The sequence below is a fragment of the Oratosquilla oratoria genome, chromosome 7 (assembly GCF_046742065.1).
Source record: "Oratosquilla oratoria isolate Oo_2021 chromosome 7, ASM4674206v1, whole genome shotgun sequence".
Lineage (NCBI taxonomy): Eukaryota > Metazoa > Arthropoda > Malacostraca > Stomatopoda > Squillidae > Oratosquilla > Oratosquilla oratoria.
Window position 1 is genome coordinate 37,923,806 of NC_134783.1, and position 127,661 is coordinate 38,051,466.

General features: G+C 41.2%; 3 protein-coding genes across 7 annotated transcripts; 2 read left to right on the forward strand and 1 right to left on the reverse strand.

The window, feature by feature from the left end:
- Positions 1 to 48,664: 48,664 nt before the first annotated feature.
- On the reverse strand, positions 48,665 to 64,283 carry geminin (geminin DNA replication inhibitor). 3 transcript variants are annotated; one of them, XM_076188001.1, is made up of 5 exons: positions 64,033 to 64,168; positions 54,150 to 54,262; positions 50,699 to 50,913; positions 50,337 to 50,530; positions 48,665 to 49,017 (listed from the first exon to the last, which is right to left on the reverse strand). In XM_076188001.1, exons 1-5 carry the CDS (start codon positions 64,093 to 64,095, stop codon positions 48,994 to 48,996), a joined length of 609 nt encoding a protein of 202 aa, XP_076044116.1. In that variant the 5' UTR covers positions 64,096 to 64,168; the 3' UTR covers positions 48,665 to 48,993. The 3 variants fall into 3 exon arrangements, with proteins under 3 accessions (XP_076044116.1, XP_076044117.1, XP_076044118.1); XM_076188002.1 differs by having other exon boundaries at positions 48,671 to 49,017; positions 64,145 to 64,283; XM_076188003.1 differs by having other exon boundaries at positions 48,678 to 49,017; positions 50,714 to 50,913.
- A 283-nt stretch (positions 64,284 to 64,566) lies between these two features.
- On the forward strand, positions 64,567 to 100,656 carry LOC143027075 (ubiquitin-protein ligase E3C). Of its 3 annotated transcripts, none has more exons than XM_076188006.1 (19): positions 64,567 to 64,664; positions 73,897 to 74,026; positions 74,465 to 74,668; positions 74,774 to 74,897; positions 76,806 to 76,943; positions 77,176 to 77,329; positions 77,915 to 78,156; positions 79,321 to 79,484; positions 81,563 to 81,720; positions 81,875 to 81,981; positions 82,106 to 82,264; positions 83,262 to 83,452; positions 84,255 to 84,441; positions 94,528 to 94,761; positions 94,945 to 95,189; positions 96,016 to 96,237; positions 96,569 to 96,824; positions 96,967 to 97,097; positions 100,165 to 100,656. In XM_076188006.1, exons 2-19 carry the CDS (start codon positions 73,907 to 73,909, stop codon positions 100,330 to 100,332), a joined length of 3,204 nt encoding a protein of 1,067 aa, XP_076044121.1. In that variant the 5' UTR covers positions 64,567 to 64,664; positions 73,897 to 73,906; the 3' UTR covers positions 100,333 to 100,656. The 3 variants fall into 3 exon arrangements, with proteins under 3 accessions (XP_076044121.1, XP_076044120.1, XP_076044122.1); XM_076188005.1 differs by lacking the exon at positions 64,567 to 64,664 and adding an exon at positions 64,765 to 64,784; XM_076188007.1 differs by lacking the exon at positions 64,567 to 64,664 and adding an exon at positions 69,908 to 69,929.
- Positions 100,657 to 116,605: 15,949 nt separating this feature from the next.
- Positions 116,606 to 117,001, forward strand: LOC143026789 (putative CENPB DNA-binding domain-containing protein 1). The gene has a single exon (XM_076187562.1). The coding sequence runs from the start codon at positions 116,606 to 116,608 to the stop codon at positions 116,999 to 117,001; it is 396 nt and encodes a 131-aa protein (XP_076043677.1).
- Positions 117,002 to 127,661: the final 10,660 nt, after the last annotated feature.

Here is a 127,661-nt window from a genome sequence, read left to right on the forward strand (position 1 = left end):
GAATCACACACTAGTAACATATGAATATGTTACTTAGGATAAGTGACATAGGGTGCGAGCGTCGGGGGGCCGACCTGAGGGCCGACAGCAGACTGCAATACGCCTAGAGGCGCATAGTACGTGCGAGAATAGAGGCCGACAGACCTTGCTCCGACCGGGGCAGGCCACTGTAAACTCTACTGCATACCGAAATGTAGCGTATGAGAGGGGGCACATATAGTAGCATGGAATCTTCGAGAGTTGTGCTTCTGTCTGTGTACAAATGTCTCTCTTACAGGAGCAATATGGCAGTAGCCTTGACATGAATGATATGGAGCTGAAGGCCAGCGGTACTTACATACCATATCAACTAGTTATCCCACCCACACTCAGCAACGACGTTACAATAAGCATAAGTATCGCATCGGAGAACATATGGGGAGGGGCGGACTACGTACACCACACACACACACAGACACACACACACACACACACACACACACACACACACACACACACACACACACACACACACACGCACACACACACACACACACACACACACACACACACACGTCCGTACACCACCAGTTGACAGTGGTGGTGTACGGACGTGTCCGTGTCCTGTCGCAGATCTGACTAGGCGCTAGGTAGCAGCCAGGGTCAGCTTGTTGACCCATAACCCTATTTCTAAGCTTGAGATACAAAAACAATGTGCGGTCCAGCTTTGCAAAATCTCTCACCCTCATATCGATACACACCTAGTCAAATGTATACGTGGAAACGAGGGTGCGGTTATCCACCAAGTTCAGTGATTCAAAGCTTAAAAAACATGAAACTTTTTCGCAATCGTGGCCGACGCGGTGGCTCAAAAATTACCCGAACAGTGCCTGTGATTACAGATAAAAGAAGTGCAACCAAAAAACGAAAAGTCGAGCCAAGACAACGAATTCTCAATGAAGTTCCACGCGTTTGGTACAGCCTACCCTCCATCATACTATCTAATGTTACCTCATTAGCCAACAAAATGGAAGAAGTGATTGAATTAGTGCGCTCCACAGGCTGTGATGTGATGGCAATTACGGAAGCGTGGCAAATAATTCCCGAAGTGTGTAACATAGAAAATTTTGTACTTTTTCACCATCTCAGAGTAAACCGCAGAGGCGGTGGTGTGGCATTGTATTGTCGAGCTGACCTCAACCCCTTACACCTTAGGGTTGACATACCAGAGGGAGTCGAGGCTTTATGGGTCAAACTCACCCCCCGCTTCCATCCCCGCCACACCGCCTCTATTATAATGTGCGTCATATACCACCCTCCTCGTGCCAACACTGCCCTTCTCCTCAACGATCACATCATTGAAACTGCTGACTCCCTCCGCTTAAGGTTTCCTGCTGCCAAATTAGTTGTGTGCGGGGACTTTAATCGTCTGGACACAAGTGATATTTTACACCATTTAAATCTCAAGCAGGTAGTGACCTTTCCCACCCACGACCAAACAACCCTTGACCTAATTATGACTGACATGGCGCAGCTGTACTCTACCCCCAGACCTCTCCCCCCCATCGGTAAGAGCACGCACCTCACCATCCAATGGTCCCCAGCCCCTAGTGCAGCCATTCACAGGATTAAAGTAACCAGACAGCACCGCCCTATGCCTGATTCCACCATGAGGGAATTTGGCAGGTGGATAGTGGAACATCCCTGGCCAGAGGTTCTCAACGTTGAAGACGTGGAGACCAAGTGGACAAATTACTCCACCACCACAATTGAGGCCTTTCACCACTTCTTCCCTGTAAAGGATTTCTCTGTCCATCACTCTGACGCTCCTTGGATGACACCACATATGTTTCAAACGTCTCATCAAACAACGCAACAAGGCATTTTACACCGACCGAGCCCAGTTCAGGTTCCTGAGGAATAAGGTCATCAGAGAGATCATTACCGCCAAATCCTCTTACTACCCAAACAAATTGCAACACCTCAAACAGCAACGCAATAACACTCAGTGGTTCAGCAAGATCAGGGCTCTCTGTGGCCTGCAGGGTAACAAGACCCCCCACCTCCCTTGCATCTCGCACCTGTCACCTGACCTAGCAGCCCAGGAGATCAACTCCCACTTCGCCTCTATCTGTCAGACATTACCCCCTCTCGACCCTTCCCGCCTACCTGCCTACCTCCCTTCCCCCTCACCCCCCATTCAAGTTCGAGTTTCCGACGTAGCTACTAAGCTGGGTAAACTCAAACAAAATAGATCCACAACCCCCTCTGACCTTCCTATCAAAATCTACAAGGAATTTGCCCCTGAACTTGCCCTCCCACTCTCCTCCATAATTAATGCCTCTTTAAGCCAAAACACCATCCCCAAAACCCTCAGCCCACAATCACTAAGTGACCTTAGGCCCATCGCCATCACCCCTATCCCAAGCCTTATATGTGAAGACTTGGTTTTTAACTCCGTTTACAGCAACATAAAACACTCAATAGATGCACAACAATTTGGCAACATGAAATCCTCCTCTACCACTCACTGTCTCATTGACCTACTCAACTTCCTTCACAGCAACCTAGACAAGCGTAACACATCCCTAGCTGTTACCTTTGTAGACTTCAGGAAGGCCTTTGACCTTGTTGACCACAATGTTGTTCTCTCCAAAGCCATCCAACTGGGGATCCAGCCCCACCTAATAGCATGGCTGGCAGATTTCCTCACCGGACGACGGCAGGCGGTCAGGTACCAAGGGTCAACTTCCCCCCTCCTCCCTTTAACTTGTGGGGTTCCCCAGGGAACCAAAATGGGTCCCCTATGCTTCCTCATCCTTATCAACGACGCCCTCATGGACACTCCTCACAGATGGAAGTACGTGGATGACAGCACCATAGGCATCCCCATCAACACCAGGCGGCCTGATTACGCACCACTACAAAACACCCTGAACAAGCTCATGATGTGGACGGAAAACAACAACGTCACAATCAACACCAACAAGACCGTAGTGATGCACTTTTGTACCTCCACCCAAGCAGTACCTCCTCCACAACTTTCATTGGGCCCCCACCCCCTCCAATTGGTGCAATCCACCAAGATCTTGGGCATCACACTCGATGCTCAATTAAATTGGAATCAACATATCACCAATATAATCAGGACAGCATCTTACAAACTGTATATGCTGAGTAGGTTAAAATCACTAGGAACACCTACATCTGAGCTACAGGAGGTCTACAAAACTTTCATACTCCCCACCCTCATGTACGCCTCACCAGCCTGGTGGAGCTCACTCACCCTCACACAGAGACAAAAGCTGGAGAGGGTACAAAAGAGAGCGTGCAGGATCATCCTGGGCGTGGAGTACAGCAGCTACGACCATGCTCTTACCACCCTTACTCTATCTAGGGTGTCCCAGCGGCACGGGGAGGCACTAAGGAAATTTGGGGAAAGCCTGCTTTCCCACCCTAGACACCGTCACCTCCTCCCTCCTGATGCTCCACCAACTCGCCACGCCACTAGACACACAAATAGACTCATACCAATCAAAGCGCCAAGGACAGACCGCTACAAAAACAGTGCTATCCCATCTATTGTGCACATAATTAACTCATCGTAAAATTGCTCCATGTATATATTCCAAGTTTTATATCTTTAATCAACTTTTCCAATGTATTATTGTCAGTGTACCACTGTAATAGAAATAAACCTTTTATTATTATTATTATTATTATTACACACACACACACACACACACACAAACACACACACACACACACACACACACACACACACACACACACACACACACACACACACACACACACACACACACACACACACACACTCTCTCTCTCTCTCTCTCTCTCCCTCTCGGTGGCGCGGTGGGTAGAGGCTCCGACTGTCAGTACGGCGGTCCGTGTTCGAATCCTGCCCAGGGCTGAAATAATTTCAGTATCGCTGCGCTTCGGGTCGTTACTCCAATTCTAGTGGGCGGGGAGCTGGGTGTGTGTGTGTGCGTGTAAGGTCACATCATTACCCGTAGATCGGTCATATGAGCTCTGAGCTCTCTTCCGGGAGGGAAATAGCTGTCGATCACGAGTCCAACACGTGATCCAAAGACCATGGTGAATACACACACACCCAACTCCCCGCCCACGAGAGTTGGAGTAACGACCCGAAGTGTGTGCGTGTAAGGTCACATCATTACCCAAAGATCGGTCATACGAGCTCCGAGCTCTCTTCCGGGAGGGAAATAGCTGTCGATCACGATTCCAACACGTGATCCAAAGACCATGGTGAATACACACACACACACACACACACACACACACACACACACAGAGGGAAATTATATAGCCTAAACTCAAGCAATACATGAGTTCAAATATAAATATGATAACTGGAAATGAAAAATGTAGATTAAGTTGGAACTGTACCTGAATTTGAGGCTTAGTATGATAAAGATAAAGGATACTGAGAAATTTTGGAGTGCTACCAATCTTATAAAGGACACTCCAGAGGAGTTCCCTGTTTACTGTGCCAAATACCATGTAGATCACGATTCTGTTCGTGGGATTTTTCTTGAATTTAGCGTAAGAAGAAAATCATGCCTGTGGTACTTTTTTCTAAGGCTACATTACGTCTCGGGTAGGACAGTTTCTGCAATGTGACTGGCCAGTCTTGTGATTATGACTAGAACAAGAAACTTCCCTACGGTGGCCAACTAAGATACACCTCGGCTGTTTCCATAGAGTGACTTGTCACCTTTCTTCTTATAAATGATAATTATGTATATTTCAATACGTGGGGGACGGTTTAAGTTGATCACACAGAAAGGACCATTTGGTGGAGTCGTTGATGGGGAAGATATCCGCCATTATGGGGGATTTCGGAAAGCAATCTGGACCTGCACTTTTCTTATTTTTTAGACCATATTCTGAGGGAGGGGGTGCGGTTTGTGCCCATTTGGTCTACTCCCATTTCGTCTACAGTAAAACTCCCAATTTGGTCTACTCCCAGTTTGGCTTTTTTCATTTCGTCTACTCTTAGTATATTAAAAAATGAGGTAAAACAAATTAAATAATACAATTATCTATTTCAACACATTTGTAATATTTTCTTATACACATCATCAGAAATACAAACGGCTTTATACATGTAAATGATAATTGAATGTACACATTTATGAACCACACAATTAGGACAGTGACTCCAGAAAATCTGCAATGGACAGTCAACAATATATGAGATTTATTATACTTGTGTTGTACATGATATTTTAATATTTACTGGAGTAGTAATAGAAGTACTAGTAGCAAAAGTAGTAGTAGTACATAAACAAAAGAGAATTCGCGAATGTCTTTGCCCTGAGGTATGGATGGTCATTGAAAATGTTGCCTAACAGATATTCTTGTGGTACACAGTTTGATCCAAACCATTCGATTGTATGCAAGCAGGGTGGATTTATCTGCACGAGACATGACGAGATAAGGAATCTCAATGCTCCGGGAGGTATGCAAGGGTGTGACCATCGAACCATCACTATTCCCCCTTCAGGTACCACACTTCTAACAAATCAGATGAAGCACGAATGGACGTCAACGCAAGAGGTTTCTGGACACGGGGACAATTGGCCTTCTTTGACATAGGAATATTTGATACAATGGCCCCCGTCGTAATAATCTAATTGTTGAGGCATCCCATTCCCGAAATGAGATTGAAAAAATCAGAATGTACGAAGAGTGTATACTGAATGTGGACAAGAGCTTAATCACTCCGATAACCTTCACGAACTCAGGTGGAATGGGTTCAAGGACAAAGGCATTCTACGCTCGTCTATCAGAGGTGATAACAGAAAAAACAACAGCCAAAGAGCAGTATTATGGCGTGGGTGAGATATAGGCCATTATTTTCACCCTTAAGATCAGCTTTTCTATGTCTGAGAGGTACCAGGTCCCCACCCTCTAATCAACCCAGATATATAATATCGATTTTGAGTAGATTGCATTAGAAACGAACGTCTGTATTAGGCTTCATTAATATTAAATAATGTAAAATATAAAAGGGTAGTCGACCACAGCCATTGGCGAGAGCAGGACCAATGAACTGTGTCTGTGGAAAACAGATCCTGACTGCTTTCACCACACAGTTCCATGAGGATGGAGGTCGTTAAAAAAGTAGTAGTAGTAGTTGTATTATACAATACAGTAGTAGTATAACCTGATAACAAACAATCTGAAAAGAGCTTTTCATGTTAAAGCGAGTTTCCAGATTATTTAATAATCAAGCCAGCGTAATATTTCCATTGATCAATTATATTCATCCTTCTATAATCCTAAACAATACGAAAAGGAGACATTTCTACGTACTTTACAAAGTCAGCCATCACTTTTTTCTAGCCTACAATCGCAATGGGCAGAAATCGAGACGAAGAAAAAAATAATAAAATGAAATAAAACTAAATTAAAAATGCAATTTGAAAATTTCTATATCTGTATCTCTTTGTCCCACGCGCGCGCGCACACACACAAACAATGCCGCTATACCCAATAAACCGTATATTATTATTATCATTATTATTATTATTATTATTATTATTATTATTATTATTATTATTATTACTACTATTATTACTACTATTATTACTACTACTATTATTATTATTATTATTATCATTATCATCATCATCATCATCATCATCATCATCATCATCATCATCATCATCATCATCATCATCATCATCATCATCATCATCATCATCATCATCATCATCATCATCATCATCATCATCATCATCATCATTATCATTATCATCATCATTATCATCATCATTATTATCATCATTATCATCATTATTATCATCATTATTATCATCATTATTATCATCATTATTATCATCATTATTATCATCATTATTATCATCATTATTATTATTATTTTATTATTATTTTATTATTAATTATTTTATTATTATTATTATTATCATTATTATTATTATATTACTATTATATTATTATTATTATTATTATTATTATTATTATTATTATTATTATTATTATTATTATTATTATTATTATTATCACACACACACACACACACACCTCTCATGGCGCTGTGGTTAGAGCTCTGGCCTGCCACTACGGAGGTCCGGGTTCGACCCTCGCCCGGGGCTGAAATAATATCAGTATCGCAGCGCTGAGGGGTGTTACTCCAACTCTCGTGGGCGGGGAGTTGGGGGTGTGTGTGTGTGCAAGGTCATAGCATTACCCATAGATCGGACCTACGAGCTCTGAGCTCTCTTCCAGGAGGGAAATAGCTGTCGATCACGAGTCCAACACGTGATCCAAAGACCAAGTGAATACACACACACACACACACAATGGAAAGATTCTTTATATTTTTAAGAAGGGACGAAACCACTTATTACCCAACAATTATTCAGAATTCTCATTGGATTTTTGTTTCTGTAGGTTAGGATAAGATAGGTTCGGGTAAAGCTCCTTTCACACGTATCGACTTTTCGCTGTGCGCCGCCCACGACACGACGTCGTGCTCTCAAATAAACATGGGTGTCTATGGACGCTTTCACACGTGGTCATGACGTGTGAAAACGTTCATAGACTTCCATGGTTATTTGGGAGCACGGCAAAAAGTCGATGCGTGTGAGACGAGTCTTAAGGCGTTATCGCATTGGGTTCTTTTTCCTCCGACTGTTGAAGCAAATTTGTAGTCCGCAGCTTTCGGGAAGGACTCTGATATGATGGAGGAAGATAATCTTCCTCCAGCATGTCAAATCAAATGATATTCTAATGATTTTTGTTGGGAAAACAAAATAATATCCCATAAGTGACTTTACGGCGTAAAAAGTTCTGGAGGTGGGCGGTACCGCCGATGAATCGGAGGTTGGAGAAAAATAACCCCCTTAGTCTGCTTCTATGTGGGAAACTGCGTGCGCGCGTGTGTATGTGCGTGATTGTGTGCATGCGCGTATATAAACGTGAAATCACGCAAGCAAGTTAACTCACGGAGTATTCGGTGAGAGGTGCCGTACACTGTCAACTCGATGCCCGACCAGAAGGATTTTCCATCCCACGCAAACTTTTTTCCATGTTCCACTTAGACCAGGTTGGTTTCCTTGCAGCAGCCAACACTCTCAAAGGACCTATATGTAGTGAATGTCTATTGGCAAAGTTTCAAAGATTGTCAATACCATCAACCACGTTTGAAGAACCCTGAAGATCAATGAGAGGTTCACGGAATCTGATATTGAAAGGACACACAGTTTTTCTTTTCCATTATTAGGAATGACGGTTCTAGGTCTTCGAATTCTCTCTGAGTTTTCGTTGAGTAGAATTTCTGTTCAGTTCCTTATATGTCTTTCTGACCCAGAATAATGTTTCACAGACCCCTCACCCCAAAGAGTTTCTTCTGGACTCCCCGCGACATCTGCTTAGCCACTTCTGTCTGCCGAAATCTGTCGGAGTCCATCAGACTCCATCATTCGGTCAGATTCTGTTGCAGTCCATCAGGATCCACCATTCTGTCGGGGTTGATCAAATTCTGCTATAGTCTGTCAAAGTCTGTCGGAAACTAACCGAGTTTGACGGAGTTGATCGGGATTCTCCGCCAAAGTCGAACGATTTAATCTAAAAGGGATTTCTTTCGGTTTCTTGGGGAGAAACTACGAGAGTTTGGAAGACATTTGATCGTTATTGGATGATTCCTATTCATTTTTATGATATTCAGACAGAACCACTCAAACACACGCATATATATATATATATATATATATATATATATATATATAAATATATATATACATATATACATATGCATATATATATATACACACACAAGTATATATACATATATGTATATATATATATACACGTATATATACATATACATATGTATGTCTATATATATATATATATATATATATACATGGAAGCACATTAAAAATCATAAAGACATACTGTTACCGGTCAGCTTCTGAGCGACCTCATCTGTGTTCTTGTTTTCAGTTTGCTCTCTGGGCTCCCTCCGCGTCTCGCCCGGGAGGGAACTCGGAGGAGCCGCTCACTTCAGACGACCGACGACACGAATTCGGGAATCCTGACGTCACTTGGATCAATGGAAATAAGGTAAGTGACTTTGCCAGTGAGAGAGCACATGTGTATTAGCCTAAATGCAATATATATGACAAAAATACATTTCAATTTGCTTACGTTACCTGACTGCAATGTTTCCTTTTCCAGACAGAAGAGGCGCTTGGAGGAACTTGACTTCACTCCTCAGTTGGCACACACCATGGAAAGTAAGGTAAGTGAATTTTCATTTTTGGACGTATGTTTGAGAGTGCGAGTTGCTTGATTGTAAGCGCTTGTAATGAATGTGGTCCTGGCCATCCCAGCGTCCCGGAAGGCAGGCAAGAATTATCTAGTTGCCCCAGCGTCCCGGTGGCAGATGGCCAGGAGTTGCCCCAGCGTCCCGGTAGGCAGGTGTCCATTCTATGGTCACCCCGGCGTCCCGGTGGCAGGCAACAGTAAGCTTGTACGTTTATCTGTGTGTGTGACTCTTGTCCTTTTTGGACGTGTGTTTGAGAGTGTGCCTCTTTGCTTGCTTGAAAGCGCTTGTAATGAATGTGGTCCTGGCCATCCCAGCGTCCCGGAAGGCAGGCAAGAATTATCTACTTGCCCCAGCGTCCCGGTGGCAGATGGTCAGGAGTTGCCCCAGCGTCCCGGTAGGCAGGCGTCCATTCTATGGTCACCCCAGCGTCCCGGTGGCAGGCAACAGTAAGCTTGTACGTTTATCTGTGTGTGTAACTCTTGTCCTTTTTGGTCGTGTGTTTGAGAGCGTGCCTCTTTGCTTGCTTGAAAGCGCTTGTAATGGATGTGGTCCTGGCCATCCCAGCGTCCCGGAAGGCAGGCAAGAACTATCTACTTGCCCCAGCGTCCCGGTGGCAGATGGTCAGGAGTTGCCCCAGCGTCCCGGTAGGCAGGTGTCCATTCTATGGTCACCCCGGCGTCCCGGTGGCAGGCAACAGTAAGCTTGTAGGTTTATCTGTGTGCGTGTCTCTTGTCCTTTTTAGACGCGTGCTTGAGAGCGTGCCTCTTTGCTTGCTTGAAAGCGCTTGTAATGAATGTGGTCCTGGCCATCCCAGCGTCCCGGAAGGCAGGCAAGTATTATCTACTTGCCCCAGCGTCCCGGTGGCAGATGGTCAGGAGTTGCCCCAGAGTCCCGGTAGGCAGGTGTCCATTCTATGGTCACCCCGGCGTCCCGGTGGCAGGCAACAGTAAGGATGTAGATTTATCTGTGTGTGTGACTCTTGTCCTTTTTGGACGCGTGTTTGAGAGCGTGCCTCTTTGCTTGCTTGAAAGAGCTTGTAATGAATGTGGTCCTGGCCATCCCAGCGTCCCGGAAGGCAGGCAAGATTTATCTACTTGCCCCAGCGTCCCGGTGGCAGATGGCCAGGAGTTGCCCCAGCGTCCCGGTAGGCAGGTGTCCATTCTATGGTCACCCCAGCGTCCCGGTGGCAGGCAACAGTAAGCTTGTACGTTTATATGTGTGTGTGACTCTTGTCCTTTTTGGATGTGTGTTTGAGAGTGTGCCTCTTTACTTGCTTGAAAGCGCTTGTAATGAATGTGATCCTGGCCATCCCAGCGTCCCGGAAGGCAGGCAAGATTTATCTACTTGCCCCAGCGTCCCGGTGGCAGATGGCCAGGAGTTGCCCCAGCGTCCCGGTAGGCAGGTGTCCATTCTATGGTCACCCCGGCGTCCCGGTGGCAGGCAACAGTAAACTTGTGCGTTTATTTGTGTGTGTGACTCTTGTCCTTTTTGGACGTGTGTTTGAGAGCGTGTCTCTTTGCTTGCTTGAAAGCGCTTGTAATGAATGTGGTCCTGGCCATCCCAGCGTCCCGGAAGGCAGGCAAGAACTATCTACTTGCCCCAGCGTCCCGGTGGCAGATGGCCAGGAGTTGCCCCAGCGTCCCGGTAGGCAGGTGTCCATTCTATGGTCACCCCGGCGTCCCGGTGGCAGGCAACAGTAAGCTTGTACGTTTATCTGTGTGTGTGACTCTTGTCCTTTTTGGACGCGTGTTTGAGAGCGTGCCTCTTTGCTTGCATGAAAGCGCTTGTAATAAATGTGATCCTGGCCATCCCAGCGTCCCGGAAGGCAGGCAAGATTTATCTACTTGCCCCAGCGTCCCGGTGGCAGATGGCCAGGAGTTGCCCCAGCGTCCCGGTAGGCAGGTGTCCATTCTATGGTCACCCCGGCGTCCCGGTGGCAGGCAACAGTAAGCTTGTACGTTTATCTGTGTGTGTGACTCTTGTCCTTTTTGGACGTGTGTTTGAGAGCATGCCTCTTTGCTTGCTTGAAAGCGCTTGTAATGAATGTGGTCCTGGCCATCCCAGCGTCCCGGAAGGCAGGCAAGAATTATCTACTTGCCCCAGCGTCCCGGTGGCAGATGGCCAGGAGTTGCCCCAGCGTCCCGGTAGGCAGGTGTCCATTCTATGGTCACCCCGGCGTCCCGGTGGCAGGCAACAGTAAGCTTGTACGTTTATCTGTGTGTGTGTCTCTTGTCCTTTTTGGACGTGTGCTTGAGAGCGTGCCTCTTTGCTTGCTTGAAAGCGCTTGTAATAAATGTGATCCTGGCCATCCCAGCGTCCCGGAAGGCAGGCAAGATTTATCTACTTGCCCCAGCGTCCCGGTGGCAGATGGTCAGGAGTTGCCCCAGCGTCCCGGTAGGCAGGTGTCCATTCTATGGTCACCCCAGCGTCCCGGTGGCAGGCAACAGTAAGCTTGTACGTTTATCTGTGTGTGTGACTCTTGTCCTTTTTGGACGTGTGCTTGAGAGCGTGCCTCTTTGCTTGCTTCAAACCACTTGTAATGAATGTGGTCCTGGCCATCCCAGCGTCCCGGAAGGCAGGCAAGTATTATCTACTTGCCCCAGCGTCCCGGTGGCAGATGGTCAGGAGTTGCCCCAGCGTCCCGGTAGGCAGGTGTCCATTCTATTGTCACCCCGGCGTCCCGGTGGCAGGCAACAGTAAGCTTGTAGGTTTATTTGTGTTTGTGTCTCTTGTCCTTTTTGGACGTGTGTTTGAGAGCGTGCCTCTTTGCTTGCTTGAAATCGCTTATAATGAATGTGGTCCTGGCCAGCCCAGCGTCCCGGAAGGCAGGTGTCCATTCTATGGTCACCCCAGCGTCCCGGTGGCAGGCAACAGTAAGCTTGTACGTTATCTGTGTGTGTCTCTTGTCCTTTTTGGACGCGTGTTTGAGAGCGTGCCTCTTTGCTTGCTAGAAAGCGCTTGTAATAAAATTGATCCTGGCCATCACAGCGTCCCGGAAGGCAGGCAAGATTTATCTACTTGCCCCAGCGTCCTGGTGGCAGATGGTCAGGAGTTGCCCCAGCGTCCCGGTAGGCAGGTGTCCATTCTATGGTCACCCCGGCGTCCCGGTGGCAGGCAACAGTAAGCTTGTACGTTTATCTGTGTTTGTGACTCTTGTCCTTTTTGGACGTGTGCTTGAGAGTGTGCCTCTTTGCTTGCTTGAAAGCGCTTGTAATGAATGTGGTCCTGGCCATCCCAGCGTCCCGGAAGGCAGGCAAGAATTATCTAGTTGGCCCACCGTCCCGGTGGCAGATGGCCAGGAGTTGCTCCAGCGTCCCGGTAGGCAGGTGTCCATTCTATGGTCACCCTGGCGTCCTGGTGGCAGGCAAAAGTAAGCTTGTAGGTTTGTTCGTGTGCTCTGCCCTCCTTTGCTTCTTTCGTCCCTTTTTCATTTTCTTCCTCTTGTTATCAATGTCTTTGTTTCCTACCGTTTCATCTCTTACAACTATTAGTCACGTTGACTCTTTTCATCCCTGTTGTCCTCACTTATAGATATATCAACTTCCTTCCTCTTAGTTGTAATCTTCTTTCTTGGAGAATTAGATATAGAATTTTTCCTTCTGCATCTTTCTTCAGTTAATTCTTATACAGTGCGCTCCAAAGGAATCCCCCGAGAGCACGTATGCAAGATCCTACGTGAGCTTTGAAGTGACATGGTAATTTCTTTAGTCCAATGATCTTTATCTTACAATCGTGAACCAATAGATTTTTCTCCTCAACCCTTTCACCAATCAGATTATTTGGTACAAGTCTCTATGGCATTATTATTCAATTAAATAATCTCGAACCTCTTCATATTTCACTTAGGTTACAAAGAATACCATAACAGCAATACATTGGAGCCCCCGGCTACTGTTTACAAATATTAATTTTATTACCTACACAAAGTGGAAAGCGAACTTAGGCAACTCACTCTCTCGCTCGCTATATTGTTTTATAAACACCTAATCCATAAAATATAACATCCGCGTTCTACCCCTCTTTCTACCTCCTTTTCTACCAGCCTCATGCATACCTTCATCTTCAAAACTGACGCATCTATTACCATGTTTCATTTATTTATCATTATTATTACCCCTGTACGCTGGGGGCGTAATCAGAAACGTGCTGATCTCCCATTTACTCATTTGTGGGTTCGAATGCCGCACTTCTCGCCAATTCCTAGCAGTTACTGTTACCTGTTCCAATAGTCTAAGCGTATAGGGCAAAGGTGACGGCTTCGGTCGCAGCTACTCAGCGCCTCCCTGCGTAGGCTTCTCACAAAGAAACAATCTATAGAGAAATTTAATTTCTTATATCGAACTAACTTGCATACTCGTATGTTGGAAAAAATAAGATTACACAATGTAACACATGTTTTGTTTATTTGTATTTTTTCATGTTTATATATGTATTTCGTGTCACTGAATCCAGATATCACATTAGTTTTGACGTAACATCGATATTTCTTTATTTATTCTTGATTTTATATTTTATTGTTATATACGCAACCTTTCTCTACAGTAGTTAATTGATTCAATCTACTTTAGCATTCTAAGGATAATTATACAACATCTAGTATTTTTTTCATAATATGAAGTGTATTTAAGAGCTACAATATTAGTAAGAACAAAATAAACAACACAACTTTGCACTGCAAGTGTTTTGATGACTCTTCTCATGATTAGAAGTGCTTTGACGATCGAGATTTTCTAGAATGCATGCTTTCTTCTTTTCTGACTAGTGACCATATGTAATCTCCCATCATAGCAGTATTCCATCGTCCTTGATATCTTCTTTCCATAGTTGCGATATCCTGATGAAATCTCTCGCCATGCTCCTCACTGACAGCCCCCAAGTTTTCGGGGAAGAAATCTAGGTGAGAATGCAAGAAATGTATCTTCAAGGACATACGACAACCAAGTTTCCTGAAGTTCTCAATAAGCTTTGCCACTATTTGTTTATAATTAGGGTCCTTGTGATTTCCTAGGAATCCACAAACTACATCACGAAATGAACACCAAGCTTCTCTTTCAACTTTCGTCATCGCTCTTTCCAGTTTCTCCGACTTCAACATTTTGTTTACCTGGGGTCCAACAAATATACCACCCTTGAGCTTAGCCTCAGATAGCTTGGATAACATGAGACAAATTTCTTGGAAAGTTTCGCCTCCAAAATCCAAAGCCTTCACAAACTGTTTAATTAACCCTAGCTTGATATGAAGTGGGGGTAATAAAACTTTTTTCGAATCCACTAGAGGCTGTCTGAGAACATTTAACATTCCTGGCTGCAGATCAACTCTTGGGGGCCAATGAACTTTGTTATAATGATCATCATCAGCCCTGCTGTCCCATAAACAAAGAAAACAGGAATACTTTGTGTATCCCCCTTGTAAGCCAAGCAAAAAGGCTAGCATCTTGAAATCACCACAAACATCCTATTTGAATTCAGCATCATTTATTTTTTCAAGAAGCTGTTTGACATTATGATAGTTTTCTTTCTTCTGTACTGAGTGTGCAAGAGGCAAAGATGGGTTTTTATTTCCATTGTGGAGCAATACTGCTTTGAGACTTCGTGTTGAGCTATCTATGAACAGTCGCCATTCTCCAGGATCATGTTCGAGTCCAAGGGCTGTAAACAAACCAGTAACATCCTTACAAAAACACATATCATCACTAAAGTCATAGTAAATTTTAAATTCTTCATGTCGTTTCCGGTACACAGATGTCCTGCAGTCTTCTCCTAGTAGATTCCATTCTTTCATCCTTGATGTAAGAAGCTCAGCTCCTGACTTAGTAAGACCTAAGTCTCTGATTAAGTCATCTAGCTCACTCTGACTTGGAAAGTGAGGCTCCGAAGTCGTTCTTGATGCGAAATCTTCGTCTCCCATTTCATGGCTGCTGCTACCTGCTGACCCTTCAGATGAAATTTCCATTGCATCTTCCATCTGGAAAGAAATAACTAAATATAGCAACTTCAACAAAGACGAATAGCATTAGTATTCCATATATCTTTAGGAAAGTGAATGTATATTAAGTACTTAATATTGAAGTTAATTAAAAGTAAAGAGAGTATGATGAAAATAAACTTGCATTTTCTGGTGGTTGTGGTACTGGTAAGCTATCATCATGTGGGACAGGTGCTCTAGATGATGGTATGTCTGGATACTGCAGAGCTTGTCTTCCTTTCACTTTTCTGTACTTCGTCACATCAATCATACAAAAGTAGCAGTCGTCGTGATGGTTCTTCGGCTCTCTCCATATTCTAGGAATGGCAAAAGGCATTGCCCTTCCTGTACCTCTCAGCCATCCTTCTAGAGTAGATCGGCAGCTTCCACATATCACATGAGGTGCCCATGGCTTGTCCTGGTCACCCATGGGCATTCCGAAATAGAGTCTGTACGCTATCCACACTTTAGCACCTCTCACGATCTTATGTACTACTTGTTTTTTTAAATATAATAACCACACACATAGCAAAATGTATCAGGAGAATTTTCACATCCTCTAGTAGCCATCTTAACAGGTAAATAGTTCAGTCATTGATCTGAAAGAGAAAATTAGATAAACATTTAGTAGCAGACCACATAACAATTCCAAAATATACATGGTAACATTGAAATTATATGTATTTCTATAACGGTCGATGATACAGAAAAAATAATTGAATATTTGAAATCAGCAGGAAAAAATGGATTAATAGACTCTAAAAAAAAATACAATAAACAAAACTTTTGAAAAAAAATGATACGTTGTGTTATCCATGGCATTATATTACGTTTTTATGAATTATTATTATCTAATACCAGTTTTCAAACCAAATTACATTTAAACTCAGCGTTTTTACCACTAAAGCGTTGTAAGAGGCCGGTAGATGGAGGTAGATGGAGGTAGAAAAATTAGGTAGATGGAGAGGTAGATCGAGGACAGGAAGGAAACTTTATAGTCTTTTTATTAGGTTGTTTTGATAAAGTGGCCGACCGCGCCGACTGCGAGTGCTGAGTTTGGGAGTGGTGGAGTCGCCTTCCTGTCTAGGTAAACAAACGACCGACGGGAGGGTTTAGTTGTTGCATGTTGGTACAGAGGTGACTGATTGTAATAATGCTGATGTAACCAAAATTGTGAGCGTACAGACATCTCCCTTGCGACATAATGCTTATGTAGCAATGTTACTGGAAGGATTGGAGAAAAATGTGTACGAGGAGAAATATTATTGGGCAAGGGGAAAAAGGCACGCCCTTAAGGTGTGGCACTTGTTTGAGAAGTAAAAGACTATTGGATGAATGAAAAAAGTGACGTCAGAACGAAGGTGGCTTGACGTGACGTTGAGAATTCCTCTCGGGATTCTCAGGGTGTACTGATTTAGACCAACACGTTCACTGAAAATTACACCCTCATTTTATTCTCCCTCAATCGGAACTTAGGCAGGGGGCCTACTTACTAAGAAGAACCTGGACGTGAGTGAAACTTACGAATTAACAAGAAAACTCTAGAAAATTACTGAAGAGGGGCAAAGACAGCAAAGAGGGGGAAAAACAGTCATGTAACAAAAATTACACTTGACATCGCATACCGGGAGCACTTCGTCGTGTCACGAGAACGTCAGTTTCCTGCAAGGTTTGCAGTGGATTCCGACACGAAATGGAGCAAGCAGAGAGACAGATAGTTAGACAGACAGAGAGAGAGAGAGAGAGAGATACAGATAGATAGACAGGAGGAAGTCGGATAGATCGATAGATAAGTAGATAAACAGATAGATAGACAGATGAAGATAGGTAGATAGAGAAAGATAGAGAGAGAGAGAGAGCAAGAGATTTTCAACACCTACACGATCATTATTCAACTTCTCCGTACGAAGGATCTTGGTCATGTGCATTTTCCGTTGCATTTAGTCGTTCTCGCTCGTGTGTTTATTACCAAGGCAGCTTAAGAAGTCCCAATAGCAATGCCACCAAACATAAAAACGAAGAAGAGAAAATATTTTCAGTGCAATGTTATATATATATATATATATATATATATATATATACATATATATATATATATATATATATATATATATATATGTGCGTGTGTGAGTGTGTATGTGCGTGTAATTGCATAGACTCAGAGGTGACTTGATACAGGTCTTTAAAATTCTAAAGGGAATTGACAATATCAAAAGTGACCAAATTTTCACATTGAATGAGAATCAGACAAAAAACAATGGTCTCAAACTGTCCGGAAATAGATTCAATTTGGAAGTAGGTAGAAACAACTTTGCCAACCGTGTAGTTAATGAATGGAATAAACTTCCTGCACAGGTAGTGCAATGTAGTTCAGTTCGAAGCTTTAAGAATCATTTAGATAAACACCTAAGCAAGATGCTGTAATGATTATAATTTATTTTATATTGTTTTTGTTTTGTTGTCATTAGTCTGTCTAATTTTCATTTATTATTAGTTATATGTTAATTTATCATTATTTACTATTTACCTGTTTATTTATTATTTAACTATACCTATGCATTTATTTATGTATTTTATTTGTTATTTACATTATAATAGTTTTTATTTATTATTTTATTATTATTATTATTTTTTTTTTTTTTGCATCCGACCTAGATATGGACCAAAAGGTCTCCTGTCGGCATGCTCCGCCTTTGTAATCCTTTGTAATATATATATGTATATATATATGTATATCCGACTTAGCTCTGGGTGGCATTAGATAAGAACATAGAAATGAAGGAGACGGCAAGAAAACATAAGACCTACACTAGGCACTTCTCTGTTCATTACCATCCATAAAGTTAAGATGTTTTTATTATTCAGTTTGGCGTTAGTTGGGAGGGAATTTGGACGCACAACAAGGTAGGACTCGTAGTAAAGGGTTTAAGTCGGATCGGACACATTTAAGGTTGCGTGTATATTCTCCCATCAACACACGCAAATACAATTAGGGAGAATATTTTATTATTATAAAACAATACTCGTATACATATTTACAGCAAGGCGTGTACCTGCAACTCCTAACGCGAGCATATAAAAGCGCGCGCGCACACACGCACACACACACACACACACACACACGTACACACACATGTATGTGTATGTGTGTGCACATTTGTATGTGAGTGTTTGCATATGTGTATGCATGTGCGTGGGTACTTGTGTGCGTGTGCGAGTGTGTATGTGCGTGTAATTACCTTATTGTGTTAACCTAATTGTTGTATACAGGAAAGTACAGGTTGACATTCAAAAATCCGGCAACCATAAATCCGGAACCTTCAGAAATCCGGGACAGATTTCGGGAGTGCATTTTCATATTTCCCGTGTTGGTGCGCCACTGTTTTCTGGAACTGCCGCTTACGCCGGAATCAGCTGTTGGTTGCTTCCACCTGCTAACAAGTAATCCTGCTCATTTTTCTCATTATTCTCCTCATTATAGCATTTATTTGTTGTTGTATAGCTCCAATAGGGAATCAACAAAGAAGAAAGGTGGCATAAAACGCAAACATCATGCGTTATCGATCGCAGAGAAAGTGGAAATATTAAAGAAAAATTAGTAACAATGTGTCTGTGTGAATCATTTGTGAAACTTACGACATTGGCTCCTCCACTGTATACGACATTAAAAAACAGAAAGAAAAACTGAAGCTGTTCCTGTTGCCGATGATGTTGTCACTGTCAGTAATGATGAAGATGATCTTGACAGCCCATCAGTTTTATTTAGTTGAATCAAAATTGAATTAAAATTATGTGTAAAAAGCCCATCTGCTATTTAGCTTCTTTCCTAAGAAGTACAGTACGGAGTATTTTATTTAGTTTAATTAAGATTCTTCGAAGGATCAGTTTTATATGTTTTATTGAAATTGAATTAAAATTCTGTATATCTATCTTTACTGTATTTTATTTAGTTCGTGAATAATACAATTTCATTTGTTTTTCACTTAGTGTTTATTTTTTCCATTAAAGGACTGCACAAGTGGTAATTTTCTTTAAATATATACGGGGTACACCATACAAAATTATAAACTTCAAAAATCCGGCCTTTTCAAAAATCCGGCAGTCCTCAGGTCCCCAGGTTGCCAGATTTTTGAATGTCAACCTGTACTAACACTCATGGTCCTGTCTATTCCTCGCTAATTATCATAGGTTAAAATTCGTGTGTGTGTGCGTGCATGTACGTGGTTGCAGCTGTGCTAATCAGGTCCCGTCTCTTCGCCTTCACTCATCAAACTTTGACTAAACTATATTTTCAACCAACTTGTTCTAAAAAGCTCCTTTCACACGTATCGACTTTTCGCCGTGCGCCGCCCACGACACGACGTCGTGCTCTCAAATAAACATGGGTGTCTATGGACGCTTTCTCACGTGGTCGTGACGTGTGAAAACGTTCATAGACATCCATGGTTATTTGGGAGCACGGCGAAAAGTCGACGCGTGTGAAACGAGCCTTAAGGCGTTATCGCAATGGGTTATTTTTCCTCCAACTGTTGGAGCAGATTTGCAGTCCGCAGCTTTCGGGAAGGACTCTGATATGATGGAGGAAGATAATCTTCCTCCAGCATGTCAAATCAAATGACATTCTAATAATTTTTGTTGGGAAAACAAAATAATATCCCAAAAGTGACTTTACGGCGTAAAAAGTTCTGGAGGTGGGCGGTACCGCCGATGAATCGGAGGTTGGAGAAAAATAACCCCCTTAGTCTGCTTCTATGTGGGAAACTGCGTGCGCGCGTGTGTATGTGCGTGATTGTGTGCATGCGCGTATATAAACGTGAAATCACGCAAGCAAGTTAACTCCCAGAGTATTCGGTGAGAGGTGCCGTACACTGTCAACTCGATGCCCAACCAGAAGGATTTTCCATCCCACGCAAACTTTTTTCCATGTTCCACTTAGACCAGGTTGGTTTCCTTGCAGCAGCCAACACTCTCAAAGGACCTATATGCAGTGAATGTCTATTGGCAAAGTTTCAAAGATTGTCAATACCATCAACCACGTTTGAAGAACCCTGAAGATCAAAGAGAGGTTCACGGAATCTGATATTGAAAGGACGCGAAGTTTTTCTTTTCCAGTATTAGGAATGACGGTTCTAGGTCTTCGAATTCTCTCTGAGTTTTCGTTAAGTAGAATTTCTGTTCAGTTCCTTATATGTCTTTCTGACCCAGAATAATGTTTCACAGACCCCTTACCCCAAAGAGTTTCTTCTGGACTCACCGCAACATCTGCTTAGCCACTTCTGTCTGCCGAAATCTGACGGAGTCCATCAGACTCCATCATTCGGTCAGATTCTGTTGCAGTCCATCAGGATCCACCATTCTGTCGGGGTTGATCAAATTCTGCTATAGTCTGTCAAAGTCTGTCGGAAACTACCCGAGTTTGATGGAGTTGATCGGGATTCTGTGGGAGTCTCAGGTTCTCCGCCAAAGTCGAACGATTTAATCTCAAAGGGAGTTCTTTCGGTTTCTTGGGGAGAAACTACGCGAGTTTGGAAGACATTTGATCGTTATTGGATGATTCCCATTAATTTTTATAACCTTCAGACAGAACCACTCACACACACGCAAATATATATACATATACATATATATATATATATATATATATATATATATATATATATACACACACACACACACGTATATATACAAATATATGTATATATGTATTTGTATATATATATATATATATATATATATATATATATATATATATATATATGCGGGCACACCTTAAAAATCATACAGACACACTGTTACCGGTCAGCTTCTGAGCGACCTCATCTGTGTTCTTGTTTTCAGTTTGCTCTCTGGGCTCCCTCCGCGTCTCGCCCGGAAGGGAACTCGGAGGAGCCGCGACACGAATTCGGGAATCCTGACGTCACTTGGATCAATGGAAATAAGGTAAGTGACTTTGCCAGTGAGAGAGCACATGTGTATTAGCCTAAATGCAATATATATGACAAAAATACATTTCAATTTGCTTACGTTACCTGACTGCAATGTTTCTTTTTCAAGAGAGAAGACGCGCTTGGAGGAACTTGACTTCACTCCTCAGTTGGCACACACCATGGAAGGTAAGGTAAGTGATTTTTCATTTTTGGACATATATTTGAGAGTGCGAGTTGCTTGATTGTAAGCGCTTGTAATGAATGTGGTCCTGGCCATCCCAGCGTCCCGGAAGGCAGGCAAGAATTATCGAGTTGCCCCAGCGTCCCGGTGGCAGATGGCCAGGAGTTGCCCCAGCGTCCCGGTAGGCAGGTGTCCATTCTATGGTCACCCCGGCGTCCCGGTGGCAGGCAACAGTAAGCTTGTACGTTTATCTGTGTGTGTGACTCATGTCCTTTTTGGACGTGTGTTTGAGAGTGTGTCTCTTTGTTTGCATGAAAGCGCTTGTAATGAATGTGGTCCTGGCCATCCCAGCGTCCCGGAAGGCAGGCAAGAATTATCTAGTTGCCCCAGCGTCCCGGTGGCAGATGGCCAGGAGTTGCCCCAGCGTCCCGGTAGGCAGGTGTCCATTCTATGGTCACCCCGGCGTCCCGGTGGCAGGCAACAGTAAGCTTGTACGTTTATCTGTGTGTGTGACTCTTGTCCTTTTTGGACGTGTGTTTGAGAGCGTGCCTCTTTGTTTGCTTGAAAGCGCTTGTAATGAATGTGGTCCTGGCCATCCCAGCGTCCCGGAAGGCAGGCAAGTTTTATCTAGTTGCCCCAGCGTCCCGGTGGCAGATGGCCAGGAGTTGCCCCAGCGTCCCGGTAGGCAGGTGTCCATTCTATGGTCACCCCGGCGTCCCGGTGGCAGGCAACAGTAAGCTTGTACGTTTATCTGTGTGTGTGACTCTTGTCCTTTTTGGACGTGTGTTTGAGAGTGTGCCTCTTTGCTTGCTTGAAAGCGCTTGTAATGAATATTATTCTGGCAATCCCAGCGTCACGGAAGGCAGGCGAGAATGCTTTAGTTGCCCCAAAATCCCGGTGGCAGATGTCCAGGAGTTGCCCCAGCGTCCCGGTAGGCAGGTGTCCATTCTATGGTCACCCCGGCGTCCCGGTGGCAGGCAACAGTAAGCTTGTACGTTTATCTGTGTGTGTGACTCTTGTCCTTTTTGGACGTGTGTTTGAGAGTGTGCCTCTTTGCTTGCTTGAAAGCGCTTGTAATGAATGTGGTCCTGGCCATCCCAGCGTCCCGGAAGGCAGGCAAGAACTATCTACTTGCCCCAGCGTCCCGGTGGCAGATGGCCAGGAGTTGCCCCAGCGTCCCGGTAGGCAGGTGTCCATTCTATGGTCACCCCGGCGTCCCGGTGGCAGGCAACAGTAAGCTTGTACGTTTATCTGTGTGTGTGACTCTTGTCCTTTTTGGACGTGTGTTTGAGAGTGTGTCTCTTTGCTTGCTAGAAAGCGCTTGTAATGAATGTGGTCCTGGCCATCCCAGCGTCCCGGAAGGCAGGCAAGAATGATCTAGTTGCCCCAGCGTCCCGGTGGCAGATGGCCAGGAGTTGCCCCAGCGTCCCGGTAGGCAGGTGTCCATTCTATGGTCACCCCGGCGTCCCGGTGGCAGGCAACAGTAAGCTTGTACGTTTATTTGTGTGTGTGACTCTTGTCCTTTTTGGACGTGTGTTTGAGAGTGTGCCTCTTTGCTTGCTAGAAAGCGCTTGTAATGAATGTGGTCCTGGCAGGCAAGAATTATCTACTTGCCCCAGCGTCCCGGTGACAGATGGCCAGGAGTTGCCCCAGCGTCCCGTTAGGCAGGTGTCCATACTATGGTCATCCCGGCGTCCCGGCGGCAGGCAACAGTAAGCTTGTACGTTTATCTGTGTGTGTGACTCTTGTCCTTTTTGGACGTGTGTTTGAGAGTGTGCCTCTTTGCTTGCTTGAAAGCGCTTGAAATAAATGTGGTCCTGGCCATCCCAGCGTCACGGGAGGCAGGCAAGGATTATCTAGTTGCCCCAGCGTCCCGGTGGCAGATGGACAGGAATTGCCCCAGCGTCCCGGTAGGCAGGTGTCCATTCTATGGTCACTCCGGCGTCCCGGTGGCAGGCAACAGTAAGCTTGTAGGTTTGTTCGTGTGCTCTGCCCTCCTTTGCTTCTTTCGTCCCCTTTTCATTTTCTTCCTCTTGTTATCAATGTCTTTGTTTCCAATCGTTTCATCTCTTCGCACTGTTAGTCCTGTCGACTCTTTTCACCCCTGTTGTCCTCACTTATATATATATCAACTTCCTTCCTTTTAGTTGTAATCTTCTTTTTTGGAGAATTAGATATAGAATTTTTCCTTCTGCATCTTTCTTCCGTTAATTCTTATACAGTGCGCTCCAAAGGAATCCCCCGAGAGCACGTATGCAAGATCCTACGTGAGTTTTGCAGTGACGTAGTGATTTCTTTAGTCCAATGATCTTTATCTCACAATCGTGAACCAATAGATTTTTCTCCTCAACCTTTTCACCAATCAGATTATTTGGTACAAGTCTCTATGGCATTATTATTCAATTAAATAATCTCGAATCTCTTCATATCTCACTTAGGTTACAGCAATACACTGGAGCCCCCGACTACTGTTTACAAATAAGAATTTTATTACCTACACAAAGCGGAAAGCGAACTTAGGCAACTCACTCTCTCGCTTGCTATATTGTTTTATAAACACCTAACCCATAAAATATAACATCCGTGTTCTACCACTCTTTCTACCTCCTTTTCTACCAGCCTCATGCATACCTTCATCTTCAAAACTGACGCATCTATTACCATGTTTCATTTATTTATCATTATTATTTCCCCTGTACGCTGGGGGCGTAATCAGAAGCGTGCTGATCTCCCATTTACTCATTTGTGGGTTCGAATGCCGCACTTCTCGCCAATTCCTAGTAGTGACTGTTACCTGTTCCAATAGTCCAAGCGTATAGGGCAAAGGTGACGGCTTCGGTCGCAGCTACTCAGCGCCTCCCTGCGTAGGCTTCTCACAAAGAAACAATCTATAGAGAAATTTTATTCCTTATATCGAACTAACTTGCATACTCGTATGTTGGAAAAAATAAGATTATTCACGGCATTATTATTACGTTTTTATGAATTATTTTTATCTGATACCAGTTTTCAAACCAAACTACATTTAAACTCAGCGTTTTTACCACTAAAGCGTTGTAAGAGGCCGGTAGATGGAGGTAGAAAAATTACGTAGATGGAGAGGTAGATCAAGGACAGGAAGGAAACTTTATAGTCTTTATATTAGGTTGTTTTGATAAAGTGGCCGACTGCGCCGACTGCGAGTGCTGAGTTGGGGAGTGGTGGAGTCGCTGTCCTGTCTAGGTAAACAAACGACCGATGGGAGGGTTTAGTTGTTGCATGTTGATACAGAGGTGACTGATTGTAATAATGCTGATGTAACCAAAATTGTGAGCGTACAGACATCTCCGTTACGACATAATACTTATGTAGCAATGTTACTGGAAGGACTGTAACAGCCTCTCGGATTGGAGAAAAATGTGTACGAGGAGAAATATTATTGGGCAAGGGGAAAAAGGCACGCCCTTAAGGTGTGGCACTTGTTTGAGAAGTAAAAGACTATTGGATGAATGAAAAAAGTGACGTCAGAACGAAGGTGGCTTGAGAATTCCTCTCGGGATTCTCAGGGTGTACTGATTTAGACCAACACGTTCACTGAAAATTACACCCTCATTTTATTCACCCTCAATCGGAAGTTAGGCAGGGGGCCTACTTACTAAGAAGAACCTGGACTTGAGTGAAACATACGAATTAACAAGAAAACTCTAGAAAATTACTGAAGACGGGCAAAGACAGCAAAGAGGGGGGGAAATATTGGTGACAACAAAGGGGGAGGAACAAGCGTTAAAGCTCCTCAGTCATGTAACAAAAATTACACTTGACATCGCATACCGGGAGCACTTCGTCGTGTCACGAGAGCGTCAGTTTCCTGCAAGGTTTGCAGTGGATTCCGACACGAAATGGAGCAAGCAGAGAGACAGATAGTTAGACAGACAGACAGACAGAGAGAGAGAGAGAGAGAGATACAGATAGATAGACAGGAGGAAGTCGGATAGATCGATAGATAAATAGATAAACAAATAGATAGACAGATGAAGATAGGTAGATAGAGAAAGATAGAGAGAGAGAGAGAGCAAGAGATTTTCAACACCTACACGATCATTATTCCACTTCTCCGTGCGAAGGATCTTGGTCATGTGCATTTTCCGTTGCATTTAGTCGTTCTCGCTCGTGTGTTTATTACCAAGGTAGCTTAAGAAATCCCAATAGCAATGCCACCAAACATAAAAACGAAGAAGAGAAAATATTTTTAGTGCAATGTTATATATATATATATATATATATATATATATATATATATATATATATATATATATATATATATCCGACTTAGCTCTGGGTGGCATAAGATAAAAACATAGAAATGAAGGAGACGGCAAGAAAACATAAGACCTACACTAGGCACTTCTCTGTTCATTACCATCCATAAAGTTAAGATGTTTTTATTATTCAGTTTGGCGTTAGTTGGGAGGGAATTTGGACGCACAACAAGGTAGGACTCGTAGTAAAGGATTTAAGTCGGATCGGACACATTTTTTGATTCACACTATCGGTCCGGTCGCGCTCCAGTCTCGCTACGCTCCGGTTCTGAGGTATTCAGGGTTGATTCACACTATCGGTCCGGTCACGCTCCACTCTCGGTTCTGAGGTATTTATCGGTCCGCTCTCGTTCCCGTCATCCCCCCTCCCTCGACACCAGTAGAAGTCTTACCATCAGTTACGAAGGATGTGTGACTGTAGTACAGCGAAGTTAGGTCATAGAGCTCTGGTTTACCTTTGACTAATTCTATTAGCATTTCATCTGAAACCACAAAATTAAAGTAAGTTTTGTAGGTTATATTTTATTCAGTTGGTGCTTATGTATATCCTAGCTGTGCGCATTGCCATTGTATCAGTGATAAATAAAAAGAAAACGTATTTTTATCATTTATCTACCTTTCGCATGATTCCATTGTGGTGTTTTCTTTGGATTATCCATGGTTTGGTAGGACAGAAGGAAACACTATTTGCTTAAACGAAGACTGAATCTCGACTGGAGTGGAGCAGTAGGCAGGGCTGCAGCGTTTTCTACACTGCCGTGTAGAATGGGAGTGTTGCCATACCGGGGTATACATTTTTCTCGGGCGTGTGCAGACTTTCATAGCAAGATATACTTGTCAAACTTTGACAAAATGTTGGTTCTAGTTTTTTTATTCTTGAATGTATATAAGGCCCCCATGCCCTAACATATTCAGTAAGATATGAAAATTCTTTTTTATTATTATTATTATCGCTAAAAGAAAGCTGAAACTTTAGCGTATATTTTTTTTACTACACCGTAAAAACGTATCTAGGAGGTGCTAAGATGGGAGGGAGGGTGGAGGGGTGTGGAGTGTTTTCGGGGATGGAATGGGTGGGAAGGATTTTATGCCTTGTCCTTTTTTGGCTACCTCCCTGGTAAGGGGGAAAAAAGCCTTGGTATATGTATGTATGTAAAAACGTATCTTTTGGGGTACAATATTTTATAAGTAACACAATTACCAATTAAGTCATATTTTGATGTACCATTTATTATTTGATAACAGTTCTATGATTTTTAAACAAAAGTTTGAGTTTTTAAATGTTATGAACAGCCCGCTGATATGTAGAAAAAAATTCCTCATATCCTTGTGCAGTTGCCACATGCCGCTATTTGGTACAAAATTCTACGAAACGGCAGCCCTGGCAGGTGCAGGACCGTGGCAACTGAGTTCACACTGGCGCTCACGGTTCGGTCACGGTCCAGTCTCGCTCCAGTAAAAATATCTTTTGACGGAACCGTGACCGGAGCGAGACCGGAGCGAGAGCGCCAGTGTGAATGCTTCCATTGAAATTAATGAGACAATATTGGACCGGACCGAGAGCGTAGCGAGACTGGAGCGCGACCGGACCGATAGTGTGAATCAACCCTTAGGGTTGATTCACACTATCGGTCCGGTCGCGCTCCACTCTCGGTCTGCTCTCGGTTCTGAGGCATTCACACGTACGGTCCGCTCTCGCTCCCGTCATCGCCCCTCCCTCGATACCAGTAGAAATCTTACCATCAGTTACGAAGGAAGTGTGACTTTTCTGACGCCGAGTTGGCAATATTCGCTATTGCACTTGATGAAGAAGAAGAAGAAGGAAAACAAAATAGAAAAAGAAAGAGATTGTGGGTTCATCCTATGTTGCAAGATAGGAAGACTGAAGGAGAATTTCATACTCTGTATCCTCGTCTTATTGATGATGAGAGTAAATTCCACAGCTATTTCAGAATGAACAAAGGAACATTTGAGAAAATACTATCCAAAATTGAGGATGACTTGAAATGTACAAGAAGATGCTGCACTTCCTGGCACTGATGTGCTTGCACCATACGTTATAGTGGGAGATGAGGCTTTCCCGCTGAAGAGAAATTTGATGAGGCCCTACCCAGGTTCACAGACTGAACATAAGATAGAGAAGAGGATTTTTAATTATAGATTATCTAGAGCCAGGAGGATAGTTGAGTGCACATTTGGTATTCTAGTGCAAACCTTCAGAATATATTTAAGGAAACTTAAAGCTATGCCTTCTAACGCTAATGCAATCATTACAACAACATGCATACTTCACAATCTGATACACCCAAATGCTGTTGCATTACCAGATACTGTTGTCATGCCTCCATCAAACACAGTACGTCCAATGAGAGGAAGAGGGGGAAATGCTACAAAGGAGGCTTTTGGCGCGAGAGAAACACTGAAAGATTATTTCAGCTCCCCAGCTGGTTCAATGCCTTGGCGAAATGATAAAATATAAGTAGACAAACAAACTTGTGTAGGAATATTTGTTGAGTGAGCTAAGGAGATGCATTTCCGCAGTGGATAATAGGTTGTTATTATACATATGGAATTTCTTTCTTCGGTTAATAATGTGTATTTTTTTCTCTCGGTACCTTGGCAATATGATAAGTATGCAAACATTATCACTGTAGTGCAGCGAAGTCAGGTCATACAGCTCTGGTTTACCTTTTGACTAATTCTATTAGCATTTCATCTAAATCCATAAAATTAAAGTAAGTTTTGTAGGTTATATTGTATTCAGTTGGTGCTTATGAATATCCTCGCTGTACGCATTGTCATTGTATCAGTGATAAATAAAAAGAAAATGTATTTTTATCATTTTTCTAACTTTCTCATGATCCCATTGTGGTGTTTCCTTTGGATTATCCATGGTTTGGTAGGACAGAGGGTAACACTACTTGCTTATATGAAGGCTGAATCTCGACTGGAGTGGAGCAGGACCGTGGCAACTGAGTTCACACTGGCGCTCACGGTCCAGTCTCGCTCCAGTAAAAATATCTTTTGACGGAACCGTGACCGGAGCGAGACTGGAGCGAGAGCGCCAGTGTGAATGCTTCCATTGAAATTAATGAGACAATATTGGACCGGACCGAGAGCGTAGCGGGAGTGGAGCGCGACCGGACCGATAGTGTGAATCAACCCTTAAGGTTTAAGAAGTAAACCGTGCCGTGTGTATTTGCCGTGTATATTCTCCCATCAACACACGCAAATACAATTAGGGAGAATATTTTATTATTATAAAACAATACTCGTATACATATTTACAGCAAGGCGTGTACCTGCAACTCCTAACGCGAGCATATAAACGCACGCGCGCGCACACACACACACACACGTACACACACATGTATGTGTATGTGTGTGCACATTTGTATGTGAGTGTTTGCATATGTGTATGCATGTGCGTGGGTACTTGTGTGCGAGTGTGTATGTGCGTGTAATTACCTTATTGTGTTAACCTAATTGTTGTATACAGGAAAGTACTAGCACTCATGGTCCTGTCTATTCCTCGCTAATTATCATAGGTTATAATTCGTGTATGTGTGCGTGTGTATGTACGTGGTTGCAGCTGTCCTAATGAGGTCCCGTCTCTTCGCTTTCACTCATCAAACTTTGACTAAACTATATTTTCAACCAACTTGTTCTAAAAAGCTCCTTTCACACGTATCGACTTTTCGCCGTGCGCCGCCCACGACACGACGTCGTGCTCTCAAATAAACATGGGTGTCTATGGACGCTTTCACACGTGGTCGTGACGTGTGAAAGCGTTCATAGACATCCATGGTTATTTGGGAGCACGGCGAAAAGTCGACGCGTGTGAAACGAGCCTCATGGCGTTATCGCACTGGGTTATTTTTCCTCCGACTGTTGAAGCAAATTTGCAGTCCGCAGCTTTCGGGAAGGACTCTGATATAATGGAGGAAGATAATTTTCCCCCAGCAAGTCATATCAAATGACATTCTAATCATTTTTGTTGGGAAAACAAAATTATATCCCAAAAGTGACTTTACGGCGTAAAAAGTTCTGGAGGTGGGAGGTACCGCCGATGAATCGGAGGTTGGAGAAAAATAACCCCCTTAGTCTGCTTCTATGTGGAAAACTGCGTGCGCGCGTGTGTATGTGCAGATTGTGTGCATGCGCGTATATAAACGTGAAATCACGCAAGCAAGTTAACTCACGGAGTATTCGGTGTGGGGTGCCGTACATTGTCAACTCGATGCCCGACCAGAAGGATTTTCCATCCCGCGCAAACTTTTTTCCATGTTCCACTTAGACCAGGTTGGTTTCCTTGCACCAGCCAACACTCTCAAAGGCCCTATATGCAGTGAATGTCTATTGGCAAAGTTTCAAAGATTGTCAATACCATCAACCACGTTTGAAGAACCCTGAAGATCAAAGAGAGGTTCACGGAATCTGATATTGAAAGGACACGACGTTTTTCTTTTCCAGTATTAGGAATGACGGTTCTAGGTCTTCGAATTCTCTCTGAGTTTTCGTTGAGTAGAATTTCTGTTCAGTTCCTTACATGTCTATCTGACCCAGAATAATGTTTCACAGATGCCTCACCCCTAAGAGTGTCTTCTGGACTCCCCACGACATCTGCTTAACCACTTCTGTATGCCGAAATCTGTCGGAGTCCATCAGACTCCATCATTCGGTCAGATTCTGTTGCAGTCCATCAGAATCCACCATTCTGTCGGGGTTGATCAAATTCTGCTACAGTCTGTCAAAGTCTGTCGGTAACTACCCGAGTTTGATGGAGTTGATCGGGATTCTGTGGGAGTCTCAGGTTCTCCGCCAAAGTCGAACGATTTAATCTCAAATGGATTTTTTTCTGTTTCTTGGGGAGCACGCATATATATATATATATATATATATATATATATATATATATATATACATATATATATATACATATATATATATATATACACGTACATACACACGTACATGTACATATGTATATATGTTTGTATATATACATAATATATATATATATGTATAAATGTAAATAAATAAATATATATATATATATATATATATATATATATATATATATATATATATGGGCACACCGAAAAATCATACAGACATACTGTTACCGGTCAGCTTCTGAGCGACCTCATCTGTGTTATTGTTTTCGGTTTGCTCTCTGGGCTCCCTCCGCGTCGCGCCCGGGAGGGAACTCGGAGGAGCCGCTCACTTCAGACGACCGACGACACGAATTCGGGGATCCTGACGTCACTTGGATCAATGGAAATAAGGTAAGTGACTTTGCCAGTGAGAGAGCACATGTGTATTAGCCTAAATGCAATATATATGACAAAAATACATTTGATTTTGCTTACGTTACCTGACACCAATGTTTCTTTTTTCAGAGAGAAGACGCGCTTGGATGAACTTGACTTCATTCCTCATTTGGCACACACCATGGAAAGTAAGGTAAGTGATTTTTCATTTTTGGACGTGTGTTTGAGAGTGTGCCTCTTTGCTTGCTTGAAAGCGCTTGTAATGAATGTGGTCCTGGCCATCCCAGTGTCCCGGAAGACAGGCAAGATTTATCTACTTGCCCCAGCGTCCCGGTGGAAGATGGTCAGGAGTTGCCCTAGCGTCCCGGTAGGCAGGTGTCCATTCTATGGTCACCCCGGCGTCCCGGTGGCGGGCAACAGTAAGCTTGTACGTTTATCTGTGTGTGTGACTCTTGTCCTTTTTGGACGTGTGTTTGAGAGTGTGCCTCTTTGCTTGTTTGAAAGCGCTTGTAATGAATGTGGTCCTGGCCATCCCAGCGTCCCGGAAGGCAGGCAAGGTTTATCTACTTGCCCCAGCGTCCCGGTGGCAGATGGCCAGGAGTTGCCCCAGCGTCCCGGTAGGCAGGTGTCCATTCTATGGTCACCCCGGCGTCCCGGTGGCAGGCAACAGTAAGCTTGTACGTTTGTCTGTGTGTGTGACTCTTGTCCTTTTTGGACGTGTGTTTGAGAGTGTGCCTCTTTGCTTGCTTGAAAGCGCTTGTAATGAATGTGGTCCTGGCCATCCCAGCGTCCCGGAAGGCAGGCAAGAATTATCTACTTGCCCCAGCGTCCCGGTGGCAGATGGTCAGGAGTTGCCCCAGCGTCCCGGTAGGCAGGTGTCCATTCTATGGTCACCCCGGCGTCCCGGTGGCAGGCAACAGTAAGCTTGTACGTTTATCTGTGTGTGTGACTCTTGTCCTTTTTGGACGTGTGTTTGAGAGTGTGCCTCTTTGCTTGTTTGAAAGCGCTTGTAATGAATGTGGTCCTGGCCATCCCAGCGTCCCGGAAGGCAGGCAAGAATTATCTACTTGCCCCAGCGTCCCGGTGGCAGATGACCAGGAGTTGCCCCAACGTCCCGGTAGGCAGGTGTCCATTCTATGGTCACCCCGGCGTCCCGGTGGCAGGCAACAGTAAGCTTGTACGTTTATCTGTGTGTGTGACTCTTGTCCTTTTTGGACGTGTGTTTGAAAGCGTGTCTCTTTGCTTGCTTGAAAGCGCTTGTAATGAATGTGTTCCTGGCCATCCCAGCGTCCCGGAAGACAGGCAAGATTTATCTACTTGCCCCAGCGTCCCGGTGGCAGATGGTCAGGAATTGCCCCAGCGTCCAGGTAGGCAGATATCCAGTCTACGGTCACCCCCGGCGTCCCGTTGGCAGGCAACCGTGAGCTTGTAGGTTTGTTTATGTTTGTAACTCTTGTTATTTTTGGACGTGTGTTTGAGAGTGTGCCTCTTTGCTTGCTCGAAAGCGCTTGTAATGAATGTGTTCCTGGCCATCCCAGCGTCCCGGAAGGCAGGCAAGATTTATCTATTTGCCCCAGCGTCCCGGTGGAAGATGGCCAGGAGTTGCCCCAGCGTCCCGGTAGGCAGGTGTCTATTCTATGGTCACCCCGGCGTCCCGGTGGCAGGCAACAGTAAGCTTGTACGTTTATCTGTGTGTGTGACTCTTGTCCTTTTTGGACGTGTGATTGAGAGTGTGCCTCTTTACTTGCTTGAAAGCGCTTGTAATGAATGTGGTCCTGGCCATCCCAGCGTCCCGGAAGGCAGGCAAGAATTATCTACTTGCCCCAGCGTCCCGGTGGCAGATGGCCAGGAGTTGCCCCAGCGTCCCGGTAGGCAGGTGTCCATTCTATGGTCACCCCGGCGTCCCGGTGGCAGGCAACAGTAAGCTTGTACGTTTATCTGTGTGTGTGACTCTTGTCCTTTTTGGACGTGTGTTTGAAAGTGTGGCTCTTTGATTGCTTGAAAGCGCTTGTAATGAATGTGGTCCTGGCCATCCCAGCGTCCCGGAAGGCAGGCAAGAATTATTTACTTGCCCCAGCGTCCCGGTGGCAGATGGCCAGGAGTTGCCCCAGCGTCCCGGTAGGCAGGTGTCCATTCTATGGTCACCCCGGCGTCCCGGTGGCAGGCAACAGTAAGCTTGTACGTTTATCTGTGTGTGTGACTCTTGTCTATTTTGGACGTGTGATTGAGAGTATGCCTCTTTGCTTGCTTGAAAGCGCTTGTAATGAATGTGTTCCTGGCCATCCCAGCGTCCCGGAAGGCAGGCAAGATTTATCTACTTGCCCCAGCGTCCCGGTGGCAGATGGCCAGGAGTTGCCCCAGCGTCCCGGTAGGCAGGTGTCCATTCTATGGTCACCCCGGCGTCCCGGTGGCAGGCAACAGTAAGCTTGTACGTTTATCTGTGTATGTGACTCTTGTCCTTTTTGGACGTGTGTTTGAAAGCGTGGCTCTATGATTGCTTGAAAGCGCTTGTAATGAATGTGGTCCTGGCCATCCCAGCGTCCCGGAAGACAGGCAAGGATTATCTACTTGCCCCAGCGTCCCGGTGGCAGATGGCCAGGAGTTGCCCCAGCGTCCCGGTAGGCAGGTGTCCATTCTATGGTCACCCCGGCGTCCCGGTGGCAGGCAACAGTAAGCTCGTACGTTTATCTGTGTGTGTGACTCTTGTCCTTTTTGGACGTGTGTTTGAGAGTGTGCCTCTTTGCTTGCTTGAAAGCGCTTGTAATGAATGTGGTCCTGGCCATCCCAGCGTCCCGGAAGGCAGGCAAGATTTATCTACTTGCCCCAGCGTCCCGGTGGCAGATGGCCAGGAGTTGCCCCAGCGTCCCGGTAGGCAGGTGTCCATTCTATGGTCACCCCGGCGTCCCGGTGGCAGGCAACAGTAAGCTTGTACGTTTATCTGTGTGTGTGACTCTTGTCCTTTTTGGACGTGTGTTTGAGAGTGTGCCTCTTTGCTTGTAATGAATGTGGTCCTGGCCATCCCAGCGTACCGGAAGGCAGACAAGAATTATCTACTTGCCCCAGCGTCCCGGTGGCAGATGGCCAGGAGTTGCCCCAGCGTCCCGGTAGGCAGGTGTCCATTCTATGGTCACCCCGGCGTCCCGGTGTCAGGCAACAATAAGCTTGTACGTTTATTTGTGTGCGTGACTCTTGTCCTTTTTGGACGTGTGTTTGAGGATATTTTATACACGGACGGGTCATCTTATGGGACGCTTCGGAGAGCTTGTTATTTTATTTGCGTATTCTTTTATTATTAATAAGCTTGTGGCTTTTGCTAAACATATAAAGCCTTCTCTATGGTTAATGTTGTTATTAGTGTTGATATATGCTGCCTCAATTGTCTTCCTTAGTTTCTTGGATGATCCTTCATTTAATACGGTTGTGTTGTTCCAGTCTGGAAGGTGACCATGTTTATCCACATGTATTACTATGACCATTCTATGGTCACCCCTGCCATCCCAGCGTCCCGGAGGGCAGGCAAGAATTATCTAGTTGCCCCAGCGTCCCGGTGGCAGATGGCCAGGAGTTGTCCCAGCGTCCCGGTAGGCAGGTGTCCATTCTATGGTCTCCCCGGCTTCCCGGTGGCAGGCAACAGTAAGCTTGTACGTTTATCTGGTTGTGACTCTTGTCCTTTTTGGACGTGTGCTTGAGAGTGTGCCTCTTTGCTTTCTGTTTAGTATGTTGGTACAGGGACGAACTCTGGGCAGTAAATAGAAAATATCAGAGTTCGGCGGTATACAAACATACTGAACAGTACCAACATGAGTTCGACTGGCAAGGGGCAAAGGTACTCTACACTAACAACAGGAAAGGAGGTGCAGCTGCAAGTGGGAGGTGAAAAAATATCACGAACAAATGTGGGGGTAAATCCCCCCCCCCCCTCCACCATCACGCGCTCTCGCCCAGCGCAGGTCGCCGCGTCCCTCCTGAGGATGTGGTCGCTCGTACATTTATACCTAGGATGAGGTGGATGGATGGGGTGAAGGGGGCTTTGGGGAAGAGGGGAATGTCTGTTGAGGAAGGGAGAGGACGGAAGACAGAGGTGAGTGGAGAATGGTTGTATATGGATGATGTTGTGATTGCATGAGGAGGAATGGGCGGGGGGGGGGTAGTATGCGTGAGTAATTTTTGACGCAGCCCGAAGGGATTTCTCCCCGTCCTCTCCTTATATGCAAGGGGGGACGGAGAGGGGGGTCGCCGATTAAATGAAGCGGCCTTGCTGTGGATGTGCTGTGTCTTGCGACACTGCTTCTGACCCAGGGCGGTGGGCAGGGTGCAGGGATGACCCGTCATCCAGGAGGTGCTCAGATGAGAGGGAGGGTGGGAGGGGTGTGGAGTGTATTTAGGGATGAAATGGGTGGGAGTGTTTTTATGCCTTTCCCATTTTGGCTACCTCCCTTGGAAGGGGGAAAAAGCCTTGGTATATGTATGTATGATTTCTGTATTCCATTGTATCCCCTGAGGACGGTCCCGGATAGGACTCGAAACGTCGGGAATAAATTACTTACCTTTGAGTCTGGTGTTTTCTACGTTCCCAGCATATATATATATATATATAAGATTGAAGATGAAAGAAGTAGACGAGGAGTAATAGGAGAATTTCACGCTTTAACGTTTCGACCCGCAGGGCCTTGATCACAAAGCTAACAACTCAAACGTAACAGGATATTTTATACACGGACGGGTCATCTTATGAGACGCTTCGGAGAGCTTGCTATTTTATTTGCGTATTCTTTTATTATTAATAAGCATGTGGCTTTTGCTAAACATATACAGCCTTCTCTATGGATAATGTTGTTATTAGTGTTGGTATATGCTGCTTCAATTGTCTTCCTTAGTTTCTTGGATGATCCTTTATTTGATACGGTTGTGTTGTTCCAGTCTGGAAGGTGACCATGTTTATCCACATGTATTACTATGGAGTTAGATGCCCTATGGGCTTTTACGTCATTTTTATGTTCATTTATCCTTTTATATGTCCGCGACCAGATTCACCAAAATATGAAGAGGGACAGCTTTTACACGGGATTTTATAAACAACGCTGTTTTCGTTAGTGGGATTATTGTCGCTACGTGTTACCAAATGTCCTACTTTGCTACCTGACGTCCTGGCTATTTTGATGCCCGCTTTTAGGAGAAAAGTGTCTAGGTATGAATTAACATTAGAGTTTGGTACTGTGATATATCTGGTTTCATTATTACATTTATTATCATTCTTATTTTTATCTTTACTTTTGTTAATTATTTCTTTGGCTTTCTTTTTCAACCTACATAAGAGACCTTTTGGATATTTGAGTTTGATGAAAGTCTCAGTAATATGTTGTAATTCAGGATCTAGAAATTCTTTACTGCATATACGAAATGCTCTGAGGAAGAAACCCATTATAATACCTGTTTTAGTTCTGTCATCATGTCCTGAGTAGAAGTGTATATAGTCTTCTCTATTGGTGGGTTTCCGGTATACTGAAAATTTCACATTTTTATCTATTCTATGGATAATTGTGTCTAAGAAAGGTAATTTTCCGTTATTTTCATTTTTTGCAGTAAATTGTATATTTTCATTTACACTGTTTAATCTCCTGAGTTTGTTGTTAATGTCTGTATCCTTAGGTACAATTACGAGTATGTCATCAACATACCTAAACCATTTACTATTCCTACCCATTATAGTCATGTATTCTTCTGTTTCGAGTATTTCCATGTATAAATTTGCTAACACTGCAGAAAGGGGACTACCCATGGCGAGACCAGAATGTTGTCTGTATTCAATATTCAGGATCTAGAAATTCTTTACTGCATATACGAAATGCTCTGAGGAAGAAACCCATTATAATACCTGTTTTAGTTCTGTCATCATGTCGAGTAGAAGTGTAAATGAAAATATACAATCTACAAAATATACAATTTTGTAAATGAAAATATACAATTTACTGCAGAAAATGAAAATAACGGAAAATTACCTTTCTTAGCCTTGATGCGAGAATAATCGAGAAACATGGAGCAAGTGCAACGCAGGGCTACAAAGCTAGTGCCGGAATGTTCAGAGCTGCCCTATGAAGAGAGGTGCAAATTCCTTGGCTTACAGACGCTGGAGGACAAGAAAACGCGGGAGACACGATTGAAGTCTATAAGCTTCTTCACGTATATGAAGACATTCCCTACACCAAGTTTTTCAGCCTCAGCACAACTGGACTCAGGGGCCACAATTACAAATTAGTTGTTCCGGACCACTGGAGAACTTCGCTCAAGGGAAACTGGTTCACAATCCGTACATTGCGTGAGTGGAATTATTTGCCAGAACATGTAGTGACTGCACCGTCAGTATCAACTTTTAAAACTAGGTACGACAGGCACAAAGGGTATGAGCAATCAAATACCGGCGCAATATTTTAAGAGGTATCCAACAAGAAATGTTCTTATTTCCCCACTAACCAATACTAGGTAAGCAATACGTACGATTGGTCTAATTGCCCCGTATTCGGTGGTTCTTGAAAGATATTTTTGTAGCTTGAATAAATAAATTCTTGAGTCTTATAAAATTTAGGCATCGACTTTATTAGTTATAAGAAGTGGTACGACGATATTTAGACAAATACCTGATATTTCGGCAGAATCTAACTGGTGAGTTGTTTCTTTCCTCTAGCTGAAAAGTCGTCGATCGTTCGTTGACCATACATATTTTCAAAATGTGCACGAGAATTTGGCCATGCACACCAATCTACAATACAAATATATGCAAGAAATGGGAATTTTTTGTTTATAATAGAACATATAAGATAACACCATAAAGATGCATAATAGTCACATCATAAATAAAATTTAAAAAGGACGTGACGTAACACTTACGAAATGCAGAAACTATTGACGTCATGTCGTTGCTTACGCCAGTAACCTCCAAGCTATGTAACATTACCCCTCACCATGAAATTAGTTTCACCTTCCTTTACATGTATATTTATAATGAATGTAATATATTATGCGTGGGTCGTGACAATATATATATATAATACATTATTGTCAATATGAGAAAACAAGAGAAATAGTGAAGACCGAGGGTTTACATCTTATTTTGACATATTTTGAGTGGATACTTCCCTTTAAAGCTTCTTTTGTCTACTCGTACTGATTTCCAATTGTGTCTGATACTGGAACTGACAGATGTTCGACAGCAAGAGCGATAATGGACAATATCTTTTTTAACCCGAACAGTCCCTGTTGTTAAGATAGTATTCAATAATCAGATGCACTTTTACACTATATGTCAACAGTTTGAACACTACCTTTTCACCTATGGCTAATCAATATTGATATTGCAAATGTAGTATCAAAATGTCATACGCATACTTATCATTCAGATAAATAATAGTATTTTTCTAACTTGCTTGACCTCATTTTTTTTAATATACCACGAGTAGTCGAAATGATAAAATAAGCCGAATAGTAGACAAAACAGAAATTTTTCTGTAGACAAAATGGGAGTCGACCAAATGGGCATGGATACTTGACTTCATCTAGCTCCTACGTCCATGTCTTTTACCTCCATAGTTTCCTCCTCCTCCCCTTCCCTATCTTTTCCCACCCTCTCTCTGCTTGTATTTATCCCTTTCTGTCTCTATATATATTTCTCCTTTCCCTCGATCTCTCTGCCTGCCTCTCCACCTATCTTTTTCTCTATATTTCCCCCTCTCACCTTTGCTTGTCTATTTCTCTCATTCTTTCTGCCTATATTTTTTTCCTTCCTCTTTACATGTCCATTATTTATTTCTCTCTGTCGATATCTCTCCCTCGTCCTTGCTCTAGTGAGTGGATGACGTCTTGCATTTTTCCTCCAAACCCTGGGGGAGGTGGAAACCAAACTCGCGACTACTGAGTAGAGTAAGTAATCGAAGGCAGTAGCACTACACCAGTAGGCAATGAATAATGAGTAATAGATAGTTACATAGTGATACAGGAAAATGCACAAATGATGAAAAAATAATGTACATAAAGGAGAGTCGACCGTGTGTGAAAAATGTAGGCATCAACTCGTCAAAACCTCAGAGGACAATCTTCGTTCTTCCTTCATGCGTGGGTGAGGCTGGCTGGCCGGTAATTACAGACAACGGACGTTTTTCGGTTAACCTAGGAAAATGATGGTGGTGATGATCAGGTGACCCTTGACGCACACGAGTTCCTCCTCGTTGGGTCACTTGGCCAAATCTTCTGACAACGCGGGAAGGTCACTCACACATACACACCAAGAAAGAAAAGGAGTCGCGGATCCAATATGCGACAGAAACCTGACACTAGAGGTGATGGCCAGAAGCAACAACAGCAGCAGCTTCAGTGGTCACTCCTCCCTCTCCCTACCTGGTCAGCTCATAGGTCCTAATGCCGTATGGCCGTCGGACTAGATAATGTTATCAAGCCATGGAATTTGATAAGAGGCGAGATCACCATCGTGTCAACGCCCTCCAGTATCTATGCCTTCAGCGGTGACAGGGTCCTCACCACCTCTGAGTGAATACTAGGGTGCGCCGACCAAGGAAGTCATCCTCCAATACAAACATGAGGTCACTACACTCCTAAGCCAAGTGGACCTCGTCACTGATCACCTCCGTAGTTTAGTCTTCGAGCTCTCGGCTGCCAAATCCACATTTCTACCCGGCCTGGTACCACACCAGTGTGCAGAATGCCAATCTCCCCCTTTCATCTCAAGTCAGATGACTCCAGTTATCTGGACCAAGCAGGTGCCCTAGGCCATCACCAACGCCAGGTGTGCCCTTAACCTAGTTCATGCTGTCCGTCACGAGCCCTGGGGGCAGGACAGACAAGTGCTCGCTAACCGCACCAAGAGCCTAGTCCGAACAAGGCTCTTGTATGGGGCTTGGACACTACGCCCTCCCGCTGCCCACAGTCCGGTCCATGGCTGCGGTGGAATGCCAAACGCTTCAAGCAGGGCTCGGCCTGCCGCAGTTCGTACCCCAGGGTCAAGTCAAATAATTTGGCAACCACCTGAAGAAGGAAGCCTGTCGTTACTCTTCCAGTAGGCGACGGAGTTGGACAAAGACTTGCTCCCACCTATCCCCATCTACTCGACCCAGGGCCTCCTGAACTCTGTTGCTTCATTCTGCCAGGCAGCAGGGGCCTCAGCCACTGACCGCGTCCGCCTCGCCTAACGCCAGGAAGACCTTGGGACCTGGCGACTCCTGAAATCTACACCGATATCCCGGGACTGGCTAAACAAGACAGCTCCCGAACTCCTCTGGGACCCATGAGATGCCTGTCATCAAAAATTCTTACGCCCACCGGATCCTCACCGCTGGAGTCTAGGTTGACAACCCTCCCACCAACTGCAATACTCTCTGCGGAACTTGTCGCCATCAGGGAAGCCTTGACTTAGGTCCACGCCCTCCCCTTCCCACCTAATCGTATTGTATTTTATCCGACTCCAGATCCACCCTTTTCTCCATCCAGAGGGAGCACTGGCAGACGAGACCGAAGATCCTCAGTCTTACAGCCGCCCTCTCCAAGCGTGGCCTTCGTCTCTCCTTCCAATGGCTGCCAGCTCATGTTGGTATCCCCGGCAATGAGATGGCGGACTGGGCTGCCAAGCGGAGTGTTCTTGCCCCAGACGAGGACCGAATACCGCTTCAACTCCCGAAGACTTACAAAGCCTTCGGGTCCCTCTGGGCAACCGAACATGCTGCCACGGCGGCCACTTGCAGGTGGATGATTCGGCAGTGCGACCCTTCCAAGCCCTTTCCCCACTAACCTCTTCATCTCAACGCCTCTGGCTTCGCCTACACGAATCCAACCTCCTCTTCCGACTACGAGTTGGACATTAGCAGACCCGCAACGTCAAGATCTCTTGTCCATGTAGGATGGCTCCCGTCTCCTTCTCCCGATGCTTCTTTCGGCGTCAAGCGCTGGACAATCATTTCTGCCCCCCTACGGTTCACATTCGGCACCACCGAAGTCCGAATCTTGGCAGACCAGCGCACCCTCGTCGGAACTATCAGTCCTCTCATTTCCCCCGTGGGCCTCCAACAGCGCCACTGCTTTATTATCGGACACGTATATACTCTTGTATCTTGTAAATAAAACCACCTCCCCAGGGACAACCATCCCTGAAGGACCCTAAATTGTACTTTAAACTCCATTCTTTTATATGTATTGTCCTGTCAGTTTCTGCTTGGAGTAGAAATCTCCCCCCACACACATATGTATATGTCATCCTAAACCCATTTTCATTCTAGTCTTTCAATCTATTGAATAGCTGAGAAAATTTAGACCATTATATATATATATATTTTTTTTTTTATCACAATTATTCAACATTCACTGTTTAACAATGGCGTGTGAATAGCGATGTTTGGCCACTCATACATCACACTTCCTAAGATTCCCGTCAATGCCGTTATATCCAAACCCTTGACTCTACCACCTCATGAATGTTGCAAACTACACTTTCACGTCTTCAAACACACGGAATCTGATGTAATTGTCGTGGTGCCGCCGCTAGCATGGGACACTAATGGGACAAAGGGCCCACGTGGCACCAAGCCAAGTGGTTAGTCCAAGCGGGAAAGGCTAGCGTGGCATCCCAGCTACCCAGGTGCGACCCATGCGGTTCCTCTAACGGTCAGCTAGGCCGGGCATCAGTGCCAAATATTATAACTGGATTCAATCAGGTAGGATGGCTGCAGCGAAGGGACTCGTTGCAAGGAACATGAGAAGCAGTTGAAGAGAAAGGTGTTGGAGAAAATGGAGACATTTGGCACATTGGGTATGGGTCACAGCCTACCCTGTAAATGGGAGGGTCAAGGGCTGGCCATAGAATTATTATCCCGTGTTTGTGTAACTTCCCCTAGACAGCTCGGCTCCTCATACCATATAGTCTACCAGAATGAAGTCATGAAATGGTATATCTCTTAATGAAGCCTTATGCTCAACCTCAAAGAAGGGCCATACTCAATTAATCATTGCAAATGACATGCCCAAATGACTCTCACCACTGGTACAAAAGTGTGTAATTTTCTTGTGTCAAAGTCACAAATGGACAATTTCCTTCTGTTCAGATCTGTACATCACACACACTGTTCCACAGGATCCCACTGTAGGCTCCCATTGAAACTCCCTCGACTTCCCTGATGCACAAGATGAACTACTTTTATTGTGAAATTAATTTAGGCATGTTATTGCATTAGATGGTGAACCATTTGGTACTGCAGACCTTGTTCATCACCACATTCCACTTAAAGAAAATTCAAAACCATGCTACATACCTACTTACAGACTACCTCATACCAAGAGACAAGTAGTTGATAACCTCATTACAGACATGATTGAGGAAGATATCACAGAACCCTCAGAATGGAACTTTCTACTTTTTGTGGTTCCTAAACCTAATGGTTCCTTCCGCCCTGTGGTGGACTTTTGGGAACTTACTATCCAAGATAGACATCCTATACCTGCATTGCAGGACATCCTACATTCAATAGGTGAAAACAATGTAGTCTTTAGTACATTAGACCTCATGTCAGGATACTTTCAAATTCCCCTTGACCTAGAAAGTAGACCCCTTACATAAAAAGCATTTAGTACTCCCACAGGACATTATTTCAAAAGAATTGTTTCTGCACCATCTTTACATGACTCACGTACAAAGTCTTTGATGGAGTGATGGAACACAATATCTCCATATACCTTGATGACATTATTATTGCATCAAATTCTATGAGTGAACATCTACAAACTCATCAACTAGTTTTTTTGCACCTTGCACAAGCAGGCCTTAAATTGGAACTGTCCAAACACTCTTTCCTTAAGAAACACTCTCTAGGGCATGTAATTCCCAAGGAATTACTTCACAAAACAAAGTTAAAGCTGTATTAGACTTTCCATGCCTCACATCTGTGGATGAGGATCGCTCATTCCTGGGTCTATCAGGTTTTCATAGAGGACTACTCAAAGGTAGCAGAACCCCTTACTTCATTACTTAAAAAGAATGTTAACTTCCTTTAGACACCTGACCAAGAGCAAGCTTTCTTTGGTCTAAGACATGTATTAGCTACTGACCTGATACTTGCCTTTCCTTACTTTAAGCTCCTTTTCATTCTATACACTCATGCATCCTCAAAAGATTTAGCTGCTTTACTTATGCAGCAACATGGTAAACTACAAAGGCCTATTGATTATGCTAGTCACCTGAACAAAACAGAAAAGAATTAGCAATATGCAATTACACATTTTAAAGAAATCATTCTAGGATATAAGATTACAATCCATACAGATCATCAAGCACTTTTACAACTATTCAAATGAGAATTTCTCCGGCAAACTTGCTCACTGGTTTCTCACTATTCAAGAGTTCAGACTCAGTTTTGCTTATGTTCCTGGTAAAGTGAATGGGGTTGCTGATGTCTTGAGTTGCAACATATCGACTATCGCGAGAGCTTTCATACAGCTCAATGTACAGATCCTTTATGGAAGAAAACCATGCTCATGTAGATGCATGTCATTCATGTACTTCACACAAAGGTCATATTAGCAGTCACGTCCTATGTTAAATTACCTGCTCTCAAGTAAACCTTTCAACATTATATCAATCAACCTTCTCAAATTACCCCTTACCCTCCAAAGGAAACCAATACCCATTTGCATGCATGGATCTTGATTCTGTATTCTTGCTCCTAACCAACAATTCAGCCAATAATGTGGCTCAGGCTCTTCTTGACAAAGTAATACGTCCCTTCACAACCCCAAAAGTGCCATTATCTGACAATGGATTGGAAGTTAACAATGAAATTCTGCCTCACCTATGTAAACATTTCAATATCCCTAAAAGTAATATCATAGCCCACCACCTGTGTTCTAATGAACTTGTGGGGCATCAGAATTGTTCCAAGACCTCTAGCCAAAAATTCATATCTCTTAGGACGAACAGAAGCTTATAGTGCAAGCTTGCCTTAACAGTGCCATAAACAGGACAAAAGACTCCCATATGATTTGCTTACTTCAGATGTAGGTCCAATTTATAATTTTGATGATTATGTAAAAGTTCAGGTAGCTATCAAGTATCTTTAAGAGAATTCAAGATGGCTAGTCTTCACAATAAATTTGCAAAAGTAACATTGGTGTAGGAGACACTATGTTTTCTGAATCACTCCTACTTTGTAACTATCACCTAAGTTTCTTGGGCCATCCAAAGAGAGAATAAATAAAAAATAAAACAATAATGTACATGCATATATATATACCAAAGGCTTTTTTCCCCCTTATAAGGGAGGTGCTAAGATAAGAGGGAGGGTGGAGGGGTGTGAAGTGTATTCAGGGAGGGAATGGGTAGGAATGATTTTATGCCTTTTCCTTTTTGGCTACCTCCCTTGTAAGAGGGAAAAAGCCTTGGTATATGTATAAGGGAGGTAGCCAAAAAACAAAGGCATAAAAACTACTCCCACCCATTTCATCCCTATCACACTCCACTCCCCTCTTATCCTGGCACCTCCTGGATGACAGGTCATCTCTGCATCTTGCTCACTGCCCTGGGTCAGAAGCAGTGTCACAAGACACAGCAAGCCCGCTTCATTAAATCTGCAACCCCCCCCCTCTCTATACCCTCATGCAGAAAAGGAGAAGACTGGGAAAAATCCCTTCGGACCGCATCAAATTATTCCTCACATGCTCCCTCTGCCCCCACCCCCCACCCATTCCACCTCATGCATCACATCATCCATACACAACCATTCTCCATTCACCCCTTTTTTCTGTCCTCTCCCGTCCATATACCAACAGCTATTTCTCCCTTACATGAGTAGCAGCAGCAGCAAAAAAAAAAAAGGGCATAAATTCCACTCCCACCCATTCCAACCCCACTCCCATTAATCACCCATCCTCCCTTTTATATTGGCTCCTCCTGGATGACATGTCATCTCTGCAACTCGCCCACTACCCTGGGTCAGAATCAGTGTCGTATGACACAACAAGGCAGCTTCATTAAATCAGTGACATCCCCTCATGCAGAAAAAGATAGGAAGAAATCCTTTCGGGCTGTGTCAAAATATCATTCGTATTACCTCCCTTCTATGCATCACAGCATCATCCATACACAATAATTCTCCATTCACCCTTATCTTCTGTCTTCCCCCTTCCTCAACAGACATTCCCATCTTTCTCAATTCCTCTTTTACACCATCCATCTCATCCTTGGTCGCCCCCTCACATTTATTCCTTCTACACTTATTTTACTAATATTCTCATTCTTTTCATGTGTCCAAACCATCTCAATACTCTTTCATCAACCCTATCTCCCAATTCCCTTTCCATCCCTGCTCTCCTCCTCACTTTGTTTCTCACCCTAACCAGCCTAGCAACCCCTATTATACTTCTCAGGCACCTCATCTCCAATACATTCAAATTCCTCCTCTTATACCCCATACAGTGCTGTTGGCACAATCACTCATTCATACAATCTCCTCTTAGCATCCACTCTCAAATATAAATTTCACATTACACTTTTTAATCCTCCAAGGCTTCTCTCAGTCAACATTTTACCTCCACTCCCTTTCCCCCTACATTCTCACCCAAGTATCTAAAACTATCCACTTCCTCCAGTCTCTCCCTTAATACTCTTCTAATTTGCTGTCACTTTCTCCCCTTGTACATCTCATCACTTTACTTTTACCCACATTTATCTTCAACATAAAAGTTACAAACTTTGATGGTCTTCACAACTGATTGTATCTAGATCACCTGCAGAATTAAATATAGTCTTGATGCTAAAATTGCCATAACTCAGATCCTACTAATCTTCCTCCTGACCAGAAATTCCCACACCTTTTGTAACTCACAATCCATGAAATTGAACCACTTACCAAAACATTCTTCTTTTTTCACTGCAACCAGTGCCTATTTATCAATATTACATCAACAATACTTTAAATATGCACTTATATACAATTTTTTTTACATACGTAACTTGCTATGTTCCCATCACAAATTGTAATCAGTAATAAGTTGTCATAGTCTTATGTTTGTGTTGTTTTAATAAAACTATTAGGAATTAGGTTTAGGATTGAAAAGTCACTTAGGACAGTGACGGCAACATCACCGAGCTCTATTGCATTGTAAGACAGAATAGCAAAAGCCACACTCAGAAAATGGGTCCCAGCAATAAGAAAGGCGTGATAGAACAACTAATATCAGATAGGATGACAGGGTAAGGCAGTCTCAACATAAATAAGCTATGGTAAGAGAAAAACAAATTCAAAACTCAGAATGCCAAAATCAGAACTTAGAATAGGATTAATCATAAAGTATGACAAAGGTCAGATAAGTTTATTAGAAACAGTCATAGTTTAAAAGTCATTAAATAATATCTAGAATATACAAAGTCAGTGAGGAAGTAGAAAGAATGGAGGTTAATATACAAATGGGTAACTAGTCATTCTTGACATGATTTGGTTTAATATCACAAACTCCCCCCCTATTGGAAGGCTAAGACTGTGCCCATTACAGTGGACTTTGTAGTGTGGAATTTAATGAACCATGCCCTTGGTTCAACTCGCCCCAAACAGGGTTTGAATCATCATCATCTCAACCTTTGCCACAAGTAACGACACCCTAACCCACTCCGCCATTATGATAAGTAAATCATAGCAAATAAAAGTACAATGTTTAATTCATTATGTAACAGTTGCCCTGGTCATTTATGTTCCATTTGTCATTAAAATTAGACTTCAAAGAAACTGTCACCATTCTCATTAATGGTCCTTCAAATTCTCCCAACCTCCTCGCTACCATTTGGAGGTACAGCCAGGAGGAGCCAGCACTCAGTCTCTAAATCACTCACAATCTCCCTTTGTCAACTTTGTATTTCTTCCATCTATTAACACAAAATCCAACAGCCAAAAACTCCTCCCTATGTTTAATCGATGACAAATCTAACCTAACCAAGTGTTGCAGACACACACACCTACCCACCTCCCTGACCGTGTGACACAGTGATGGCCACTTACCTGACAAAAAGTCTGAGTAACAACAATTTAGGAGTGCGGGTGAATGTTCAGAATCCTACATTCAAAATCAAATTGGACCAAATTCCACATGATCGGTGACTGCCTAATTGTTGGTCCTATTAGAGTGACAAGGTTAGCTACATGCTATCATTTAATGTACAGAAACAAGAACTCAAGCTAAAAAATATTTAAGAAATGTCATAACACTTATTATATTAGTTATGAAAATATGTTAGGCCCTACTCACAATGTGGGATTATGACAGATTTACCACTACTACATGTACAACTCACAATGAGGTACTAACCCAGGTAACCAAAGCTGCTCCCAGGGATCAGGAAATTGGGGGAAAGCTGTTAAATGGGGTAGCCACGAGTTTTTAAGAGTAGTAGTAGAGCCTGTGTTAAAATGGGAAATGAAAAAGTGAGTGGTTTGAGGTAAAGGATGTGTAATGTCACCATGGCTGTTCAATGTGTACATTGATGAGGTGGTGCAGGAGGTAAAGGCAAAGGTAATGGGCAAGGGACTGGAATTTGTTCAAGAAAATGGAGAAAAATGGAAGGAGTGCCAGTTGTTAATTATTTATGACACTGCTTGTGGCAGGGTCAGAGGAGGGATTAAGGGAGTCAGTGCCAGAGTTTGGAAAGGTATGTGACAGGAGAAAATTGAAGGTAAATGTGGGTAAAAGCAAGGTAAGGAGATGTAGAAGGGGAGAGGATGGCAGTAAGTCTAAAAGAAGAAAGGCTGGATGAAGTGGATAGCTGTAGGTATTTGGTGTCGCATGTAGCAGAAAGGGAGGAATGGAGGTAACATGTAGATTGAGAAGCAAGTAAATGCCTTGGAGGATTGAAGTTTTACTAGAAATAGGCATCTGGGAATGGATCCAGGGGAGATTGCATGAAGGGGTGATTATGCTGGTGGCATTGTATGGGGCAGACTTGGAATTTAAGAGAGGCAGAGGAAAAATTTAAAAGTATTCGAGATGAAAGGTTTGGAGTACAGTAGGAGTTACTAAGATGGATAGAGTGAGAAACAAGGTAGGGAGAAGAGCAGGAGTGGAAAAGGAGACAGCAGATAGGGCTGATGAAAGATTATTGGGATGGTTTGAACACATGGAACAAATGAATGATGAATGATTAATAAAAGCTGTGTGGAGGGCCAAGGTAGGAGTGAACTTCAGGGGATGACCAAGGATGAGATGGATGGACAGGGTGAAGGGGACGTTGAGCAAGAGGGGAATGTTTGTTGAGGAAGGGAGAATGCAGGAGATAGGAATGAGTGGAGAACGACTGTGTATGGATGATACTGTTATGCAAGGGAGGGAGGGATAGGGGGTAGGAGGTGCTTATGTGTGAATGACATACTAATGCAGCCCAAAGTAATTTCTCCCAATCTTCTCTTATTTTTTTGCATGAGGGGACAGAGAAGGAGGGTTGCCAATTAAGTGAAGTGGCCTTGCTGCATTGTTTGACCAAGGGCAGTTGGCGGATGCAGGGATGATATGTCATCCACGGGGAACTGAGATGGGAGGGGTGGAAAAGGTGGTTGAGGGGAGTGAAATGGGTGGGAATAGGTACGAGCCTCTACTTAGCTACCTCCCTTATAAGGGGGAAAAAGCTCTTGGCAGATAGAAGAGACAAGCTGCAATGAAGGTAAAATAAATATGAAATGTATATATAATTTTTTTTATTAAAATATAAAATTCACAATCTATACCTTGAAACAAGACGTCACTATTAAAACAGACTATCAGGAAATTCAAAGTCTTTGTAATTTTAACTTATGGGTCTGTAATACATATGTAGGCCTCCTGACTAATGGCAATGTATAGCACATTTGTAAAGTCTAGGCAAACAACTAAACTAAAAGCAACTTACTTCTTCACTTAAAAAAATATAAAAAACTTACTCCAATTCCGACATTTTTATTTGAAGGAAAAATAAATAACTATCACAGGTAACTACAAACCAGCTGTGCTGCAAGACTGCCATTTTCATTCATCAGCTTCTGTTACAGTCTGAAAAATAATTTTTTTTTGTTTTCAAACCACTTGCATTTTTCTTAATCTATTCTATATGAATGTCCCTCAACACCCAATGAAAACCATGACTGATAATGCTCAGGTGATATTAAGAAATGTAAGCCATTGACAAGCAGTTTCACAGCTATACAACAGACAATACTAAAGTTTCCTCCTTGACAGATCTGTGGGAGGTTCTACGGACCATTGCCACTCACTGCAGGGCAGAGATTTCAACTGTGTAAATCTTAACCTCTTCAATACAAGTCAAATTCTCTTGCACAACACTGTATGCCTAATGTACAATGCATCACACTATTCATGTTATAAAATACAAATCACTGCTGTATTATTCATTCTCTTTCACTCATTTAAATCTATCCAAAATGCCTCCCTTTCCTCTACATTCTTCTCACTACCAGGTCCATATACACTTACAAAGACACACATTTCCCTTCCCAGTACCTTGCAAGAAGAAACCCCTTCACTCCTAACACTCTCCCCACTACTCTCAAACTCACCCATCCCTTTCAATTTTGTTTCACTCAATACCAACACATCCATCTTCTCACAAACATACTGCTCTTCTCTTCCCTTTTACTCTCATCTGTACCACACCCATGCACATTAAAAGACCAAAACCTTAGGGTTCTGATTGTAAAACTCTTCCCAGACCCTCTTATACTCCCCCCCCCCCCCAATTTATTCTATTTTTTTTAAGGAATGTCCCCTTTGGAGTTACAGGGAGCAGGATGCCTAGAACTAGCCTCCGTCCCATTTTAGTTGCCTTTTATGACTTCAGTGGGAACACGCAATATTCTTTCTCCCCTACCACAGGTTCCGGTGGAAATGGAAATGCATGCTTTGAGAAGTGGTACAGGACAGCATCAACTGGGGGAACAGTGTAACAGAGGGACAGTAGCAGTATAATAAAGAAGCATAATTCTCCGAGTAGATATTTCCTCTAACACAGTCAAAATGATGCCAGGCTCTGGTCTGTAGGGGCACCCTATATAGCCCCTGAAGTATCATCTGCATGCTACCGAGCAGAAATTTACCTCTATAACATGCAGCAAATACCTCAGATGGGGTGTATGTATTACAGCATTTTTCAATATAAAGAAAAGGATCATGAAAGATGTACCACACAAACTACATTGAAAATCTAAGGAACATACGTCTACATTATTAAACAGTATAAAACATTGTAGGGACATGCTCAAAAGGCAACAGAGTACCAATAGTTGTACATGTTTTTGTATTTACACTAAACATGGACATAATGTTAAACACCTACAGGTACAACAAGTTTTTACCTGCACTAATTCAGCAAGTTCTTTGGCTTCATCCACCATCTCTTGAAGCAATCCATTTTCTTCTGTAAGGATATTAACTCTCTGTTTAAGTCTATCATTCTCATCGTGGAGGTCTTTATTTTCAATCAATACTTTTTCTAATGCTTGCCTTCGCTTCTCTGCAACACCTTCCCAGTATTCAGGTGGCGCAACATCTGAAAAATTGGACATCAAAATATATGTACTCTAAAATACTGCAAGAAATGTAATTCAAAACAACGATTTGCCAGATCACAGCTATCAATCTAAATACATCATTACTGAAACAGATTATCAGGAAGTTCAAACATTTCATAACTTTAACTTCTGGCTCTTTGTATTACCTATGTCAAACTTACCACTAGTAAGCATATTCACTACTTTTGAGGTTGAAGACTCTTTATCACTGGAAAGGGATGTCGATTCGGGTGGTAAATCAGACTGGTCATCTGTCTGAACAGCAACCTCATTAAAAGATTTTATCTTCTTTGCTGGTGGGGTAGGATCTTCATATATACCATCAGTGCGTTTATTCTTTGCAGGACTCCTTATATCCTCACTGTAATTATTTTGCAAACATGAAAATTGAAACAAGGGCAACAACCATTCCACACACACTCACCCAAGATTCTTGGTAGAGCATATGATACATCCACATAATTCAAATGACATATCACAAAGACAAAATGCACTCCTAGTGTCAATACTCTTAATCCCTTAAATACAATGACAACTACATAGGCATCATGAAGAGTGAGTGGGTATATGAGGATGCTGAGTGACCTCCATATTCTGTGAATGGGCTTATCATATTTTTTGTGGTTATTGACATTCAGAGTGAAAGAGAATGAGTAATACAGCTGTAACTTTATATTTTATAATGCGAGTTTTGTGATGCATCATCGTACATCATGCAGTTAATGCTGTCTGCGAGAATTTGACTTGTATTGAAAAGGTTAAAACATGTTGCAAGTACATCTGGACACAACAAAGAAACTATTACGGTATATAAACAATATATACATTCAGTGTTGAATCATAGAAGCCCTGCATGGACCTCTAGCTTCACTGACACACCACAAAACCCTGTATACTATACAGGACAAGGCCCCAAAAATAATTACTCTGGACAAATACAACACCTATAGACAATCTACACCATTAAATGAAAGTCCTCAAAGTCAAGGACCAGATTAACATGAGGCAAACAAACACAGCCCACCCAATGTACCACATGGCAGAACATCCACACACCAAGAAACATTAAAACTACACCCAAAGACCTTTATTACGCACAGATACTCTCTTCTCTTCCTCCACAACCACCAAATACCAGCCTCCGGAAACATATTCATAATCATATCACTCACCGCTCCATTAACACACTGAAAGACAACACACTGCTGCATGCCAGACCCCCTGATATCCACCCTTCTGAATCCTCTCTCCCACGAAAGGACAGAGTCCACTTGGCCAGACTGCGATGCGGTCACCACCCAGCACTTCTAAGCTACCAGAAAAGGCTGGACGACCGTGTTGTGAACAGCTGCCCAGGATGTAACACTTCACCCCATACCATACAACACATAATGGAAGACTGCATTATACACAATCATGCACGCAAACAACACAACATACACTCTATAAAGGATTTGTGGGAAAACCCAGTTTCGGCTGTGGCCTTCCTTGGGGAGACGGGACTGCTCGGACAGACAGACTAGGGAACGACAACAACAACAACATCCACACATGCCAAGAAAAATCAAAATACCCAACTATCTATATAACACACAAATACCCTTTTCCCTTCCTCCACAACCACCAGATACCTGTCTCCAGTAGCATATCCATAATCATATAGCTCACTGTTCCATCAATTGACTGAAAAAACACATCCATCTCTCTGAATCCTCTCCCCCAACGACAAAGTCCACCTGGTGAGGCTACGGTCCAACCACAATCCAGCCCTTCTAATTTACCAGAGTGAGATGTACAAGGGGCGAAAGTGGCAGCAGACTGGAAATGAGTATTAAGGCAGAGAGACTGGAGGAAGTGGATAGTTTTAGATACTTGGGTGCAAATGAGGCAGGAAAGGGAGGAGTGGGGGTGGAGGTAGAATGTAGAATGAGAGAGGCAAGTAAATGCCTTGGTGGATTAAAAACTGTAATGAGAAATAGACACTTGGGAATGGATGCTAAGAGGAGATTGTATGAAGGAGTGATTGTGCCGACCACTGTTTAGGGCAGAAACATGGAACATAAAAGAGGAAGAGAGAAGGAGTTTGAACACGTTTGAGATGAGATGTCTGAGAAGTATGATAAAGGTTACTAGGCTGGATAGAGTGAGAAATGAGATGAGGAGAACAGGAGTGGAAAGGGAGTTGGGAGATACGGTGGATGAAGGAGTGTTGGGATGGTTTGGACACATGGAAAGACTAATAAAAGAGGTGTGGAAGGCAGATGTGGAAGGAATGAACATGAGGGGGCAACCTAAGACGAGATGGATGGAGTAAAAGGGGCATTGGGAAAGAGGGGAAGTCTGTTGAGGAAGGACGGGAGAGGACAGAAGACGGGTGAATGGAGAATGGTTGTATATGGATGATGTGATCCATGAGGTGGAATGGGTGGGGGATGGGGGGTGAGGGAGTATGTGTGAGAAAAATTTGACGCAGCCTGAAGGGATTTATCCCAGTCTTCTTTTCTGTACGAGGGGATGAAAAGGAGGGTCACCGATTGAACGAAGCTGCCTTGCTGTGGATGTGCTGTGTCTTGCGACACTGCTTCTGACCCAGGGCAGTGGACAAGATACAGGGATGACCCATCATCCAGGAGGTGCCAAGATAAGAGGGAGGGTAGAGGGTGGAGGGGAGTGGAGTGTGATAAGGATGAAATGGGTGGGAGTGGTTTTTATGCCTTTGTTTTTTGGCTACCTTCCTTATAATGGGGGAAAAAAGCCTTTGGTATACATATGTACAAGATGGATGAATGTATCATGCAACTCTTCACAACACATTATGGAAAACTGTATTGTACACAATTACACAAGCCAGCATCACAACATACACTCTACAAGGGATTTATGGGAAAATCCCGTTCCAGCCATAGCATTCCTCAGGGAGATGGTACTGCTCAGTCAGACAGCCAAGGGAATGTCATCACCATCAGCCCTTAAATAATTTTAGGTTAACTGTGTGGGGTCTATACTACCTAACAAATCCAAAAACTACAGACCAGCGGCCCTGAGACCCCAGATTACTCTACCACATGCCCAACACTCCTATGGGATAACTTAACCATGGAGTCTTGAACTATGGCACAAGTACTAGTTTCCTTTTAAATGACCACCACAATAAGGTGTGCGTACTTGTCAGTAAAGGTGGTTCTTCCAAAACACAATAATTATGAGCCAACAACGGTATCTTAAGATTAAAAAATTCAAGTTTCAACTCCCTCCCTCCCCTCCCAGTGACAGTCCAAAATAACTATTTTGCATCATTACTTGCTGTAGTCAGTTTGAAATAACCATGTTAGGGAAGAGCTACCTTATTTCAAGTACATATAAGGAAGACATACATGCATGTATAAAACATAATCCCAGAAAAAAACACAAACAAAAAGTTGAAACCATACATGAATATGAATTTAGACATAATTGGAAAATAAAATACAGGACCCAATGAGTGTTGCTCCTTCCCTGTATACCACAATGAGGTAAACACACATTAGAGAACAAGGTGATGTAATCCAAGTTGGAACCATATATGCAATATAGGCTAGGTATATTTGGAAAACTTACCTCTTTCTTTTCTTGTTTGTTGAATCAACTAGTACACGTCCATTTGCCCCAATAAGAAGCTGTGTCTGCTTCGCAACACGAGTGCCAAATTTTCTTACATTGGGAGTCTTTGCCTGAAAATAAATTACAGTAATCAGGACTGCAGTAATTTTATTTTATTTTTCCTGTCTGTCCAAAACAAAAATAAATGCAGGGATGCTAGACAAATCCATCTGGGGAGGGCAGCCATTGTGGGAGCAAACCAGTTTTGGCTGTCAGGCCTTGTTCTGAAGGTGCTACCTAGCTACATTGCTTCATCCCAAAGGATACAAAATAAAAGGAGAATGCAAATGGGTACTGGACCGGTGAAGGGTGGGTGCATGCAGTGGATGGCCACCTCCCTTATACACACAAAAAGAAGAAAGGAGGAGGAAGAAGGGGTGGTAGGAAGTGTACAGAAACACAATGGCTACTTGGAAATACTAACCAAAGTGTAAACAAGCTACAAAACAATGACATTTGTTGTATGGGGTCTATACTACTCTATAAATCCAACAACTACAGATTAAATGCCCTGTGACCCCAAAATGCTCTACCACTTTTCCAACACTCCCGTGGACCAACTTGACCAAGGGGCCTTGAAGTGTGGCACAAATTGTGTAAATCTGAACACAAATACCAGTCAATACTTATCACATAACCTGGTTGCTGTCAAGTTTTATCATTTACTTGTAAGCCACTGCTGAAGTCTCATTTACACAGGGCAAGTCAATTGTGCAAATTACTTGAACTGGAGAGTAAAGCGAGTAAGTACATGTTCACACAGGCCACCCATATCTGATTTGGACTGTGTGAACATGAACATGTATTTCGTTGCTTTCCTCTCTAGTTCAAGTAACTCACACACTTACCTTGGCTTTCAATTTGCCATGTAAATGAGGCTTTAAGAAATGGTTAAATTTAGTGTGATTACCCATTTCATACAGGATGGTAAGTATTTACCTTACTTTTAAGTACGTAATTAATTACATGGATTAAGCTTGTATACATTTTTTTTTGTAACATCGCCACATGCTTTCTCTCATGCATGCCACTATAAAGGTTACTCCAGTTGATGAGCACATGATGCTAGTGAGGCTTGGGTGTCATCTCTCTTACTGCAGCATTTTCTCTCACTGAGGTATATAACCTTGAAGAGAGGATGTTTTATGCTAAGCTTGAATCTATAGTTGACCAAAGCCCACCACAAACACACTTATTGTCTTGGGCTACTTCAATGCAGTTACTGGCACTGATAGTATTGGCCCCATGGTTCTCTCGTTCTGAACTTCGCAAAGTCCAGAAAGCTGAGGATTGCTGATTCCAGAAACAAGAGCCACACCAATGGACATTGATCACATACTTGTTAGAAGATACTACAGAACTACAGGGTTTATTGAAGTGGAAAGGCAGCTAGCATCTGTAATATCAATGCAGTTACTAAAAGCAGGAGTTGAGGCTATGATCTGTAGGTTGCATGTGGTACTGTCTGTTCTCTGGTATAACTCCCTGACAGGAAAAAGGGCCTGGTTCTCCCTATCTGGAAATGGAAGGGGACCAGCAGGACTGCAATAACTACTATAGCATTACAGTGCTCAGTGTACCAGGTAAGGCGCTTGCCCATCTAATGCTGACACAGGTTCATTCCCATCTATTAGTTTCAGAGGCCTGAACTGCCTGGGTTCACACCAGGGAAGTCTACAATGGGTAAACATGGGTGAATACATTATGAAATAAAGCTTTTTGTAATCAAAATGGCCTCAATTAGAAGCTATGATACAAAATGGTTGCCATCAATCACCTGAAAGCCCTCCCCTTAACAGACTGGGAGCATATGCCTGTATGGACAATAAGTGGGGAGCAGAAAATAGTCATTGGGTAGAATTGGAAGAAGGGACCCAATACCAAAACCAATTGAGGACCAAGATGAACAACAAATGTGTCCTGGTGGACTGGACAAAATAGTGATTCCATCCAACGTGACATTTGTTCCAAGTGGTTTCATGCTGCTTGTCAGAACATGAATCCAAACGAACTAGTTTTTTTTTTTCATATGTATGAACTGCTCCACTGATGTTGGGGACCTTTTCAAAGCTAAAGATTTTCTGAAAGACATAGGAAATAAAGTTCAGTTCCTTGAAAGTGAACTTAAGGATACTGAGGACAGTGGCTAACTTAGAGACAAAGACAGATTACAGGGAAAATGACAAGTTTAAGGAGGAAGTGTGGCTGGAACTGGATAAATTTAGAGTTGAGGATGAGAAGACCCATAGAAAACCCAACTTAATATTCAGTGGCACTGAAGAGTGATGAAACAGAAGATGCACGGAGATGTACTGGAGATGAGCAGAAAGTAAAGGATATAGCAAAGACCACTGGCATAAATGATACTGTACAAATCAAATCATTGATAAGAATAGGGGAACCCTAAACCTCTGGCAGAGATTCAGGCTCAACATCTCAGGGTCCCAGGCTCCTCAAGTTGTCCTGGACAATGAGATTACTAAATGAAATATGAAGGCCATCAGGAATTTAAAAGAGCATGAGAACCTAAAACACATCATCATGCCTAAAAGAACCCTGAATACAACATGGAGATCTAATGAAAACAAGAGATAAGAGAAGCGGAAATAAATAAATAAATAAAAAAATAAATATGTATACACACACACACAGGTAAAAATTTAGCTGTGCACACCTACGCAATATAGCAATAGAAAATTAATTATTACATACATACATATACCAAGGCTTTTTCCCCCTTACAAGGGAGGTAGCCAAAAAGGAAAAGGCATAAAATCATTCCCACCCATTCCATCCCAGAATACACTCCACTCCCCTCCACCCTCCCTCTTATCTTAGCACCTCCTGGATGATGGGTCATCCCTGCACCTTTGTAAATTATAATAGATCAATGTAATGCACTATTTTTCTTGGTGGAAATCAATAAAAAAAAAAGTTGCTATAACATTTTTTCTAATGAACGAAGTCACGGTGGTTGAATGATATGCCAGGTTTGTTTTGATGGGTGCCAAGGTCGAAGAAATGAAAGGATGATAAATTAGTCTAGTAGTCTAACCTAACCAGTGTTAAGTAATCTGGTACCTTAAATTCTAAAGATCATCCGGGTCGTTGTCGTTGTCACGGATGTTGACAGCCTGATTATTATTGTACCTCAGGCAATTAACAGACAATGGCAGAACCCCACATTCTCTCATAAAGTCCATGGAAGCCCAATTGTCTTTGTAACAGTGCTTATTAACGTCACCTGGAGTTAGAGACCACCCAGTCCACAATGTGAAAGCAGTCATCTGATAGTGACTGGACTGGCATGGGGTCCATACCATATCCTAGTGGCTTCTTTGTTAGCAAATTTGCTTGTAGCAAGGTTTTTGTTTTTTATTTCCCAAGAAAATTGCATATTACGTTCAAGCATTATAATTTACAAAATTAATATCTAATTTTCTAATGATACATCACAGGTGTGCACAACTAAAATAATATCTATACATACATACATACATATATATATATATACACATACACACACACATTCGGTCGTAAGCAGCTGCTCCAGGTTTCGCTATGATTAGCTGCTCACCAGGAAAAACACCTTGTAGGTATTGCTGAGAGTATCAATATGTATTCGTGGGACTGGTGGGGTTTGTATCCGATCAAGTTCTTGAGCGAATAGTTTAATACAAAATGGAAAATCAATGAATCAACGAAAAGAGGACTAGACGAATCCAGGATTGAGTCCCCGTTGGGGATAATCACAGGAAAAAACATGCCTGAACGACACTCCCAAAGCGACCAGCAGGTACGAAAGTGATGAATATTTCTCGGGATTTAGGAGGTAAGGTGAAACATTGGAGAAAACCTTGGACACTGAAAGATTTCAGGATTAGTAGAGCAATACGAAACTGAGAAATTAACAACTTAGCAGACGAAGTGATCGATTTAAGATTAGACTACAAAGCTTTACAACTAGAAGTAACCAACCTACGAACAACGAACGAGATAATACTAAGGGAATTAAATGAACTAAAAAGTAAACTAAGTGTGATAAAAAGAGAAAATGAAAGAAAGGAAAAAGAGGTTAAGATGGCAAATGATGAACTGAAAAAAGAGGTAGAAGAACAATTGAACGCAGTAACGGAAAAAAATGGAAGAATTAATCAAAGAGACTGACTTAATGAAATAAAAAATCAGTGGAAAAGGAACACGAAAGTAAAAAACTACCATTCACAGAAATAGTACAGCAGCAGGTAGAACAGAATGCAAAGGAAACTGTGATCAAGGTGATCAAAGAGAAGGAAAATTGGGCGAGAGACACAGTAGCCAAAAAGAAATGTATTGTGGTTTATGGTATAAATGAAAAACACAATGTACACAAATACCAATGGGAAAAGGAAGAGAAAGAAATTGTGAAGGAAATTCTAAAAGCAGTCCAAGAAGAAGGACAAAGTTTAGATACAGAAATCGATGACATACACAGGATGGGAGAAAAAAAAAATCACAGACCAATGAAAATCAAACTAAAAACACAAATGATAGCAGAAGTACTATCAAAAGCGGCAAAACTAGCAAACAGTGAAAAATACAAAAATGTTTGGATAACAGAGGAAACGAATCCTCAGAAAGCAGAGAAAGATAGGGAACTGAGAAGTGCGGCTAAGGAAAATACCGAGAAATGAACGGAGACTGGAGAGAGAGAGAGAGAGAGAGAGAGAGAGAGAGAGAGAGAGAGAGCTAGTTCTGAGACTGAGAAAATGGTACATCAGAAAAATGGAAACAAACCAAAATAGAGAAGGGAAGAAAAAACTAAAAGTGGCATATACAAATATGGATGGTATATCAGGATTAAATGAATTGAATGACTATCAATAGAGAAACTTGACATAATGGGAATTGCAGAGACAAAACTGAAAGATCATGTACCACAAACTTAATATGCTTTTACTACAAGATTGCTAGACATAATACAAGAGAGATTGCTGGGCAGATTGTGCCTTCCTGGACCTACAAAAGGCTTTCGACAAAGTCCCACAAAAAACTACTAAGAAAAATTGAACTAATAGGTGGAATACAAGGAAAATTATTGGAATGGATGGGAGACTTCTTGAAAGGAAGAAAAATGAGAATGATACTTAGTGAAAAGAACTCAAAATAGGTAGACATGATAAGTGGAGTAACCCAAGGCTCTGTATTGGCTTCGATAATGTTTGCTATTTATATAAACGACATGGATGAGGGAATTAAATGCCACATAAACTTCTTTGCAGATGATGCAAAACTATTGAAAAGAGTGAGTAACAAAGACTGTAAATCTTTTCAGGGAGATCTGAACAAAGTCTGGAATTGGAGTAAAGAGAATGAAGTGAATTTCAACATTAAAAAATGTAGTATAATGGAATTTGGAAAAAGCAAAAATAGAATATCCGGTAAATACAAAATTGGATCAAAAGTTACAAAAGTAAATTCAGAGAGAGACCTAGGAGTGACCATTTCAAATGACATGACACCAGACAAACATGTAAACAAAATAGTTGGAGATACCAACAACTTAATAAGATCAATGAAAGTGACCTTTGACTACATGGATGAGGAGATGAAGAAAATCCTAGTTACACTGATAAGACCAAAATTAGAGTATGCAATGGCACTATGGACACCAAGAAAAAATCATAGAGCACTAACAAAGATGGCACCAACACTCAGTATGCTGACATATGAACAAAGATTGGACAAACTAAACTTATCATGAAAGGGAAGGAAATCCTTGACAGGGATGATTAACTTAAATGGGACAGTAGAAATACAAGGGGACACAGGAAAAAACTTGAGGACAGTTACAGAAGAGATCTGAAAAAGAATAGCTTTCCACAGAGTGATAGATACATGGAATAAATTGAGAGAAAACAGTGAGTGCTAAAACTATACATGGAATAAATTGAAAGAGAAAACAGTGAGTGTTAAAACTATACATGACTTAAAGAAAGAACTGGATGCGGAAAGATACAACTGCGGGTCCCTACAAGCATAGCTCTTCTCCCCCAAAATACAACTAGGTAAATACACTCACATACATACATATACCAAGGCTTTTTCCCCCTTACAAGGGAGGTAGCCAAAAAGGAAAAGGCATAAAATCATTCCCACCCATTCCATCCCTGAATACACTCCACACCCCTCCACCCTCCCTCTTATCTTAGCACCTCCTGGATGACGGGTCAGGTCATCCCTGCACCTTGTCCACTGCCCTGGGTCAGAAGCAGTGTCGCAAGACAGCACATCCACAGCAAGGCCGCTTCATTAAATCGGCGACCCCCCATTGCATAAAAGGAGAAGACGGGGAGAAATCCCTTCGGACTGCATCAAATTTTGCTCACACATACTACCTCACCCCCCCTATTGCATCACAACATCCTCCATATACAACCATTCTCCATTCACCCGTCTTCTGTCCTCTCCCGTCCTTCCTCAACAGACATTCCCCTCTTCCCCAAAGCCCCCTTCACCCCATCCATCCACCTCATCCTAGGACGTCCCTTCATGTTCACTCCCTCCACATCTGCCTTCCATACCTCTTTTACTAGTCTTTCTTCACTCATTCTTTCCATATGTCCAAACCATCCCAATACTCTTTCATCAACCCTATCTCCCAACTCCTTTTCCACCCCTGTTCTCCTCCTCACCTCATTTCTCACTCTATCTAGCCTGGGGGTTACTTCTCAGACACCTCATCTCAAACACATTCAAATTCCTTCTCTCTTCCTCTTTTATGTTCCAGGTTTCTGCCCCATACAGTGCTGTTGGCACAATCACTCCTTCATACAGTCTCCTCTTAGCATCCATTCCCAAATGTCTATTCCTCATTACACTTTTTAATCCACCAAGGCATTTACTCGCTTCTCTCAATCTACATTCTACCTCCACCTTTGCACCCAAGTATCTAAAACTATCCACTTCCTCCAGTCTTTCACCGATAATGCTCACTCCCAGTCTACTGCCACTTTCACCCCTTGTACATCTCATCACCTTACTTTTGCCCACATTTATCTTTAGCTTTCTTCTATCACATACTCTCCCAAACTGTCACCAACTTCCTCAATCCCTCCTCCAATCCTCCCACAAGCGCAGTGTCGTCCGCAAGCAACAGCTGGCTCACCTCCTACTTTTCTCCATTTTCTTTAACCATCTCCAATCCCTGACCCACTACCCTTGCATTTACCTCTCGCACTACCCCATCCATGTATAAGTTGAACAGCCAGGGCAACATAACGCATCCTTGACGAAGTCCCATACACATTGTGTAAAATCACAAGAGCGTGAAAATATTTACAATGTACATCTGTGAGTCTGTAATGTAATTTTGTAACTGACAGATTTATTACATGATTGTGTGAAATTAATATCAGTATTGACAAAAAATATATGCAAGATTGGGTACTTGAAATAATATCTGTCTCTTTATTTCAACATGTTTGTCGGGGTGTCCACCATGACAACCACAATGCTGTGGACACAATGGGAAAAATGGAAAATTATGACATCAAGCAAATGTCACTAAATAGAACAATTTCTTTAAATCTATGCGACAGATATAGATGAAAATGAATTATTATATTTTTTTTTTATAATTTAGCATTTAATGTGTATATAAAGCATATTTTCGTCATTGGACACAAATTAGGGTGAACCGTTATTGATGGAGTCAAACCCCAAGTAATCTTTTTTTACAGAAACCAAGCAGCAACCTTCTGACATCTCATCCACTTATCTCAGCACAAGTAAGTTTAACATATTTTGGAAAAACCAGGGTGCAAACAATGGAGGTGTGGTCTATGCTCCATAAGATTCTTTCATCAGTAGTGGCCAAAGAAAACTTATGGAGCAATACCGAGCCTTTGTTAGTGCAATGCTTATGGAGAAAAAGAAGCTCCTTGGATGTTTATACAGACCTCCAGGATCTTAGCAGAGGGATGAGCAACACAATTGCACACCAGACATTACTGTGCAGGGACTCTGATTTCAAGGAAATTGAGTGGAATAACCACAATATAAACAGGGGACCTCAAAGTGAACAAAACTTGTTGGTAAAATTTGAAGTACACAATGACACGGTATAACAATAAAAAATTAAATAATTTAGTCAATAATAATACATCAATGTAATATGTTTTTCTTGGCAGAAATCAATAACAAGTAAAATTTTAGTTGTGCACACCTATAGCATACAGTTTACTGTAATGTTGAAGAGACCTTTACCACCATCAGTTTACTGTAATGATGAAGAGACCTTTACAACCATCAGTTTACTGTAATGTCGAAGAGACCTTTACCACCATCAGTTTACTATAATCATCTGTCGAGACCTTTACCACCATGAAGGATAAATCAGTTTACTGCAATGTTGCAATTCAAACCATCTAATAACGAATTTGCTTACTCCTTTTAATATAGTATTGCAAACTGCACATACTGACTGCATTGCACAACATTAACCTTACATGACTCCCAGCTCAAGGCTAACAGGACTTCTAGACCTTCAGCCTACATGATGATGATGATGAGAAAGGGGATAAAGTACTCCCATGAAAAGATCGTTTAAGGCCGTGAAACATAGATTCATGACCCAGTCAAATCATTGTGTGGGTTCCACCAGCTTACCCCAAGCAGAGTAAATCAGGTGGATCAACATGATAATGTCATAACATCAGGTGTACAACATCATTTGAACGACATTACACCGGAGACTGGTGTATCATGTTTGTCTGTCTCTCATCTGACATTCCTAGGCTCTGACCATGGAGCTAGGTATAGCCTACGCTAAGAACTCTGACAAATTTGTTAACACAAATGTAGCTGCTTCAACTGTTTGATAAACCATCTTTGTTTTGGTAGATGTGGATGTCAAAGAAATTAGTATAAATATGTCTATTTTAACCTAACCTGCATTTAGTAATGCAGTACCTGTAATTCTAGTCCTCAAGGTCATCATCAACATCTTTGACCTCTAAATCTATCAAAACAAAGATGGAGTCTAAAGGAGTCAATGCAACTTTTTTCATTTGTGTATAGCTCTTATCAACATTTTGTTATTGAGTTCTGTACAGAAAAGTATTTAAAATATTGATGCTTTATAATTTACAAATTAATATTCAATTTTCTAATGTGCACTTCTAAAAATATTATATACTGGTATACACATATACCAATTTACGCCTGTCAGGATGCATTCCAAAATCAGCACATTAATAAGTTTAAGTGTGTGCACTTCTACAAATTAACCTGCCCCTCCTCTGGCCCCCATTGCCACTATATCATCATCATCATTATGTGTGGGTTCTGTTCCAGTAACATGCAAACACTTTTTCACTTTCTTGGATTTTAAATACATTTTTTCTATGGAATGGTTGGGTTCGGTTAGGTTACGAGCTATTGGGCAATGTAAGTTTCATGTTAATTATCTGTGATTGCGTGCATCTGGAATTTTACGTTACTTTTTTTTTTTTTACTTCCTTCCGCATTACATACGCCTCACCACAACCTTGATGCCTAATTGTAAATTGGTCAACATATCCCCAAGATTATATATGCAACCATGGCCGTTTCATTTTCATATATTCCCTAGATGGCAGATAAATAAGCATGCACAGAACTGATTACATTTCAATGGATAAGCATTACTTTGTATACTATAATAATAATACTATACATAAAGTATACTGGTGCTTCCAACTCTAGTAGTATGCAAGACATAATAGGCTGATGGTTGTACGGCTATTTATAACCATATACACACAAAAAAAAAAACAATATTAATCAATATATACAACATTTGCGAAAAAATGATACATACCCTTTGAACCAGGCAACATTTCTGGCAGGGCCAGCAAGACCAATCGACCGGCAACGGTGACATGAAAATATCTTTTAAATGCTAAGTTATACAAATTTAAACACCCCTGTACCTTTCTAGAAGGGTCATTTTCTTTGGACAGGATATCTGCATTTTCCGAGGTAACAGACATAATTACTGATTCACAGGATTTGAACACAGCTGCAAGCTTTCCCTCTCGACCACATGCAAGCCAGCAACTGCTCTTTAGTTTGAAAATGGCGGGAATAGGTGGTCCATTTTATTTTCATCATTTTCAGTAAATTTTCTAAATAGATATACTATTTTATTTGATATATAAATATGAAATATACTAGCTCCATAAATTCTTAATTTTTACGTAGATAAATAAAAAGACAACGAAGCAAAATATATATATCGTCAAATGTATAAAACAATTTTATACATATGAATATGAATATTTATTCATATACAATTAAATATACTAACATTACATTTTGATACTTTATTTTAAGTTCTTAATGTAGATAATATACTCAATGTTTTGATTCGACAATGTCACTGTGAGAGCTAATAGGAAGTGTTTTCTTTATTCACCTGGTTGGTTACCAGATCCAAGCTACGACAGTAAGGTTCGTCCAGCAGAGTGACAAATACTAGCAGCTTAAGGACTGATGGCACACCAGCCCACTAATATATACAAGCAGTGCATGAGCATCATTAATAGTGGGCGGAATTGAGTTCCATATGCAGTTAGGCCAAAATATAGTAGTTGACTTTTGGATGTGTTGTAGTAGGATGATAGGCCTAGTCACTGTTGGTGTGAATGTGATGTACTGATGATTTAGTCATTGTACATGAACAGGGAGTTATCAAAAGACGGATGAAGTCTCTTTTAAAGGCTTCAATGGTTTTAGAGTTCACAACAGTATCTGAGAGGGAATTCCAAGGGTTATTGTGTTTATATATATTGCTGGTACAGCATTCTGTGGAAATATTTGGTTTGTTAGTTATGAATCTATGACTTGTAGTACCTGAGGCTGGGGAGAAGTTAAATATAGCTAGGTCAATATGAAAATGGAATTTCTGATATTTGAGCTGAAGTAGTTCTCATGGGATGCAAAAAGTCGCTATGAGTATAATGCAATTTGAATTATCCATCTAGCTGTCCTAGTTCTCGAGATATTGCATTTTGAATGGAATTAAATCGGGCCTATTTTGTCCGAGGAAATCGGGCCGAAATGTGCGGTCTGACTAATCGCCGATCAAACGTAAACAATGATGGTTTTTACTGACAGGCACAATTTTATATAAAAAATTAGCATATGGTTGCATTATTTGACCTATTTTCTATAAGATGTGTGATTTCCATGTAATTTGATCATAGAATTACGTTTTCATCCTCTGCAAAATTACCCACCACAGCTACGAATACCGTCAAATTACATGAAAATCACACATTTTAAAGAAAATAGTTTGAATAATTCAATTATATGCAAGCTATTACACTAATAACCCAATAGTAACAAACTTAATAGTGTAGTTTGATCCATACCACCAATGATCATAGATAGCGGGCAGGACGAATCGTAGCTGTGGTCCGTAATATTACGGAGGATGAAAACGTAACTTCTCTTGATCAAATTACATGAAAATCACACATTTTAAAGGAAATATTTCAAATAATTCAACTATAAGTCTATTACACTAATAACATAATAGTAAGAAACTTAATAGAGTGAAGTTTGGTCCATACCACCAGTGATAGATAAGATGGCGGGATGGATGTTGATGTTGTTATCCGATAATCCGACCCGATAGAAAAAACTAATTAAAACCACCGATTTCTCAGCTCTACCGTAACACGCTGCCTTTATTTTGGTATTAGAATAATCCGAGATACTAGTAGTTTTGGTTAATTATGGTCAGTTGCACATTCATAAATTTGTTAGCTCATTTTTTATGTTGAAACATATACCAATTTTCGATCTACTGCTGAATGCAGGCCGCCATGTTTAATTTATGTTTTTATTGACTGACATGTAACTGATGATGTGAATGTTTGAAATTTACTACGATCATAGTAAATACACTTGCACAACATTTTTATTAATTACATTTCCCGCGGTATGTAAATTTGGCCGTTTGAATGGCGTGCGCATAAAATGACGCGCTATTGTGCTCGTCATCGACGGTGGCGCCTCTGGTGGTGTTTGACCTACCTATTAAATATGTTTGGTGGAGATGTTGCAGAATGGCCATGGATGATGGAAGGTTGACCAGTGTTTAATAAGATAATAAGATCTGTTCTTAGAAGTCTGCCTTGCACTAAATAAAAGTTGAGGGATTTAACCACTTCACTGCAGGGCACATCGCAAGTCTGGCAGCATTAGCTGCCCGACGTGCCATGTTGCGTCATAATAATCGCATTATTAAGAAATAAAGTCAGTGCTCAATCGTTCGTTCTCTTTCACCCGTGAATTTTGATAACCATAGAAAATATGATGAAGCCAGTTTAGAGAGAATGGAGATTACGTAGGTACGACTACAATAAATATAATCAAGATGCCGATGTTGGCATCATCGCATACCCACTTGCTCCTCATGACGCCTACGTAGGCATCACCGTATGGAAGTGGTTAAGACTATCTGTTTGGTTCAATAGTGTTGCTCTGACTCAAGGAGTCGTAATTTCCTTAAGTAGCTGGTATCCTAGACTGTAATAACAATTTATCATGCCCAGCCTCATGTTGTGGAACCAAATGAAATTAGGTATGTGCACATCCACAAGTGGTGCCACCATCACAGACATAATGTTTACACTGCCATTTCTTGTGACCCTTTTGACTGGCGTACCTTGAGTTTGAACTCTGTTAGTGTTCAACACATACTTGGGAAATTCAAAATGTCCTGTTCTAAAAGTTTAGATCTAGTTCTTTAAAAATTTATGGATTTACACCAATTTTAATGTGAATTTAGATAGTTGCTGCAGCAATTTAGTTTTCCAAGTGGAAATTTAAAGGGAAAAAACATTATATAAACTTTTTATTTTGATATATGTTTTTCAGCTTATTTTTACCCAGAAATGAGCAATTTCAAGATTGTTGTTCATGATGCAGCTGTGCATTTAACTGCAGGAAATAATGCATTTTGGATGATTAGGTTTTGCTGCTAGATGCCATCTAGCAGCAATCCTTCTATTTTTGAAGACTGTAAACTTCTAGAACAGAAAGACATTTGGAATCAACCGGTGCATACAATGAACACTACCAGAGTTCAAACTCAGGAAAACCTAGTTGAATGGGTTGCTCAAAATTTAGGCAGCAAAATTCCAGCTGCGATGTTGCCACTGATGAAATCACATATACCATCTTAATTGTTGCCATGGCAACATGATCGGTGTTAGTAAGAATAGCATAAAAGGAGGGTCTTACATTGTTTTTGACATGCTCAGGTGATTTGTTGACCCATAAAACCTTCATATGCCAAGTTGCATTTAAATTGGACCAGCAGTTTGGATTTTATGGATTATTTTGACAACTCAATCATTGCCATGGAAATGCAAATTTGGTATGCTGCAGATGTTCCACATTGTTTTTGATATGCCCACATGACTTATTGACCCATAAAATCCATGTAAATTTAATTAAAATTGGACCAGTGGTTTAGAGTATATGTATTTCTTTACCAAAATCTTGACAAATTACCACCCTTAATTCTCACCTTTTGTTATAATAAAGTCTAGCCAAAAATTCGGAATAGAATAGTGTGAAAAGCTCTTAGGATCCACCCCAAGAGTTTGTGGGCATTTTCAGCTGCTGTCTCAGTGTGCCTCGTGAAGGTTAGGTCGTGGTTCATGTTCACTTATAGGTCTTTCACAGAGTTACTGGCTTCAGTGGGCATTCAGTTATACTTGTAGGTAGTGTCTGCTTTCAGGTCTTGAAGTGGGCCATAATTTAGGAGTTTGTTGGGTGCTGTTTTGGTATGCAATCTCATTTATGGCGTGATCTAAAAAATTAGGATTTTGCTTTGGTATGCAATCCTAACCTAACCAACCTACCTAACCTAACCTAACACAACACAACATAACACGCATTTTTTTATTTTTTATTTGTTAGGTTATTTATTTTCTTTTTTTTACACCTATTTTAAAAATATTGAGAGCACATACCAAAGCAAAATCCTAAATTTTGAGATCACACCATAAATGAGATCGCCTACCAAAACAGCAGGGAGGTAACCAAAAAGGAAAAGGCATAAAATCATTCCCACCCATTCCATCCCCGAAAACACTCCACACCCCTCCACCCTCCCTCCCATCTTAGCACCTCCTTCTCCTTGTAGCCCCACAGGGGAAATTCCTAAAAATAAAGGCAGTAATCATACTTACTGTTATTTTTACCTATGTGCATTACCTTGCATTTACTTTTGTTAAATTTCATTAGCCACTTTTCAGACCATTGCTGTAATTTATCTAAATCTTCTTGAATATCTAATTGGTTAAAGTTATCATTTGCCATTCCACACAGTTTTGTATCATCAGCAAATTTGGAAACAGTAGATTTTAATCCATGGTCTATATCATTTATATATATACTATGAATAGAACGGAACGGAATGGAACCCTGAGGAACTCCACTTATAACATTTTTCCATCTAGAAGTTTTTCCATTTAAAACAACTCTGTTTTCGACCATTCAACCAATTACTAGTCCAACTTAATAGGCTACCACTTATTCTGTGTAAAGCTAATTTAGTAAGTAGTCTTTCGTGTGGGACGGTATCAAAAGCTTTTGCAAAGTCTAGATATATTAAATCTATATTGTTTCTTTTGTCATAATTCGAGATAACTGTGTTGTAGAATTCGAGTAAGTTAGTCACACAAGAACATTTCCATCAGAAACCATGCTGGCTATCATTTATCAAACAGTTACTTTCTAAATGATGTTCAATAGCATCTCTGATGATAGTTTCCATTATTTTTCCTATGATTGAAGTCAAACTTATAGGCCTATAGTTATTTGGTTTCTTTTTGTCACCTTTTTTTAATATGGGAGTAACATTAGCTAGCTTCCATTCTCTAGGAGTCTAGGGACATCTCCGGATATGATGGATTTCTTGAAAATATATTCTAATGGAACAACAATCTCATTTTTCATTTCCTTTAAGATTCTTGGATGCCAACTGTCAGGCCCTGGTGTTTTATTAACTTTGAGTTTATCTATACACCTTTTAATTTTTTCTTTTGTTATATTTACCATAGTGAGTAAGTCAACCCTAGACTTTTCACAGGTTTCAGTTTACGAATACCGAGCTAAAATAATTGTTTTAAGATATTACACATTCCTTCATTTGAATATTCAAGTTGACCGTCAGCAGATAATAGTGGACCAATGTGATTCCTAACAACCTTTTTATCTCTAATGTAACTATAGAATTCCTTGGGATTCTCTTTGGATTTATCAACGATGTTCATTTCTTGTCTTTTTTAAATCTCTCTGCATTGATACATAACTTTCATAGTCATTAGATGCACCTGAGCACTTATATTTCTTATAAGCCTGTCTCTTTTTAGCAATACTTTTTTCAGTTTCTTTGTCGAGCCACTTTGGGGGACGTCTGTCCTTAAAAGGAATGTAAGTATGAATCATCTTAGTGAGCGTATTTTGAAATATTTCCCACATCTGATCTACAGGTCTTTCGTTTAATTTTGCCTCCCAATCTGTAAGCTGAAGCTCCTGACGTAGTCCTATGAATTGAGCTTTACTGAAATCGGGTATTTTAGAAACACAAGTATCTATTCTAAAAAAAAATAGGAGTTTGATCACTATTTGCAACAGTTTCACCGACTTCTACATCAGTTACCATGCTTTCGCGGCTAGTGATCAATAGATCGAGTAAGTTTCCATATCTTGTGGGCTCTTTTATATGCTGAATTAAGTAATTGTCACCAAGAAAATCAAAGTGACTACCTATATGGCCATGTTCAAGGGTCATCCAATCAATGTCAGTAAAATTGAAATCACCCATTATCAATAAATCAGTTCAATAGAGAAATGATTCCCAAGAGGAGGAATATTACAGACATGCTCACATTCAGGTCACCACCCCACATTGAAACTGTACCAATACAGTATTGGCCCGGTAACAGACTCTAAGTACAGGGTGGTCCAAATGTCATGTTACCCCTACCAATAGAGGTACAAGGAAGTAATACAAAATACATGTCTTGAATTCAGGCTGCTCATAAGTATATGGGCACATGAACGTGTGCATTCAGGCAAGAGCATGAGGGCTGTGCAACATGACTTCACTGAAAGATTTGGCAAACCAGCTCCCCCGAAGATGACAATACTGTGATGTGAACATTTTGTTCCAGTGTTCTTATTTTGTTCTGTTGTTCTTACAGTACAGTAAGTCCTCGTTATACAGCACATATGCATTCCTGAAAACCTTGCTGCAAATTGAAATTACCATATACTGAACCCATTATAACATGTAATAATAGGATATGGCAGACGTACCTTCTCCCTGCTCTTTCCTCTTCAAAACATGAGCGGATACCATATCTATAAATTTTTCTTACTGTAAATAGAATCAAGGGTAGTAATATAGACACGGTAAAGGAAACATGGACTGGAGGTGAAGCTTCACCTCCAGTCCATGTTTCCTTTACCGTGTCTATACAACTTGTTCCCATGGATTTTCAAGGGTAGTAATTACCAAATACCGTAACTATGAATTTACCAGATAAAGAATTACCATATAAGGAGGACTCACTGTAAATAAACTGAATCCAGTATGTGTATTTTGTATTACTATAATACATGTACCTCAATTGGTAGGGGTAACAAGACATTTAGACCACCCTGTTCTATAAGGAACCCTGACACAGAAGACACAGTGCACATTCTACTAAACTGTCCTATATTCACTCACTCCTGAGAGTCCTTGGCCAGGTCATTTATTTGTTGGTGTTGTTTTAGTGCAGATTGATGACCTAAATGCAGTTATAATGGTGTGGTTTGTACTTGATTTGGAAGTGATTTTTTGGTTGAGTTTATGTCTGCAGGAGTCTGGTAGAGTATGGAATTTAGGGGTCTGTCCAGATTTTTTTTTAATTGACTGTTCAGGTGTCCTCTTCTGTCCTTCCTCAACAGACACTCCTCTCTTTTGTAATGCCCCTTTTACCCCCATCCATCCATCTCTTCCTAGGGGTGAATGGAGAAGGGTTGTGTATGGATGATGCTGTGATGCATGAGGGAGAGTGGGTGGAGGATGGGGGTTGAGGAACTATGTATGAGAAATAATTTGATGCAGCCTGAAGGGTCTCCACGTCTTCTACTTTCCTGCATGAGGGGACAGAGAGGGGGGGTCACCAAATTAATGAAGCGGCCTTGCTGTGGATGTGCTGTGTCTTGCGACACTGCTTCTGACCCAGGGCAGTGGACAGGATGCAGGGATGACCCGTCATCCAGGAGGTGGCAAGATGAGAGGGAGGGAGGAGGGTGGAGGGGAGTGGACTATGTAGGGGATGGAATGGGTGGGGGTAGTTTCTATGCCTTTTTCTTTTTGACTACCCCCCCCCGTGTAAGGAGGAAAAAAGCCTTTGGTATATGTATATGTTCATGTGTGCTTTCTATTGACAAATTGTAAGGTGTGGGTGACATTATTGTATGTGTTTAAGTAACATGATTTTATCAATATTATTGTGTAGTGGGTTGCACTTGTGATATGGTGTGAGGGGTAGGAGAGTTTGAGAGATTTTGTGCAGAGCTATGTGCCTATCATTTTTGTGTGCTGTTCTGTGAAACGCATTATAGTTTCTGAGTGTAGATGTTGTATTGGGGTTGTTTTAGTACAGTCACATATTATATGTAATGCTTTATTTTGTATTGCTTATAGGATGTCTGTATTCTTTCTCAATGGATACCATGCTGTATATACCTGTTTATAGTATACAGGAAAGGGTCAATGTTTGTTCGGTCCCATCCTTCTCCAATTTTTATCATGTACAGTTCCAACTCAATCTATATCCTTGGTTCCCAATTATCATATTTAGATTTGAACTCTTGTACTGTTTGAACCAGGGATATATCACCTTATTTGCTATTTCATGTATTTATGCATCTGTATGGAAAACTGTATTTCATTACATCCTTTAGACATGTGGTCTTTCTTAATTTGTTCCCATGACCTCTTAAAGCCCTCACATCTTTTATCTCTCTTCTGTCAATGCAATCTATCCCCTTTAGTGATCTGAATACTGTAATCATATCATCTATTTCTCTTTGATCTTTTAAAGTTGGCAGACCCAGTGCTTTTAATTTTTCTTCATATGGTTTATCTGCCAGGCTGGGGACCAGTTTGGTTCCTGCCCTTTGTTTTCTCTTGATCTTGCTTATATCTTTCATTCTTATGTGGGGACCATACTACTGACACATATTCCAGACTTGGATGGATTAGGGCTTTGATGAGTTTTTTCATCATCTCTTCATCCATATAGTGAAACACCACTTTAATCTTATGCAATAGTCCATACATCTCTCCCACAATCCTCCTGATATGTCTCTCAGATGACAGGTTGTCTCTTGTCAAATCTTTCTCCTCCTTTGCTTTTGTAATGGGTTCACTTCACAAGGAATAGTTAATGGATGCTCCATTTTCCACAAAAGTTGACTGTGAAGTACTTTATCAAATGCCTTCTCTAGGTTGAGGTACACACAGTCCACCCATTCCTCTCTCTCTCTCTCTCTTGCACCACATCAGTCACTCTCAAGTAAAGGCTGAAAAGGTTTGACACACACAACCTTCCAGACCCTCAAGATATTTGGGCCATCAATCTTTCTCATAATTTCAGTATTATGATGGTCAGTGAAACCAGCCTATAATTTAGTGGTGTCTCCTTATTTCCACTTTTGTGAATCGGAACCACATTTGCCCTTTTCCAATCAAGCAGCATAATGCCTTTTTTCAATTAACTTGGAATAAGACTGGATCTTGTCTGGTAGTTGTTCCCTACATTCTTTAAGTATTCAGTTTGAGATCATGTCTGGTCCTGAAGCTTTGGTCACATCCAATGATCCCAAGAGATTGAACACATCCCTCATTTCTACATTTATATAATCTAAACCTGGATTTTTGCTCTCCTTGCTTTCCTATAAAAAAAATTCTCATATGTGAAAACTGGAAACTTTAATCCATTATTTCTGTCTGACCTTAGGCCTCTTCAGAGACCTCACCACCCACTATTAATTTGATGATTACTTCGCAGTCTCATTTTACTACTTATAAACCTGTAAAACCATTTTGGTTCATCTTTGCATTTATCTATTACACCCCTTTCAAAATTGCTTTCTTCCTCCCTCACAGAATTCTTGTATCATCATATTTAGCTTGTTTGTAAGCTTCTTTTGTTTTATTGTTTTTCTCTTCCTCCATTTTCCACAAGCCTCGCCCCTGGACTTTTTTGCAATCTCACACTTTTTGTTAAACCAGTCTTGTTTTTGCTACTTCCACTAGTCTTTGGCGAAGGTTTGTTCACTCTTAGGTTGTCAGTGTCAAGAAAGATTTCCCATTTCCTCCTTATTCCTGTGGCATTCATGAATTCCTCCCAGTTAGCTTATTCAGGGAAGCTTTTTCAACCCAAAGTAATCAGCTTTCCTAAAATTGAGTCTTCCTTGCCATTGTCATTCATTCCTTGGCTCTATTTCCTCATCCTCCAGCTGAAATTCAATTGTTACATTGTCACTTTTTCCTATGGGGCAAAGGTGGAGGCATAATTAAGTGTAGTTTGTATGAATTGATTGTTTACAGTAAGTTTGGATTCAACTAATGCAAGATTATTTTTTTTTATTTTTCAAGGTTTCCCAAGATGTGGAGTTTTGAAGGAGAATATAAACGTTGTCCTCAACAGAGTTTTGGTGGAGCAAGCAGAACTGTAGAGAGAGCGGAGCTTCTTAATAAAGTAAAGGCTGAAAGGGAACAGAGAGAGGTAAGCTTGATAGAGCTAGAATGTGAGTAAACCATTTATGCTTTGTGATGTAGAGAATATTAATAACTTGGAGTAGTAGTTGTAAATTGGACATGATAATGATGATGATTATGATGATTTAGATATCCAAATTATTGTGCACTGGTAGTTTGGTTTTGACAAGACAGAAATAATCAGGATGTACTTTTTTATTCTCTTTTTTTATGGTTGATGTATTGTGCATCATTCTCATGTCAATTTATATTTCTTTGTTTCTTGGAAAGGGTGGTGGATGGGGGTGCAATGGGTGGTAGTGGGTACATGCCTTTTGATTTGGCTATCTCCCTAGTAAGGGGTAAAAAGTCCTTGGTATATAAGTATAGATAGATATTTCTGTTTTAATTTACAGTATTTCCATTAGCTGTTACTAACAAAAACTTTATATTTTATTAAAATCAGAATCAAAGAAGACGTGAGGCTGCATCGCTCAAGCTTCAGGCTGGTGTTAGAGGATGGTTATGTCGTGTTCATGCGAAGAGGAAACTACGCATAGATTGTACAGAGTTGCTTTCATCTACAGATGAATTAACTGAAGAGATTGCCAGGAAAACCATAGGCATATTAGCAAGATTATTTGATGTGAAATTAGATTCTAAAAATTTGGTGGGTATTTCCTTGCATTGGCATTACATGTGAGTTTGGAATAGATGATATCAACTTTAGTGCTAATGAAAATGTGAGAAATAATGAATGTGTTTGTTCTTTCAGCTTGTGTTCTGCCAGCTGTTAGTCAAACAAAATAAAAATATACCTGGATGGATTATTGGCTCCTTCCATCAGTGGTGCTATTTGGCACCGAGACTTGTATATATGGCACTAAGTGTTATTACAGGTAATGGGAAAGTATTTATTAATGAACCTTCTCCATTTTTAAGCATGTATATACACACCCAGAAGAAGATAAGTATAGCTATGGCATGAGACCATTATATTACTGTACTCATTCTTGTCTCGCATTTCTCAAGTAGTTATTTTGTCATCAGATTTGCTATCAGTCTGGTGGAACCTCTCGATCTTTTTTTTTATGAAAACCTATGTTTCAAATAGTTAAGATTTTGTCCATGTCACTGAGGAGTTGTTGGTGTTACTGATGAAGGGTGACCCACAGTTTCAGTGAGTTAGGACACAGGAGTATTAGAAGACAACAGTCGCCCTCTTGGACTTCCACCAGAGACTCTCCTCTTTGCATATGTTGTTTTTATGTATGTATATTGCCAGTGTTGTGCAGTCCATAAACAGATGTTTGTGTTTCTATGTCATCTGCTGAAAGTAGTAAATGGAGGGGAATAGTCATCAATTGTCAGCTCTCCTTAGATGAAAGGGTAGAGGAAACACTAAAGTTGGCAGTGGTCATAGGCCTGGTCTGGAGACCAATGCCATATCCATGGTACTGTACCTAGATAGAGCTGAGGGTTTGACACTTGGCAGCAAGGCGAGTTTCTCTGTCATCCATCTTGCTGGACCACAACTAGCATGTACAGTCACAAGCAAAAGTTTTGACTCGCCCAGTTTTTCTTGATACAAAATTTAAATTCTTTGTCAGCAACTTTTTTATGTTATTTTATCTGTTATAGAAAATTATCTAACTGTAAGATAAACACCACTTAAGAAAATATATCACATACACCTAGGTCACTTATCCAACACTCACCAACTGCCTCATGTGTGGAAATTTGGGTCCAGGAGAGAAACCCACTTCATGAATTGGTGGTGTTTTATGTCCTGGGCCAGTTCCTGAAGTGAGTTTATGTCCTGGGCCCATTTGTCAGTACAAGTGGCAGTTGGCAAATGTTGGAAAGGGACTTAGGTGTACTCAAGGGAAAAAATAAATAAATAAATATATATATATATATATATATATATATATATATATATATATATATATATATATATATATATATATATATATATATATATATATATATATATATATATATATATATATATATATATATATATATATATATATATATATATATATATATATATATATATATATATGTGAGAATGTAGTGTGGCTCAAAATTTCTGCTTGTGATTGTACCTGTCAATAATCCTTTCCCTCAAATTCACCCCAGCAGAAGCTCTAATAAAGCCCCAGTCACATTATCACAACTCAAGTGAGTTTATTTTAGTAGAAACAACTTTGTTTACAATTATTCATTTTTTGAATCTCCAAATGTGTCATATGTTGAGAAGTTGAATGACAACTTAAAAGTAGTTAAACCTGTATGAATATTAGACCACATTGTTGAATTGTCCATAGTGAAGTCTAGAATACTGTAGGTGAAGTCGTCATGCAGCTTTTCTAATTCACAATATTTGATGAGAATTGTGGTAGTGTAACTGAGGCTTGACAAAAAAAAAATTGTACTGTCACACCTACATTCAGATCACCACCTTGCATTGAAACTATACTTTAAAAATTGGCTCGGGAATGGACAATGCCCTACATGCAACCACTACACAAAAGACACAATTTGTACTACAATGTCCTACTCTCACTCCATGCTCCTCTAAAAAATTGTGTCATTGAGTGACTTATGGGCTAAATGGGTTGCTGTGGTTAGTTTTATGAAGGACAGCGGGTCTCCTGCAAGAGAAAACCAGTGCAACAGATTGGTTAATTGATATGAATTAAAGCTGACATTATAATCTGAGAAAATTAGGGACAGCTGATGTATTCATAGGTGAAATTACTTCTTGGCTGTAATATTTGTTCCCAAATCTTACTTTTCAGATGATATCAATACTCCGTATGCATCACCCTTGAGACTTATAGAAATTTTGACTAATCCAGAATGTTGGGTAGAGCAACTTAAGCCAGCTGATTTGCAAGTTTATTGTAACAAGATGTTTACTTATTTACTTGGAGGAGGTGAGTAGTTGTTGGATCTCCCACCATGGATCTTGTACAAGAGAGACCTTGAGGCAATGAATTGACTGATGGTTACAATACAGTATATCATATTTCATGGAAAAAAATATTGTGTAATAAACTTGAAAGGTTTTGTGTCCGTCAACCTAAGTTCTATGGTGTTTTATTATTATTATTATTATTATTATTATTATTATTGTTATTTATTTACTTATCTTTTCTTATGTTTCAGATTATTTTGAAATGTTGGTCAAACTCCTCATTCACCATTTGCCAGAAATTTATGATGCTTCTCCGCACCCACCCATTCCAATGGCAGGGGCATTACTTAATCTCATTGTGAAGCCCCTCATCATAGCTGCCAAAGAAAAAGAACAAACTCTGAGGTTTGTTAATATTCATTAATGATTGAGTTGACTTGTTTTGTAAAGAGACAAAAGAAGGAAAGGAAAGAAAATTGCTAAAGGCATATTTATTTTAACATTAATTCTAAATGTTTCACACAAAAAAATATTTAGAAATACTTCCATTTAGCCAAATATAAAGTAGAATTAATGGCATAGTACCACCTACCATATTAGGGGAATACCTGCTTCAGTTCAATTTTATGTCCCATCATACATACCAAATGCTTACTGAGTCGTACAAGTTCTGATAGATTTAGGCTGTATTCAATGTGAGGTGCAATAATTACTGAGGAGGTGGTGTACAAATGAATGTACATGTTGGTTGCATGTGAGACCTAGGATCTTCTCATACTTGGAGACTGTTGCCCATTGCCAGCTGTAGTTCTCCAGTTGATGAAACTTGAGGTAAAAACACTTGGATACAATTATACAAGAAGAGATGCCATGGGGATGAATGAAATAGCTTGGTGCCAACCAATTGGTATGAAAGGGAGTAATTAAACAATTAAATCAAGAAGTATTCATGTAGTGTCAATATTACAGTTTCATTCTTCTCCTTTTCAGCACACTGGCAACCTTGAAGTTATGTTTACATGTTTTAGGTAAATTACATCACAGCCAGGTACGAAATTTTATCATTCCTGCTCTAGCCAGTCCTCCCCACAATTGCTATGTTCCCATTGAGATTGTAGTCAAAGTTATTGCTGAAGATTCAAGAATCAAGGAAGGACCTTCAACTCCGCCCCCACCAGCACTTCTACATTCTTTGTTGAAATTGATGAACCCAAGAGTTGGAGATAATAAAGGTTTGTTATATAAAAATGTGTATATGTATATGTACAAGGGGTGAAAGTGGCAGCAGACTGGAAGTAAGCATTAAGGGAGAGCAACTGGAGGAGGTGGATAGTTTTGGATACTTGGGTGCAAGTGTGGCAGGAAAGAGTGGAGGTGGAGGTAGAATGTAGATTGAGAGAAGCGAGTAAATGCCTTGGTGGATTAAAAAGTGTAATGAGGAATAGACATTTGGGAATGGATGCTAAGAGGAGACTGTATGAAGGAGTGATTGTGCCAACAGCACTGTATGAAGCAGAAACATGGAACATAAGAGAGAAGGAGTTTGAATATGTTTGAGATGAGGTGTCTGAGAAGTATGATGGGGGTTACTAGGCTGGATAGAGTGAGAAATGAGGAGGTAAGGAGGAGAACAAGGGTGGAAAGGGGGTTGGGAGATAGGGTTGATGAAAGAGTATTGGGATGGTTTGGACACATAGAAAGAATGAGTGAGGAAAGACTAGTAAAAGAGGTATGGAAGGCAGATGTGGAGGGAGTGAACATGAGGGGGTGTCCTAGGATGAGATGGATGGATGAGGTGAAGGGGGCTTTGGGGAAGAGGCGAATGTCTATTGAGGAAGGATGGGAGAGGATAGAAGACAGGGGTGAATGGAGAATGGTTGTATATGGATGATGCTGTGATGCATGAGGTGGAATGGGTGGGGGGATGGGGAGTGAGGTAGTATGTGTGAGCAAAATTTGACACAGCCCGAAGGGATTTCTCCCCGTCTTCTCCTTATCTGCATTGGGGAGACAGAGAGGGGGGGTCGCCAATTTAATGAATCGGCCTTGCTGTGGATGTGCTGTGTCTTGTGACACTGCTTCTGACCCAGGGCAGTGGACAAGGTGCAGGGATGACCTGTCATCCAGGAGGTGCTAAGATAAGAGGGAGGGTGGAGTGTATTTAGGGATGGAATGGGTGGGAATGGTTTTATGCCTTTTCTTTTTGGCTACCTCCCTTGTAAGGGGGAAAAAGCCTTTGTATATGTATGTATGTGTATATGTAAATCTCTTACTAAGCCTTTTTCCATTGTTGACTTTGGCCACAATTAGCAATGCTTATGACCTACTATCAGGATTACATATGATTTATATTTTTTGTTTCATGATTTCATGTGTGTTTTTCTATTTTATTTCAGACTTCACTGAAGGACAATCTGTTGCTAATTACTTAAAGGCTGTGACTCAGTTATTGAAAGGTACCACACCCTACTTGACTAAGATCAACACAGACCAGGATGACGATTCTAGTGATGATGAAGCAATGGACACTTCAGAGCCTAAGGACCCAGTTTTACAAATGGTAGGATTAAAGATCAAAAATATTATTTGGACCTCTACTCTTGTCCAATCTATATAGGAAAAAATATGTTACTAGTATTACTGCTATTACAACTGCTTCTGACCCAGGGCAGTGGACAAGGTGCAGGGATGACCCATCATTCAGGAGGTGCTAAGATAAGAGGGAGGGTGGAGGGGTGTGGAGTGTATTCAGGGGTGAAATGGGTAGGATTGATTTTGTGCCTTTTTCTTTTTGGCTACCCCCCCTTGTAAGGGGGAAAAAGCCTTGGTATATGTATGTATGTATGTACAACTACTACTATTACTACAATTACTATTACTTTATTATTACTTATTATTACTATTTATATATAGTATATTACATGTGATATACTATCATATGTCAGGGTAATGGGCAGGGGATTGGAGATGGTTAAAGAAAATGGAGAAAAGTAGGAGTTAAGCCAGTTGTTGTTTGCTGATGACACTGCACTTGTGGCAGGATCAGAGGGGGGATTAAGGGAGTTAGTGGCAAAGTTTGGAAGGGTATCCGAGAGGAGAAAGTTGAAGAGAAATGTGGGTAAAAGTAAGGTGATGAGATGTACAAGAGGAGATGATAGCAGCAGTTTGGATGTTAGTCATAAAGGAGAGAGGCTGGAGGAAGTAGATAGCTTTAGGTACTTGGGGTTGCATGTGGCAGGAAAGGAAGGAGTGGATGTGGAGGTAGGTTGTAGGTTGAAAAAAGCAAGAAAGTGTCTTGGGAGATTCAAATGTGTAATGAGAAATAGACAGTTGGTAATGGATGGTAAAAGGAGATTGTATGAAGGAGTGATTGTGTCGACAGCACTGTATGAGGCAGAGACATGTAACATAAGAGAGGACCACAACTAGCATGTACAGTCACAAGCAGAAGTTTTGACTTGCCCAAATATTCATATGTCAAAGAAGGCCAATTGTCCCTGTGTCCAGAACCCTCTTGTGTTGACATCAACTCTCACTTCATCTGATGTGTTGGAGGTGTGGTACCTGAAGTTCTCTCCTAGGGGGAGTAGTGTTGGTTTGATGGTCACATCCTTGCAAAACTCCTGAAGCATTTGCGCAGTGATATCACTTATCTTGATATTTTCACGGAAATCAATCCACCCTGCATGCATATCATTGCATGGTTTGAATCAAACTGTGTACCATAGGAACATCCGTTAGGTAGCCCACCCAATGACCATCCATACCTTTTCATATGATTTGATAGCTGATCCAATAAGATACGAAGCTCCTCCATCTACCTCACTTCCCTGCCCTTTGATATGTTTCTTCTAATTTCCCTAATTTCATTCACATTGGTTTCATTCTGTTGATCTTATGACATGATGTGTGTCAGGGAGGATGTGAGTGTCAGAGAGTTTTGATGTTCTGTGATTGCAAGGGTAATCAGGTTTGAAATGCCTAACCCTCCCATTCTTGGTAGGAGTTCAGTTAGTTGTCTTTCCTGTTGGTTTAGTATTCATCTGTTGGTAATGACCAGAATTAGTTCACTTCTGATGGTTTCTTCAATAGGACTTAATAATTCGGTGATGTTCAGTACCATCCTTAATATGTAATTCCACTTGTGTTTAGCACCATATATGAATGCAATGTATGCCATGTGCAGTTCAGTATTTGCAAATTTGGCTAGTTACCTAACCTCTGTCACCCATTCATTGACTTTGTCATTAATATTTTGCTTTTTAAAGGATTCAGAACCGATCACTGTGCCAAAATTACTACTACTACTACTTCTACTGCCAATTCTACTACTACTACTTCTACTACTCTACTATTACTACTACTACTACAACTACTACTACAATTATTACTACTATTACTATTATAATTAGTACTTTAACATTTGATACTGCTTTTACAATTGCCACTACTGTTATTGTAACTGCTGCTATTGCTACTGCTACTAATATGGCTATTGCTACTGCCACTAATATGACTGTTGCCACTGCTACTAATAGCTATTGCATCCTATTGCTAATATGGGTGTTGCTACTGCTACTAACATGATGGCTATTGCTACTGTTACTGTGACAACAACATTTATTTTTTTCTCTACAGTTAGCAGAAGAGTGCATTGACATCTTGAACACGACAGAACACGTAAGTTGGCTTCTTTCTTGCCTTGAGGACCGAGAAACTCCTGAGGTTGTTCTGCACTTCAGCAAACTAACTCACCTTCTCCTTATGGCTCCCTCTCTACATCTTCACATGTGCAGGTTTGTTCCCATTTTCACCATATAGTTTCATCTTTCTGTGCTTAAATGGTTGTATCATATCACCCCCACCTTACTCTAGCTTCCCAGATTATCTATAGAGTTAATTATTTTTGTGTATTTTTTCTGTTAAAATAACTTAATTTGTTGTTTTCAGGTTACTGTACAGTATAGTTGCTAGACGACAGTTGTTAAGAACAATGTGGGCAGTGTTAACAAGTCTACAACAGGGATGTGTTACTCCAGGTTCCCCTCCTGTATTTGGTAAGCTCATTGTGATGACTTGTGTTTCTTTAAAAACCTTGATAGAAATAATCACGAGGTCATTGAAACCACTGTGCAAGATTTTTGTTTTGGCTTCAATTGATAATTTGTATTTCACCAACAGGAAGCTTTGACAGAGTACCCCTTCTTCAGGTTATGGCAAGGGGAACGCCTCTTACTCTTCAAGAACGAGATACTTTGGTTCCTCTTTTGACCACTTTCTGCTCAACACTCACATCAGTTTTATCCATCTTACATGATTCAGAGTTCATAGAAGATCATGGTAAGCAAGAATGTGTGAGACATATTTTTACCATATGATTTTACTAAGCACTGTGGTGGGAGACCGGGATGACCCTTCATCTATGGATGCTGAAATGAGAAGGGTGTTAAATGGAATTTTAATGTGTATGTAGTGGAAGTGTACTTTGACTTGACCACTCTTATGTGATTGAGTGTTGCCTCAAGTATCACTGGCTGGAAACCCACAGCCTCACAGCATCTGGCAGCTTTCCTTGGGCCCTGCCATAGATCTCTCTAGGAATAAGCTTTAAATCAATGTCTGTGTGGGACTTTGTGTCATCAGCAAAAAGTAATTTAGTAGGAGGAGGGGAACAATCACTAATTGTTAGTTCTCCTTGTGTTAAAGCTGGAGGAAACAGAGTCAAAGATGATCAAGAGATCAATCAATCCATTATCCCAGGTCACTCTTGCAAGAGACCCATAGCTCTCAGGTAACCAGCATCATCCGTAAATGTTTGCCCACAAGTTGCTCGTAGAAGAGATATTGTGTTGTCTGGGATAGGCCAGAGTGGGACAGTGTAAGATGAGGAGTTCAGTGTCATCTGTGTGGCGATTGCATGTGGGCCAGTTTGCATCTGGGGCTGGGCCTATTCTATGTTAGTATTGTTTTGAAACTGGATGGTGATGAAGAGAGATTTAGGGGCCAGTCTGAAGACCGAGTGTCAGGGCTGCACCCTCAAATGAAAGTGAGGAAGTTGACAGAGTTTACTGGTTTCTGTGAGGCTGTGTCCACTTTGTGGAACTTGAGGCAACAATTGTTGTCATGTTACTTCTATGTTCAGGAGGAACCAATATAAGAGGAAGGGAGGGGGATGAGTGGGAGTGGAGTATGTGGGGATAGAATGGGTGATTTTTTTTTTTTTTTTTTTTTTTTTTTTCTCCTCCTCTCTTGTAAGGGGGAAATAACCATTGGTATATGTATATATGTGCTTCTATGTTAATTTTACAGAAGGATAATCTACAAATGTCTGTTGCAGATAATCTCACTCAAAAGAAGGGTTATGGCAGTAGATCAAAACTGTTCCCATTTTCTGTGGAAGAAGTAGTACAGATGTCTGCAGCCTTGAAGGATGTTTGTGTGGGACTGGTGGAGTTAGCTCATCCAGATGTTCGTATGTCAGCAGCCATTGATGTCGCATACAAGGATGTTTGGACACATTGTTTCAAAGTAAGGCTTACAATGTGTCATTCATGATAAGTACCTATACATGGATATTGAGGAGGTTGATGTATGAGTGATCTTGTGTTATTTAGGGTATTTTTTGCTCTTTGTGAAATATTTGTAAGTAAATTATATTCATACCCCATATATCTCTAAACATTCATACTGTTTTTTTTTTTTTTTTTTTTTTCCCAAGTGATATGTGTGTGCCCTTGATCTACCTCTCATATAGACACATAGAAATAGGAATCCAGGCTTAATGTGAGGGTATGGTCTTGCATTATCCATCCATTGCCCAGGTTCTCTTGCAGTAGATCTGTGGCCCCCAGGAAATCAGCCACAGCTACCAGTTCACCCCATAAGTCACTCATCGAAAAGATTTTGTGGAGCTGTATGGAATAAGTTTAGGATAATGTAAGATAAAATCAACCTATCTATAGGCTTCTTCCCCACTTACAAAGGAGGTACCCAGCTAAGATATGTGCCCACCTCCACTCATCCTATTCCTACCCATCAAATCATCATATCATTTTCCTTTTATGTAGGGAACCAGGCTGTGGATGCATAGGTTAGAGGCATAGCCTTGGGAGACATATCACATCTGTCTATTTATCTATATACTAAGGGCCTCATCCCCCTATATGGGAAGTAGCCAGTCAAGGCACACACCCACTCCACTCATTCCACTCACATCCACCCATTGTTTCCCACTTATCACATAGAATGTGATCTACATATTCCATAGAATGGTAAATACTAATTGAATGGATATGCTCTAATTGGTCCTTGATTTTGTTGGTGTTGCCAGGTGTGTGTTGGTGCCCTTCGTCAACTCCATTTGCGGGACACAAGAAGGCACTTCTGTCCAGAAGGGCACTGGATTAGTCATCGGATTGCCCTGCCCCCAAATAAGTGTACGACACCATTTGTCTCAAGAGAAAGATTCAGGCGGAGAAGATTTAGACCTGTCAGATGGATGACACGGCAAGACTTAGGTGAGATTCTGAGTCATTTGGTTTAGAAAGTAATCATATATAGAAATATGGGAGCTTTTATAATGATGCAGTTTTAGTACAAACAGAAAATGTGTTTGCCTTTATTATTTTAGGAAAATATACAAACTGCACGCCAAAGGGCTCCTCCATCCATATAAGAGGGATGGCTGACTTAAAGTATACACTCACTCCATACTCACATCACACCCATCAAAACCCACTCATTGCACCTCCCATCTCAGCATCTTGTGTAAGAAGGGTCATCCCTGTCCCCCATCACACTGCTTGGGTTAAAGACTGCAGGTAGACACAGTATCTCCATAGCAGAGCCCAACATTTGGAGCTAGTTTAGCCTGCCCCCTCATCCTCAACTTAAAAAATTCATGAAGAAGACGAGAATATCACTTTGGGCTGGAATGAATAATTTCTTCATCCATTCAGTCTCTCCATTCACTCCTGTCTGTTGCACTTTCTCGTCCATGTTCATAAAACATTCCTCAAAGGATTACAAAGGCGGAGCATACTGACAGGAGACCTTTTGGTCCATAACTAGGTCGAATGCAAAAAAAAATATACATATACCAAAGGCTTTTTCCCCCTTTTGAAAATGATAAATATAATAAGATTAAATAAATAAAATAAGAATTATAATAATATAAACAATAATAAATAAAATAAATAAATGCATAGGTATAGTGAAATAATAAACAAACAGGTAAATAGTAAATAATAATAAATTGACAGATAAATAATAATAGATGAAAATCAAGCAAATAATAAACAAACAGACAAATAATTACAAACAAACAAATAATATAAAATAAATGGCAGTCATTACAGCATCTTGCTTAGATGTTTATCTAAAAGAATTTTAAAGCTTCAAACTGAACTACATTGCACTGCCTTTGCAGGAAGTCTATTCCATTCATTAACTACACAGTTGGCAAAGTTGTTTCTACCCACTTCCAAATTAAATCTATTTCGTGACATTTTGAGACCATTATTTCTTGTTGAATTCTCATTCAGTGTAAAAATTTTGTCACTTCTGATGTTGTCAATCCCCTTTAGAATCTTAAACACCTGTAACAAGTCAAGTCTACACTTTTTTAGGAAAAACAGGTTCATATGTTTTAGTCGATTTTCGTATGATTTATTTTTTATATTTGAAATGTCTGAATGAATGTCTGAAAAAGGGAGGTACCGTGATGGTGGACTGGTTGGTGAGGTTATTTAATGTTTGCTGGAGAGAGGGTAGAGTACCGGAGGACTGGAGGAGTGCCTGTATAGTTCCTCTTTACAAGGGAAAAGGGGACAAGTGTGAGTGTAGTAGTTTCAGAGGGATTAGCTTGTTAAGTGTAGTTGGGAAGGCTTATGGGAGGATCTTGATTGAGAGGATTAGGAGAGGAACAGAAGGAGTAATTGGTGAGGAACAGTGTGGATTTAGGACAGGTAGAGGTTGTGTAGATCAGATCTTTGTGGTAAGACAGATATGTGAGAAAGCTATAGGAAAGGGGAAGGATGTTTTTTAGGCTTTTATGGATCTGGAAAAGGCTTATGATAGGGTAGACAGAAAGGCACTGTGGTAGGTTATGCAGATATACGGGATAGGAGGAAAGCTTTTGGGAACTGTCAAGAGTTTTTATGAGAGTAGTAGAGCTTGTGTCAGGATTGGAAATGGAGAGAGTGAGTGGTTCGAGGTAAAGGTGGGACTTCGTCAAGGATGCGTTATGTTGCCCTGGCTGTTCAACTTATACATGGATGGGGTGGTGCGAGAGGTGAATGCAAGGGTAGTGGGAAAGGGATTGGAGATGGTTAAAGAAAATGGAGAAAAGTGGGAGGTGAGCCAGCTGTTGTTTGCGGACGACACTGCGCTTGTGGCAGGATCGGAGGAGGGATTGAGGAAGTTGGTAGCAGAGTTTGGTAGAGTATGTGATAGAAGAAAGCTAAAGATAAATGTGGGTAAATGTAAGGTGATGAGATGTACAAGGGGTGAAAGTGGCAGTAGACTGGAAGTGAGCATTAAGGGAGAGCGACTGGAGGAAGTGGATAGTTTTAGATACTTGGGTGCAAATGTGGCAGGAAAAGGTGGAGTGAAGGTGGAGGTAGAATGTAGATTGAGAGAAGCGAGTAAATGCCTTGGTGGATTAAAGAGTGTAATGAGAAATAGACATTTGGGAATGGATGCGAAGAGGAGACTGCATGAAGGAGTGATTGTGCCAACAGCACTCTATGGAGCAGAAACATGGAACATAAGAGAAGAAGAGAGAAGGAGTTTGAATGTGTTTGAGATGAAGTGTCTCAGAAGTATGGTGGGGGTTACTAGGCTAGATAGAGTGAGAAATGAGGAGGAGAACAGGGGTGGAAAAGGAGCTGGGAGATAGGGTTGATGAAAGAATATTAGGATGGTTTGGACACATGGAAAGAATGAGTGAAGAAAGACTAGTAAAAGATGTATGGAAGGCAGATGTGGAGGGAGTGAACATGAGGGGACGTCCTAGGATGAGGTGGATGGATGGGGTGAAGGGGGCTTTGGGGAAAAGAGGAATGTCTGTTGAGGAAGGACGGGAGAGGACGGAAGACGGGTGAATGGAGAATGGTTGTATATGGATGATGTTGTGACTGCATGAGGAGGAATGGCCTGGGGGGTGGGGGGTGAGGTAGTATGTGTGAGCAAAATTTGACGCAGCCCAAAGGGATTTCTCCCCGTCCTCTCCTTTTATGCAAGGGGGGACGGAGAGGGGGGGTCGCCGATTTAATGAAGCGGCTTTGCTGTGGATGTGCTGTGTCTTGCGACACTGCTTCTGACCCAGGGCAGTGGGCAAGGTGCAGGGATGACCCGTCATCCAGGAGGTGCTCAGATAAGAGGGAGGGTGGGAGGGGTGTGGAGTGTATTTAGGGATGAAATGGGTGGGAGTGATTTTATGCCTTTTCCTTTTTGGCTACCTCCCTTGTAAGGGGGAAAAAGCCTTGGTATATGTATGTATGTATGTATTTGAAATAAGTTTTGTGGCTCGCCATTGTACTTTTTCCAATCTGTCAATGTCTTTAATGAGATTCAGTGACCATACGGAAACCGCATATTCCAAATGTGGACGAACTAATGATTTATATAGCTTGTTAATGAGAGATGGACTTTTGAAGTCAAAGGATTGTGCAATCAGTCCTAGAATCTTATTTGCTTTCTCAGAGGCTGAAATACACTGCTTAGATAATATGAGATCATTACTGATAATTACCCCATGATCCTTCTCACTATCCACTTTTGTTAATAAATTTCCTAATAACTTGTAATCATACTTACTGTTATTTTTACCTATGTGCATAACCTTGCATTTACTTATGTTAAATTTCATTAGCCAGAAACATGGATCATAAGAGAGGAAGAGAGAAGGAGTTTGAATGTGTTTGAGATGAGGTGTCTGAGAAGTATGATAGGGGTTACTAGGCTGGATAGAGTGAGAAATGAGGAGGTGAGGAGGAGAACAGGGGTGGAAAGGGAGTTGGGAGATAGGGTGGATGAAAGAGTATTGAGATGGTTTTGGACACATGGAAAGAATGAGTGAAGAAAGACTAGTAAAAGAGGTATGGAAGGCAGATGTGGAGGGAGTGAACATGAGGGGGTGACCTAGGATGAGATGGATGGATGGGGTGAAAGGGGCTCTGGGGAAGAGGGGAATGTCTGTTGAGGAAGGACGGGAGAGGACAGAAGACGGGTGAATGGAGAATGGTTGTATATGGATGATATTGTTAACAAATTTCCAAATAACTTGTAATCATACTGTTATTTTTACCTATGTGCATAACCTTGCATTTACTTATGTTAAATTTCATTAGCCAGAAACATGGAACATAAGAGAGGAAAAGAGAAGGAGTTTGAATGTGTTTGAGATGAGGTGTCTGAGAAGTATGATAGGGGTTACTAGGCTGGATAGAGTGAGAAATGAGGAGGTGAGGAGGAGAACAGGGGTGGAAAGGGAGTTGGGAGATAGGGTGGATGAAAGAGTATTGAGATGGTTTGGACACATGGAAAGAATGAGTGAAGAAAGACTAGTAAAAGATGTATGGAAGGCAGATGTGGAGGGAGTGAACATGAGGGGGTGACCTAGGATGAGATGGATGGATGGGGTGAAAGGGGCTCTGGGGAAGAGGGGAATGTCTGTTGAGGAAGGACGGGAGAGGACAGAAGACGGGTGAATGGAGAATGGTTGTATATGGATGATATTGTTAACAAATTTCCAAATAACTTGTAATCATACTGTTATTTTTACCTATGTGCATAACCTTGCATTTACTTATGTTAAATTTCATTAGCCAGAAACATGGAACATAAGAGAGGAAGAGAGAAGGAGTTTGAATGTGTTTGAGATGAGGTGTCTGAGAAGTATGATAGGGGTTACTAGGCTGGATAGAGTGAGAAATGAGGAGGTGAGGAGGAGAACAGGGGTGGAAAGGGAGTTGGGAGATAGGGTGGATGGAAGAGTATTGAGATGGTTTGGACACATGGAAAGAGTGAGTGAAGAAAGACTAGTAAAAGATGTATGGAAGGCAGATGTGGAGGGAGTGAACATGAGGGGGTGACCTAGGATGAGATGGATGGATGGGGTGAAAGGGGCTCTGGGGAAGAGGGGAATGTCTGTTGAGGAAGGACGGGAGAGGACAGAAGACGGGTGAATGGAGAATGGTTGTATATGGATGATATTGTTAACAAATTTCCAAATAACTTGTAAGCATACTGTTATTTTTACCTATGTGCATAACCTTGCATTTACTTATGTTAAATTTCATTAGCCAGAAACATGGAACATAAGAGAGGAAGAGAGAAGGAGTTTGAATGTGTTTGAGATGAGGTGTCTGAGAAGTATGATAGGGGTTACTAGGCTGGATAGAGTGAGAAATGAGGAGGTGAGGAGGAGAACAGGGGTGGAAAGGGAGTTGTTGTTGTTGTTGTTGTCATTCCCTAGACTGTCTGTCCGAGCAGTCCCGTCTCCCCAAGGAATGCCATAGCCGAAACTGGGTTTTCCCACAAATCCTTTATAGAGCGTATGTTGTGTTGTTTGCATGCATGATTGTGTATAATGCAGTCTTTCATTATGTGTTGTATGGTATGGGGTGAAGTGTTACATCCTGGGCAGCTGTTCACAACGCGGTCATCCAGCCTCTTCTGGTAGCTTAGAAGTGCTGGGTGGTGACCGCACCGCAGTCTGGCCAAGTGGACTCTGTCCTTTCGTGGGAGAGAGGATTCAGAAGGGTGGATATCAGGGGGTCTGGCATGCAGCAGTGTGTTGTCTTTCAGTGTGTTAATGGAGCGGTAAGTGATATAATTATGAATATGTTTCCGGAGGCTGGTATTTGGTGGTTGTGGAGGAAGAGAAGAGAGTATCTGTGCGTGATAAAGGTCTTTGGGTGTTGTTTTAATGTTTTCTCATCTCGAGGTGGTCCTTGACTTTGAGGACTTTTGTTTCATGGTGTAAATGGTCTGTAGGTGTTGTATTTGTGCAGCCTGTAATTGTTTTTAGGGCTTTGTTTTGTATGATTTGAAGGGTGTTGTGGTGTGTCTCACTGAGATTAGGAGCCCATGCAGGACTCGCATAATTCAACACTGAGCATATGCATTGTTTGTATATTGTTATATTAGTTTCTTTGTTTTGTCCAAATGTTGTTCCAGTGATTGACTTAAGTGCGTTAAGTCTAGGTGTGCATTTGTTTTTTATGTTTGTGAGGTGTTGGAAAGACCAAGAATTTTTGGTGTGTTTGTGTGTGGTATTAGAGTGTTGTTGATGTAGAGATGAGGTATGTATTTGTGTTCTTTTGTCCAGTTGGTGAGAAGTGTTGCTGTAGATTTGGTTGGAGCTATTTTGAGTCTGTTTGTGATGAACCATGTGTTGAGTGTGTCAAGGTATGGCTGGATTATTTCTGCAGCTTTGTCTGTGTTACGATGTGTGCATGTGATTGTTATGTCGTCTGCGTAGGAAGAGATTTGTATTTCTGAGGTGTCTGGCGTGGGTAAGTCATGCATGTATAGATTAAATAGTGTGGGGGATAGAACCGAGCCCTGTGGTACTCCATTCTTAATGTTTCTGATGTGCGATGATTGGCCATTATATGACACGTAAGCATTCCTACCTGCCAGGGGTGCCACCTGCGTAGAGCCGGTGGCCAGGGGTAGTTGCTGCCGGTTGGCCCCCAACTCTTGGGGTTGGGGGGTGGTCCCACGACGTAGACGCTGCAGCTCCAGGACCTGGAAAGGGAGTTGGGAGATAGGGTGGATGAAAGAGTATTGAGATGGTTTGGACACATGGAAAGAATGAGTGAAGAAAGACTAGTAAAAGATGTATGGAAGGCAGATGTGGAGGGTGTGAACATGAGGGGGTGACCTAGGATGAGATGGATGGATGGGGTGAAAGGGGCTCTGGGGAAGAGGGGAATGTCTGTTGAGGAAGGACGGGAGAGGACAGAAGACGGGTGAATGGAGAATGGTTGCATATGGATGATATTGTGATGCATGAGGTGGGATGGGTGGGGGGATGGGGGTGAGGTAGTATGTGTGAGAAAAATTTGACACAGCCTGAAGGGATTTCTCCCCGTCTTCTCCTTTTCTGCATGAGGGGTGGGAGATTACAGGTTTAATGAAGTGGCCATGCTGTGGATGTGCTGTGTCTTGCAACACTGCCTCTGACCCAGGGCAGTGGACAAGATGCAGGGATGACCCGTCATCCAGGAGATGCCAAGATAAGAGGGAGGGTGGAGGGGAGTAGTGTGTATTCGGGATGGAATGAGTGGGAATGGTTTTTATGCCTTTTTGGCTACCTCCCTTGTAAAGGGGAAAAAGCCTTTGATATATGTATGTACTTTTCAGACCATTGCTGTAATTTATCTAAATCTTCTTGAATATCTAATTGATTTAAGTGATCATTTGCCATTCAGCACAATTTTGTAGCATCAGCAAATTTGGAGACAATAGATTTTAGTCCATGGTCTATATAATTTATATATACACTTAACCCTCGATTTAATGGACAAATGCATGCAGACCCTTGTCCGTTATTTGCAAAAGTCTATTATTTGACAATCGGGTCTGCCCGTTACCAATACTGGATACCGGACGTAAGTCTGAAACGTAGAAAATTGTCCATTAGGTTTCGATGTGCACATACGTATTATGTAATAAAAAGCTACAGTACATATGTATAATGATGTACATTACATATAAAGAAGAAATTGAACCACGCTGTTAGGTTTTGGTGTGCACATACGTCACTACCAGACTCCTATCGGACAAATTTTAATTTTACGGACTTTGTCCGGTACTATTTGACCGTTACTACAGGACACCTATGAGACAAATGTTCATTTTACGGACTTTGTCCGGTATTTGACTGTTACTACTGGACACCTATTGGACAAATTTTCATTTTACGGACTTCGTCCGGAATTTCACTGTTACTACCGGACACACTTTTTTGTCCGCTAAATCGAAAGTCTACAAATTCGAGGTCCGCTAAATCGAAAGTCTACAAATTCGAGGTCCGCTAAATCGAAAGTCTACAAATTCGAGGTCCGCTAAATCGAGGATTGAGTGTACTACAAATAGAAGTGGCCCAAGAATGGAACCCTGAGGAACTCCACTCAACATTTTTTTCATCTAGAAGTTTTTCCATTTAAAACAACTCTGCTTTTGGTCATTCAACCAATTTCTAGTCCAACTTAACAGACTACCACTTACTCCGTGTGAACCTAATTTAGTAAGTAGCCTTTCACGGGGGACAGTATCAAAAGCTTTTGCAAAATCTACATACATATACCAAGGCTTTTTCCCCCTTACAAGGGAGGTAGCCAAAAAGGAAAAGGCATAAAATCATTTCCACCCATTTGCATACATCATACATATACCAAGGCTTTTTCCCCCTTCCAAGGGAGGTAGCCAAAAAGGGAAAGGCATAAAAACACTCCCACCCATTTCATCCCCAAATACACTCCACACCCGTCCCACCCTTCCTCTCATCTGAGCACCTCCTGGATGACGGGTCATCCCTGCACCCCGCCCACCGCCCTGGGTCAGAAGCAGTGTCGCAAGACACAGTACATCCACAGCAAGGCCGCTTCATTTAATCGGCGACCCCCCCTCTCCGTCCCCCTTTGCATATAAGGAGAGGACGGGGAGAAATCCCTTCGGGCTGCGTCAAAATTTACTCACACATACTCATGCAGTCACAACATCATCCATATACAACCATTCTCCACTCACCTCTGTCTTCCGTCCTCTCCCTTCCTTCCTCAACAGACATTCCCCTCTTCCCCAAAGCCCCCTTCACCCCATCCATCCACCTCATCCTAGGACGTCCCCTCATGTTCACTCCCTCCACATCTGCCTTCCATACCTCTTTTACTAGTCTTTCTTCACTCATTCTTTCCATGTGTCCAAACCATCCTAATATTCTTTCATCAACCCTCTCTCCCAAATCCTTTTTCACCCCTGTTCTCCTCCTCCTATATTAAATCTATATTGTTTCTTTTGTCATGATTCAAGAATACTGTGTTGTAGAATTTAAGTAAGTTAGTCTTGCAAGAACGTTTCCATCTGAATCCATGCTGGCTATCATTTATCAGTTACTTTCTAAATAATGTTCTCTTGTATACAATGCTTCCTCTACAGACAAAAACATAAAATCTCTTCTCTCAATGACTTAAGGGTTGATCCATTGCCCATGCCCAGCTTCCTTGGGAATACACTCCTCTTGTAAGAGAGAACCAGAGCAACAAGATGGAATTGAGTTTATAGGGTGAGAGGCTGAAGGAAATGGAAAGCTCAGCATTTGGGGAACATGCACCAGGGAATGAAAAAGCAGATATGGAGGTGAACTATACAGTAAAGGAAGCAAGTAATTTATCTATTCCTAGCTTATTACACCATATAGCCAGCCATTCAAGTGTTCATAGACTAGGTCAGTGCTCACTAGATTGGGTGAAAGTGGACAAGAGCTTTGGACATGGTCAATGTTCTGTATGGCTTCTCTGCACTTGCAGGATGGGTCAGTCTTGAGGCCCCATTTAACCAGATTGTCACCAATTCTGGCGACTTTGGATCTTGCTCTATTTAGTGTGGACCATTTGTGTCTTGGAAGTAGTGCCCCATCTGCAAGCTAAATGATAGGAATGAAAAGTGCCATGAGAGGTAGGTATCTGGAGGTCAATGGAAAATGAAGGAGGCAGAAAGGGAAAACCTAAACATGTTTGAGATGAAGTGTTTAATAAGTATGATGGGTGTTATAAGATTTGGCAGATTGTTTGAACCTTTGGGAAGAGCTGTGCCCCACTGCACTTCTTCTGACCCAGGTATTGTGGCAGGAGACTGGGCAACTAATCATCCCCAAGGTGCTGAGATGTGAGTGGTGGTTGAATGGGTTTCTGTTTCTGAGGTGGATGTGTGCTGTGCATAGGCCACCCCCTATATAAAGGAAAAGTGCCATTAGTACATTTATATTTTTTATATTTGAAGGAATTGAATATAAGTAACATCCACTGTTAACATTTTAGTCTTCAGAACATTATGTTTCCCTGTTATATTTGCTCCTTGTGGATGAAAGGTCAGGTCAGAAGCAGGGGGCAGGGATGACCTTTTATACACAAAAAGCTATGATCAAAGGAAAATAAATGGGTGACAGATGGGAGTGGGATGGGTTGGGGTGACTGCATACCTTTGCTGGCTACCTCCCATGTAAGGAGGAAGAAGCTTGGTATATAGGTAGAATGTTATGCATTAACCCCTAGAATATAATGACACCTATGTAGGCATTATGAGGGGTGAGTATAGAAGAATGCTGGTGTTGGCATCCTGATTTTATTTATTTTGTAGTTGTAGCTGAGTGACAGACTTTATCTCATTTCCTGTGGTTATAAACATCATGGGTATTTACCTAGTTGTATTTTGCGAAAATGAGTGTAACTGCTATAACTTAATATTTTGTAAAGTGCATATAGTGATGCATCATTGAACATCAGGCAGCCTAATGTGCATGCAAGTATTTGATACATATTGAAGAGATTAATATGTTTTACAGGTGTATGAAATTTGTATCTTTCCAACAGAGACAGAAGGTCCCATTTTTTCGGTGCAGGAACTTCAGCGGGCCACCATTTTGGAGGAGCTGCCATTTGTATTGCCATTCCAAGCACGTACCAATGTCTTCAGTACACTTTTAAGCAATGATCGAAATGAAAACCAATTCAGATCTAATTTCTTAGAGGGCAAATTCATCACTGTAAACATCCGAAGAACTTACATCTATGAAGATGCTTTTGAAAAATTATCAAGATCAAATGGTATGTAATTGATACATGTGCAAACAAGACTATGCATATTTGCAATGCAGGTTAACAAATCTGCAGAATTAGTATTTTAATTTATGAACATTGTTTATTAAAGATATTTTGAAGTCAGTGGAATTATATTACAATGTAAAATATGTGTAAATATTCTAATCATTTGCTTTTATTGTGACCCAGAGCCAAATCTAAGGTACCGCATACGAGTGCAGCTTCTAAATGCAGTAGGGCTGGATGAAGCAGGCATTGATGGTGGAGGGATCTTCAGGGAATTCCTTTCAGAGCTCCTGCAAACTGCCTTTGATCCTACACGAGGCTTCTTCCTCCTGACAAGAGAAAATACTCTATATCCAAACCCTGGTGCACACTTGATAGCAGAGAACTACAGAGAACACTACTACTTTATTGGAAGGATGCTTGGCAAGGTTTAAAGAGAGGCATAAGAGTAATTCATCTAATATGAAGTATAAGTTTATTAGTGTAATTTCGAAGATTATAATATAATAATAGATCTAGGACATAACTTATTGGAGTCTTACTTGCCTGGATCTTGAGGAAGATTCTCGCAGTGCAGGTCTCATGCATTATACAATGCATTAGAATATGATGTTTCATATTAATACCCTTGTGTCACTGTATGTTTGGTTAGTTTTACATAAATGACCAAGCAGGCTAAACATGGTAATTCTTACCATTAAAAGTTTATCTGCCCCCATTTTCTTGTAAGTTTATAAGCTTGCTATATGACCAATCATGATACATTTGTATTTTCAGAAACCTAAATCAGTCGTAAAACAAATTATTTGTATGAACTTCACTAAACAGATTTTGTTGAAAATATTGTTGTATAAAAAAAGTACACATTGATGTTTTATGAAGTTCTTTAGGAAGATGTTGTCAATTACAACTGGAATTTTGTCCTAATAGTCCCTAAAGTCTTAAAGTAATGACTTGTGTATGTCATTGAAAAGATATGTATATATATATCAATATAGAGTTTCACTGACATACATAAATCAGTACTTTAGGAACTTTTAGAACAAAATTACAGTTGTAATAGACAACATCCTCCTAAAGAAACTTCACATAATATCATTGAAGCAGTTAAAGAGCAGGGGTGTTTTTAGAATGTTTGCCAGCCCAAAGATCCAGACAAATAGTATTGCTCCACTAAGTATTTTATACTTTTAAACTCTCACATGAAATCCATTGTACTAATATATTTTTTTTTTTATTCATTTTTTTTTCCAGGCTTTGTATGAAAACTTGTTGGTAGAAATTCCTCTGGCTGCATTCTTTTTATCAAAATTACTTCTTGGGCGTTCTTCATCTTCATCTATAGAATTTCATCATTTAGACTCTTTAGACCCAGAATTATGTCGAAACTTGCTCTATTTGAAGACCTACAATGGTGACGTACAAGACCTTGGACTTGATTTCACAGTTCTTAATTCAGAACTTGGTCAGAATACAGTGAGTAAAGTATGATTCCTTTACAGACATCCCCCTCTTTCTCAACGCCCCTATTACCCCATCCATCCATCTTATCCTTAGTTGCCCCCTCCTGTTCACTCCATCCACCTCTGCCTTCCACATATCTTTTACTAATCTTTCTTCACTCATTCTACCCATATGTCCAGACCATCCCAATACTCTTTCATCAACCCTATCTCCCAACTCCTTTTCCACTAGTTGTGTTTCATATACTCTTGTAGAAAATTATTTAATTTGTTTAGTGCGAGAGTAATTTGAGAATAAATTATGAAGAAAATAATAGTCATGTTATGACTTATTCCCCACACAGGTTGAGGAGCTAATACCAAATGGCTCTAACATAGCAGTGAATAATGAGAACTGTATTGAATATATATATCGGATGGCAGACTACAAGCTGAACAAGCAGATTGCCAAGCAGTGTAATGCCTTTAGGGATGGCCTCTTTGACGTCATCTCTGCAGACTGGTTGCAGATGTTTGATTGGAGAGAACTTCAGATGTTAATTTCTGGTGCATCAGCCCCAGTAGATATCAAGGATCTTAAAAATAATACAGTTTATTCAGGTGTGATTCCATTTGTGCCTATATTTACTAGCTTATTCTCTGGTAAATATGTAATATTAATTATGCTATATTGTTTAGATAATTATATGCACAACTTGATACCTATACTTGAATTGCAGCTTAATTTTGGCTTACATTTCAGGAAGTTATAATGAAGAACACCCAACAATTAAAGCATTCTGGGAAGTAGTTTGCAATTTTAATGAGAAACAGAGGAGACAGCTACTAAAGTTTGTGACGAGCTGCTCTAGACCACCACTTCTAGGATTTAAGGTAACAAAATAAATAAGAGACTGCTAAACGTTTATTAATCCAATTGTGAAGAAGCTGAGCAATGTATAATATGAAAAAAAGTATCCATCCATTGCTGCAACCTGATTGAATTTGTCCAAGTGATCATAGCTGCATTGTTTCTGACCCAGGTCAGTGGGCAGGATATAGATGACTCTTCATCCACAAGGGACTAAGATGATAGGAATAAAAGGGTGGTCAAATGGGTGGGACAGGGGTTGTGCTTAATTTTTTTTAACTAGCCAGGCTGACTATTTAGATTCAGTTTTGGCTTGTCCTAAAAAAATTTTACTATTCCGACTTGTTTTTAATCACATGAGGTAATGTAAATTTTGGGAGAGCCTGGGTACTATTCAATCATTAATTCACATCCAACAGCCCAACATAAACATTATTCTACCCCTTTCCCCTGTGGTACCCTATCAGCAGATGTGATGGGAATGGATTCTAAGAGGAGATTGTATGAAGGAGTGATTGTGCTAACAGCACTCTATGGAGAAAAAACATGGAACATAAGAGAGGAGTTTGAATGTGTTTGACATGAGGTGCCTGAAATTATGATAGAATAGAGTGATAGCTGGATAGTGAGAAACAAGGAGATGAGGAGGAGATTGGGGATGGAAAGGGAGTTAGGAGATAGGGTTGATGAAAGAGTATTGGGATGGTTTGGACATATGGAAAGAATGAGTGAAGAAAGATTAATAAAAGAGATGTGAAAGACAGAAGTGGAAGGGGTGACCAAGGATGATATGGGTAGATGGGACAAAAGGGACATTGGGGAAGAGGGGAATGTCTGTTGAGGAAGGAAGGGAAAAGACAGAAGATAGGTGTGAGTGGAGAATGGTTGTGTATGGATGCTACTGTGATGCAGCCCAAAGGGATTTCTCCCCATCTCTTTTTCTGCATGAGGGGATGGAGGAGGGGGGGGGGGGTCATCAATTAAATGAAGCGGCCTTGCTGTGGATGTGCTGTCTTATGACTGTTTCTGACCCAGGGCAGTGGGTGAGATGCAGGTATGACCCATCAAGGAGGAGCCAAGATAGGTAGGGAGGAGGTGAATGGGAGTAGAGTATGGAATGGGTGGGAATGGATTTTATGCCTTTGTTTTATGGCCACCTCCCTTTGGTATATGTATGTATGCCTACTCCATTGGTAAAACAGCTCTTGCCCATTTCCTTCTTAAATCTAAAATTATCCAATTTGAATACATTACTGTGAGTCCTGCCCTGTTGTCTTAACCCTGAACAGGGAACGTCCAAATTTATGATTTTGCATAGAAGTTGTACCACTTCTGGCACGCCCACTTTACTTTATAACTTGGAGCACTTCTTCCCATAAACCTTTGGTTTTTATTGTTTCTAAAAGTAGGCGTGCCAGAAGTGGTACAACTTCCATGCAAAATCATAAATTTGGACGTTCCCTGTTCAGGGTTAATATGATGACCTTGCCTGCATCCCTTTGTTAATACCCTTGATCCACTTGAACACCTCTATTAGATTACCTCCACACTCTGTGTCTTTCCAGAGAGTATAAATTAAGGTGCCTAAGCCTGTCCTCGTTAGGTAAATTTCTGAGCCCATGTATCATTTTGGTCATTCTCCTCTGTACTGATTCTAATGAATTTATATACATTCTATAGGATGGAGATCAAAACTGTACCACATAATCAAGGATGGATCTAACTAATGCCAGATTTATTCACAACATGTCCTAGCAATGAAATCTAATGCTTTGTGAACTCTAGTTCTGGCACTAATGCGCTGTTTCCTAGATTTAAGGTCCGGACTCGCTAGAACTACCATGTCTCTCTTGCACTGTTTTCTCTAAAAAGATGTTATTTAAGGTTTGGGTCTTTTAATGTGGGTGGTTGTGAGAAGGAAGATGGATGTGTTGGCATTAAGTGAAATAAGTTGAAAGGGAGGGGTGAGTTTGAGTTTGGGAGTGTAGTGGGGAGGGTGTCAGGAGTGAGGAGGGAAGGGGTGGCTATAGTAAGTGAAGAGATAGGTAAGTGTATGGTGGAATGGAGTGAGGTTTCTTCAAGTTTTATGTGGATGAAGGTGAAACTGGGAAGGGAGATGTAGGACTTTGTAAGTGCATATGGGCCTGGTAGTGAGAAGAGTGTAGAGGAAAGGGAGGCTTTTTGGATAGATTTAATGAGTGCATAGAGATTTTTGGGAGAAATGTCAATGTAGTGGTTTTGGGAGATCTCGGTTCTAGAGTAGGGGATAAACCATTAGACCAAGTGGTTTGGAAGTGTGGAGTGCCTGGTAAAAATGTAGTGGAGAGTTAATGGTGGAGATGTGTTTAGAGAGTTGATGATAGCTAACACAGTGTGTAGGAAAAAAGTTAAGCATAAGTACACTTGGGAAAAGGTGGTGGATGGAAGGGTGGTTGATAAGTCTTTAACCTCTTCAATATGAGTAAAATATTGGCTCGCAGATCAGGTTGCATCACAATATGTGCATTACAAAATATAAAGTTACTAGTGTTATACTCATTTTCTTTCACTCTGAATAAATATGATGTCACAGAAAATGTGATCAAGCCCATTCACAGATTATGGGGGGGTCACTCAGCTACAACAAAATAAATATAATCAGGAAGCTGATGCTGGCATTCTCATATATTCTACTCTTGGCTCATGATGCATATTTAGGTGTCATTGTATTTAAGAGATTATTGGACTGTAGTGGTATCCAGGAGAAAAGTAGGAAGAGTTCTGGATGTCCATGTTCTTAGGGGGGAGAGAGGTGGAATATCAGGTAATTTTTTGGTAGAAGCGAAGTTGAGGATAGATGGAGAAAGAGGAAAAGGACAGAAGGTATGGAAGTGCTTAGAGTAAACTTGACATATATATATATATATGTATATATATACATACATATACCAAGGCTTTTTCCCCCTTACAAGGGAGGTAGCCAAAATGAAAAAGGCATAAAACCATTCCCACCCATTCCATCCCTAAATACACTCCACCCCCTCCACCCTCCATATATATATATAGATAGATAGATCATAACTGATGCTTCCCTTTTGTATTAATTTATAGGATCTGCAGCCTGCATTTTGCATTCAACCTGTTGCTGATGAAGTGAGACTGCCAACTGCAGCTACATGTATGAATCTTCTCAAATTGCCACAATATCCACACGTGGAAGTGCTACGAGAGAAGCTTTTGTACGCCATCACATCAGGTGCTGGCTTTGAGCTGTCTTAGCAGTTTCCGAACAGTGCGTCTTATTGTGTGTGTGAAGGTGACCATGTTAATGTATCATTGCATATAGAATATGTTGCTAATCTCTGAGAGGAATGTGATATTGTTGATGCAAAATAAATGTTGTCAGTTTGGAAGGGAGAGTGGTAATGTTCTTTGGATGCTGACTCAAAAGGAACATGGAGAAAATGAGTGTCACCGCAGATGTCTGGTTTAAAACAAAAGGAATACATGTGTTATGAGTGTTTGCAAATTCAAACATTTTATGGGCTAATTCCTTTGTCAGTATACCTGCTGCTTCACAAAAGAGACAAGTGATTTATTTCCCTAAATACAAATACCAGTGAGCCTTTTGTGCTTACCCAAATAAATTGCCTATAATTGTCATTTCAAAGTTGGTTAGACTTAAATCCTGTTTTTGAGTGTTGACACTGTACTGGTACTTTATGTAATCTCGTTTGTTTAGAATTTATTTTTCGTACACGTGCATTCGACACAAGTATGATTGAGTTTTGATAGCCATAATAGAAAGCCTTAGTGAAATGGCTAACAGTAGCATAAATGTTATTCATTCATATAGACCTGCATACCTCTTCATGTGTTACCTACTTCCATGAACAGTAAACTATCTCTTAGTTTTGTACTAGTCAGAGGGCAGAACTTGAGTAACTTAAGCTACTTTTTATGTTTAGATATGTCTTAAAAACCCTTATTATGTATACCTATTATATATGTGAGATATACAAGGTCTTACAAACAATGAGGCTACTCATTGGTTACCATGAATTCTATATTATTGTGAACCAGCATGATTATTTTAAAGCCTACAGTTGCCACACAGAAATGCTTGCAGCATTTCCAACTGCTAAATAAATATCTGGTCATACAGTAGCTGCCTTGTTATTATTATTTTATCATTTCTTTTGTGAATTTACTTTTTATCATTGTTTATTTTGACTTTAGCTACCTCCCTTGTAAGTAGGGAAAAGCCCTTGGTATATGTATGTATTATTGTTTATTTTCACGTATTTCTTGTATTGCTCTCCTCTCCATCTCATCAGTTATTAACTGCAACACAAGGTGATTAGGCATGGGTGAGGAATGTCTCCCCACTCCTATTCATTTTTATCACACACGTCCATTTCACTCCTTCCTGGTTAAACTGAACAAGGGTCTTACTTCATCAATTTCCCAGTGCTACTACCCATGAATCCCCAGTACACCCTTCTCATGGGACATTATCATTACAGGTTGAGAAATCATTATCCAAAATGCCTGGGACTAGAAATGTTTCAGATTTGTTTGGGTTTCAGAATAATTGTATAATTTTTATTTGTGAAATGGGACAATTCGGGGATGGTACTGTTCAGTGGCATATGTTCACTCCAGAGCTGAGGAATCCACAGCATCAACAAATTTTTGGTCAATGTTCTTTTTTTCAATTTAAAATGTCCCATTGTCACACAACACAAAAAGAAAAAAAAAGTATATATATATATTTATATATGTATTTATATTTATATATATATATATACATATATATATATATACACACACACATGTATATGTACTGTATATATACAAGGTTGCAGCAATTCTAAACATTCCTTGAGTTTGTTGCCCAGTTCTCATTTATAACATTATTTTCAGTCTAATGAGGTGTTTAAAACTATGAAAACCATCCACCAATAATATTTCAATGTTTCTGAGTGAGTGTGAAACCTTTCATTACACAACTGTACATGAATAAAACAAACTTCAGTAATGTGCAAATGGCAGCTTTTGTGTATATGTACCCTTATTCTATACCTCCAATAATGTGTTTGAAGGTAATGAAAAAACATAAGCCACCATTACACATAAATGTTCCTGAGCGAATGCAAAATGTTTAATTTTGACACAGAGGAACACAACCAAAAGAGATTTATTATACAGGTGTTGGCTTTTGTATTTCTTTTTAATGTACATTTATACTTTTATATTTTTTCCTCAAATGATAAGGCTTCACAGAGTGGGAAGACAGGGATGACCTTTCATCTACAAAATATTGAGATGAAAAGGGTATTAAATGGCTTTTAATGTGTACAAAGTGGATGAGTTCTTTGACTCAGCCACACCCCTAAGTGGGAAAGGGTTGTTGGTGTATTTACCTAGTTGTGTAGATCAGATCTTTGTAGTAAGACAGATATGTGAGAAAGCTATAGGAAAGGGGAAGGATGTTTTTTGGGCTTTTATAGATCTGGAAAAGGCTTATGATAGGGTAGACAGAAAGGCACTGTGGGAGGTTATGAAGATATATGGGATAGGAGGAAAGCCTCTGGGAGCTGTCAAGAGTTTTTATGAGAGTAGTAGAGCTTGCGTCAGGATTGGAAATGGAGAGTGAGTGGTTCGAGGTAAAGGTGGGACTTCGTCAAGGATGCGTTATGTCGCCCTGGCTGTTCAACTTATACATGGATGGGGTAGTGCGAGAGGTAAATACAAGGGATTGGAGATGGTTAAAGAAAATGGAGAAAAGTGGGAGGTGAGCCAGCTGTTGTTTGCGGATGACACTGTGCTTGTGGCAGGATCGGAGGAGGGATTGAGGAAGTTGGTGGCAGAGTTTGGGAGAGTATGTCATAGAAGAAAGCTAAAGATGAATGTGGGTAAAAGTAAGGCGAGATGTACAAGGGGTGAAAGTGGCAGTAGACGAAGTGAGCATTAAGGGAGAGTGACTGGAGGAAGTGGATAGTTTTAGATACTTGGGTGCAAATGTGGCAGGAAAAGGTGGAGTGAAGGTGGAGGTAGAATGTAGATGGAGAGAAGCGAGTAAATGCCTTAGTGGATTAAAGAGTGTAATGAGGAATAGACATTCGGGAATGGATGCTAAGAGGAGACTGTATGAAGGAGTGATTGTGCCAACAGCACTGTATGGGGCAGAAACATGGAACATAAGAGAAGAAGAGAGAAGTTGTTTGAATGTGTTTGAGATGAGGTGTCTGAGAAGTATGATGGGGGTTACTAGGCTAGATAGAGTGAGAAATGAGGAGGTGAGGAGGAGAACAGGAGTGGAAAAGGAGCTGGGAGATAGGGTTGATGAAAGAATATTAGGATGGTTTGGACACGGAAAGAATGAGTGAAGAAAGACTAGTAAAAGAGGTATGGAAGGCAGATGTGGAGGGAGTGAACATGAGGGGACGTCCTAGGATGAGGTGGATGGATGGGGTGAAGGGGGCTTTGGGGAAGAGGGGAATGTCTGTTGAGGAAGGACGAGAGAGGACAGAAGACGGGTGAATGGAGAATGGTTGTATATGGATGATGTTGTGATGCATGAGGTGGAATGGTGTGAGCAATTTTTGATGAAGCCCAAAGGGATTTCTCCCCGTCTTCTCCTTTATGCATGGGGGGACAGAGAGGGGGGGGTCGCCGATTTAATGAAGCGGCCTTGCTGTGGATGTGCTGTGTCTTGCGACACTGCTTCTGACCCAGGGCATTGGACAAGGTGCAGGGATGACCCGTCATCCAGGAGGTGCTAAGATGAGAGGAAGGGTGGAGGGGTGTGGAGTGTATTCAGGGATGGAATGGGTGGGAATGATTTTATGCCTTTTCCTTTTTGGCTACCTCCCTTGTAAGGGGAAAAAAGCCTTGGTATATGTATGTACTATTTATTACCAAATGAAGTCATAGAAAACAATTGCTCAATTGTATTTTGACTATCATAGACAAGACTTTTTTCCTGTAGCATGAGTATATTTTCCATGTATACTGTTGGAGGTCATCATTATCAGGATCACTCAGTCAATCTGATGCTCAAGGTCTTTCTTACAGGACTCGCAGCTCCCAGTAACTGGTAATAGCAACAGGATTGATCCACAAGTTACTGAAGGAAGAGATATTGTGTCATAATCAGGATTTTTACACTATTCTTTCATACACTTCTTTATATATGATATAAGCTTGTAATGCATCTTTTTCAAAATATTGGTTTAGCTTTGTAATAGCTGGTAATAGCCACAGGATTGATCCACAAGTTACTGAAGGAAGAGATATTGTGTCATAATCAGGATTTTTACACTATTCTTTCATACACTTCTTTATATATGATATAAGCTTGTAATGCATCTTTTTCAAAATATTGGTTTAGCTTTGTATTTCATGGAAGCAGTAATGTACTGCCAAAAATGCAATACTCTTTTGACCTTTTGATAATAATTTTGTTCCATGTTTGTTATTTGGCTAGTGGTTTGTTGTGTAGGCTAGCTGGTGAGAGAGCTGAAGTGCACTAGCTAGTTGGATAGTATTTTTTCAGGTTCAAGCTAAACAATTTTATTCGGCTGTGGTGCTGCCTGAAAAATAACTTTCCCAATCTCATTTGGCTAGGAAGCTGCCCCCCAGCAAGTCATCTAATCTATGGTATATGTGGTATGCAAAATGTGTCAAATGTGTGCTGACAGGTTCCTTTTGGTATTAGAATATTGGAGTAACATTGTTGAAATATAAAAATATGATAAATACCAGTTGGGCATGTTACCGCCAGACAGGTAGTGCATTTAGACTTGCCTCTTAACTTACTCTGTGTAAATGAGGCTTAAAGGCTAAAAGGCCAAAAAGAATTAGGAATTGGAGATCTAGGGAGGTGAGGGTAATGGTTGCAGTGGATTCTGGAAACAAGTTTGAACAATAGCCTAATTATCTAATCCAGTTGAGTCTGGGGGTATTGGGCAGTTTAAGGGACAAGAGAGTGAGTACTAGTGAATCCAGGATGCAGAATTGGTGCTAGAATGGATGGGGCATATGCCTGGGGGTGGAGCAATTCTATCCTGGACTTGCCACGCACAAGGCTGACAAAATAATAATAGAAAAGAAGTCAAAGAAGCTCTAAATATTTTACCATAATTGACTATTTTTGTTAGAATAAACAAAATATAAAACATTTTCTCTTATCATTTCTGTAATAGGGACATTAAATACAAAATTTTAAAATGGTTTAATTATTTCTCAAGATAAAATGTCTACGTGAAAAAATAAATTTGACTCATTGCTTTCACTGAGAAATATTGTGAGGGATTTGCTAACTGTTGTATTGCACTGAGACTTTTACTGACTGAGTATATCAGTTGCCTCTTGTAAAAGGTCTTTCAGCAAACTGAAGCTCATCAAGACATACCTGAGGAGTTCCATGGGCCAAGATAGACTGTCAAAGCTAGCACTCCTAGGCATTAAATCTGACACTGATGGATATGAGCTTTGATGACATCATGAATTTGCCAGAAGCAAAGCAAGAAAATTCCTAATGTATAATCAATAAGATCAGTCATTATCTTCTGGTCTTATCATTCTTATGGTAATTGTTTTATTTTTAAATAAATATTTTTCAGAAAATACTAACACAACTAAATTGCACTTTTTTTTTATTTTTATAAAAAAAAAAAATAACTTTCACACTTTTTCACTTAATTATATGGCACACACAGCAAATGCATATTTTATTATATATACTAGTATCCTATAATCACATTGCACAAATTAGGATTGTAGGCAGTAAGGGATGGTAGAAGTGGGAAGTGGTGGTGGTGGGGGGCACAGAACTTTGCCCCATGTATGGGCTCTGGGTGTATTCAACATTGGATCTCAAGTTTTGAGGCAGCACTAGCTCCAAAGGACAAGGAGAGTTGGAGTGATATGCTCAGTGTGTTTGGGAAGAGACTGGCTTTCTTTTATATTCATCTACATACTTTATCTTTTTTTATTCTTTTATTCTTTTTTTAGGTGCAGGGTGGGAAGGGGTGATGTGGTGGTTTAAATAAGTTGGGCAACTTGTTCCATTGTTTCTGCAGGATATTTGGTTCTTTTCTAGTAAGAGATTGAACTTGGGGGATGGTGTGGTGGGTTTGTGGTGGGCTGAGAGTGAATGGTTGCACAAGGAAGCTCCTGTGTTATGTTTGTGTGCTCTGTTGGCAAGTTCTCTTTAGGGGAGGTAATGTTGGGGGAGGAGGATGATCATACTAACATGGTGGATCCGAATACTTCCACGTGCATGATTCCAGTTTTGGCCATCGTGAACCTTCTTTGAACTCTGGAATGTTCTGAGTCTTGAAGACAGATTTCTTGTTCATATCAGTATACAATCAATCGTGGGCCCTTTGGCCCCCTCTTGCTTGCTTCTATGGGGGGTTTGCCCTTTGCCCTCATTTCTCATCCTCGAATTTCATTAAAGTTAAATTAAGTGAAAGTAAAGATAACACAGTGGCACAAGTGACAATAATGATATTACCTCAGGTAACAATAAAAACACTGATAATGGTAATGATTATGCCACAAGGTAATGATAACTATACAATCATATAATGATAATGACAACATGTAACAAACCATGTGGTGCTCCTTGGGACCTGCTCCCACACAAGAGTTGCCAGGAGTGAGAGCAGTGACTGAGACTGATACTCACTTGCCATCTCTCCCACTAACAACTTTACTTTAATTAACACCCAGAATTCCTCTGGCAATGGTATGTGACAATGGGAGCAGATGGTCTCTGGAAACATTTATTCACAACCCACACAGTAGGCAGTGTAGGCACTGGTTGTATTTAGGGCCAAGAATCTTGGGTAATCCAAGTCAGGATCCACTTTATCTCAATATAGGTCCAGATAGTACCTGGTATGGCAAGGCAAGTCCAGGAATCCAGTTTTGCTTCATTGGTGTTGTAGTAGCCAATAATTCTAGCTCTAATGTAATTCTGTTTAATCAGCAGCAGTGCTCATTTCCCTCACCAAGGAGGAGAATGAGTCAATTGCTACCGTCATAGCATATTGTTTCTGGGTTTGAGGAAAGCCCTGATTGCATTGTTCATCAGGAAAGGTGTCACAGAGGAAGCAGCAGAGAGGCTTCGGATTAGAGGTGGCTGCAGGTCCCTCTTTGCTGTATTGTCTTCTTTATTGTTCTTGCCACAGTAAGGGTAACCTTGCTAGGGATGACTCCCCAGCCAGGTGAGAATATGGGGGAGGGTATTTCTGAGGTTTGGGTTTTTTAATGTGCATGGATGTGGTACAGATGAGAGTAAAAGGGAAGAGATAGGTAGTATGTTTGTGAGAAGAAAGATGGATGTGTTGGCATTGAGTGAAACTAAGTTGAATGGTAAGGGCGAGTGTGAGTATGGGAGTGTAGTTGGGAGGTTCTCAGGAGTGAAGAGAGGACAAGGGAGAGAAGGGGTGGCTATACTAATAAGTGAAGAGATGGGTAAGCATGTAGTGGAGTGGAAGGAGGTTTCATCAAGGTTAATGTGGATGAAGGTGAAGCTGGGAAGGGAGATGTGGGTTTTTGTAAGTACATATAGGCTTGGTAGTGAGAAGAGCGTAGAGGAAAGGGAGGCTTTTTGGATGGATTTAAATGAGTGCATAGAGGAATTAGAGAGAAATATCAATGTTGTTGTATTAGGAGACCTTAATGCTAGGGTAGGAAATGAACGAATAGGTAGAGTGATTGGGAAGTATGGAAGTACTTAGAGTGAATTGCTTAAATGAGAAAGGAAAGGAGTATAAGAAGAAGCTGAGAGAGGAGTGGGAGTGAGTGAGGGATAGAGTAGAGCTAGGAGTGGAGGAGGAATGGGGATGGTTCAAAGAGGGAGTCACAAAGTGTGCAAAAATGGTGTGTGGAACAAGGAGGATGGGAGGAAATAGAAGGAAGGTAGTGAGTGGTGGGATGAGAAGCAAAGAAGGGTGTAGAAGAGAAGAAGCAGGCTTTCATAGATTGGTTACAAATTAGGACAAAGGAATCATATGAGAGGTACAAAGTAAAGAGAATAGAAGTAAAGCATAAGGTAAAGGAGGTAAAGAGGAGAGCAGATGTGAAATGGGTAAGAATATGGCAAAAATTTTAAAGTAATAAAAAATGTTTTAGAAATTAAAAGAGGAAGAGGAGGCGAATCAAGTAGAGAAGAAAAGGTAAAAGGTGCAGATGTAGAGATGATAATGGAAGAGAAGGCAGTGAGAGGAAGGTGGGCAGAGTATTTTAGGGAGTTGCTAAATGTGAAGGAGGATAGGGAGGGAAAGGTAGTTGTAGTGGGAAGTGCTAAGAAAATGACAATGATGAGTGAGGAAAATGGAGGAGGAATAAGGAAAGATGAAGTGAAGGCAGCTGTTAAGATAAGAGCAGGTAAGGCACCTGGGTTGGATGGATGCCATGCAGAATGTCTAAAAAAAAGGAGGTACAGTGATGGTGGACTGGCTGGTGAGGTTATTTAATGTTTGTTTAAGAGAGGGTAGAGTGCTGGAGGACTGGAGGAGTGCCTATATAGTTCCACTTTACAAGGGAAAGGGGGACAAGTGTGAATGTAGTAGTTTCTGAGGGATTAGCTTGTTAAGTGTAGTTGGGAAGGCTTATGGAAGGGTCTTGATGGAGTGGATTAGAAGAGGAACAGAGGGAGTAATTGGTGAGGAACAGTGTGGTTTTAGGACAGGTAGGAGTTGTGTAGATCAGATTTTTGTGGTAAGACAGATATGTGAGAAAGCTATAGGAAAGGGGAAGGATGTTTTTTGGGCTTTTATGGATCTGGAAAAGGCTTATGACAGGGTAGACATGAAGGCACTGTGTGAGGTTTTGCAGATATATGGGATAGGAGGAAAGGTGTTAAGAGCAGTCAATAGTTTTTACCTGAGTAGTAGAGGTTGTGTCTGGATTAGAAATGGAGAGCGTGAGTGGTTTGAGGTAAAGGTGAGACTTCATCAGGGATGTGTTATGTCATCCTGGCTGATCAATTTATACATGGATGTAGTGGTGCAAGAGGTGAATGCAAGAGTAGTGGGTCAGGGATTGGAGATGGTTAAAGAAAATGGAGAAAAGTGGGAGATAAGCCAGTTGTTGTTTGCTGACAACACTGCGTTTGTAGCAGAATCAGAGGAGGGATTGAGGAAGTTAGTGACAGAGCTTGGGAAGGTGTGTGAAAGAAGGAAGTTAAGGTAAATGTGGGTAAAAGGTGATGAGATGTACAAGGCGAGAAAAAGGCAGCAGGCTGGAAGTGAGTATTAAGGGAGAGAGACTGGAGGAAGTGGATGGTTTTAGATACTTGGGTGCAGGAGAGGGAGGAGTGGAGGTAGAGGTAGAATGTAGATTGAGAGAAGCAAGTATATTCCTTGGGGGATTAAAAAGTGTAATGAGAAATAGACATTTGGGAATGGATGCCAAGAGGTAATTGTATGAAGGAGTGATTATGCTGACAGCAATGTACAGGGCAGAAACATGAGGAAGAGAAAGGAAGAGGAAGAGGAGTTTGAATGTGTTTGAGATGAAATGCCTGAGAAGTATATGGGTTACTAGGCTAGATAGAGTGAGAAATGAGGTGAGGAGAACAGGTGGAAAGGGTGTTGGAAGATAGGGTTGATGAAAGAGTATTAGGATGGTTTGGACACATGGAAAGAATGAATGAAGATTAGTAAGAGAGGTGTGAAAGGCAGAGGTGGAAAGAGTGAACATGAGGGGATGACCTAGGATTAGATGGATGGATGGGGTAAAAGGGGCATTGGAAAAGATGGGAATGTCTGTTGAGGAAGGACGGGAGAGAACAGAAGATAGGGGTGAATGGAGAAAGGTTGTGTATGGATGATATGATGCATGAGGGGGAGTGGGTGGAGGATGGGGGGTGAGGGAGTATGTATGAGAAATAAATTGACGGAGCCCAAAGGGATTTCTCCCCGTCTTCTCCTTTTCTGCATGAAGGGATGGAGAGGGAGGGGTCACCACTTTAATAAAGTGGCCATGCTGTGGATGTGCTGTGTCTTGCAACAGTTTCTGACCCAGGGCAGTAGACAGGATGGAGGGATGACCTGTCATCCAGGAGGTGCCAAGATAAGAGGGAGGGAAGAGGGTAGAGGGGAGTGGAGTATGTAGGAGACGGAATGGGTGGGAGTGGTTTTTATGCCTTTGTCTTTTGGCTACCTACCATGTAAGTGGGAAAAGAGCCTTTGGTATATTTATCTTTTTAAATATCCTCACCATTAGAAGTGAGCAGAATGGTTCCTAAACAGGGCTGTTCAGTTATACTGAGCTGTACTGCATCCTCAGTCCCAGTAGAGGGTGACTATTGGACCTGCACTACCAGCTGTGTGGAACTCAAGAGTTTCCACAGATCATCTCCAGCCCCCTCTGTCACCAGAGGACTTACAAAGGAAGAGCATTCTGACAGGAGACCATAACTAGGTTGGATACAGGGAGAGAGAAAAAAACATATACTGTATATATATATGATACAAACATATACCAAAGACTTTTTTCCCCTTCCAAGGGAGGTAGCCAAAAAACAGAGGCATAAAATCCACTCCCATCCATTCCATCCCCACATACTCCACTCCCATTCATCCCCCCTCCCTCTCTCTTATCTTGGCTCCTCCTAGATGACAGGTTATCCCTGCACCTTGCCCACTGCCCTGGGTCAGAAGCAATGCAGCAAGACACAGCACATGCACAGCAAGACTCCTTCATTTAATCAGTGACTCCCCCCTCTCTATTCCCTCATGCATAAAAAGAGAAGACAGGGAGAAATCCCTTCGGGCTGCATCAAATCCCATCTCCCACACACTCCCTTTCATGCATCAGCATCATCCATACACAACCATTTTCCATTCACCCCTATCTTCCATCTTCTTCTGTCCTTCCTCATCAGACATTCCCCTCTTTCCCAATGCCCCTTTTACCCCATCCATCCATCTCATCCTTGGTCACCCTCTCATGTTCACTCTTTCCACCTCTTTTACTAATCTTTCTTCACTTGTTCCTTCCATGCGTCCAAACCATCCCAATACTTTCATCAACTGTATCTCCAAACTCCCTTTCTAGCCCCATTCTCCTCATTTCTCACTCTAACTTAGTAACCTCTACCATACTTCTCAGGCACCTCATCTCAAACACATTCAAACTCTTCTCTTATGTTCCATGTTTCTGCCCCATACAATGCTGACGGCAATATCACTCCTTCATACAATCTCTTCTTAGCATCCATTCCCAAATGTCTATTATTACAATTTTTAATCTCCCAAGGCATTTACCTGCTTCTTTCAATCTACATTCAACCTCCACCTCCACTCCTCCCTTTTCCGCCACATTTGTACCCAAGTATCTGAAACTATCCACTTCCTCCAGTCTCTCTCCCTTAATACTCACTTCCACTCTGCTGCCACTTTCTCCCCTTGTAATCTCATCATCTTACTTTTACCTACATTTATCTTCAACTTCCTTCTTTTGCACACCTTCCCAAACTTCCTCAATCCCTCCTCTTATCCTGCCATAAGCACAGTGTCATCAGCAAACAACTGGCTTATCTCCATTTTCTTTAGCCATCTCCAATCCCAACCCCATTATCCATGCGTTTACCTCTTGCACTACCCAACCCATGTATAATTGAACATCCCCGTCAAAGTCCCACCTTTACCTCAAACCACTCACTCTCTCCATTTCTGATTCTAACACAGGCTTTACTACATACATACATATACCAAGGCTTTTTCCCCCTTACAAGGGGGGTAGCCAAAAAGAAAAAGGCATAAAATCATTCCCACCCATTCCATCCCTGAATACACTCCACACCCCTCCTCCCTCCCTCTTATCTTAGCACCTCCCAAACTCTGCCACCAACTTCCTCATCGGAGGAGAGATTGAGGAAGTTGGTGGCAGAGTTTGGGAGAGTATGTGATAGAAGAAAGTTAAAGATAAATGTGGGTAAAAGTAAGGTGATGAGATGTACAAGGGGTGAAAGTGGCAGTAGACTGGAAGTGAGCATTAAGGGAGAGCGACTGGAGGAAGTGGATAGTTTTAGATACTTGGGTGCAAATGTGGCAGGGAAAGGTGGAGTGAAAGTGGAGGTAGAATGTAGATTGAGAGAAGCGAGTAAATGCCTTAGTGGATTAAAGAGTGTAATGAGGCATAGACATTTGGGAATGGATGCTAAGAGGAGACTGTATGAAGGAGTGATTGTGCCAACAGCACTGTATGGGGCAGAAACATGGAACATAAGAGAGAAAGGGAGGAGTTTGAATGTGTTTGAGATGAGGTGTCTGAGAAGTATGATGGGGGTTACTAGGCTGGATAGAGTGAGAAATGAGGAGGTGAGGAGGAGAACAGGGGTGGAAAAGGAGCTGGGAGATAGGGTTGATGAAAGAATATTAGGATGGTTTGGACACGGAAAGAATGAGTGAAGAAAGACTAGTAAAAGAGGTGTGGAAGGCAGATGTGGAGGGAGTGAACATGAGGTCACATCCTAGGATGAGGTGGATGGATGGGGTGAAGGGGGCTTTGGGGAAGAGGGGAATGTCTGTTGAGGAAGGACGGGAGAGGACAGAAGACAGGGGTGAATGGAGAATGGTTGTATATGGATGATGTTGTGATAGCATGAGGTGGAATGGGCGGGTGGATGGGGGGTGAGGTAGTATGTGTGAGCAAAATTTGACGCAGCCCGAAGGGATTTCTCCACGTCCTCTCATTTTATGCAATGGGGGGACGGAGAGGGGGGGTCGCCGATTTAATGAAGCGGCCTTGCTGTGGATGTGCTGTGTCTTGCGACACTGCTGCTGACCCAGGGCAGTGGACGAGGTGCAGGGATGACCCGTCTGACAGGCTTTACTACTCTCATAAAAACTCCTGACTGCTCTTAAAACCTTTCCTCCTATTCCATATATCTGATATACCTCCCACAGTGCCTTCCTGTCTACCCTGTCATAAGCCTTTTTCAAATCCATAAAGGCCTAAAAACCATTATTACCTTTTCCTATAACTTTCTCACATATCTTACCACAGAAATCTGATCCATGCAAACCCTGTCCTAAACCCACACTGTTCCTCCCAATAAAAACCCCTAAAAGCCTTCCCAACTACACTTTACAAACTAATCCCTCTGAAATTACTATACTCACACTTGTCCCCCTTTCCCTTGTAAAGTGGAACTATACAGGCACTCCAGTACTCTACCCTCCTTTAAACAAACATTAAATAACCTCACCAGCCAGTCTTTTTTAGACATTCTGCATGACCCATCCCAGGTGCCTTACCTGATATCTTCATCTTAACAACTGCCTTCATCTCATCTTTCTTCACTCATCACTGTCATTTTCTTAGCGCTTCCCACTGCAACTACCTTTCCCTCCCTATCCTCCTTCACATTCAGCAACTCCCTAAAATACTCTGCTCATCTTCCTCTTACTGCTCTCTCTTCCATTATCATTTCAACATCTACACCTTTATATAAAAAATATATTAAATAGATGATAAATAATAAACCAGATAAATAATAATAATTAATGAATAATCAATAGAAAAAACAAATAATAAATAATAATGAAAAAATATAAAAAAATAATGGCAGGCATATTGTTTAGATGTTTATCTAAATGAATCTTAAAACTATGAACTCTACACTGCACTGCCTCTGCAGGAAGTTTATTCCATTCATTTACTACATGCTGAAGTTGTTTGTACCCACTTCCAAATTAAATCTAATTCTTGACAGTTCAAGACCATTATTTCTTGTCTGATTTGCATTGTGAACATTTCATCACTTCTGATGTTGTCAATTCCCTTTAGAATCTTATGTATTTAATGGGAAAAATTGAGTTACAGTTAGATAGTGGAGGAATGATTTCACAGGGACTGAATATACTGTTAGTTTCAGTCACTACTTCACATAAAACGTTGTCTTCCCTGATGGAGGTTGATCCTAGAGGGCGATACTTGGAGGTGGTGAAGCAGCAGTTGATCTTCCACTAGAAAGCTGCTCAATCATGCTGGCTCCTGCTAAGCTGAACTGTCTTCCTGGCCCCAGTACAGGGTGACCCCTGGGCCAGCACTATCCATAGTGTGGATTGTGACAATAATAGGAGGAAGTTTAGAAAGTGACTGAACCTGTCAGTCAGTTGCTACCTTACTCTTAGCACCAATTTTCCTAAGGGGAATTGATTCTAAGGAGCACCGTCATGAGATGTTGTAGTAACAGTTAGCTCAAAGGAAAGCCTACTTTCCTTTACAAAAGTGTAGGTTTTCTTATTTTGAATAATAATGTGTAATAATATTGTGTTTCTTAAACTAATAATTATATTTGAATGTGTAAAATAGAACAAAATACTGAAGAAGGTCCAGATATGAAACTACCCCATGATACATATGGGTCCACAGCAATAAAAACCCTGACAGATATCTTTTACCATTCCTGCTGACACAATAGCATCCTACTAATCTGGAAAAATATCACACATAACCCCTTCTGTAACTGGACAATCTGCCAAAGAATCCAGTATCCTACAGACATCTCTCTCTCTCTTATACAAGGATTGGGTGGTATGGGAAGCAATTGTAAGAATATTAAGTAGAGGTTTGGAGTTGGTGAGTGAAGGTGGTGGGAAGTAGGCAGTGAATCAGTTGTTGACTGAATTCAGGAGGGTAAGAGGAGAAAGTTGAGAGTAAATGTAACCAAAAGTAAAGTGATGATATTTATAAGAAATGATGATGGTGGCAGGATGAATTCAAGGGTGCTAGATGAATTGGCAAGTTTTAAGGATTTGGGCTCAAATGTGCCAGTGAATGGAAGTTAATTATAATGGAAGCAAGTAAATGTTTGAGTGGAATGAAAAGTCTTATAAATAACAGGTGTTTGGGGATGGATGGAAAAAAACAAAGTTGTTGTTGTTGTTCCCTAGACTGTCTGTCCAAGCAGTCCCGTCTCCCCAAGAAATGCCACGGCCAAAACAGGATTTTCCCACAAATCCTTTGTGGAGTGTATATTGTGTTGCATGCATGATTGTGTATAATGCAGTCTCCCATGACATGTTGTTGTTGTTGTCATTCCCTAGACTGTCTGTCCGAGCAGTCCCGCCATGACATGTTGAATAGTATGGGGTGAAGTGTTACATCCTGGGCATTTGTCCACAATGCGGTCACCCAGTCTCTTCTGGTAGCCTAGAAGGGCTGGGTGGTGGCCGCATCACAGTCTGGCCAGGTGGACCCTGTCCTTTCGTGGGAGAGAGGATTCAGAGGGATGGATATCAAGGGGTCTGGCATGCAGCAATGTGTTGTCTTTTAGTATATTAATGGAGAATTGAGTGATGTGATTATATACAGAGTATTGTATGAAGCAGATTTGGAATATATGGAAAGCAGACAGAGAAGCTAAGTGGTTTTGAGATGAAATGTTTGAGAAATATGTCAAGTGTTACATGAATGGAGAGTGAGAATTATGGAGATAAAATAGAGAACAAGGGTGGAAAAGCCATTGGAGGTGGAAAGAATGGAAAGAATGAATGGGGAAAGACTAGCAAAGAAAGTATGTCAAGTAGAAGTGGATGGAGTGATCTTGAGAGGAAAATGAAGAAAGTAGATAAATATGGTGAGAGGATGTATGTGGCATATTTGCAGAGTAGGGAAGAAAGTGTAAAGGATAAGAATGAATAAAGGAAACAATGACATGGCCTGAAGAAATGTTCTTCTCGTCTACTTCCTAAACTACTTTAAGTGGATAAGGAGGGGGAGAGTGCCATATAATGAAGCAATTGGGGTAAACTAGCCCCAGCTGTTGGACCCTACTGTGGAGGAACTGTACCTCACTGCATTACCTTTCACCTGAGTAGTGTGGTGGGGGACAAGTATGACCCTTCATCCACAAGGTATTGAAATGGGAAGGGTGTTAAATGTGTTTTAATTTATATACCAAGAGCTTTTTTCCCCTTATAAGGGAGGAAGCTAAGTCAAAGGCACATACCTATTCCTACCCATTTCACTCCCCTCCACCACCCTTTCCATCACAGCTCCTAATGAATGCTGGGTCATCCCTGCATCCACCAACTACTCTGGGTCAAATGCAATACAGCAAGACACAGTACATCCAGAGCAAGGCTGCTTCACCTAATCAGCAACCCCCTTTCCATTCCCTCATGCAGAAAAAAGAGTAGATGGGGAGAAATCCCTTCAGGCTGTGTCAAAATATATATATTTTTTATATATACAGTCACTTCTCCAGTAGCACTAGTTTAAACAATGCGTTTTGATTTAATACAAGTTTATATTTAAGGAGATATGATTAACTAACATGACATTTTCAAATTAATGTGCATATTTTAATCACACACACCCATGCTACTCTTGGCAAGAACAGCACCGAGATGCTCTCAGTTTCTCCCACTCTGGGCACTCCCAGTCTTTAGTCTGATGGTAGCCCTCACTGTGAGTGGAATGTTTCTCTGGAATACACTGCATTTTCACCTCTTCTATTATGGCACCCAAGTGACCCTCCACCTCCTCACAGGAAAGTGCTGTCAAGAAGTCAAGAATGACTCTCACCATTGAAAAAATGTTGGAAGTTTTGGATCATTTTGCTAGGGGAGAAAAGACCTCTGTAACAATGCATCCTATGGGACTAAATGAGAGCACACTGCATACTATCAGGGCAAGTGCTGACAAGATCTGTGCCAGTGCTGTCATTGGTACATCAGCCTCTTCCATACAGTGCTTCAATGCAAGATCCACGAAAATGGAGAGTATGGAGAAGTTATTGGCACACTGGATTCAACACCAAAATAAGACCAATGTCCTCATCAGCATGGGCATTATAAAGGCTAAGGCTGTAAGCCTCTACAAGGAAGTGCAGGGCGAGGGTGAGGAAGATGAAGGCAAGACTTTTCAAGGCAGTTCTGGGTGGTTTTGTAATTTTAAGTGGCACCACTGATTCCACAGCCTGAAGATGACTGGGGAGGCGGTCTCTGCCGATGTAGCAGCTGTCAAGATGTATCCAACTACCCTGAAGACCATCATCAAGGAAGGTGGCTACACTGCCAAGCAGATTTTTAATATAGATGAGACTGATCTATATTGGAAAAAAATGACTGGTCAGACATACATCTCAGTAGAATAGTCAAGAGCACCTAGATTCAAAGTCTTCAAGGATTGCCTTACTTTTATGTTGGGTGCTAATGCTGAGGGGGATTACAAGACAGTGTTGACTAAAAAGGATCTACAGGAAGCACTGTAATTTTTAAGGGAAGCACTTGACATTCTAGAAGCCAAGGACAAGAACATCAACAGATGTGCAACTGTATCAAGGAAAATCATGGCTGACAACCCAGATAAAACTTGATCAATTCTTTCAAAAGCAGTAGAGGTCCAGGAGTCAAAGGAAAAGGAAGGGGAAATGAGTGAGGAAGGAGAGCGGGGTGAGAAGAGAGAGTGGGATGAAGATTCAGCAGACAACTCGTCAATGACAATGACCAGTGATGCTTCAACAAAGTGATGGTGAGTGTCAAGATGAGTTTTTGTTGTGTCAGTGACTTACAAATGTAATGAAGCAATTCTTTCTGTAGAAAACTTTAACTTAAAGGGGAGTTATCTTTGTCACCAACAGAACGGGTAGTCAAAGAATGAGGAAGGAGGCAAGTAAGGCAGAGAGTGGCAGATAAAGAGACTGGCTAGGGAAGGGAGAAGCTAGTGATGGGAGCAAGGGGTGAAGAGGGATGGTGGCCAATGCAAGTGTCGAGTGTTGCAAGTGAATTAAAAATATAAATAAAATGGAAACATGTGTTTTTGATGTTTCTGTGACCTAATATAATTTTTTTTGTCAAGTTTAGAGTAACAAAATCCCAAAATAAGCTGACTTTTCAAGTGTCCAGGAACATAACTCCCCCCCCCCCACCACCACCATTACTACTGTTTCTTAGGGGAAATTGTGTTTAAATAATGCAATTTTAAATAACATGACATCTCCAGGAACTTAACCCTCATGTTAATAGAGGTGACTGTATATTTTATATATATATATATATATATATATATATATATATATATATATATATATATATACATATACACACACAGCCCAAATGGATTTCCACCCATCTTCTCTTTTTCTGCATGAGGGGATGGAGAGGGTGGGGGGGATCGCCAATTAAGTGAAGTGGCCTTCCTCTGGATGTACTTTGTCTTGTTGCATTGCATTTGACCCAGGGCAGTTGGCAGATGCAGGAATGACCAGGCATCCATGAGGAGCTGAGATGGAAGGGGTGAAAGGGTGGTGGAGGGGAGTGAAATGGGTGGGAATAGGTATGTGCCTCCAACTTAGCTACCACCCTTATATAGGGAAAAAGCTCTTGGTTTTGATTGTGTATGGATGATGTGATGCATGGAAGGGAGTGGGTGGGGGATGGGTGGAGTACATGTGAATGATATATTGATGCAGCCTGAAGGGATTTCTCCCCATCTTCTCTTTTTCTGCATGACGGGATGGAGGGAGGGCCACTGATTAAATGAAGCAACCTTGCTGTAGATGTGCTGTGTCTTGGTATGATGCTTCTAACCCAGGGCAGTGGGCAAGATGCAGGGATGACCCTTCATCCAGGAGGAACCAAGAAAAGAGGGAGGGAGGGGTGGTGAATGGGAGTGGAGTATGAGGGGATAAAATGGGTGGAAGTGGATGGCCTTTGACTTTGGCTATCTCCCTTGTATGGGGGAAAAAGCCATTGGTATATGTATGTATGAATATATATATATATATATATATATATATATATATATATATATATATATATATATATATATATATATATATATATATATATATATATGAGAAATTTGCTAGTGAACAGCAACATCAATCAGATAATTTATATGACCGTCGCGCACAGGATTCGAACCTGCTGTTTTGGGACTGAAGAGGCTCCATTGCCGCTCGCCTTAGAGCACTCGACCACTGAGTGGTCATCAGTGGTCGAGTGGTCTAAGGCAAGCAGTGATGGAGCCTCTTCGGTCCCAAAGCAACAGGTTCAAATCCTCTGCACAACGGTCATAAAAATTATCTGATATATACAGTAGCCGCGAAAAGTTTGGGCGCAAAATTATAGGCGCCCCAACTTTCCCCTAAACTCAAAACATGCGAAAAATACAACTTTCCACCCAAACTTTTCGCTATTTTTCAATGCTAGCGTTTGTACCCGTATTTCACCGAGACAATACACACTATTTGGCAATTCTGTTTAGGTGCACTCGATGTCACATGGAGTCAGATTCTAAACATCTCTCACAGAGAGTAGTCTTTTTTTTGCGGTGGTCTCTGTTTTTGTGCCTTGATATCTCCGTAATGGGAAGTGGTAAAGAGCTGGAAAGAGACACAGTTGTTACAATCATAACCCTCTATAAGGAGGATTATAAGTGTAAAGATATTGCTACTCGTGTGGGAATTGGAGTGCGTCAAGTGCAAAAGTGGACCAAGAAATTTCGAGACGAAGGAAGTGACATCATTCGTACTCCAAAGCATCGCTCTGGTCGGCCAAGGAAGATATCAAATCGTACTTCTACAGTTCTAACTGCCTCCTACGGTTATTAGGAGGCAGTTAGAACCGTAGAAGTACGATTTGATATCTTCCTTGGCCGACCAGAGCGATGCTTTGGAGTACGAATTATGTCACTTCCTTCGTCTCGAAATTTCTTGGTCCACTTTTGCACTTGACGCACTCCAATTCCCACACGAGTAGCAATATCTTTACACTTATAACCCTCCTTATAGAGGGTTATGATTGTAACAACTGTGTCTCTTTCCAGCTCTTTACCACTAACCATTACGGAGATATCAAGGCACAAAAACAGAGACCACCGCAAAAAAAAGACTACTCTCCGTGAGAGATGTTTAGAATCTGACTCCATGTGACATCGAGTGCGCCTAAACAGAATTGCCAAATAGTGTGTATTGTCTCGGCTAAATACGGGTACAAACGCTAGCATTGAAAAATAGCGAAAAGTTTGGGTGGAAAGTTGTATTTTTCGCATGTTTTGAGTTAAGGGGAAAGTTGGGGCGCCTATAATTTTGCGCCCAAACTTTTCGCGGCCACTGTATATATATATATATATATATATATATGTATATATATATATATATATTGAATCAGAGTTGACAAATTTGAGTAAATTTGATGAAGGAAAACTCAGAATGATGGCAGGGGTACTTCATTCCCTTACATTTCAGCTGTATGCCTTCCTCAGAGAGAATGACAAACGTACATTCATCTCACCTTATATACAAGAGCTCCGGGGATTCTGTCTTGCTGGTTGTCATGGGGGATTATTGCTCATTGTAGGATTATATCTTCTTGTGGGATTGTGTCTTGTTGGCTGCATAGGACGGCCTGTACTGCAACCCGTGCTTGACAATTTCATTGTTGGTTTTGTTTCCTCTATTATAATTTTTCCGTTTGTTCTAGCCAGGTTGACAAATCCTCCCCTATGATAGGGAAGGATTTATCAACCTGGCTAGAACAAACGGAAAAATTATAATAGCGGAAACAAAACCAACAATGAAATCTACAAGCACGAGTTGCAGTACAGGCTGTCCTATGCAGCCAACAAGATACAATCCCACAAGAAGACATAATCCCATGATGAGCAATAATCCCCAATGACAACCAGCGAGACAGAATCCCCGGAGCTCTTGTATATAAGGCGAGATGTATGTGTGTTTGTCATTCTCTCTGAGGAAGGCATACAGCCGAAATGTAAGGGAATAAAGTACCCCCACCGTCATTCTGAGTTTTCCTACGCCAAAAGTATATATATATATATATATATATACATATATATATATATATACATATATATATATATACATATATATATATATATACATATATATATATATATATATATACATACAAATATATATATACACATATATATATATATACATACCGTATTTTCCGGCGTATAGTGCGCGACTTTTTTCCGTTGGAAGGGCCTAAAAATGGGGGGTGCGTGTTATCCGGTGGTGCGCATTATCTACGGCCTACGATAAAAATTCTGCGGCTGTGTGTGTAATTTTTTTCACAACAACGTGACGATGTTGGCCGTCACAAAGTCAGGAGGCACACTTCTCCGTGATGTTCCGTGAGAACAAGAAGAACAGCCATGGTGACATGAAAGAATACGCCAGCATGGGCTACCGTATATAAATATTTGGTATAGGTAGGTATCTATCAAATCTTATTTTTCATGTTTAAATAGGCCTAAACACCATGAAACATGATCAATATGCATGATATTTGCCCATGTTCACAGCATCCTAGTTTGAATTTTTATGTTGGCTTTGTTGCTTCACTTTAGGTATGGTACAAATTTCGTTGCATAAACTAGTGTCAAACACCTGACTACAACACCCTCTTTCGGGAGTTATATTAACTAAATGTCACCTCGATGAGAGACTGTCCTATTTCACCACTGTCATTGCAGGTTCAAAGCTAAAACGAAACAGTCTGTAGTTTGTTTCAGTATTAGATAAAAAATGGTAAAGATGAATTATTTCCTCAAGATATAAAATGAAAATTTTCTGTAAAAATCCCAAGATTTTTCCGTATATTTTACTTTCAATAAACTTTTTTTAATCATATTTCCTACAAACTATTTAAGCTACAAAGTAATAAGGGATCAACACACAACATGAGTCATATACCGGTACATGTAGTTGTTGTTGTTGTCGTTCCCTAGACTGTCTGTCCGAGCAGTCCCGTCTCCCCAAGGAAGGCCATAGCCGAAACTGGGTTTTCCCACAAATCCTTTATAGAGTGTATGTTGTGTTGTTTGCGTGCATGATTGTGTATAATGCAGTCTTCCATTATGTGTTGTATGGTATGGGGTGAAGTGTTACATCCTGGGCAGCTGTTCACAACACGGTCGTCCAGCCTCTTCTGGTAGCTTAGAAGTGCTGGGTGGTGACCGCATCACAGTCTGGCCAAGTGGACTCTGTCCTTTCGTGGGAGAGAGGATTCAGAAGGGTGGATATCAGGGGGTCTGGCATGCAGCAGTGTGTTGTCTTTCAGTGTGTTAATGGAGCGGTGAGTGATATGATTATGAATATGTTTCCGGAGGCTGGTACTTGGTGGTTGTGGAGGAAGAGAAGAGAGTATCTGTGCATAATAAAGGTCTTTGGGTGTAGTTTTAATGTTTCTTGGTGTGTGTGGGTGTTCTGCTATGTAGTGTAGTGGGTGTGATGTGTTTGTGGTGGCTGCAGCAAGTGTTTGTGTGCCTCTCATGTCGAGGTGGTCCTTGACTTTGAGGACTTTTGTTTCATGGTGTAAATGGTCTGTAGGTGTTGTATTTGTGCAGCCTGTAATTGTTTTTAGGGCTTTGTTTTGTATAATTTGAAGGGTGTTGTGGTGTGTCTCACTGAGATTAGGAGCCCATGCAGGACTCGCATAATTCATCACTGAGCGTATGCATTGTTTGTATATTGTAATATTAGTTTCTTTGTTTTGTCCAAATGTTGTTCCAGTGATTGACTTAAGTGCGTTAAGTCTAGGTGTGCATTTGTTTTTTATGTTTGTGAGGTGTTGTTTGAAAGACATGGATGTATCGTATGTTACACCAAGAATTTTCGGTGTGTTTGTGTGTGGTATTAGAGTATTGTTGATGTAGAGATGAGGTATGTATTTGTGTTCTTTTGTCCAGTTGGTGAGAAGTGTTGCTGTAGATTTGGTTGGAGCTATTTTGAGTCTGTCTGTGATGAACCATGTGTTGAGTGTGTCAAGGTAAGGCTGGATTATTTCTGCAGCTTTGTCTGTGTTACGATGTGTGCATGTGATTGTTATGTCATCTGCGTAGGAAGAGATTTGTATTTCTGAGGTGTCTGGTGTGGGTAAGTCATGCATGTATAGATTAAATAATGTGGGGGATAGAACTGAGCCCTGTGGTACTCCGTTCTTAATGTTTCTGATGTGCGATGATTGGCCATTATATGACACATGAGCATTCCTGCCTGCCAGATAATTGGCCAGCCATCTTTTGGTGTTATTGTGCATGTCTGTGTTATATATTTTATTTGTTAGGTTGTGGAGCTGCAACGTCTAGGTCCTGGAGCTGCAACGTCTACGTCGTGGGACCACCCCCCAACCCCAAGAGTTGGGGGCCAATCAGCAGCAACCACCCCTGGCCATCAGCTCTACGCAGATGGCACCAATCCCCAAAGAGGAGCTACGCCTACCTGGGGGAGTACCACAATCCTTTTTTCCAACATACAATGGTACATGTAGTTCCGACTTTTTCTTAATTGTGTCCTGATTGATGCCTAAACTGACACTTAATTTAGTGACAAATCAACAGATTTCCCAGCGGTGGCTCTAGCCAATGAAAAATACTTCTCCATGTAACCTCGTTCACATGATATAAATACCGAGGTAAAACTGCGTTATAGACAAATGCGATCGGGCATGCGCGTTATACGTCGGTGCGCGCTATCTGTGTACTGAGATAACGAAGTGCATGGGTGCACATTTTAAGCCGGAAAATACGGTACATACATACATACATACAAGGGGAACTGGGAAATAAAGAATTACCATACCTCTATGGGCAGAAGATCAACCACCCTGGCAAGTATCAGAAACTGAGTAAGGAATATGTTCAAATTTCAAAAAGTCTGATTTGAGATCATATTAAACTTCATCAATAGACCAACCAAACTTGTAATCTATGTCTAGGACCCCCATTGGCCATAAGAATATGTCACATACATATACACTTGTGTGTTTGTGTATTAGCTTGTTCAAGAGTACAGACTATAATCCTGATCCTGATATTTGTTCAACATTAACTTACCTTAATATTTTCAGTTGTGTAAACAGGTCAATTTTATGCTTGGCAGCCACTATGGTATTTTCTCTGTTAGTTCTTATAATAAAAGATACTATAAAAGTCTGGACTACATGTGGGGGTAGCAACATGCAGTCTGACAAGCTTCCAAAGGGAAGGCAAGTTAAAATAACACAATAAAGATTGAGAAAACAATTGCTGGCTTTCAAGTTGGAACTACCAATTAGTAAAACAATGTAATTTTCATGTCCTCCTATTCATACACTGTTGTTGACTTTTCACATTCAGATTTTCCTTTTTTTCCATAAAGCTTTAAGTCTATTTTCTACCTGAGGAATGAAAAGTTTTGTAAGAACTGACCAACAGTGGGAATAAAAGCAGTTAACTTCAACATTTACTTAACTTCAATTTTGGCAGTTTCACCTCTTAAGACCTCCAATTGTTTATTATCAAATCAAATCTTGCAACCCAGATGCATCAATATAGCTCAATAATGTTGTCTTGACCAAGGTCAACTATAAACTTGCAGGAGGCAGCCACAAGCATGTCATGTCATGAAGGAAAAGTCTCAAAACAGACTGCAACTTGTATCAATCTACTAAGAATGAAAAAACAGAGGCAATGATAAGAACAATCATGATAATAAATGTAGCTTAAGAGAGAGCAACAACAATTTAAGACCCTAAGACAAACTGGTCGAAGACATTCACTGTAAAAAATACACAGATCTTCAGAATAAACTCATTTTCTATCACCAGCAACAAATCACATATAATAAGGTCAAATGAATGAGCAAACACAGTCGGTAAATGCGTATAGTTAGTGGTATTCAACATACATACCTTCACTTGAGACAAATGTTTTCCAAATTTGCAAAACTTTTTCCTTCAAGCACAGCTTTGTCAGTGCAAAATTTTTACCCCAGTTGCTACCCTAAACAATGTATGAATTTTTATCACCTTACAGGAAATCTGTTGACAATAACAGCTTTTCACAAAGGTGTTTGATCAAAGCAATGCCATTATGCACCAGCATTTGTCTACCCTTTGTCTTTTGATCCTTGCCAACCTGAACACAGCTCAACAATGGGAAACCACCAAAACTATTAAATTTCTGTTTCCAGTTTTCAATGTATATTTTCCAAAACATTTCATATCCATACAACTGTCTTTTCACCTCTTTCCACATCTCAGCACATCTTTTAGATCCAACTTGCCAATCAAAACCTATGCAAAGCAATCAAACTAACATAAATCCAATATCAAACCATCTTTATGATAACACCCATCCTTTACAACCAAATCAGGTATTATGTAAGCCCATATATTCCAAACCTTGATCTCGATATTGATATTTCAAGCACAAGACATCACTGATGCACATCATACACATCTCATTTGATTGCTGGTGGCAGGAATAGGGGTAATGTGAAGCTATTATGGCCAATTTTTTCATGTATTTGTTCTGTATTATATTAATGTGTTGTTTTTCAAAATACCTGTTGCAGAGAAATGTGATGGCACTATCTCCAAACCTGACCCAAGACCTCCCTCTGCCAGTTTTAACTTCTCTCCACTTTTTTACACAAGGAGAGCTGACAACTGGCAACTGCTCCCCTACTCTTCTTCCCTCCTACCAGCCAGTAACATAGAAGCTGATTTACACTAAAACAAGAGATAAATTTCCAATGTTTCTTCCTGGAGAGATCTATTGTGGAGGCTGCAGGCTTCCAATTGGTGAAACTGAGCAACAATTATCATTATTACCTACTGTTCTGCTGTCAATGGGATGTAATGGTGGGAAGCATGAGTGTTTGTACAAGTCAGCATTTGTACAGTACGTCTGGAATTTCAAGTTGCATATTTGTATGTATTCTGTCATGAATGTGTTTGCTACATTCAAGTATTCGTGTTTTCCAGTATTGAGACTATGATTCTGTATGTGAGTATGGAAAATGGGGTTAACTGTGTATGAAGTATGCACTTTGACTTGACCACATATAAGAAGGGATGCCCTTACCTGCTCCATAAATCATTTTGAGTGAATGAAAAGGGGGTTGCATATGATAAAGCATTGCCCTCAACCCAAGCAGTGTGTGTGTGTATATTTACCTAGTTGTATTTACCAAGTTGTATCTTACGGGAAGGGGAACTATGCTTGTGGTGTCCCATCCTTGTATCTCGCAGTGTCTAGTTTGCTCTTAAATTCATGTAGTTTATGCACACACTATCGTTTTGTCCAGTTTATTCCAGATATCCACCACTGTTTTTTTAGGTCTCTTCTATAATTGTCCTTTTTGGGTTTTTCATGTCTCCTTGTATTTCTCTTATCCCAATTAGGGAGTCCTCTCTATCAAGGTCTTTCGTGCTTTTCATGATTCTGTAGATGGTCAGCAGGTCACTTTTCTCTTTGTTCCAAAGTCAGTAATTTCAATCTAGACAGTCTCTTCTCATTTGACAGGTTTGAAAGTGTTGGGGCCAGTTTTGTAGTTGCTCTCTGGATTCTTTCAATTTTCTTTATATTCTTTTTGGTACTGGGTGACCATAGTGTTGCAGTACACTCCAGTCTAGGCCTTATTAGTGTGACTAGTATTTTTTTAGCAATTTTTTCATCTAAATAGGTAAAAGCCACCTTTATTGTGTATTTACCTAGTTGTATTACACAGGAAGGGGAGCTATGCTTGTGGTGACCTGTCTTTGTATCTCGCAACATCTAGTTTGTTCTTAAATTCATGTATGGTGTTGCACACACTATTTTGTCTAGTTTGTTCCAGACATCCACCACCAGTGTGTGTGTGTGTATTTACCTAGCTGTATCTTATAGGAAAGGGAGCTACACTTGTGGTGTCCCGTCTTTGTATTTCACAGTGTCGAAATTGCTCTTAAATTCATGTATGGTTTTTGCACACACTCTTGTTTCATCTAGTTTGTTCCATACATCCACCACTCTGAGGGAAAGCTATTTTTTTCAGGTCTCTTCTACAACTGTCTTTTTTGAGTTTCCTTCCATGTCCCCTTGTATATCTATCACAACTTTGTATGTCTTTTCTGTCGAGGATTTCCATACCTCTCATGATTCTGTAGATAGTCAACAAGGCACCTCTTTCTCTTCTTTGTTCCAGAATCAGTAATTCTAGTTCTGACAATCTCTCTTCATATGACAGTTTTAAAAGTGTTGATGCCATCTTCATAGTTGCCCTCTGGATTCTCTTCTGTACGTGGATGTGTGGGTGTGGGGTATGCTACATTCAAGTATTCATGGTCTTCACTGTCAAGATTATAATTTTGTACTTGGTTATAATTCTGGGGGATGGGAGGGGCATTAAATGAGTTTTAATTGTGCATGAAGTGGATGTGCTTTTACTTGGACATACCCCATATATTGGGAAAAAGAGGCTTTGGTATACGAGTGAAAGTCTATGCAGAAAATCCCCTATATACAAAAGGGATATGTACCTTTAAAAAATTTTACACATTGAGGCGAGACTAGCACTGCAGTCACTTGTGCAGTACACTTGGTTGTGCAGAGTATTTTCATCATTTTTTCATATTTCTTTTCACACCATTGAAGCATATGCCTTTTGTAGAGGAAATTTGTTCTTATTTTTTTCCTTTTCTTACCTTTGAATCTTCACATATAAGAGTTTTGTATACAAGGGATTCCCCATAAATACTTCTCTGGACATCTCAAGCACTCCAATTTTAACTGAAGAAGCAAAGTGTAAACTATAATGACTTATGTCAGGTGTTGAATTTAAAAAGTTCTCA

Bases quoted from the DNA above. Each gene is read 5' to 3' on its own strand.
- geminin (XM_076188001.1), bottom strand. From the start codon at position 64,095: ATGTCACCGTTGCCGGTCGATTGGTCTTGCTGGCCCTGCCAGAAATGT. The intron at 50,914-54,149 runs GTAAGTTTTCCA...AAATAATTACAG, and splicing joins ACAAACAAGAAAAGAAAGAG to TGAGGATATAAGGAGTCCTG. The intron at 50,531-50,698 runs GTAATACAAAGA...CCAATTTTTCAG, and splicing joins TAGTGGTAAGTTTGACATAG to ATGTTGCGCCACCTGAATAC.
- LOC143027075 (XM_076188005.1), top strand. The intron at 74,027-74,464 runs GTAAGCTTGATA...TATTAAAATCAG, and splicing joins CTGAAAGGGAACAGAGAGAG to AATCAAAGAAGACGTGAGGC. The intron at 96,238-96,568 runs GTGAGTAAAGTA...TTCCCCACACAG, and splicing joins CAGAACTTGGTCAGAATACA to GTTGAGGAGCTAATACCAAA.
- LOC143026789 (XM_076187562.1), top strand. From the start codon at position 116,606: ATGACTCTCACCATTGAAAAAATGTTGGAAGTTTTGGATCATTTTGCT.